Source organism: Salvia hispanica, chromosome 2 (assembly GCF_023119035.1).
Source record: "Salvia hispanica cultivar TCC Black 2014 chromosome 2, UniMelb_Shisp_WGS_1.0, whole genome shotgun sequence".
Lineage (NCBI taxonomy): Eukaryota > Viridiplantae > Streptophyta > Magnoliopsida > Lamiales > Lamiaceae > Salvia > Salvia hispanica.
In genome coordinates this window covers 16,464,287-16,602,272 of record NC_062966.1, presented here as the reverse complement: position 1 = coordinate 16,602,272, position 137,986 = coordinate 16,464,287, and the positions used below count along the sequence as shown (strand labels likewise).

General features: G+C 35.7%; 24 protein-coding genes and 1 non-coding gene across 32 annotated transcripts; 13 read left to right on the top strand and 12 right to left on the bottom strand.

Annotated features, from left to right (window-relative positions):
* Positions 1-15,357: 15,357 nt before the first annotated feature.
* On the top strand, positions 15,358-17,892 carry LOC125204071. The gene is made up of 3 exons (XM_048102614.1): positions 15,358-16,134; positions 17,252-17,334; positions 17,426-17,892. Exons 1-3 carry the CDS (start codon positions 15,436-15,438, stop codon positions 17,538-17,540), a joined length of 897 nt encoding a protein of 298 aa, XP_047958571.1. The 5' UTR covers positions 15,358-15,435; the 3' UTR covers positions 17,541-17,892.
* Positions 17,893-18,758: 866 nt separating this feature from the next.
* Positions 18,759-20,770, top strand: LOC125203204 (transcription termination factor MTERF8, chloroplastic). The gene is made up of 2 exons (XM_048101511.1): positions 18,759-19,076; positions 19,264-20,770. The coding sequence occupies exons 1-2, from the start codon at positions 18,872-18,874 to the stop codon at positions 20,571-20,573; spliced, it is 1,515 nt and encodes a 504-aa protein (XP_047957468.1). The 5' UTR covers positions 18,759-18,871; the 3' UTR covers positions 20,574-20,770.
* A 10,687-nt stretch (positions 20,771-31,457) lies between these two features.
* On the top strand, positions 31,458-36,426 carry LOC125208016 (two-component response regulator-like APRR5). 3 transcript variants are annotated; one of them, XM_048107558.1, is made up of 9 exons: positions 31,458-31,815; positions 32,185-32,284; positions 32,871-33,032; positions 33,128-33,258; positions 33,403-33,615; positions 33,834-34,005; positions 34,187-34,508; positions 34,992-35,748; positions 36,007-36,426. In XM_048107558.1, the coding sequence occupies exons 3-9, from the start codon at positions 32,996-32,998 to the stop codon at positions 36,103-36,105; spliced, it is 1,731 nt and encodes a 576-aa protein (XP_047963515.1). In that variant the 5' UTR covers positions 31,458-31,815; positions 32,185-32,284; positions 32,871-32,995; the 3' UTR covers positions 36,106-36,426. The 3 variants fall into 3 exon arrangements, with proteins under 3 accessions (XP_047963515.1, XP_047963516.1, XP_047963514.1); XM_048107559.1 differs by lacking the exon at positions 32,185-32,284 and having other exon boundaries at positions 32,871-32,905; XM_048107557.1 differs by lacking the exon at positions 32,185-32,284.
* Positions 36,427-36,807: 381 nt separating this feature from the next.
* On the top strand, positions 36,808-37,687 carry LOC125208278 (NDR1/HIN1-like protein 26). Its single transcript, XM_048107860.1, has one exon. The coding sequence runs from the start codon at positions 36,930-36,932 to the stop codon at positions 37,539-37,541; it is 612 nt and encodes a 203-aa protein (XP_047963817.1). The 5' UTR covers positions 36,808-36,929; the 3' UTR covers positions 37,542-37,687.
* Positions 37,688-39,457: 1,770 nt separating this feature from the next.
* On the top strand, positions 39,458-42,022 carry LOC125205881 (60S ribosomal export protein NMD3-like). Its single transcript, XM_048105054.1, has 2 exons — positions 39,458-39,596; positions 40,183-42,022. Exon 2 carries the CDS (start codon positions 40,185-40,187, stop codon positions 41,712-41,714), a length of 1,530 nt encoding a protein of 509 aa, XP_047961011.1. The 5' UTR covers positions 39,458-39,596; positions 40,183-40,184; the 3' UTR covers positions 41,715-42,022.
* Positions 42,023-43,890: 1,868 nt separating this feature from the next.
* Positions 43,891-46,003, top strand: LOC125207421 (40S ribosomal protein S4-1-like). Its single transcript, XM_048106751.1, has 5 exons — positions 43,891-43,996; positions 44,605-44,682; positions 44,766-44,946; positions 45,082-45,179; positions 45,457-46,003. Exons 1-5 carry the CDS (start codon positions 43,994-43,996, stop codon positions 45,886-45,888), a joined length of 792 nt encoding a protein of 263 aa, XP_047962708.1. The 5' UTR covers positions 43,891-43,993; the 3' UTR covers positions 45,889-46,003.
* Positions 46,004-48,867: 2,864 nt separating this feature from the next.
* Positions 48,868-49,598, bottom strand: LOC125206375 (flocculation protein FLO11-like). Its single transcript, XM_048105638.1, has 2 exons — positions 49,593-49,598; positions 48,868-49,389 (listed from the first exon to the last, which is right to left on the bottom strand). Exons 1-2 carry the CDS (start codon positions 49,596-49,598, stop codon positions 48,868-48,870), a joined length of 528 nt encoding a protein of 175 aa, XP_047961595.1.
* A 1,086-nt stretch (positions 49,599-50,684) lies between these two features.
* LOC125203995 (60S ribosomal protein L9-2) lies at positions 50,685-51,977 on the top strand. Its single transcript, XM_048102534.1, has 3 exons — positions 50,685-51,120; positions 51,416-51,538; positions 51,702-51,977. Exons 1-3 carry the CDS (start codon positions 50,746-50,748, stop codon positions 51,789-51,791), a joined length of 588 nt encoding a protein of 195 aa, XP_047958491.1. The 5' UTR covers positions 50,685-50,745; the 3' UTR covers positions 51,792-51,977.
* A 581-nt stretch (positions 51,978-52,558) lies between these two features.
* On the bottom strand, positions 52,559-53,221 carry LOC125204343 (nucleolar protein 58-like). The gene is made up of 2 exons (XM_048102971.1): positions 53,068-53,221; positions 52,559-52,951 (listed from the first exon to the last, which is right to left on the bottom strand). The coding sequence occupies exons 1-2, from the start codon at positions 53,200-53,202 to the stop codon at positions 52,649-52,651; spliced, it is 438 nt and encodes a 145-aa protein (XP_047958928.1). The 5' UTR covers positions 53,203-53,221; the 3' UTR covers positions 52,559-52,648.
* Positions 53,222-53,749: 528 nt separating this feature from the next.
* Positions 53,750-54,506, top strand: LOC125204344. Its single transcript, XM_048102972.1, has one exon. It carries the CDS (start codon positions 53,985-53,987, stop codon positions 54,363-54,365), a length of 381 nt encoding a protein of 126 aa, XP_047958929.1. The 5' UTR covers positions 53,750-53,984; the 3' UTR covers positions 54,366-54,506.
* A 3,872-nt stretch (positions 54,507-58,378) lies between these two features.
* Positions 58,379-58,932, bottom strand: LOC125208100 (protein RESPONSE TO LOW SULFUR 3-like). Its single transcript, XM_048107656.1, has one exon. The coding sequence runs from the start codon at positions 58,892-58,894 to the stop codon at positions 58,613-58,615; it is 282 nt and encodes a 93-aa protein (XP_047963613.1). The 5' UTR covers positions 58,895-58,932; the 3' UTR covers positions 58,379-58,612.
* A 1,550-nt stretch (positions 58,933-60,482) lies between these two features.
* On the bottom strand, positions 60,483-60,676 carry LOC125208729. Its single transcript, XR_007174209.1, has one exon. It is a non-coding gene; the product is annotated as a U2 spliceosomal RNA (small nuclear RNA).
* A 188-nt stretch (positions 60,677-60,864) lies between these two features.
* On the bottom strand, positions 60,865-63,317 carry LOC125204511 (aluminum-activated malate transporter 4-like). The gene is made up of 6 exons (XM_048103187.1): positions 62,817-63,317; positions 62,615-62,752; positions 62,271-62,534; positions 62,057-62,193; positions 61,827-61,973; positions 60,865-61,740 (listed from the first exon to the last, which is right to left on the bottom strand). The coding sequence occupies exons 1-6, from the start codon at positions 63,145-63,147 to the stop codon at positions 61,087-61,089; spliced, it is 1,671 nt and encodes a 556-aa protein (XP_047959144.1). The 5' UTR covers positions 63,148-63,317; the 3' UTR covers positions 60,865-61,086.
* Positions 63,318-63,803: 486 nt separating this feature from the next.
* Positions 63,804-65,614, bottom strand: LOC125203823 (60S ribosomal protein L13-1). Its single transcript, XM_048102294.1, has 5 exons — positions 65,486-65,614; positions 64,886-64,998; positions 64,639-64,772; positions 64,221-64,379; positions 63,804-64,126 (listed from the first exon to the last, which is right to left on the bottom strand). Exons 2-5 carry the CDS (start codon positions 64,989-64,991, stop codon positions 63,905-63,907), a joined length of 621 nt encoding a protein of 206 aa, XP_047958251.1. The 5' UTR covers positions 64,992-64,998; positions 65,486-65,614; the 3' UTR covers positions 63,804-63,904.
* Positions 65,615-67,566: 1,952 nt separating this feature from the next.
* LOC125204173 (late embryogenesis abundant protein At5g17165-like) lies at positions 67,567-69,602 on the bottom strand. The gene is made up of 2 exons (XM_048102746.1): positions 69,427-69,602; positions 67,567-68,077 (listed from the first exon to the last, which is right to left on the bottom strand). Exons 1-2 carry the CDS (start codon positions 69,522-69,524, stop codon positions 67,813-67,815), a joined length of 363 nt encoding a protein of 120 aa, XP_047958703.1. The 5' UTR covers positions 69,525-69,602; the 3' UTR covers positions 67,567-67,812.
* Positions 69,603-73,783: 4,181 nt separating this feature from the next.
* LOC125206374 lies at positions 73,784-74,170 on the top strand. The gene has a single exon (XM_048105636.1). The coding sequence runs from the start codon at positions 73,784-73,786 to the stop codon at positions 74,168-74,170; it is 387 nt and encodes a 128-aa protein (XP_047961593.1).
* Positions 74,171-76,776: 2,606 nt separating this feature from the next.
* On the top strand, positions 76,777-79,034 carry LOC125206055 (protein MODIFYING WALL LIGNIN-1-like). Of its 2 annotated transcripts, none has more exons than XM_048105339.1 (3): positions 76,777-77,000; positions 77,989-78,191; positions 78,394-79,034. In XM_048105339.1, exons 1-3 carry the CDS (start codon positions 76,899-76,901, stop codon positions 78,719-78,721), a joined length of 633 nt encoding a protein of 210 aa, XP_047961296.1. In that variant the 5' UTR covers positions 76,777-76,898; the 3' UTR covers positions 78,722-79,034. The 2 variants fall into 2 exon arrangements, with proteins under 2 accessions (XP_047961296.1, XP_047961297.1); XM_048105340.1 differs by having other exon boundaries at positions 76,920-77,053.
* On the bottom strand, positions 79,013-81,041 carry LOC125206054 (cell division cycle 20.2, cofactor of APC complex-like). Its single transcript, XM_048105337.1, has 4 exons — positions 80,718-81,041; positions 80,353-80,616; positions 79,999-80,268; positions 79,013-79,916 (listed from the first exon to the last, which is right to left on the bottom strand). Exons 1-4 carry the CDS (start codon positions 80,817-80,819, stop codon positions 79,191-79,193), a joined length of 1,362 nt encoding a protein of 453 aa, XP_047961294.1. The 5' UTR covers positions 80,820-81,041; the 3' UTR covers positions 79,013-79,190.
* A 9,809-nt stretch (positions 81,042-90,850) lies between these two features.
* LOC125204653 (enolase-phosphatase E1-like) lies at positions 90,851-93,379 on the top strand. The gene is made up of 6 exons (XM_048103361.1): positions 90,851-91,013; positions 91,350-91,911; positions 92,002-92,241; positions 92,324-92,413; positions 92,509-92,969; positions 93,065-93,379. The coding sequence occupies exons 1-6, from the start codon at positions 90,900-90,902 to the stop codon at positions 93,137-93,139; spliced, it is 1,542 nt and encodes a 513-aa protein (XP_047959318.1). The 5' UTR covers positions 90,851-90,899; the 3' UTR covers positions 93,140-93,379.
* A 139-nt stretch (positions 93,380-93,518) lies between these two features.
* On the bottom strand, positions 93,519-100,523 carry LOC125208185. 2 transcript variants are annotated; one of them, XM_048107767.1, is made up of 18 exons: positions 100,113-100,523; positions 99,196-99,254; positions 98,978-99,109; positions 98,555-98,695; positions 98,188-98,244; positions 97,535-97,629; positions 97,159-97,291; positions 96,891-97,049; positions 96,367-96,557; positions 96,194-96,260; positions 95,702-95,835; positions 95,530-95,596; positions 95,385-95,447; positions 95,069-95,313; positions 94,814-94,943; positions 94,443-94,535; positions 94,158-94,352; positions 93,519-94,051 (listed from the first exon to the last, which is right to left on the bottom strand). In XM_048107767.1, the coding sequence occupies exons 1-18, from the start codon at positions 100,432-100,434 to the stop codon at positions 93,761-93,763; spliced, it is 2,574 nt and encodes an 857-aa protein (XP_047963724.1). In that variant the 5' UTR covers positions 100,435-100,523; the 3' UTR covers positions 93,519-93,760. The 2 variants fall into 2 exon arrangements, with proteins under 2 accessions (XP_047963724.1, XP_047963725.1); XM_048107768.1 differs by having other exon boundaries at positions 98,978-99,113; positions 100,113-100,190.
* A 516-nt stretch (positions 100,524-101,039) lies between these two features.
* Positions 101,040-104,762, bottom strand: LOC125203351 (ADP-ribosylation factor 1-like 2). Of its 2 annotated transcripts, XM_048101674.1 has the most exons (7): positions 104,659-104,762; positions 104,452-104,524; positions 103,388-103,478; positions 103,032-103,147; positions 102,324-102,383; positions 102,174-102,239; positions 101,040-101,455 (listed from the first exon to the last, which is right to left on the bottom strand). In XM_048101674.1, exons 2-7 carry the CDS (start codon positions 104,506-104,508, stop codon positions 101,264-101,266), a joined length of 582 nt encoding a protein of 193 aa, XP_047957631.1. In that variant the 5' UTR covers positions 104,509-104,524; positions 104,659-104,762; the 3' UTR covers positions 101,040-101,263. The 2 variants fall into 2 exon arrangements, with proteins under 2 accessions (XP_047957631.1, XP_047957632.1); XM_048101675.1 differs by having other exon boundaries at positions 104,448-104,748.
* A 628-nt stretch (positions 104,763-105,390) lies between these two features.
* LOC125205453 (protein EXPORTIN 1A-like) lies at positions 105,391-119,595 on the bottom strand. Of its 2 annotated transcripts, XM_048104392.1 has the most exons (32): positions 119,360-119,595; positions 117,492-117,608; positions 117,246-117,338; positions 117,081-117,152; positions 116,849-116,956; positions 116,687-116,769; positions 115,782-115,920; positions 115,567-115,635; positions 115,409-115,486; positions 115,243-115,305; positions 114,449-114,493; positions 113,787-113,894; positions 113,600-113,698; positions 113,234-113,437; positions 113,051-113,110; positions 112,284-112,394; positions 111,836-111,933; positions 111,591-111,699; positions 111,319-111,384; positions 111,125-111,223; positions 110,909-110,989; positions 109,972-110,061; positions 108,780-108,865; positions 108,600-108,680; positions 108,319-108,522; positions 107,983-108,049; positions 107,616-107,726; positions 107,357-107,464; positions 107,139-107,276; positions 106,803-106,940; positions 106,610-106,714; positions 105,391-105,890 (listed from the first exon to the last, which is right to left on the bottom strand). In XM_048104392.1, exons 1-32 carry the CDS (start codon positions 119,456-119,458, stop codon positions 105,768-105,770), a joined length of 3,252 nt encoding a protein of 1,083 aa, XP_047960349.1. In that variant the 5' UTR covers positions 119,459-119,595; the 3' UTR covers positions 105,391-105,767. The 2 variants fall into 2 exon arrangements, with proteins under 2 accessions (XP_047960349.1, XP_047960350.1); XM_048104393.1 differs by lacking the exons at positions 116,687-116,769; positions 116,849-116,956; positions 117,081-117,152; ... (1 more) ...; positions 117,492-117,608; positions 119,360-119,595 and adding an exon at positions 116,075-116,530.
* Positions 119,596-126,158: 6,563 nt separating this feature from the next.
* On the top strand, positions 126,159-130,215 carry LOC125207628 (D-xylose-proton symporter-like 2). The gene is made up of 14 exons (XM_048107048.1): positions 126,159-126,316; positions 126,531-126,631; positions 126,766-126,844; positions 127,081-127,140; positions 127,286-127,352; positions 127,441-127,565; positions 127,914-128,015; positions 128,186-128,554; positions 128,639-128,686; positions 128,790-128,852; positions 129,135-129,215; positions 129,346-129,444; positions 129,739-129,876; positions 129,961-130,215. The coding sequence occupies exons 1-14, from the start codon at positions 126,272-126,274 to the stop codon at positions 130,090-130,092; spliced, it is 1,509 nt and encodes a 502-aa protein (XP_047963005.1). The 5' UTR covers positions 126,159-126,271; the 3' UTR covers positions 130,093-130,215.
* A 714-nt stretch (positions 130,216-130,929) lies between these two features.
* On the top strand, positions 130,930-132,765 carry LOC125205842 (NADH dehydrogenase [ubiquinone] iron-sulfur protein 6, mitochondrial-like). Of its 2 annotated transcripts, XM_048104997.1 has the most exons (3): positions 130,962-131,185; positions 132,261-132,345; positions 132,483-132,765. In XM_048104997.1, the coding sequence occupies exons 1-3, from the start codon at positions 131,051-131,053 to the stop codon at positions 132,590-132,592; spliced, it is 330 nt and encodes a 109-aa protein (XP_047960954.1). In that variant the 5' UTR covers positions 130,962-131,050; the 3' UTR covers positions 132,593-132,765. The 2 variants fall into 2 exon arrangements, with proteins under 2 accessions (XP_047960955.1, XP_047960954.1); XM_048104998.1 differs by lacking the exon at positions 132,483-132,765 and having other exon boundaries at positions 130,930-131,185; positions 132,139-132,275.
* A 77-nt stretch (positions 132,766-132,842) lies between these two features.
* Positions 132,843-136,994, bottom strand: LOC125205841 (ATPase family AAA domain-containing protein 3-like). The gene is made up of 8 exons (XM_048104994.1): positions 136,580-136,994; positions 136,406-136,501; positions 135,645-135,755; positions 135,243-135,552; positions 134,816-134,906; positions 134,055-134,388; positions 133,611-133,759; positions 132,843-133,517 (listed from the first exon to the last, which is right to left on the bottom strand). Exons 1-8 carry the CDS (start codon positions 136,853-136,855, stop codon positions 132,992-132,994), a joined length of 1,893 nt encoding a protein of 630 aa, XP_047960951.1. The 5' UTR covers positions 136,856-136,994; the 3' UTR covers positions 132,843-132,991.
* Between the last annotated feature and the right edge of the window lie 992 nt (positions 136,995-137,986).

Genomic DNA, 137,986 nt, shown 5'->3' with positions numbered 1-137,986 from the left:
GATATTTATAGTGTAGAAATGGAGTACAAATGAAATATTTATAATGTAGAAATTGAATAAAAATATGAATATTTATAGGGTATGAATGGAATAAAAATGGGGCATTTATAGTGTAGAAATGGAATAAAAATGAGGTATTTATTTATAGAAATAAAATTTTAAAAAAAGAAAAAAAAATGGGGTGTATCGGCCAGGCCTTAAGACCGGCCTCCTCTCTCTCTCTCGCCTTAGTCAGGCTTCTTCTCCACTGTGGGAGGCCGATTTTGGCCTATAAATCGGCCCAAAAATCGCCTCCTCAGAATGAATGCTCTTATGGGTAAGAAATATAGGTAATTATTTTATCTATTTTTATTTATAATTTAATTATTATTTTTTGGAGATAAGAAATATTTATATAATTTAATAAATTAATTAAGTTAGCCTGGTCAATTAGATTCATAATTAAGTAACCATTTGGTCAAAATATGTTTGACCATTTAAGTTAATACAAAGGTCAATTTTAGACCAAAAGTTAACACATGACCAAAATATTTTACAGAGTAAATATAAGAAATAAAATTTTGGAATTTATTATTCCTATAATATTCCTAAAATTTTGGACTTTATTATGGAGAGAGAAACTTACTTATTAAAAATTTACTTTAATATCAAACTCATTACTTTCTTTTTTTATATTTATAGGGCCTATTATATCTCGTAGACGAGCTTGAGAATAATCATTGGACCTTAAGCATTTGTACCCACCTCTCAATTAAAAATATCAATTAAAAATATAATAAGGGAACATTCTATTAAGTCCGTGAATTTTTTAAATTATTATTTTTGGTTCGTAATCATTTGAGGTCTATGAACTCCTGTGTATTATTAATTCAACTAATTGTTCTTGTTTCCCATATTTTTTTGACAAAATTACCTTTAATAACATGAAGGACATTTCAATCTATTTATTTTTTCTTTTTTATTAAAATATTTAATTTTATCTCTCTTTAGTTTTTATTAATTCCGTTGTGTTATACATGCTCAACTTACAAAATGATTATGAATCTAGATCTATTATTCTTGTATGTAATTTCCGTTGCGTATCATTAAATGATAACAAGAATACCCAACACAAAGTACCTGCAAAATTCTAGCTTCAGCTAGCTTTTGCTGCTCAAAATGTTCCAGATCCTCGAAAATAAACTTCAATGGCTCCACTTTTCGCGTTCCTAAACATTATAATGGTACGGTTTCCCACAAATCTTTCTCAAATTCTTTTTTAAGAATTCACTATTTGCCAAATCATTCTTTTGAGGATTCAATATTTGCCAAATCTTTCTATAATGGTTTTGTTAGAATATTAGAAATATGTTGAAGGATAATTTAGTTTGGAGGAAATATTTTTGTTGGAATATAAGAAATATGTTGGAGGATTATTTAGTTTAGAGGAAATATTTTGAGAATACAGTTGGTGGAATATGTAAGAAATAGTTTACGAAGTAGTGGTAACGTGGGGAAACTAAGAAACACTTTATTTCTCAAACTTCAACATGTAGGAAATGATACAACCCACCTCTATTTATAAGCAACCATTTCTCATTCTAGAATTCTCTTTCCTATTTTTTAATATTCTAAATATCTAGATTTTTTCATATAAAATTCTAGATATTTTACTACATAATATCAATATATTTCTACTAAAATATCTATATAATATCCATTTTCTAGTATATGATTCTACTAAATTATCTAGATATCCTAATACTTAATACTTAATTCTTGAGAATTCTATTACATAATATCTAAATATTTATAATATCTAGATATTTATACTAAAAAATAAGTTTACTTCATTTATTTCAACATGTTTTTATTATAATATATAGAGTTTTATTTTTGAAATTTTATCTAAGAATGTATTACGAATACAATGAATAATAATATAGACTATTTATTAAAGTTGGATGAGATTCCTTGCAAATATTGGATATCCCACGGTTGAAATAAAATTTGTGTTTAATTACTCGAAATCAATGAGAATATCAACACTAAATATACTAGAGCAAAATCAAGCTCTTCATATACGACTATCCACACATGTAATATAGACCAATATATTACTATCTCCGTCCAGGAGTCATATTTTTCTCTTCTTTTTTTAGCCATACACCAAAATTATTCTCTCTTTTAATAGAATCGTTATCAATCTGATGAGGCAGAGTGAGGAAAATGCTGATATTTTCCTGTAGAAAAAGGAGATACCTTCGTTCAATTCTGTAAGCTTGTTTTGTATAGGAAAGAAATAAAAAATATAATACATGATTGATATGCAAGGATCTTTACCATAGATAGAATGTCAATTAAAGTAATTTAAGTTTACCATATATTGTGTTAGTGTAGCCTATATAAGATGTATAATCTCTGTATTTTGAGAAGTGAATAAGAATGAATGTTAATACCGATTTCTACCTGGCCTCAGAGCAGAAAAACCGATCCTAGGCTCAGAAAATTTTCATCATAGCCAAATCACCAATTCTCGACCTTTTTCAACCAAAATCAAATCCTGAAACCGAACCCTACAGCCAAAAACATGTCAGATACAGAGGAGGAGACGAAACCCAATCCAGATCAGACAAAAAGCTTGAGAAACAGTAAAAACATCACAATAGCGTTCAAACTGAACGGGAGAAACTACCCTTTGTGTTCAAGGTTGATCAAAGTAAAGATAAGAGGCCGAGGGGCCTATTCTTACATCAGAAACGAACCTCCCAGCCCCGGGAGCAAGGGGTTTGAGGAATGGGAGGAGAACGATCTCATAGTGTTCTCTTGGATCGTGGATAACATCGAAAATGACATTATTGCCGACTTTGCGCACCACCAAACATCAAAGGCGTTGTGGGATAGCCTTGTCGTGACATACGAAAACAAGGCAGATAAGTATCTAATTTACGATTTGGAAGAAAAAGTAATTGCAATAAGACAAGGAAACCTGGATTTAGAGACCTATTACCGGAGGATCCACGGGTTGTGGGTCAACATCGACCGCTGCCAGAAGCAGCCCGTAACCTGCTGCGACAAGGGAATCGACCGGTACAGGGTACATTCGAACGAGAAGCGCTTGGTCAAGTTCCTGACGGGATTGAATCAGGAATACGATTCAATCAGGCGAGAGATTCTGAAGGAGGAACCATACCCATCAGTGGAGGCAGCCTACGGGTGGGTGAAGACGGAGGCGGCTCAACGCCGAATCATGCCACCGACGTCCGCCGCACCCACCGCAGATGCCGACGGCGAAAAGGCCGATTCATCATATGGGTAAATTGGGCATGGTTTGGCCACCCAAAGCAATCGCCCACCGCATCGGAATGGGCCGCCACAATGCCCCGCAGCCACCACAACCAGGGAATCACCGCCCCGACACCTCCAAATTATGGTGCCCCCACTGTGGAAGAGAAAAACACACATGGGAAACCTGTTTCAAACGATTGGAGTATCCAGAGTGGTGGGAGGAGCGGCAGAAGGCAAGGGCAGCGCCGGCGCAGGCAAAATTTGCCGCTGGAGGAAGCGGTGAAGGGCAACTCTGACAGGGGGATGTCGGAAATCAGAAGGAATCAACCGGCGGCGGCTTAGGAAACCGTCAAGAAGGTCAATCCGGTGGCGGCGACGTATGAGGCGCCGACAACCTCGCCGAACGGACTGGGAGCGGCGTGGGTATGGCGGCGGCAGAACACGGAGGTAAAGGGTTTGGTCTAGCACCAAACCGTAATAAATCTAGAGCTTTTTACTTTAACCCCCTAGATTTTAAGTTATTAGAAATAGACCCCGCCATATTAAATTTCGCCCCCCTTGCTGAAATATGAAAATAACCCCAAGTGCTTCCAGAAATTACAAATGAACCCCAATACATGTGATTATGTGTCAGAAAACCCCTTTGCACCCTTACAAAATATTTTCGCTGCATTTCATGTTGAAAATATGGCTGATACACATACTAGGGGATGAATTTTTTATTGTGGGACAACCGATACTATGACTTCGGAGAAAAATGATTTTATTGATCTAAGTTGTGAAGTTGATAAATCCTATATTCGAACTGCCAATGTGGAATTGATTACAGTTGTAGGATTTGGAACTATTGAGATATCTTCTACCCTTCGTCCCACGAACTGCTTATATGTTCCTACTTTGTCTCAAAGGATGATGTCTATTAGTCATGTCACCAAGGAATTGAACTGCACACTCCTAATGCACCCTGATTTTCGTATCTTGCAGGAGAGGAAGAGTCTTGGGCGTGGCACTGAGAAGCGAGGACTCTACTACGTGGACTAGATAGCTCAACATGGTAGTGCGATGCTGGCTCACGGGTCCACGAAACAAGTAACTTGGCTTTGGCACCGAAGACTAGGACACTCCTCCCCTGGTTAAACTTCTTTGTCCGAACCTTTCTATTCCTACTGATTTTTCTTGTGAAACTTGTGTTTTGGCCAAGAGCCACAGACAGTCTTTTAAACCTACGAATACTCGTAAGAATTCCATGTTTTCTTTAGTGCATTCTGATGTGTGGGGTCATGTCCTAATTGAGGGTGGGAATGGTTTTATATATTTTGTGATATTGATGATTGCACTAGAATGACATGGGTTTATTTCTTGAAACATAAGTTTGAAGTTTTTGATAGATTTGTCTCCTTTCTTAAACTCATCCAAACACAGTTCCACACTACTATTGAAATCCTCAAATCTGATAATAGGAGGGAATTTGTGAATAATGCCATGACTCAATACTGTAAAGAAAAAGGTATAATCCACCAGACTTCTTGCCCTTATACACCCGAACAAAATGGGGTAGCCGAAAGGAAAAACAGAACGATTCTAGAAATGACCCGAGCCTTGATGATTGAATCCAAAGTCCCAAAATCCTTCTGGCCTGAAACAGTCGCCACTTCTATCTACCTCATGAACCGCCTCCCTACTAAAATCCTTCGTATGAAAACCCCCCTTGATACCTTGTGCAAAATAGCCAAAATTCCTGATCACCTAAACCTCTCACCGAAAGTCTTCGGTTGTACCATTTACGTTCATATCCCAAAACATAAAAGAATCAAACTATCCCCGTGTGCAACTAAATGTGTCTTCGTAGGGTATGGGCTAAACTAGAAGAGCTATTGATAAGGCTAATTTCATGCATCGGTTATATGTGAAAAATGTTATAATTTGTTGGGTCTAACACGTTTCCTAAGCCAGGTGTGTGAAGAAAATCGCTAGATCGAGGAAGTACTGAAGGAGATGGTCTAGCGAAGGAAAGAAACGAAATGAGCAGGATTTACAAGGAAATTTGGCGTGACAGAGGAGTCAATAGCTGAGGGCAACAAAGTCTTATCTATACCTCGCTGGGCCCCACTCCAACTCCTATATATAGAAGAGCATGCAACGCAAAGAATATCACGAATTTTTCACTCTTTTTAGCTCACACACATTACACACACTTGGGAATGGGAGATCTGGGGTAGTCGGGTACGAAAGGTTACTTTCTTTAGAAGTTTCACGGTTGGCAACACCGTCCGAGTGTGGACGAAGATACAATTCCTTTTAATTTCAGTTGTTTTGCTCGTTTTTACTGTCGAACTTCACTTTTTGGAGTCGACCTGGCTGTTGATGATACTTATTGTCTTACCGTTTGTTGATCTGCGTTTAGCAGTTGAATTTCAAGTCGATTTGCATAGCTCTCTCCGCTGATAGTTTATTTCTACAAGTATTATGTCGATCTCTGTTTTATTTTGTTGTTGTGGTGTTTGATAATGGAATTTGGTGATAGATCTGTGGTTGATTGACTGTTTGGAGTTTTTTTTGTTCGAATCTGAAGTGATGAAGAGTTTCTGTTGGTTGGAGTTCGTGTTGGACGCTTGGATCCGGAGTGGATTTAGCGTCTGAGGTTGGATTCGATGTGAGGAAAGATAGTTGTTAGATGGATTCTGTTTTCTTCTTGTTTTCTGTTTTGCTTCTTCTAGTGTCTGCAGATCTGTTTAGTTCTTCGTGGTTTATGCATTAATTTTATTTTAAATTAGTTTGCTCTGTTTAATTTCGTTCATGTTGAATTTCTTATGAGTTTTACGCAATTTGGTTGTAGAAGACGATGTCGCTGTTAGTTAGTTACGAGAGTTAGTTATTCTGCCAGCTTTTCGTTCGTACTTTACTTTTTCATGGTCCCCACAGTAAGTTTATTTCCTAGGTCTAGTAGTGAAGCAGTTTTCTTAGATCAAGTGTTAGAACAATTAATTTCCTTTGCGACGCTCTTTCATAATTTCGCCTAGGTCTAGCTGTTAGCTTAAGAGTTTTAAAGTTTCCCAAGTCAGTTTAATTTGTTTTCCTCAACCCAAGAAAATGCGTGGCAGCAGCCAACACCAAAAACACACCCAAATCCTTGAACATGAGTATTACGCATCCTTCTCTATGGGATCGATCCCTACTTCCCTATACTAGGTTTAGTAAAGTAGTTGAGGGTTTTTGAAAGAAGTGCTCTGTGTGTCCGACGACCGGGATTTCCTGCGACCAACGAGTTCCTAGACCGTGTGATCTAGTGGATTTGCTGGATCTAGGAAACCTGTTATTCCCTTTTGAACACACTGTACGCAGATAAGACACCTTTCAACTATCGATGTTTTGATCCTACTACCAAAAAGGTCATCACCACTATGAACTGTAATTTTTTGGGAACCGAATTCTTTTATCAAACCCACCTTAGTAGTCAGGGGGAGAGTGATCCAGGTAGTACTGTTGACTATCTCAGTTGGGTTGTGCCATTGTCAAGCTCTTCGACTGAGGATCCAACAGAACCAGTTGTCATTACCGCCGAGCAAGTCTTACCACAAGAGTCATCTCAACCACTAACTCAAAATCCCCCTCCGACGATATCCGAGGTAATTCCCGACTCAGAACCTTCTTCTGTACCTATTTCCATTAATCCAGCTGAAACAGAACCTCAAGAGGAGGTAAATGGCATCGATGGAGATACTGGACGGTATATACTTCCATATCAGAGTATAAGGGGGATACCACCAAAGAGATACTCCCCTGAGAAGATAGGGAAGAAAAGCCGATATGGGGTGGCAAACTTCTTGCAAGGAAATTTGACTAAAATGGCAAGAGTTTTTGCGGCTGCATTATATGAGGAGGAAGAAATTCCACAGTCGGCTGAGGAAGCAATAAAACATAAACACTGGAGAGAAGCTATGTTTACTGAAATGAAGGCTTTGATGAAGAATAACACGTGGGTGAAAGGAAAGCTACCTGAGGGAGTAAGAACTATAGGGTGCTGATAAGTCGTATTCTAAGCCTTGGTTACTGGTCAGTATGTCGTGAAATGCATGTATTATCTGCAAAACAGTTGCTCAAGTGTGCAGGATTAAAGGATCCAAGTCAGTAGGAGACGATTCAGGTGACGCAAGTGAAAAGGGCGCCGCAAGGGTGCACACGACCAGGATGCATGCCAGAGAAAAGGCTCGAGATGGAGAAGAAGGATAGCTGGGATGATCATTACCAAGGGAAGAAAAGTCAAAACATGAAGGAAGTCTACCCTAAAAGCAAGGGTAAGCCTCCCAATAAAAGAAGCCACTTGGAGAGAGACAAGGAGTTCGCCTTTGGAGTCCAGCCACCACACTTAGTTAGAATTCCCTCTAGAAGATCAGTTCCTCCAGCATTATCCAATATCTCGTTCCTCGCCACAGCCATGGTCACTTGACGTCCAAGAGTCTGCCGGAGAAGTCATCAGTCCGCCGTTCCAGCCAGTTATCGTAGTAGTATAGCAGTATCATCGCCCGAAGTGGCCAAACAATCGTTACTTTGCTTTCTAGTTTAATCTTTACTTGTTTTCATCGTTGGTTTTGTTGCAAACACTCATCGTTGTTGCCTTTTGAAGTACTTTGTTATTTTCCATCGTTTACGTTATGAAGTTTCTATTTCGCATGTCACTTTGGTTCGAATTTGCTTCATTCTGCCTAGGAAAGTTAGATCTAGTTATTGCTTTTAATTTCTGAGTGCTTTCTTATCTGGAGTTGTCGACCTGTAGTTGTAGTTATGTTTAGTCAAATTTTCGTGCATGAGTTTCTTTTCTGAGCCGTGATTACCACTTTGCATGTCAGTCAGTAGAAGTAAAATTGCAGTTTCACCGTTTAATTTAAGTTGAGCATTTTAATCGATGGATCTTGAGCTTGATTTTATAAATCTAAAGTTTAGTTATGGTGTTTGTGTTCATATGATTTTTGTCAATACTTGGTGAAGAAGAAAACGTCAAAATCAACTTTAGTTTGGACCACTTTTACTTTTAAGTTACTTTTGCTTTTGTTCCCTACTTTTCAGTTGTACTATCCAGACCTGTCAGAGAGCCCCAGCCACTAGATATACCTTGTTGTCTAATTTTCCTCTTTTAGTAACTGTCTACTTTCCATATGCCTCTGAGAGTCTGAGACACCTTGTCCCCCATTTTCACGAACACCACCATATGCCTGTTATTTTCACGCCTACTAGTCAGTAGAGTACCACCTTTATTTCTTGCCTAGGTAAAATCTCAACCCAAGCGTGGTAGCTAACCAAAACACCCAGGAAAGTCACCGCAGTTATCAAAACGTGTCCATCCTCGTGGGATTCGACCCTTACCTCCATTATACTAATCAGTAAAAGTGGGTTGAGGAAACTTGTTTGAAGCCAGGTCCCGGTTGTCGTACCAACGACTCAGCTGGGTCGGGAATCTCTTCCTGATCAGTTGGATACACTCCAAATTACATACGTAAAACTAGGGAAAGAACCTGGAACTATCAGGTGCAGATGGGTGTTCACAATCAAGAGAATGCCAGATGGCACGATAGAAAGATATAAGGCTCGACTTGTGGCAAAGGGATATACTCAGACGTATGGCGTGGATTATGCTGAAACGTTTTCCCCGGTAGCCAAGGTTAACACTGTAAGAGTGCTATTTTCCATTGCCGCCAACAAGGATTGGCCACTTCATCAGTTTAATGTGACTAATGCCTTCCTCCACGGAGAGTTGCCAAAACCTGTCTTTACCCTCCTGGGTTCACAAAAGAATTCCAAGATGGTGAAGTTTGTCAATTGAAAAAGAACATTGGGAGACAGCTCTGCGGATAGTTCGATACTTGAAGGGGACAGCTGAACATGGACTTATGTTTGAGAAGCATGGTCACATGGAGATTCACGGTTTCACTGATGCGGATTGGGCCGACAATCCGAATGATAGAAAATCAACTGCTAGTTATTTTACCTTTGTGGGAGGTAACTGTGACATCCCTAACCCAAAACATGTACCATTTTATATTTTACTTTAATTTGAATGCCTATTATATGTATTTTATTGGTATCATAAGAATAATTTTTTGACTAATGAATAGAATTTTTTTGTAAACATAATTATAAAGTTAGATGATTAACTTAATTGAGTTATATGCCTATAATATATATTATGCTTTAATTATCATATACTAATATTATAAGTGTGTGCGTATGTGTTTTTGTGTACATGGAAGTTTATATGTGCATGGATATATATTATGTAAACACAAATATATACTAGTACTATGCATGAGCCATGAAGACGAGATTTGTGATAAGGACTCATTTTAGAGTCCCACGTGTAGGCTTATAAATGTAGGATTGCAATTATGTAGTTATTTGAAGTACACGTATTAACACAACAAAAAAGTGGAGAGGCATTTAATTAATATATTTGAGTAGGTTTATTTGATTATATTACTAATTGAAAAAGAAGAGAAAAGAATTACTATGGGAACATGTGAGTCAGAACTTTAAAACGAAAGGAACTTTAGGAAAAGACAAATAAACGAGAGGGGTGGAATTTAGAAGAGGAAGTGCACGCATATTCTCAGTTTCAGGATTGAGGGCTATGGAACATGAGACATTATCTGTTTTAATCAGGTGTGTATAAATCACACTTTTAATTTTACATGTTTTATGTGCTTCTGTGCTAGGTGTTAAATAAAGTGAATAATTTGATTATATGATGTGACTCTGATATAATTATGTGTTATTTGATATAGATGGTGGAATATGGTATGGATATGTGATTGGTGCAATGGATATATTTTATATATTGTAAATGAATTATACGATAGAAATATGTAATTGATGCAATTGATATGTTTGCACATGATTTTGGAATTATTTGAATCATTGGATTAAAGAGGATCTGTGACAGTCATGCCCTGAGTCTGATATCAATGGCAATGGACCTACAGGTCATATACAATGGCAATGGACCTACGGGTCATATACGCAATGGCAACGGACCTTCGGGTCATATATATGTATACAATGGCAATGGGACCTACGGATCATATATACAATGGCAATGGACCTTCGGATCATATATATATGTACAAAGGCAATGGGACCTTCGGGTCATATACAATGGAATCCCGGGCAGATACCAGGCTTGATTTGTCACAGAATAATAAACTGAACAGAGTGGCATATGCATATGTATATGGAATTAATTTTAATATTTGTTGATTATTGTTATATATATTGGTTAAAGAATATGTTTGATTTTGGGATGTGGAATTAAAGGTAAGATTTATATACACTGAGTTGTGGCTCATATAAACCACTAATATTTTTCAAGAATAAGATATTAGTGAAGTTTTTGATTGACATGGGTCATAGGAACTCCACATGTTATCAGGGTCGGCAGCTGATGCATTATAGCAACCTTCTTCCCCTCGTCATTTTTGCATGTAAATCAGTGTATAATATATAGAGTGGCAAGAGGGTTCCACTACAACTCAGAATGTTTTTAGAAATATGTACTTGATAAATGTTGGTTTTTGAACTTATATAATATGTGTGTTTCAGATACTTTCCGTATGGATTATTTTATTTTAAAATTTTAGATCTATTTATTATGAGAACATATGTCATAAGAGTTGGGGTGCGACAGTAACCTTGTGACGTGGAGAAGTGAGAAGTAAGAAGCAGAAAGTGGTGGCACTATCTAGTGCAGAGGCAGAATTCAGAGGAATCAAAAGTGGGTTGACAGATATATTATGGTTTAGGAGGCTTATGACAGAGTTGGATCTTCGCTCTATACAACCATGCAGGCTGTTCTGTGATAACAAGGCAACAATCAGTATATCCAAGAATCTGGTTCAGCATGATCGAACCAAACATATGGAAGTAGATAGACTTTTTATCAAGGAGAACATTGAAGCTAAGGTGGTAGAGATGCCATATATCAAGTCTGAAGACCAATTGGCCGATATTCTGACAAAGGCGGTGACTTCAAAGTCATTCCGAGAAGTATTAGGCAAGTTGAGTATCGGGAATCCCGTTTGAGTGGGAGTGTAGGAAAGAAATCAAGAATATGATACATGATTGATATGCAAGGATCTTTACCACAGATAGAATGCCAATTAAAGTAATTAAGGTTTACCATATATTGTGCTAGTGTAGCCTATATAAGATGTATAATCTCTGTATTTTGAGAAGTAAATAAGAATGAATGTTAATACCGATTTCTACATTTTGCATGGGGGATGCTGTAGTTCGTGAAATCGTTATTGGATTCCTTAAGGCTGGTTCCTTTTCTATTGTTTGTAGTTTTAGTTCTATCATCTGTTGAAATAGGTATACTTCATTTGGTAACGTCAGATATGCATATATAGGAATTAGCGTATCAGTTATAACACACTGTCGATCTCCTTTCAACCCATTTCTCCTGTGTCACAACTATGCGATGCACGACTCATTTTATTATTTTCAACTGAATTTTTATTTATCATTTTTTAAAATCATACTCATGTTGTTTGCGATCGTACTCATAATGGCATTCTTTTAATGAGCCTAAATTAATTCCTAAAAACCCTCCTAGTGTCATACCCGTGCGATGCACGACACATTGTATTTACTTTTAAAATGTAGTATTATATCAAATTATTATGCAGTATAAATATTAAATGAAAAATTATTTATTATAATTATTAATTTAAATCATTCAAATATCTATCTAATACAAAAACTACAAACACGTACCAATAATATATATCCAAAACCCAAACCCTAAACCCTACACTGATCCGACAAAAAAAAAAAACAAAACCCAAACCCAAAGAAAAAATCCAAACCCTAAACATAAACCATAACCCGAAAAAAAGCCGAAATCCAACCCCTAACCCGAGGGGGAAAAAAAAAAACAAAACCTAAACCCTAACCCATTAAAAAATCTAAACCAACCGAAAGCAGCAGGTTCTTACCCTAACCCGAAAAAGAAACCAACCACTAACCCAACCTGAAATTGTGCATTTTAAGTTCAAACCATTAGTATAATATTTTACCAAAACTCTTCTTTTTTAACAAAATTGATTATTATATTTTACACATTAAATATTTTTTCTTGAGTAAATAATGTTACATTAGTTTTTTATTTTACTGCTGTAGATTTGATTTAGGATAATATACGAAAAATATTGAAGTCAATTACCCAATTTAAGTTCAAACTATTAGTATAATATTTTTCTAAAACGCTCCTTTCATAATAAAATTGATTATTATATTTTACATATTAATAAAATAATATCATAATATAGGTCTAAAACTATAAAATTATGCAAAAATAAATGCATACACCGATACATTCGATAAAAGAAGTTAATTTTATTAAAACAAAGTTGTGATATAAATACTTATGAATTTAGTATAATTTGTGTAAAACATTTCAAAAAAAGAATAATTTTATTATATAATGATAGTGTATTGATAAATGGGGTCATATTCTAATACTTATAGCACCCTAATTCAAAATCAAGACCAAATCTCCACCCTTACATTTTAAAATGAGTGGATGAGATTAAATCTTACGAATCTCAATAAATAGTAGACAAAATATCAACAAAAGGGTAATATCGTCATTATGTTATCATATGATAATTTTCGTGAATGTGTTTTTATATCAACATAGTGTATTGCAAATACCAACAATATGACATAAGAATATCAACACCAGTACAAGAAAATAACACATATTTATTGAGATTTTTTACATGGTTTAATTGAGATTTTTACATGGTTTTATTGAGATTTTTTGATGGATTTGTTGATAAAAATTTGGTTATCAACATTTACGAAAACTAAAATAAAAAATATCAAATTTCATCATCCGAACGTCGTCGTAACATATGCAATTGAGATCTCGTTGGAATCCTTATAAAATTATCTTTAATTTGATATATTTTTTGCGAAAAAATAATTTAAATCGAGAGAGTTACGTAAATTTAAAGTTTTAAGATGATTTTAATGAAAGAGAATTGACATTAATACCCTCTAATTTTATTTATTAATTTTCTTAATTAAAATTATAATGTATGTGGCATTATTTCAACCATTATATCTTTTAATCTAATAGCTAAGATTTAGTTTTAATTTGAAATTGCTAATTAGTTAGCAATTATCAATCTCCTTCATAAATATGCATAAATATAAAACAAAATTATATAAACGTAGTAAGTTTGAAAAAAAATTCAATATACATATCCATATTTTTAATAAATATTAGTACTACAATTCAAATTAGATTACATATTTTATTCATAGAATCTTATATGTGCATTTAACTCATAATTACGATGAGATTTTAGTTTATTTCAACATATAACTTCATTCAGCATTATAACTAATATAACTAATGAATTAAATTTAACATTGATATTTAATGAAAAAATTGCAATTCATAATTTATACATATTGATAGAATTTTATAAGTACACTCAATTCATAATTAAGATGAGAAAAAAAACGAATTTTTTTTCACTTTATGTATTAAAAATCAAAACAAAGTTATGACATTATTTCAAAATTGTTATAAGGACAATCATATTATTTCCCCCAAAAAATATTATCATACCAAATAATTGTTTTTTTTTTTTGAAAGATCTACTACAATCACACGTCATTATAACGGAATGTATATGCTCCAATTATTGGTATCAACTGACTCTATTGTAAATTAGTTCCACCCAAATTTGTTAGCTCAAATTTTGGCATCAATCCTGTTTGTCGTGAGTCAATATAGTTATAAAGATTTTTCATTTTATAATTTTTGGATTCCTCGGTGCCCCGCTCTTGGCTGTTGGGTGCGGGAAGCTGGGCAGAGACGCGGGGCGACATCAATCAATGGGTATGATAAATATTTTTATGAAAAGTATATTTTGGCATATGTCCACTGAGTGCATCAAGTATTCAGCTTTACATATGTTTTAAAAGTGTGCAGGTTGAGCAGTGACGACACGGGAAGGACGTCCGGGAAGTCCGTCCATTGGAGATGCTCTAATATTCACTGACCTAAAAGAACTCCAGATTAATATTGATATAATTAATTCAAAACATTTACTAATTATAAACTACTCCCTACGTCCGCGAATATGAGGCCCGTTTTTCCATTTTAGTCCGTCCGCGAATAGGATTCCCAGTTCACTTTTACCATAAATAGGTAATAGGGTCTCACTTTCCACTAACTCATTTTACTCACGTTTCATTTAAAACTACCTTTTTCATATATATAAGTGGGACTTCTATTCCACTACCTTTTTTTTCATCCACTTTTCTTAACATTTTTTAAAACTCGGGCCGCCAAGAAATGGGACTCCTAATGGCGGATGGAGGGAGTATTCCACGTCACACTAGATAACCTACTTTAGTTTTATCTTTTATACTACTCCATATTAATATATGCTAATATTACAATTATTATTATCGTCATTATTGTTCTAAATAAAATTATATTATCGTCATTATTATTGCATAACAAACAAGTAGCCATACTAAAAAAATTCAGGTTGATATTACGTCAGTTTGAGTAGAAAAATATGGTTTCAAAATTCAAATGTAATATTGTTAAACATACTACTGTCTACTTATTTATCACTTCTTGGATGAGTGGCCCTTGACCTGCAATGAGGGAGTACCAAGTTGCGCAAGAGCTTAGTAGTACCATAATCCAATCAAACATATATACTGTATAAATCGACTCGGATTGAACTCAAGATCTGTAAATTTAGTAGACCAACAGTCTATCTATTGGGCCATGAATTATGACGACTCCACGCAATTTCAACATCGGTATATAGCAAAAATATTTTAATATACATTATGAAAATTTAATATAACTAAATTATAAAATTATTTGAATATAAATATATGCACATGATGTAAATTTGGACATAGGTCGGTATTGCAATTTACACGACTCTTTGACTCACACTTATTTATCATCACGAAATTTTGTGAAAATTCGTTCTAATAATATTTTTATTAAAAGTATAAACTACTACAATATTTATTTATCGATTAAACTGCACTACAAAAGTGTCGCTATCGCCTTGCTTTCAACTAATTTCTGTGATTACCAACTCAAATTTCCTCTCTCTGTTTCCTCCGGCCATGCTATGCAGAAAATCCGGCTCCACCTGGCTGGACCGGTTGCGAGCCGCCAAGGGCTTCCCTGCCGACGCCACCGGTCTCGAAAGCTTCCTCCACAACCCTAATCCTCCGCCACTCGAACCACCGCCTCCCCAACCGAATTCCGTCTCCATTCGCGATCCGACTCAAAATGAGGATAAGGAATTGCTATGTATAATGAGCGGTGTTCTCAATGAGCTATTCAATTTTGGGGATAAATGCAGTAATTCAACTAATTTCAAAAAATCCGCCCGCAAACAGCCAAACCCTAAAATTTGTGCATTTTCCGGCAACGACGATGCAGCTCCAGGGAAGGTGACATTGTTGAGGGGAAACGACACCAACAGTGGAGTGGAGGGAGTGAAAATGTTGGATCGATGGGAAACGGAAGAGGAGGGGGTTAAGAGGGATGCTAGTTTGGCGGGCTTTTCTCGGACGGAAGTGACAGTTATTGATACAAGCTACGAGTCATGGAAGTTTGAGAAGCTGTTGTACCGGAAGAAAAATGTGTGGAAAGTGAGGGATAAGAAGGGGAAGAGTGAGAATGTGGGGGGTAAAAAGAAGAGGAAGATGTGTGAGACCGTGGAGGAGGATCATCGACATGGAGTTAAGAAGTGGAAGGTTGATAAGAAGGATGGGGTTGGTGAGCAGTGCGCTTTGTCAATGCCACCATTGAGTAAAGTATGTTCCTGAATTTTTTTGTTGATTTACAGTTTGTTACTTATTATGTTTCTAATTGATTGCTTTTGCCATGATAATTTGTTGTTGTTCCAAGCTTTCTAGGAGTTTGTGAGTGTTTGATTAACAGCTTGAAGAGTGGCTAAGTAGCTGTTGTTGGCTATAGGTTGTTTATTGATTGAAATGGCATTAACTATCCATTGCTTGGTGTTATAATCAGTAATTTCTGTTGCGTGGCCTTTTATAGTTTGTAACAGATAAGGGATATGATCATAGAGGAATACTCATTGATTTGTATACTAGTTTGATGATATTTATGTGCCTTAATATGATGCTAGCTTATATGGTGACTGGAGCTATTTATCCTGTATGCAATCAATATTTTGGTACATGCAGTCTTCTGTTTGCTTGTTAATTTGGCTAGTGTGCTTACTACTAAGTGCTAAACACTATATATATATATATATATATATATATATATATATATATATATATATACATATAATCTTAATTTATTTGCTTCTGGAGTTCTGATTGTGATTGGTCTGAATCTTTTAATTCTGTTTGTTCATCAGGATACTTTGTTTTGTCCATTCAATGCCAGAAAATTTTCGTCGTGATCATTAGTTATACAGTGCAGGAAATTTGGGAATACAATCAGATTTTCTTGGGGTTGATACTCCTATAGTTGAAAATGAGATATTTGTATATTTGGCAAGGTTGAATGCTATAAACTAGGCTAACTGATGAATATGCATATTATGTTGCAGTACATATAGTGGTATGCCATCATTGCCATGCTTAGGCTGTAATTCCTATCTGATTGATTATGTAATTAGTCTGGTGATCAGACCCTACTCAGTCATTTGTTGTCATAATTGTCTTCAAGGAAACCATCACTTTAGCGCTGCATCTGTTTGAGTTAACAGTACATTCTTTTACTGTTTGGCTCTCGAGATCTCATACTTTTATATTTATTATTGTTGATTGTTTGAGAATATTGATACTTCCATTCCTCTTTGTTGCATCTCATCTTGATCTCTGAGGAGAGAGTAAAACATGTTTATAGTGTCGCATGCTTGTATTGATGTTTATATGTGGCTCATGATTTGCTCCACAGGTGAATTATCAGACCAATGCACCTGAAGTTCATGATAAGCACTCAAACAAAGTTGTAGGGACTAACAAAAAACACCAATCCTTGTAAGAGAGATGCATGCTCATTTATATTTCTGTGTCTTGCACACACGCATTCACATGTCTTACATAACAGATGCATCTCATGGCTTTCCAGGTCCTTGGAAAATGGGAACTCATCAGTTATTCTTATCAAGAGCATACATGCTGGGAAGAAAAACGGAACAAGTATTTCCAAAAGCTTTCCGAAGTTCAAACAAAAGAGAAATTAAGGATGTGATTGGTTATTCTGGTTCTGAACCTGCAAAATACTTGACTGCGATATTCTGTTGTGATAAGCAATCATTGAGTGTTTCAGGTACCTGACTCCTGGAATATGCTAAACTTAGCATTCATCAAGCAGTTCTATTTCTGCACAATCCAAAGTTCATTGGCCGCCATACTCATATTATGGGCTATTCTGATTGGCTCAGGCATACTAGAAGTGTGATGCCTCATTGTTTTGTGCATATAAGCATTGCATTGAAACTTGTAACTATGCTATATTGTTGTTCACTAGACTTGATGGTAACTCATCAGATTGATCTATATTCATAAGTTGACAAGATAATTTATTTGGAAGTATATTTCTGCACTGCTTTAGTTTTCCTAATTTATTGCTAGTTGATGGCTTGATACTAACCCTATGTGCCTCATACTCTTACATTATATGGCCTTGTGGGCATATGTGTCCATTTCCCTTTTACACAGGGAAGGTCCACCATGCCGGTAGAATTGGACCATTCTAAGTGGTATTTCTCCATTTTAGAATGTTGAGTTACCAAAGCCTAAGGTGAGGACTGTGGTTGGTTGGGGCGCAGACCAAGCATGGTTCACCCTTAGCTGAGTCCATGACTCAAAGTGGGGCTCCGTCGTGGGCCAATTATTTTGGGTGGATTGGCTCACCTTGATCCAATCCATACACTAAATACCAGCCCGGTCCAAAAGTTTTTCATTTCAAATTTTAGGACGGGCTGATTAGTCTATCTTTAACGATCCTATCCTAACGAAATCATAATAGCTCTTATTTTGGTTCAAATTCATGCTGCTCCCTTGTAACTTTAAAAATTAGTCGAAAAACTTTCAACTTTAGATTTGTTCATAATTATTGCAAGGTAAAAGAATTTGATTGCACAATTATAACATATTGTTGTTGTTTTCAACAAATAATGCTGTTCTATGTACGAATAGATTACATTGACGTATGATTTTTTAACTATTTAGTCTATCATATCAAATACTACAAATTTTTTTTAAAAAAGTCATTATGGAATGAGTGTGAATAAATACAGAGGATTTTTCAATTAATTTATAGAATTGCAAAACTGGAATTTTACTAAATTTATTTTTCAATTGATTTTTAAGATTGCGAAACTGATTAGAGATAAGTAGGAGTTAATAAAATTTTGTACAGTTATTCAGACATGAAACCTGGCCGTTGAAATGAAAACTCGGCCGGTTTAATGTGCGCAGAAATGAAGCATGAACCGGCACGAATGCACAGAATAGCAATAGCCTATGCCTATCCATCACTCTCTCAAAGGATTACTCCTCTTTCTCATCCATGGCTGCAAATCCCTTCACCCTACCCCCCAATTATCCACTCCAAACGCCTTCGCTTTACTTCCCAGCTTCCGCTTTCTCCCTTTTTCCGCCTTGTAATTCTTCTACCCGTCACAAATTCGCAAACAATCGCCTTTTTCTCAGCTGCCGCTGCGGCGCTCTCGCCATTAATGGCAATCACTCTACTCCCACGTTCTCCGACTCCGGTAATATTATATACACATTTACTATTTTGTTTATGCCTGGCGCTTTCGAATCGAAGTAGAAAAGAGAATAATTGTGTTATTTGATTTTGTACTCCAAGTCCGTCGTTTTTTTCCTTAAATTGAAATTAGGTTAAATGATGGGTCGCTAAAGATTCTTATTTCTTCTATGCTAATCTTGTTTTATCAGGTATAATGCTGTTTTCGTTGCTTCAAGAAATGGGATTTAATGAGAAAGAAACGAACACAATTATAGATGCCAATGCAGCTCTGAGATTAACTCCTTTTGAATCTATTCGTAGTAGAATTCATTTTTTGCAGTCTGCTGGATTATATGGTGCTACTCTTTCTAGATTAATTTCGAAAAGACCGGATTTATTAACCGCTGAAGAAATCAATGGAGTTTTGAGCTTGATTGCTATTAATGGTGATTCAGAACTGAAAGGGAAAATCGAGCCAGCCCAGGTCGAACGCCTCTTTAATGCAACGGACCCTCGATTTATGGTGGGATTCGAGAGGAAAGTGCAATTGCTGCTTGAGTTTGGTGTTCCAAAAGAAAAGCTTGCTCGCGTGCTTAACAATGTCAATTTGACCAAGGCATTGTGCCTTAGATCATTGCAGGAATTTGAGAGAATGCTCGCCTTTCTGCAGCGTTTTGGGGGTCCCGAGTTGGTCCTTCGTAGACCTGCTATTCTCAACTATGATTTGGATGCTCAGTTGATCCCAAGAGTTGGGTTCATCCTCGAGTTGAGTGGCGGAGATGAGGCTGCCACCAGCACGGTCTTGCACAAGTTCCCCTTTGTGTTGGCTTACACGGTGGACCATTTAAAAGACCATGTCCAGTTCTTGAATTCCTACGCTGAGCTGAGCTATGAGGAGATTTTCAAGATTGTTCTTGTTTATCCCGGTTTGTTCAGCGCGAGCAGGAAGAGGAAGTTGCAGCCAAGGATTGATTTTCTCAAGCAGTGTGGATTGAGTTCGCAGGATTTGTACAAGTTCTTGATGAAAGCGCCTCTGTTTCTGAGCTTGTCTTTTGAAGAGAATCTAGCCAATAAATTGGTGTTCATGGTGAAAATCGGGTACAGGAACAGAACAAAGGAGTTGGCTATGGCAATGGGAGCTGTGACGAGGTGCAGCTGCAAGAATTTGCAAGAGGTGATCGGGGTGTTCTTGAACTACGGATTGACTTGTGAGGACATCTTGGATATGAGCAAGAAACATCCGCAGGTGTTGCAGTATAACCACGAGTCGTTGGAGGAGAAGTTGGATTACTTGACTGAGGAAATGGGTCGCGAAGTTGGGGAGTTGCTGTCGTTTCCTGCGTTTCTTGGTTATAAGCTTGATGGTCGCATCAAGCATAGGTATGAAGAGAAGAGGAAGACTTTAGGTGAGGGGATGTCTATCAACAAGCTGTTAAGTGTATCTGTTGCCACGTTTTCAACCAAGAAGAAGAAGAAGAAGAAGAAGAAAGAGGAGGTACCGGTTAAACAAGATTCATGACCTGAATTAAACAAAGGCTCCAAGATTCCTCCATCAATCATCAAAGTTGGAAGCTAAGATGATTGTCGATACTCCGAGAGATGAAATAGATAATCGCAGCTGATAAATATTTCGTCACATTCACATGGTGATTGTAGAAGAAACTGTAAATCGATAACCAGGTCAAATTAATTTGAACACGAGATTTTTTATGTTTCCGTTCATGATTCTTTTACCTACATTAATTGTTGATAGTATATGGATTGATGAAAACTTGCTTCATTCTTGCTACAAATGTGAAAGAAAGTAACTCAACTTGTTGAATACCTGGAGAAAGAGAGTAAACAGTATATAGCCAAAAGCATCTGGACTAAGACAAGCTTGCAAATCTAAGTATATAAAAGATAAAAGCATTTGATATGATAGATTGAACTCTGAACAAACAGCCTCCCTAATATTCAGCCTGTTGGTGCCTTTCATACGGTGACCATGGTCCGACTCTTTCTCCTCGATCTTCCTCAACTTCCTCTCCACAACGGATGATACAAAATCTATGCTACCTAAAAGTGAGCTCGTATCCACCTCTGCTTGAACCACCCCATGTTTCTCCACAAACAGAGTCACCTAAAATTTTCAAGAACTCATCAATGCAACACAATTTGATAAAGATCGTACATTTTTTATCCTATATAACTGTTTTTCTATTGCTTTACACAAATTCTCTTGTACATGGCTCCTCACATTGGGAGACAACTTTCATCACTTCAAAAACTCATTCATTTTCTTGACAAGTTATCAGGAAAATGGTAGCTTAAAAGACTTGAAACAAGTCACACAGAAAAACCAAATCAACATTTTTTGCATGGATCCATCCCACTAGTTTTCCTCTTTTTTCAAGATACTATATAGTAAGATATAAAATTTCGAGGACAATAATGAGCATTTATAGGCCGTGGTGGGAACATGTGAGAGGTTCCTCAAAGCAAAGAGCAAAAATTAAATTATTTGACCCATGTGTTATTTCCTCTTACAAACCAGCAACCAGATAATATCAAGAAATTCAATGGTCACCATATTCCTCTCTCTCTCTCTCTCTCTCTCTCTGAATAGAAGCAATCGAATCCAAGAAAGCAGGGTGTTAGGCATAAAGAGGAAAAGGGTATCTCAAAATTTGTGGCAAAATGCTTTCGATGCATCAGAAATCGAACCAATTATATTTATCGAATTTGTATTTAGACTAGTATTACTAACAATTACATGGAATATACAAAACTGACCTCACCATTATTAGCAAAAATGATGTTATATTAATTTCCCATGTAATAGTATTTTAAGCAATTGCGTGTTTGTTTTTGAGGTGTCACCGTCTCTATAATGGTGTAATGCATGTTGCCAACATGTATGCAATTCAAAACTCATTCTTTTCAAATTAATAACATAAAACACGCGTTTATGTCTTTCACATTTTAAGGCCCTTGTAATAAAAACAAAAATTGAAATTTAATTTACGTGTTCGATAGTACTACTATTTATTTTATGAGAGGGAACATCATTTTTGTCCACGAACTTTGCCAAAGTATCATTTTAGATCCGTGAACTTTGAAAATATCATTTGAGGTCCATCAACTATGGAGTAATATCATTTGAAGTACTTTTTTACTATTTTCAAGTTATTTTGGACGAAAATACCCTCAATATTTTTAAGGATATATATTTTTAATAAACTTATGATATACTCATATTTTTTATAAATATCTTTACTATATATTTTTGATGAATTTTCTAAATATAATTTGACCTTCAATATTATCACTTAATTTTATGACATGCAAGAAATAATCCTTATTCAATTTTTTTATTATTAAAGAAGTTCTATATTCAATTTAAAAATTCTTTTAATATAAATAATTGAAGAAGCAATTTAACTTGCATGTCACAAAATTAAGTGATAATATTAAAGGTCAAATTATATTTAGAAAAATCGTCAAAAATATATTGTAAAGATATTTATAAAAAATATGAATATATGATAAGTTTATTAAAAATATATACCCTTTAAGGTATTGAGGGTATTTTCGTCTAGAAAAACTTGGAAATAGTAAAAAAGTACTTCAAATGATATTATCCCATAGTTGATGGACCTCAAATGATATTTTCAAAGTTCACGGACCTAAAATGATACTTTGGCAAACTTCGTGGACTTAAAAAGAAGTTATCTCTGTTTTATTAAATCGAAGCTTTAAGGAATTCTACTAAATTATACAATCTGAATTGTTTTAAATGAACTCCCCTAAGGCTAAGGCCCTAATAAGCTAATTTGTGGCTTCAATGTAAAATGATACTTAGCAAATAGGTTAATCACCTTTTAGTATGTTGGTCGTTATCATAAATCATAATATCATCTGTTTTATCATAATAATAGATTCAAATTATTGTTATTTTGAAATTTAACTAGTGCTCAGGACTGTTTCATCGTGAAAACACGGCCAATGCACTAGAATCTACGTAATCCTTGTCGAAATCCACAATAGAATATACTCCACTTTAAACTAAAAACATCCAAAGGTAGTGTTTTTTTGCTTTTTAGTTGGGGATAGGAGGATAGAAATTCACAAAATGCATGGTCATTTAACTCATCTGAAAAAATAATGGAGTATGTAATACCACTGAATTGATATAAAATTTTGTACTACTAGTTTTTAAAGATATTATTACTTGGAATGAAATGAGAGTTTAAAACTCGGAAGGATTAGCTGTTTTTGGAAATTTGGAGATTTGTACGACTTTATATTTCGAACTAATATATAGATAAACATAAAATATTTCGAGCTAATATACCACTAGTATTGATCGCATTGCAGCCATTTTAAGTCATCCCACAATGAATTAAACTTTAATGATAAATCTATAAACATAATTTTGGAGTATTCGTTTATGATATATTCGGTATTCATCCATTTGTATTTATTTGGTATATGAAATTAGAATTGAAGTGAAATTAAAATTCAATGAAATTGAAGTGGAAAAAAATTCAATTCAATCTCAAATCTTATGTTTAATTAATGAATAATTGATATGAAATTAAATTTAAAGAATTTGTGCATACACACTACACAAAATAATACACATTGCACACACACACATACAATGTGTGATTGTTTGCAATGTGTGTAGTGTATGCATTCTATGTGCACTATAGTGAAGGTAACTAATTTATAACTATCTAAAATTTCAATTATCTAATTCAAATTTTGGAATTGAGAGATTAAAATTCAAATTATAACTAGTACTAGTATTTAATATTCCAATCGTCTATTTTAGATTTAAAATTCAAATTTATTGATTTGAGAGATTTAGAATTATAATTTAATTTTAAATTCAAATATTTTTATAATATAAAACTTTTGATATGAGTTTAAAGGTTTCAATTTCAATTCCACGAACTAAATTTCTATGTACCACAATGTTACAAACAAGAAGCGCCTCCATCTCTCTTTGCTATGCTAGTAGTATTTCTTTCTCTCTCTTTTTTTATAAAAAACAAACAATTCTCAATCTATTAAAAAATTACTCATATCCCCAATTTATTGGATGATTGGGAAAATATTTTATCAACTAAAACGTCTCTTTCTTTGTTATGCTTCCACGGGTTATTATTAGTGAAGATAAATATTGTTTTCATGTGATATATGGCAGCATGTCACGCGTAATTTTATTTATATTTCTAAATTTGATACTTTTAGTGAAGATAAAGTACTCCACTTATTATTTTAGTTTGATTTATGGCCGCATGTCGCGCGTAATTTATTTATTTTTCTAATTTCTGCAAATTTAATTATGGAAGCTTGCCTTTTTTTTCTTTGATTAGACGTGAACATATACATTAATACATATATAGTGGGTGTTCCCAATAGGAAAGTTAGACTAACTACAAGCCCAATGATAATATCCAAGAGATACTATCCGTGTTGGCCCAATCTGCCCTCCAATTCTTTAACCAAATTACAGCCAGATAAATCTTCCAAGGGTGTATTAGTAACTTCGTGTTATTTGAAGTTGCAAAACAATTTTTCTTACTTCTTTTTCCATTAAATACGCTAATTCATATTTCGTCAACATTTCCTTATCGTTCATAAATGTCTACTGTATTTATACAATATAGTAGCAGTAGTATATTCTAATTTTAAAGGTTAGCTATATTAAAATTTTTAAAGATATAATTTTCAAAACCATCTTGTCAGTACAACGTTATTCGATTTTTTATTTTAACAATGACAGAGATTTTTGGCACTTGTAAATTTGGTTATTAAGTAGAGTAAAGGTCAAATGTGGTCCCTAATATATGGTCGTTTTATTAATTTGGTGCTTAACATTATCTTTTTTATTATTTGGTCCCTCACAAATAAACTCGGATCCGAATCAGTCCTCACTTAGTAGAACCGTCAAAAAATAGACGATGACCGCAATTTGACTATATTAAATTACTAATGATAATTAATTATACCTAATTATAATTCTTTTCCTATTAGCAAAATTGGAAAAAAGATAGTATCAGTTGCAAAATGAAATGAATAATTTGTAATTTAATAGGAATTAAGAATTATAATTAGGTATAATTAATTACCATTAGTAATTTAATATAGTCAAATTGCAATCACCGTCTATTTTTTGACGGTTCTGTTAAGTGAGGACCGATTCGGGTCCGAGTTTATTTGTGAGGGACCAAATAATTAAAATGATAATGTTAAGGACCAAATTGATAAAACGGTCATATGTTAGGGACCACATTTGGCCTTTACTCTGTTAAGTATAGCAGGAAGTTTGGAGGGGTTTGGCCCTTTTTTTTTCTAATTATGTTTGTCCACTTGTCCAAATTTAAAGATTAAGAGCATCTCCAACCATTCCACTAAACTCAAACCTATTTTAGTGTAAATCTTACACTAAATATTGATTTTGCTCCAACCATTTACACTAAACTCAAATTCAAAAGAATATTCCTCCGCCACTAACTTTTTATACTTTTCATTGACACCTATATATTTTATCTAAATTACACACTAACCTTATAGCACTTTATCAATATCATAAATTAAATAATATAATATAAGATTTATTAATTAATATAACTAAATATGAAATCTATTATTCATTGAATGATAAATTAAAAAATGTAGAAAATTTAAATACAATAAAAGTACTATAAAAAATATTACAACGTACACATAAAGTAACTAAAACTCAAATTAAAACTCATTTAAAAATTTAATTTAATTATCAGTCTTCTGTTTTGATTTTATTTATTTGGGCTTATGTTTCTCTATTTTAAAATTTCTATATTATACATCATTTTTTATTAGTTATGTTTAACTATCTTTTTGTTATGATAGCATATTTGATTTGAATATAGTAATGTACGTATAGTATTTAATTACTAACTAATAAATTAATAGTTTCCATAGGTTTTATTTGTACAGTTATTATCTAACTATTTAATAAAATTGGGTTTCCATAGTGGAATAAAGTGACGGCTCATTCTTAGTAAATAGTAGTAATAGATTTTTTTTTTCCAATTATATTGAATAATGGAGTATAATATTAATTTGGGTCAGCCTATTATTTAATAACTAAATCAAATATTAATAAGATCGGATTAGGTTAATTCATATCTTCTTCTTCTCCGCTGCCTTCTTCTCCTTGTAAGTTTTCTTTTTCACTGTATTTTAATTTCTCTTCCTTCTCTTCTTCTATTTTGATAAATATGAATTGATTTGGACTTGAATGCAATAACTCAAACTATAAAAGTATTTTTGGTATACTTTTAGTACAAACCTAAAGATAGGTATTTTTTCTTTAAAAACCTATAATAGGATTGGTTTTACAGTACCATTGGAGGTATTATTCTACTGCATTTTAGGTTTTGCAGTACTATTGGAGATGGTCTAAGATGCACTGCTGATTTGATATTATTATACATAAAAATCTATGCATGTTAGTTATAAAACCAAATGGTGGTAGAAAGAATAACTTATATACTCTATCTAGCGGCGGACGCCGAGTTTTATTACTGTGGGGTCCAAATTAATAATAATAATTATTGCATATTTTTAGTATCAATGACGCCAAAACAGTTGCGACATGAACAGTACGGAGCTAAAAGATAAATAATTTGAAAATGAACAATATAAATTAAAGTATATACGATAACAATATCAACGGTGAAATAATTGAAGGATATAGATTTTTTAAATAAAAGTATACCTTTGAGATTAAATTTATTAACATTATATGATGTACTTGCTACTTTACATATATTATAAAGATTACTATTTAGTGATCTTACAATAATACTCATATTTACATAAACAAGAAAATAAACACAAATTACATAAAATTATTAGTATGAAAAAAATATTAATGAATTAAATGCTAATAGCTAATAATATAGCTTTTAAGAATCAGACAAATGGATTAGTTACTGAACAACTGATTTTATTTAGCTGTCTAGTTAAGTGAATATATCCAAAAAAATAACAATAAAATTGACAACAGCAGAGTTTCAAGCCTGGGATAACAATACAAGTAGCGACCAACTACACTGCATAGTTATTTGGTATTTGATGTATGAATACTAGTATATAGTAATATGAAAAATGGGTGGGGGTTCCAAGGGATCCTCATGCTCTAACGTGGGTCTGCCACTGACTCAATCCTTCCTGTAATAGAAATTCTATTTAGTCATGATATGAATTTTAATAAATGTAAAGAGGATTGAATAAGTTAGTGAAATATGAGTTCCATTTATATATATTAATTTTATAATAAAATGTGAGTTAAATAAGTTGGTGGAATGTGGGGTCTACTGACAAACACGGATTTTGCATGTTTTTAAGGGCTAGATTTGACTCGTTTTAAATGTCAATCATGCAAATTATGTTCTTAAATTGCATATGTTATACATTTGGTATTTTTAATGTGTTTGTTGATAAATGATAGAAAAAAATAGAAAAAAAAGGTCAAAAAGGCCAAGGTGCAGCAGCCTCTGTTCGATCCCATTCTGCAATCAGATTTGGAGTCCAATCAGTGATTTATGCATATCATTCTCTTCCTCTTCGAAAGATCTTCGCGTGGATATCTCGCACGTCTCAATCGGAGTTCTGTGGAGAAAGTTATGTCTATTCTACGAACGTTGTACAGTGCAGTCAAAGCTGACGGAAATTAGGCGGAAATTCAAGGAAGGAATATATTATTTCCCAAATCTCTCCTTTTCATTGAAGGATTCGAAAATATCATATTTTCAATTAATTGGAAGATATTATTTACCATTCTAAACCTTTTTTCCAACCTATAAATACCATCTTAACCTAATTCATAATTCATCTCAGAGCCTCCAATCCTTCTCCCCTCTACACATTCTTCCATTCATTAACTTGATGCACTATTTATTACAATTGGCGGAAGAATTGAAGCTTGAATCTTCAATCTTTTTTACCATTTTGGCCATAACTTCTTCTACCGAACTCCGATTGAGGCGTGCGAGATACCCACGCGAAGATCTTTCGAAGACGAAAAGATTGATATGCATTAGGGGCTGATTGGAATTCAAAATCTCCAGTAAATATTGTCTCAAACCAAAGCTGCTGCGCATCCACATATTTTGTACCTATTTCTACACATTCTTAATAAAATGGTCAACATACCAACATAATAGAGAAGTAGATATAAACACGCCTAATAATAGACGAAATATGCTCAAATTCATACAAAACCACCCTCTAAAACCATGTAAAATCCAAGTATGTCATCTACGTATTTAACAATGATGATAAAAGTGAAATATGACTTTTATTGTGAGACGTACCGAAATGACAAAATAGAACTCCATAATTTTTCTTCTAATTTTTCTTTGATTTTTACCTTGATTTAAGGATCAATTTTAGTATTTATTACTCCATAAAATATCATAATCTTAAAGTTAGGCTTGGAGTAACAAATTAGTTCGATGATATATAATGAAATAATATTTTAAATGTCAGTGTTTTTAAGAAAATAATTGATGTATCATTTAATTAAATGTGATTTTTCTTTATTATTATGTGCATAATTGATTTAGATTTTATTGCATAAATAACTTCACTTTTCATATTTTTTTGTTGTTTCTCAGTGAATTCCCTATATAATATAACTAGTAAGTAGTATTCCATATTGTTACCACTAATTAGAAATAGATGGATATGAGAAGTTTTTTTTCTTTCAAATAATGACAAAACTTTAATCACGTATGAAGTACCAGAACTTATTAGGAAATAAGAAGTTGCTGACATAAATGTGACAAAATTCGTAGGCCAGTGAATTTAGGGATTGCCAAAAATGTCCTTCAAGCCATTTGGGCATTTTCGTTTGAAAACTGGCTAAAAACACTGCATTCGTGATTATATTAAACGTTATGAGCTACTCCCTTCGTCCACGATTAAGAGTCTCGTTTCTAAATGGCGCGAGTGTTAAGAAATGTTAAGAAAAGTGGGTGGAAGAAAGTTAGTGGAATAGGGGTTCCATTTGTATATATTAGTTTTAAATGATATGTGAGTGAAATGAGTTAGTAGAATGTGGAGTCTCTTTACTATTTATGGTAATTATGAACCAGGACTCTTATTCGTAGACAGACCAAAATGAAAAAACGGGACTCTTATTCGTGAACGGAGGGAGTATTTTTTTGTTATGGGTGTGTGGTATCACAAGCCCAAACGTTAGGGACTAATAAAACAGTTCACTTATATGAAAAATAGTACTCCCTATGTTCCATAATAATGAAATTATTTTGTCGTTTTGATATGTTTTATAATTAGAGTAAAGGCCAAATGTGGTTCCTAACATATGGCCGTTTTATCAATTTGGTCCTTAACATTATCTTTTTGATTTTTGGTCCCTCACAAATAAACTCGGATCCAAATCGGTCCTCACTTAACAGAATCGTCAAAAAATAGATGATGACCGCAATTTGACTATGTTAAATTACTAATGGTAATTGATTATACCTAATTATAATTCTTTTCCTATTAGCAAAATTGGAAAAAAGATAGTATCAGTTGCAAAATGAAAATGAATAATTTGTAATTTAATAGGAATTAAGAATTATAATTAAGTATAATTAATTACCATTAGTAATTTACTATAGTCAAAATGCAATCACTGTCTATTTTTTTTACGATTCTGTTAAGTGAGGACTGATTCGAGTCCGAGTTTATTTGTGAGGGACCAAATAATCAAAATAATAATGTTAATGACCAAATTGATAAATCGTCAAACACATTTTTTTTGACTTACTTTACTCTATCTTATTTTATCTTCTTTTGATCTCTATTTATTTTTCTTTTACTTTTACTTTTCTAACTAAGTTAAAGTAAATATTTTTAAAATAAGAAATGCCTTAGTTATTGACGAAGCAGTAAGACTTAATTGGCTGCCACAAATTTAAAATCTGGTATTTGTAACCACGTGTCGAGGTCTTATCCATCCGACACAAAATATCTTCTATTTGGGCCCACAATGAAGACTAAAAAAGTAGGAAAATGCTGGTAATTGGATAGGATATTATTTTAGTCCATTGGTCTAATATCTTATTATCAAATAAAATAAAGGCAAAATCCAATGGGGCGTTACTTTTTGATGTGGGGGTAGTCTAGGCATTTTTCGGCCACTCATTGGAGTCTTATAGATATTTTATATTTTCAGCCACTTTTAACCTTGCCGATCCCCCACGCCTACACTTTTGTATTTGCATTTTCCACCACAAAATTGGACTCCATATCAAATGTCTCAAATCAAGTGTTAGCAGTTGAGTTCCTTTTTTTTCATGAATATGAGTATTATAATTGAAGTCCCTTTTAGGACGTTCAAGCAGTGAAAACTTCTTATTAAACGTAGATATTTAGGCTAATGATCAATTGCTAACTTTCTTTAGTTGCTAACTCATTAATGCAATGTATTAAAAATGTCAACACGATGATATTAAAATGTCAACATATTAATTTTGTTAAACTTCAATATAATGTGTTGATATTATGTGTTGACATTTTGATGTCATCATGTTAACATTTTTAATACACTGTATTAATGAGTTAGTTAACAGAGTTAGCAACTTAAATAGTTAGCAATATAACGCACCTCTAGATATTTATATATCAAACTTTATAAAGATAGATATCAATGATATGTGAACATTAAACCAAAATTTAAAGATATTTATCTTGGGTTATCTTGATTGGTAATTGATTCAAGATCTAATAATGAAGGAGATAGAGTAACACAAGATTTAAGAATGACGCAAAGTGTTGGGTGCGTTTATGTGGCTGTAGTAGATTTTTAACGATGTTTGTTGCCAATTTGGTGTATGATATGGTGTTTTGAAACGTTTTATTTTTTTTAACCTATTTTTATACATTAATTTTATAATAAAATGTGAAGAGAATGAGTTAGTGGAAAGTGAGGTCAACCTACTATTTATGGTAAAAGTGAACCATGACTCCTAATAGAGGAAGAATAAAAAGGTCAATCGAGACTCCTAATGGTAGACCAAGGAAGTATATAACATACTCATGTACCAAAAATAAATATACTTTTATATTAAGAGGAGGCAATCATACTATTTTCCGACTCTACCGTAGAGAACGTTTAGGGTGCCCCCAAAATCTTTATGCATAAGTTGATGATGTATTTAATGCCACCATATTTTGGTTATTAATCATCACAGCTGTCAAAGTTGAGGTGCAAAAAGCACAGTTATAATTTCTTGAGGGGCGAGTCTGCAAAAACGTTAACATCACAATTATCACAAAAAAATCTGAGCCATCAAACAATTTGCGGTTAAAGCGCACAGTAAAAGGCCATCTGAAGATGAAAATATTGAGAAAAAAGGCCATCCAAATTGAGATATTTTGGGTTGGAAAAAATGGTGGACAACTGCTAATTCTCCAACCGCTACAGTTGTTGCTACTTGCTCACATGCTTCTCCTCTCAAAGCGCCAACAATTCGGACAAGTTTTGCCGAGTAGAGCGATGGCGGCCGTACCTGAAAACGACACGCAACAGAATACTATGCCTGTCGCCGGCGAAAACCTCGCTGCGGCGGAGGTGGCCGCTGGCAGTTCTTCTCTGGTTAGGTGGGAGAGGTTTCTGCCGAAATTAACCGTTAGAGTATTATTGGTTGAAGCTGATGATTCCACAAGGCAGATTATTGCTGCACTTCTCAGGAAATGCAGCTACAAAGGTTTGTTTTTGGGTCATTTTTTTTTTCTTTTTTTTGTGTATTGCCTAATTTTTTAGCTTAATTAATTTGAGACTTTGATACCTTGGATATAAGTGATGCAGCGTGTTAGGGGTATGGTTAGGTTGTGAGGATGCTGGATTGTTAAGATGTTTGAGGTTGATCAGCTAAATTAATTAGATGAAGCTAGGCTTGATTGTTTAATTAGTATGAGCACACAATATAGCTTCCATGAAAGCCTCTTTATGATCATTGCTACCTTGATCTTTTCATATGATTCCACGAGTAAATTATGTGGCTATATGTCGGCACCATGAGGCCTGTTGTTTCTTGGGTTCACAAGAACAATTGAAATTAGAAACATATTCGCAGGATATGTTATACGCTTTCAAATTCTGCTAGCATTTAAGGAGCTTTATATGTGGCAAAGAGGATGATCTCTAACTTGCAGCAACCCGACCAGGTTGAGCTGGTGAGATAACTGATTTATCGAACCTAACGTGGTCTTCAGTCTTGAGATACATTCTTTTTAAGCAGCTGGTGTGGTCTTCTGAGCTAGGATCGAGGCCAGAATAATAGATTTGATACACACCACTTGATTTCCATTAAGAAAGAGGATATGAATTATATAGTAATCTTTCTGCCTCCAAAGTGTTCATTTTTGATGGTCAATCACCGGTAAAAGAATACGCTCTATACCTGCTATTTTCTGATCAGGCAATATCTGCATAAAAGATGTGAATAACACCATAATTATACTATAGTGATGGGGAAATTTTGGTCATATTCTCTGCATCTCTCACCAGCTCAATAATTGACTAAGTGGTTCAGATAATTTCAACTAAACTCCTGGATAGTTGAATTTGAATTGGCAGAGGCTTTAGTAATAATTAGATGATGTAAAATTGGTCATTAGACCCCGTGTGTTTGGTTGAGGGAGATGGTACATGTAGGTATATCTTATGTCGCTATATGGGCAAGTTAGCAAATCTTCTGCTTGTGATTGATGTTGTTGCATAGTGGTTCGCAACTAAATAAATCTTCTTCTTTTGAAGCAGTTGCGGCAGTTTCTGATGGTTTGAAAGCATGGGAGGTATTGAAAGCTAAAGCTGAGAACATTGATCTTATTCTGACAGAAGTTGAATTGCCATCAATCTCTGGATATGCCCTTCTCACTTTAATTATGGAGCATGATATTTGTAAAAATATTCCAGTGATAAGTGCGTTCATATATGCACCTTGTTTGGCTCTTCAAATATTTCTTCCAGTATGGTTTGATTATGGTATATTCAATCACATTTCCTTGAAAATGCAGTGATGTCTTCATATGACTCTGTCAGTATAGTTTACAAATGCATGTTGAGAGGTGCAGCTGATTTTCTTGTAAAGCCTATCAGGAAAAATGAGCTCAGGAACTTGTGGCAGCATGTGTGGAGGAAACAAGTTGTAAGCACAATTCTATTTTTCTTTAACAATTTTCTCTTTCTTTTTCTTTTTTTTGCAAGTTCTTTTCTTTTACGAACAAAGTTTCATGAAGACCAATGAATCTTATCACTCTATTTTCTTTTATTTATTTTTTTTATCATGAAGCAATCAAGTGGTGCTGGCCTTGGACCTCCAGATGAGAGCGTGGCGCAACAGAAGATTGAAGCTACAGCTGAGAACAATGGTACTAGTAATCAATCAAGTCAACAGAAAATTGAAGCCACGGCTGAGAACAATGCTACAAGTAATCATTCAAGTGGTTATATGGCATGTGTTCAGAGAAATAGGGAGTGCATCGAGAAAGGAACTGATGCCCAGGTATTTTCAATTCTATACACGCTCTCTTTTTTTCTAGGAGTTGATGCATCTCTGGATACTTGATACTCTAAGCAACCTAGGCTCATCCACTAATCCACATGACGGTACAGCTGATAGAAGCATCAACTTTTACATTTTCAATGCCTAATTGAATGAACACAACTCCAAAGCATCGTGTGAGGTTGAGATTAAACAGAAGTTGTGGATTATACCTGCAGAGTTCATGCACGAAGCCGGAGCTGGAAACTGAAGGACCAGATGTTGAGCATGTACATTCTCTCTTACAGCCAAAAACTAACAAATGTCTTTCAGACAACGTAAATACTTATGTGCTCAAAGAACGTCAAGAAGAAAGCAGAAGAACAAGAGCGCATGATAATGAGGCTGGAGGTAATGGTCTCTATGCCTTTCTTGTATGATTGTATCTACCATCTACCCTTTCAGCTCCATGAATAGGTATATGCTTATCAATTTGCATCTTGTATGATTGTATCTACCATCTACCCTTTCAGCTCCTCCATGGATATGAAAATGCTTAACAATTTGCATCTTATGTCTTTTTTGAAATTAGGGTTGCAGATTGTGGCTAGCATGGATGTTAACTATGGAAACACACAAGGACAGGACAAGAACCCTTCTTTGGAACAAGTTAATGTCACTGGTCAGGGTTCTGAGAATAATCATGTCAGAGAGGCTATTGACTTAATTGGAGCTTTTAGTAACTGTTGTAAAGGAACTTTGGCCAGTCCCGCCTCAAATACCAGCACAAACAAGTTTGATATTTTGCCCCTGTTGGATCTGTCTCTGAGAAGATCTCATCCTAGTGGCTCGGTGAATCAAGTAAACGATGAAACCCGCAGGATAAACCATTCGGATGCATCAGCATTTTCTCGGTGAGTTTTGACTGGAGAGTAAATAGTTCATCAATCTCCGTCTTTTATATGCAAGTATGGAATCATCTCATCAAATATGATCCCTCCACCAGTATCATCTCATCGAATATCTCCATAAATCAAATGAAGCCCTCATTTTTTTACCCAGTCTTATATGTATATAATCGATACTACTACCACTGTCCCACAATAGGAGTCCTATTTGGTTTGGGCATGGGTTCTAAGAATGTAAAGAAAAGTAAGTTGAATAAGTTTGTGGAATATGAGTCCCACTTATATATATTAGTTTTATGGAGTAATAAAATAAGAGTGGAATAAGTTGGTAGAATGTGGGGCCAACTTACCATTTATGGTAAAAGTGAAATAGGATTCGTATTCAGACGGAAATGGCAAAACAAGACTCTTACTGTAGGATGGATGTGGTATTACTTTTGTTGTTCATGTTGATGCAGTTGACAGTCTAGTGGATATAAACTCATGCAGGTATGTCAACAAGCCATTGCAGCGAAGAAACTCCACATCTCGAAGCACATGTAATCAACAGAAAGACCTTGGGACCAATTCGGAGAAACAACAATCTAATCATACCCCTGAGTATACTTCCGATGCACATGGTTCAAGAATAAGCTCACAGAAATATGCTTCCGTGACTGGGACCCGGACTGGACTACCCGAAACTCCATTTTGCTACCCTCAGCTAAGAGAAAATTCTCAACCAATTCCAGCTAGAGGTGTAGGATTTGAAAATGTGATCAACGGATTTGGTGCTGTGATGCCTCAAATGTATTCTGCACAATCTGGCCTGTCACCTTTGCCGAGTCCCGGTGCAGCTAGCCACAAACAGTCTTTTGCTTATTTGAATCATCAAGCAGACCATCAGCCCACAAATTCTCAGAGTTTTCGTGACCTTCTTGATCAAAGGGTCAGCTGTACCATGGAGCAAACTGATAATAAACAAGGCCAGAAGCATAAAACTTTTGAGGATAGAGGACACTTTTCTTTTGCCAATGATCAGAGTCCTAACAGTGGTTGCTATAATGGCTATACAAGCCACCATCAGAGCATAGGTTCTGGTGCCATTGGCCAGATTAATTCTATCTCAGTTGTCGATGCCACATCAGATGCTGCTAGTGAAGAGGGAGCCCAAGTTCATGAGAGTGATTCAAGTCGGTCCATGCAAAGAGAAGTGGCTCTAACAAAATTTAGACTGAAGAGGAAGGAGAGATGCTTTGAGAAGAAGGTTTGTTAGTTTTCATACGCTGGATTATTATTTTACCTGAACACAGTATGATATCATTGCATTGCATAAACAAATAATTAGAAAAGCATAATAAACTAATTCTCTTGACCTTTTTATTGGATCCCATTGCTAACTATCTTGTTTGGTGATGCTGTGAAGCATCGGTGTTGTTAAGTGTAGTAATTACTCAACATGTGTCTGGTGGATTTCCTTGTAAACTCTGGTTTACTTTAATCAATACCGGACTTTGTTTGACAGGTGCGCTATGAAAGCAGGAGGAAGCTGGCTGAGCAGCGTCCTCGTGTGAAAGGGCAGTTTGTGCGACAAGTACCTGATGATGCTCAACCAGGAAGCTGACAGCTGGTTAGCTCAGCATCCTCTTAAATTTTTAGAGAGTGATCAGTTTAGATCACTGTGATTGTTAGAAAGTAGAAATGTTCCAAGGGCTTTCAAGGCTTCAAGCTGAAAGTGAAAATGATTACTTTTACCATGTAAAAAAAGGCTGATTGCCATGTAAGTTTTGTACTATATATTTTCACTTTGTTTAGGAATTTACTGCATAGACAAGTCTAGTTAATAGATATATGTCAGTTAAAAGCCACATCTTAGTACAGTTGTTGCTACTGAATTCCCATATTCTTTTCCAAGTTGAGTTGCATCTGATGATGCCAATAGGTAGACTTACTTCTGATCACGCATTTGTATTTTGAGGGATCATGACTGATATATGTTAATACTATCTTCATCATTAAGTTTTGGTAAAAAATGTATTGCCATTTCCTAGAATTGCAGAAATTACTAATTTCTGGTGGTGTTTTTCAGTTGTATAATGACTGAGAGAGAGTGAGAGATTTGATGATTGTGGGTTGTAAACAGATTTTCTTAAGACAGAAGTAAAGCCTTAAAGAGTCACTTTGGTGTGGATGTTGGGGGCTACCACTAACACTGCTTTCTACACCAATATTGATCTTCTTTTCAAGAAGTCCCTTTTCCAAACTCCTTTTATAACACACAATTTTACATAATCTTCAATTTTATTTTTTTCAACACTAACTGAACCAAACAGAGATCCCTTTCAGTTACTCACTTTAATAACCTGTATCACCTAAGAAAACAGAGTGAATACACTTGCATTTCCCTTCATCTTCCACTTCCTCATTTCTCACCTCTCTCTCTACAATATGTCCATAATCCATGAGAAATCCCCCAAGCACTGCGCAGAGAAGCAAACAACAAAAATACTCAACAAATCAAAGAAGAAGCTCTTGTTCTGCGCGTCGACGTTCTTCCTCTGCATCCTCTGCCTCATACTCCTCTGTTTCATCCTACACCCCTCCAATCCCCACTTCTCTCTCACACAAGTTGACATCAATCACCTTAACATAACATCACCATCACCCTTCCTCAACTCCTCCATCAACCTCACTCTCCTATCCACCAACCCTAACAAGGGAATCGGAATCTACTACGACGGATTCCTCCTACACGCTTCCTACAACAGCCAGGCCATCACTCTCGCCACCAGTGTTCCACCATTCTTTCAAGATCATCAACATCCCAACCTCCTCAACGCCTCGTTGCTCGGTAACCACCACCATGTCGTCCCTTCTCTAGCTGCCGAAAAACTGCCGTTGGGTTTCACAGCCACCGGCAGCCTCAGGTGGAAAGTGGGGAATTGGATTTCTAAGAGATATGTTTTCAGTGTAGATTGTGTGACTGTTTTGCCGTTGGGACGTAGAGATTCGACTCTCTTGCCTTCCAAACAACCCACAGTTTGTTCTACTTCGTTCTGAAATCTTACATTCTTGAATCTCCATTGTGATATGCCCTTGGTTGTTTATCAGCAATAAGCTTTCTTCTTCAACATTTTTTATCATTAAATTTAATACTATTGTTTACTATAAATCTGTATGTATACAATTAGTGATTGTGCATCGTATCTCTCTACTTTATTTTATTTTGTCTTTTAACTCCTAAAGCTTTGCATGCATGTGTGATGGATAAAGATCAGGATTGTGGAGCCTTTCAGTGAGAGATTGAAAAAAGGAGTAGAAACCGTATTTCACTTAATTTATAAAATGTGTAAGAGCATAAAAGTATTAGATTTAAATACCAAAGATATATGTTAAAAATTGACATGTATATCGTTACAATTCGAAAAATAGTGTCAGTAAAGATGTACTTCAACTATAGTCTATAAGTAAAATGAAATCAAAATGTACTAAAGCACACACTTGTGCATTATTTAAAATAAAATATACGTAATAAATAGTGTAATAGAAGGCATTCATGCATGTAGTAATATATAGTTCTACTACATATTCATAATTAGATTCTCAAAGTGAAAAGGGAAAAGATAAAAAGGCTGAAAAATGAAAATGTATTTACTGCTGCTTTCTCTTTTGATGATAACTTTTGAATTTATACGTCAACTCTCTGTTTAAAGTAGTAGAGAAAAAAAAGGTAATGGGGGATATAAAGTGTTAAAAGAGACGCTTTACACGGTGGTATAAGCCGGCGATAATAGCGGCGGCGGTTCAGATTTTCCGATGGCATTTCAACTACTATGTCAATTTCTTGATTTCTTTTATATCTTGGGATAAAGGGCTTTTGTTTAGGATTTATATATTTGGGCTTTTGTTTGTGATATAAGGATAACTAGTTGTGGGGGAGCTATTTTTGCCGTTTATTTGTTTACAACGATTTTTCCAATTTACCACAAATTTTCCTTTTTTTCTCCATTTTCTTCCAAAATTTGGTCAAAATCCATGACTAAACATCAATAACCGTTCTAAAATTTTCAGAAAAAAAATCAGACCAACAAAACCAATATACTGGTTTAGATTCCACTCATCAATAGTAGCAGTGTGAAATTGGAACCAGGTTGGTTCCATCACTTCCATACTGAATCGACAATTCCAATTTAACCATACATTCTTATTTGAAACATGAGATGAATTGGACCATCTTGGTCACCAACTCATTACTCATACACATTAATTTATTTACAACTTATACCAATATGACCCACTCATTACTCATATTAATCAATTTATTTACAATTTATACTAATATGACCCACCATTACAATTCATCAAACACTAATAATAATATGGGTCCCACTATTCACTAACACTACTTTAATTACCATTCTCGATTGTTCATATTTTTATGGGACAAAAGAAATAGTATAAATGAAAACAGTGATTGGTTAAATGCTCAAAAAATTAAATGTAATCACAACCTTGGGATACATTAACATAGCTATTTATAGATGTAAACTGTCTGTCGTATGATGCAATTAGGTCACATAATTTCCGATCATTAGATCCTTTAATCATACAAATGTAATACTACTCCTTATGTGCAAAGCTCCTCGAGACAATTTTTTTCGGCATAAAAATTAAGAAAGTTGTGTTTAGTAGTTCAAGTGAAGATAAAATACAGCAGGTGGGAGGAGTAAGGGATGAAAGACAAGGAGTAAAATCAGTGAAAAACTCAAATAACTTCGAACAATCCGAAATAAAAATGAATCTAGTAAGTTGAAACGGATAGAGTCATGGCTTATAAACATTTTAATACTAGGATATTCTTTCGAATTATAAACATTTAATTATATCGACGTGTTTCAGTCCATTAATCAATTGGATTTGTGAATAAAAAATGGGCCATGGTTAAGCAGCGAGCCCAATCCAACCCTAATAAGTAATAGAGCTCCATCTCATCTCTCCTCTCTCTTCTGTTTGCCCGGCTCTCCGACGCCGTCCCATTTTCATTCTCACCATACTACAGAATCTGCAGTCTGTTTCCTCCTCTACGCACCCCATCACCAACACAAGAAAAGCTTGGTATCCTCTCTGCTCTCGAATTTCTATTAATTTCTTTAGTTGTCTTGTTTAGCGTTGTAACTGGAGGCGGCATACAGATTTTGCTTGTTATTTACAGATTAAAGGCGGATCTTTTGTTGATTTTCCAAAACATACGACTAAATAATCAATTTCATTGGTGATTATTTGTCTTAAATGTGGTTCCAACTTCCAATTATGCTCACCTTTTCATGCGATCCTTATTTGTGCTAATGAACTGTTTTGTTGTATTTGGCGAACCTAATTTCAAGTTTATTACTAAGTAATCATTTTCATTGGTGATTATTTGTAGTATTATAAATGTGGTTCCTACTTCCAATTATGTTCAACTTTTCATGCGATCCTTATTTGTGCTAATGAACTATTTATTTTATTTGGTGAACCTAATTCAAGCTTATTTCTGCACTGTCTTGGTTTTGATGCTTAGCATATTCTATTTGTAGCTCTTAGGTGATGGTTCAGTTATTGAATGATTATTATAGGGTTTCCCCTCTAAATTTTGTTTGCTAGATGCTATAATTCATGAACTTTCCTCTTTCAATCTGTTAACTTTTTATCACTTGTGTAGCTATGGCACAGGGAGTAGGTATGTTTACTGTGCCCCAGACTATCGGCAGCGTCTTATGCTGCAGGTGTGGCATATTGATGCAACCGAATGCTGCAAATATGTGTGCCAACTGTCTGCGCTCTGAAATTGACATAACCGAAGGTCTTCAGAAGCATGTTATCATCATATTTTGCCCTGAGTGTAACTCCTTTCTGCAACCTCCGAGGACTTGGATCAAAGCCGAACTTGAGTCGAAAGAGCTGCTCACATTCTGTGTCAAGAGGCTGAAGAATTTGAACACTGTTCGAATGGTGCATGCAGAGTTCATTTGGACAGAACCTCATTCCAAGAGGATTAAAATCAAGTTGAAGGTTCAGAAAGAGGTTCTTCATGGAGCAATACTTGAACAGGCTTACACTGTTGAATATGTAGTGCAAGATCAGTTGTGTGAATCTTGTGCGAGGGTTCAGGCTAATCCAGATCAGTGGGTTGCTGCAGTACAATTGCGACAGCATGTTCCTCACAGGCGCACATTTTTCTACCTGGAGCAGCTTATCCTTAAGCACGATGCCGCTAAAGATGCCATCAGAATTACACAGATGGATCAGGGTATTGACTTCTTCTTTGGTAAAAGAAGTCATGGTGTGAAGTTTGTCGAGTTTGTTGGTAAAGTAGCACCAACTAGGAGCAGAACTGATAAGCAACTTGTGTCTCAAGACTCGAAGAGCAATACTTATCATTATAAGTACACTTTCTCTGTTGAAATTAGTCCTATCTGTCGTGAAGATCTGATTTGTCTTCCACCTAAACTCTCTGTTAGTTTGGGAAATCTCGGGCCACTAGTGATATGCACTAAAGTAACCAACACCATAGCTCTGTTAGATCCACGGACCCTTAGGCAATGCTTCCTGGATGCTGAGCAGTACTGGAGATCATCTTTTAAGGCTTTATTGTCAAGCAGACAGCTTACAGAATACATGATCATAGATATGGAGGAGATTCGTTCTGAAGAAAATGTTGGTGGGTCAAGATATGTTTTGGCCGATGCACATGTAGCACGCGTATCAGATTTGGGGAAGAATGACCGACATTTCATTGTGAGAACTCATTTGGGGCATCTCTTGAGTTGTGGGGACTATGCTCTTGGTTATGACCTGTATAGTGCCAATAGTAATGATTTTGAATTGGACAAATACAGAGGTGTTATTCCAGATGTGATATTGATTAAAAAGAGCTACGAGGAGAAGCGCCAACAGAGACAGCGCAAGTCTCGTTCATGGAAGCTCAAGTCACTTAACATGGAGGTCGATGATGGTACCAGAGGCAGAGAACATGAGGAGAAGATGAACACTGAGTACGAACATTTCTTGAGAGATCTGGAGGAAAATCCTGATTTGAGATTCAATCTGTCTCTGTACCGCAATAAGGAATACGAGCCATCAATGGGTTCTGTGGCTGATGGAGAGGATGTTCCTTCTGTTCCATTGGATGAGTTGCTTGCAGATCTTGATCTATCCGATGAGGAAGCCGAGGAGGATGAAATGGTGGAATGAGTTTGGATTCATGTCTAATATCAAGGACCGAACATTTCAAGTGTGTTTATACAAGCACCGTGGCTGCTGTCTGAGTTCTCATTTTTCTCTGCATATTGGTTGTGCCTGGTGACAATCTGTACTTCTCATTCGATATTTGACCTGTTTAGTTTGTCTTGTGTTTCTGTGTTTGTTGTTTAGTTTGCAGTCGGAGAGGGTCAGAGGATTGTTTCTTATTTTCAATACATTTAATAGGGAGTGAATTGTTTGGTGTTCACCTTCATATTGCTTGATAAAGATTTGTAATAAACTCAGATTTGTTGGACTTATGTTGCCTTCTTAAGTTTTTATTTCTCAAATGAAGTTTACAATATTGGATTATGATTATCTTATAGACCAAGTTGTCACGTTAATTTGCTTTACTTACACTTATCATTTCAGATAATAATTAGGCCACATAGGATAATATTACTGATAGTTCATTTTTTGGATCTTATGATCTGATTATATTGAATGGAGTATTAGGTATGATATTTTACTATAACTGATTGACAATATTTGACGACATTATACAACTAGTATGATCTCCTTCATGAAAATTGAAAATGGCTTTTGGTAATGCTCCACGCCTCCACCCCAGCACCAGTATTTAAAGGAAACTTGTTACTAGCTTGAATATATTTTTCCAAACGCCATTAATTTGATGATTGGATAATAGTAACAAATAATGTTAGTGAATTACCGGAATGCGATTGAGCATGGTTGATAAGGTTGGGCCTTGATAAACGGATACTTTGATATGGTCTATTAACTCTCAAGTGAAGCTTCTCCTAATCTGATTAGACACCCTCAAATACTTCGTACTTTTCAAGAATATTTTACATTTAATCTCTATATATAATTAGATATACTTCAAAGTTGGTGTATTGTTGAGCAATGAATCCAATTCAAAACAATCTCATTAACAACAACATCAATATAATAGACACTAGAGCTATTACAGAAAGGAATAGGAATGTGATGAAATGAATCAAATGATGCGTATGTGTATTACTAGTTAGCTAGAAATAGAGGAGGAATGAAGAATCTGCAGAAGAAGAAGAAGAACGAAGATTCCTGAGGAGCTCAACGCCAACTCTGTCTCTCATTCTCAAAACCATCCAACTGTACTCTTCCATCAACTCCACCATTTTCCTTACTTTTATCATCCTCTCTCTCTCTCTCTCTCAATTTGAATTATTTGTGGTCGTGTATATAGCTATGAAGGGACTCTGGGATTGCTTACAAATCAACAGATTTGAATCGTGAAGAAACTCTTTCTCAATGTTGCTTCAAAACTGACGTGCCTATCCATAATTTGGTTTTGACTTCATTCTATGACATCATCATTTATTTCTAAGAATATTTTCAAATTTCACGTGATTCTCCAACTAAATTTCTCCTCTTCATAATAGTAGTGGACTATCTCTTTTTTGGTTATATTCATTGTTGTTTGGATATTATGTTCTCTTATTTTCACGTAGTAAATGATGATTAGCGCCCTAAAATTATTGTGCTAACGCCATTGATTTTAGGCAGATTTGGAGGACACAATTAATGAATGCGAACAACTTTATTTATCCTTACAAAAAATCCTACATTTGAAGGTATGACAACTCCAAGCGTAAAACAAAGCATATCGATTCTCACACGTAACGTTAGCCATATACATATGCCTATTGAGATGAAAGAAACTGTATTTCCATTCTCAAGTGGGAATACAAGTAAAATATAAAATTAATAACCAAAATAAATAAAGATAGAGAATTTGCACCTTTCCAAGCCCAATTCTAGCCTAAAAATAACACTACTACTCCTCTATTAGGACAAAAAAGTTAAACTTATTTTATTTAGTTTTGCTTATTCTTTTTTGGACCCGATCGTGAAAAGCTTACACAATTGTAAAAATATTTATCTTAGCTTCTTATTTCGCATAAAAATCATAGAATATACACTCACTATAGAATCAAAAGAGTAAAGTTACGTTATTAGTATTTTTTCAATTAAAAAAATTGAGAACTTGGTTCTTGAGCCCATGGCCCATTACCTAAAATTTAGTTTAATAGGAGTAAAGAATACATGAAAATCGACGAGATATTTAATTTATAATGGGCCGAGGCCCGATAAGCGTTTCAGTCTCGTATATAAACCTGTTTGTTGTTGCTAGGGCTTTTCAATTTATCCGCAGCTTGAATACAGCAGAGAGGAGTGTGGTGAGGGAGAGAGAGTCTAGGCCGTAGGTTCTCACATCCGTATTCAACATGGTTAGTTTCTCCCTACATTAACTGTTAATGGTGTGCTTTGATAATCTCCTGATCTTCACGACTATATAATTTGATCTCCTGGTTTCGGAGCTCTTCGATGTTTTTTTTTTTTTTTTTTTTTTTTTTTTTTTTTTTTTTTTTTTTTTTTTTGTTTCTGTAGCTTGTTAATGTGCTGATTTGGTTTTCATCCCGTTTATCATTGCTAGTGTTGCAATTTTTGAGAATACGTTGACGTTTTATTACATTTGATCACTGATACCTGTATAGAAACTGCAATTGTGAAGCGAATTGTGTCACTGTCGATTAATAATTGCTAGCATTATATTGAAATCTTCACTAGTCTATTACTATACATGTTGCCGATTTGTTTTTACTGCTTATGGATGGGATTTGCACAAGTCTGTTGGCCCTCCTTTTCTGATCTAAAATTGATGTGTAAAGATAATTCCAAATAGGTATAAATCAGGTTTTACTGAATAGTTATCAATATGTTATTACAATGTAAAATGAATGCAGCATCGGTATGTCAACACAATTTCTATATTTACTGCTTATGTGATCCATAAATCTTGTTATAACTGTTTGATTTCTGGTTTTTTAAACTTCAGGCGAGAGGTTTGAAGAAACACTTGAAGAGGCTCAATGCCCCCAGTCACTGGATGTTGGACAAGCTTGGTGGTGCTTTTGTAAGTAATATTGGTTAGCCTCTTTTATTTTATCTGAAATGAGTTAGTGCTGTGTGTTAATCATCCTCAACTGTCTCGTATAGGCTCCCAAACCATCATCAGGACCCCACAAATCCAGGGAATGTCTGCCATTGATTCTTATCTTGAGGAACAGGCTCAAGTATGCTCTTACTTACCGTGAGGTCATTGCTATTTTGATGCAACGTCACATTCAGGTTGATGGAAAGGTCAGGACTGACAAAACTTATCCAGCTGGTTTCATGGGTATGCACTCCCCTCTATACTTGTGACTCCTTATAATTTTAAGCCTTGTTAGAGTTATATGCTGTATTATAATCTGTTGCCATTTTTTTGTGATCAAGTTTGAACCACAGTTAATTCACATTCCTTTCCTTCTAGATGTTGTGTCTATCCCAAAGACCAATGAGAATTTCCGCCTTCTCTATGATACCAAGGGTCGCTTCAGGCTTCACTCTATCCGGGATGAGGAAGCTAAGGTAATTTGTGCTTGATGATTCTTGTTCTCGATTTGAACTATTTTTATGGTGACTGCATGTGTACATGCTAGTAGTTGATATTTTGTATTTGGAACTTTTTAAGGAGGAATTATGGACAAGATACACATTTTTTCACTCAATGTTTATAACCCATATTTTTTTTATCTTTGTTGTATTATTTTCAAAACACACTTGCTATCCCTTTTGACATCTATAAGAATATAAACACCTACTTTGTTATAGAATTCTCAGCAGATTGTTATTTTTTGTCATGCAGTTTAAGATGTGCAAGGTTCGTTCAGTTCAGTTTGGAAAGAAGGGCATTCCATACATCAACACATATGATGGGAGGACCATTCGCTATCCAGATCCTCTTATCAAGGCTAATGACACTATCAAGCTGGATCTTGAGAACAACAAAATTGTCGATTTTATCAAGTATGATGTCGGCAATGTTGTCATGGTCACTGGTGGTAGGAACAGGGGCCGTGTTGGTGTAATCAAGAACCGTGAGAAGCATAAGGGAAGTTTCGAGACCCTTCACATTCAGGATGCTACTGGCCATGAGTTCGCAACTAGATCTGGGAATGTGTTCACAATTGGGAAGGGTACTAAGCCCTGGATATCTCTTCCAAAGGGCAAAGGCATAAAGTTGACCATTATTGAGGAGGCAAGGAAGAGGCTTCAGGCTCAGTCTGCTGCAGCTTAGGTCTCTCTATGTTTCTTTGGAAGTAGTATGGTATTTCATCTTTTGGATAATCTTTACTTGGATATTTGCTGGCAATTTTGCTGAAGTTTGAATTCTATCAGATTCATATTTTCTAGTCTTGTTTCTTCTTTTCGTGGGCAGTAAACCCTCATCTTTTGAAATTGATTGTGCAATGGCCATTCCTTGAATTTCTACTTAACCTTAAACAAAGGCAACATACATATGTTTGTGATATGTTCTATTATGTCGCTACAAGGTATTGAGTTTTTTTAAGTATATTACGTTTTTGGATCTTGGACCTTTTTATTGTGATTTTAACAGAATAATGAATGTTTAGTATATCTTGGTGGGACCGTTTTTGTGCTATAATAGTGATATGCTTCTTTATTTTGCAATTTTTGGTCATGAAAATTTCCTATAAAAGCATCAGTTGTTCAATGAGTTTTAGTTGAAAGATTGTCTTTTATTTTTCTTCGCCCTAAAGGTCTTTGCTTGTCAATTAAGAGCATCCGCAGCGGTGGCGTCCGTCCGTGCAGCTGAGCACGAGCTCGTCCGTCCGCCGCTGCGAGTTGTCCGTCCGTGCCAGCGTCACGGCGCTGCTCTTATCTAAGAGCACGTTCGTGCCGCTGAGCAGCCTTACGTGGCGGCACACGATTGGCCAACGGCAATTTCGTTTCTTTTTGTAATTTTTAAAAACCTTTGAATTTAATTTAAAAAATCATTTTTTAATTATAAAAAAAAATATTTTCCCACTTCTCAATAAATTATATCCGTTTTCTACACACGTTAATTTATTTTTCAAATTTTCACCCCAAAATTCACTTTTTAATTATGTACTTTTATTTTTTAGAATTTTAATTATGTATTTTTTATTTTTTAGGATTTAATTATGTAATTTTTATATTTTAATATATTTTTATATTGTAGAAATGTTTTTAGTAATTGAAGTATTTAAATTAAATAATAGAATAATGTGACTCTTGAGCTTGTCCTTGCGAAAGAGCACGGATGAGGGTGTTGTGCTCTTGCCTAAGGACAAGGAGTAAAAGTGGGTCCGTGCCCACCTCCGTGCTCTTATTTAAGAGCACGGATGGGGATGCTCTAATTAAGTATAAGAGTAAAGGTTAAAATTGGTCCTGAACATATGACCAATTTACCTTTTTGGTCATAAATATTATCTTTTGGATTTTTTGGTCCTGAACATATGAGAATTTGATCATTTTGATCCTCTGTTAACTTTTCCGTCAAAAACTAACGGTCAACGGATTTAAATCCGATTTTGACCAAATTTAAGTTTTAATTATATTTTTTAAATCCTTAATTAAAAACCCTAACTATTATTAAAAATATTCTTTTAAATCTTTTAAAAATCTTTTTAAATCCTTAATTAAAAATCTTCAAAATAATTTCTTATTTTTCACATCATGGTCTTCTTCTTCCTTCTCTTCGCGACCAGGGTTAACCGTCAAACCCACAATCTACACATTCCCTAACAAAAACCCACAACAAACAACGAAAGTTTGTGGATTTCCAAGCACATTTAATTAGATTGATATAAAAAGTGAAATGCTTTACAAAACCAAAACAGTCGAGCCCTAATATGTATAAAACGAGATTGATTTCCAAGCACATTTGATTAAAAGTTTCACCTGCACAATAAGCAGTCGTCGGTGCCACTGGATTACGTGGTCGGGGTCGATTTTGAAGGGCAAGTGGTTGTAGCTGCCGATTTCCAGTCCGAGGAGGCGGATCCGGAGGAGGCGGATTTTGAGGGGCAAGTGGTGACCACCCGCCGTCGTCTGCCCTGAATTCACCGTCGCCGATTGGAAGAAGGAATGATCGAAGTGAATCCTTGAGCTTGAGAGAGCGAGACGTTTTGCATAGAAATTTTCCAAGTGTTGAGAATGAAAAATCATGTTTTGTGTTTTACAACAATTTTCTCATAATTTCTAATTATATTTAAAAGAATATTTTTAATAATAGTTAGGGTTTTTAATTAAGGATTTAAAAAACATAATTAAAACTTAAATTTGGTCAAAATCGGATTTAAATTCGTTGATCGTTAGTTTTTAACAGAAAAGTTAACAGAGGACCAAAATGATCAAATTCATATATGTTCAGGACCAAAAAATTCAAAAAATAATGTTTAGAACCAAAAAGGTAAAATGACCTTATATTCAGCACCAATTTTGACCTTTACTCTGAGTATAATTTCTTGCTCAATGCTTATTTCCTTTATTAAGTTTGATCAATATACTACTCCATTTAAGAGTGAATAAAAGATGTATGGGTACTAGTTGCTTAAATCATAAATTTTGGTTGAAATTTCGTACTCAGAGTATTCATAAACTTAAAATTTGGACGCTAATATTATAAAGATATAAACTTACACATTGAAGCAACTTTCCCACAAATTTGATTTTTCTAAAAATAAATTTGACGTGGTGCGTTGGATTATGTTGTTGAACAAAGCGGTCGACATAAGAAACAATGCCGTTTTTAATGGGTGTAATCGAAGTAGCTATGTGTTTCTTGAATTTTGAAATCTCATCCGAATTTTTCGAAAGTCTAAATAGTAGTATGAAATTCACTACACTATATAAGTTCACAATTTTTGTGATCACGTTTTAATTTCACGGAAAATATTAAATAGAGTAAAGATTAAAATTGGGCCTGAACATATGCCTATTTTATCATTTTGGTCATAAACTTTATCTTTTGGATTTTTTGGTCCTAAACATATGGAAATTTGATCATTTTGGTCCTCCGTCAACATTTCCGTTAATATTTAGCGGTCAACCATTTTAATCACAATTTTGACCAATTTAAGTAATTTTTAATTATTTAATAACTCTTAATCATAACTTTAATTATTTTAGGGATATATCATTTAAAATAAAAAATAAGAGTTTAGAAAAGAAAATAAAGAGGAAGTGTGCACATTTATGAAAAAAAAAACGTGATTCACTCTCGCCTCTCTCACTTCGACGGCGCCGGCGAGCGGCGAGTGGCGGCTAATTTCTCGACAAATGGAGAAGGGGATGCGGTGGTGGAAGAGGAGCTCCAGGGAGAATGAATTGGTGTGGTACCAGGATTTGTGGAGATCGTCGGGGAGGGTGCGGCGGAGCTCGGAGGCGGCGCGGCCGTAGCCGTGGTTGGAGATGATGCCGCATTCCCAATTCCAGAAGTCGAGATCGGTGCAATTGGGGACGACGAGGTCGCGATTGAAGGAGGGGGGAGGTCGTAGGAGAAGACGCGGCCGGAGGGGCAATCGTCGGTGTATAGAGCGGGAGGAGGCTCTGGGAGGGTGGCGGCGGCGGTGGCGGTGGTGGTATTGGAGTGGATCGGGACATAGCGGACGGAGGGGGAGGAGGAGGAGGAGCGGTCGGGGAAGCAGAGGGGAGGAGTGCGAGCGATGGAGATTAGGGCCCAGAGGAAGGCGACGAAGAGCCAGAAACCGGGGTGGGAGGAGAAGTGGATCTTGATGGAATGGAGAGTGCACTTGATGAAATTGGAAGGTGATGTGAATCAAATGATACTAATTATACTCCAAGTTTTCTCCTATTTTGTATATTTAAATCATCTATCAATTGATCATTAAGGTTTGATTATTATATATTAGTTGATAGATGTACATGTGGAGTAGGGTCTGATTGAAACTGTTCGTTGCCTATCAAGATGGTGTCCAAATCCTTTTATCTTACCACCATTATCTTCGTCTTTGAAATAGCTTCGCGTGGGTATATTGCACGCCTCAATCGGAGCTCGGATGAAGAAGTTATGACCATTTGACGAAGGTTGCGCGAAGCAGTCAAAACCGGCAAAAACGCCCGGGTTTTCGTTGATAAAGGTGTAGAACAATACAAGCCTAGTGAGTAACTTGGAGTGACATATTTTCTCATTTGAATAGTCTTTCTTTAGTTAACTTGTAGTTTTATTTTGTCTTTAACTTTCAGAAATCAAAAAATCAAATCTTTATGCTACATCTTTTTAAGTTTTTAAGTTTTAAACAATCTTCTACCTCCCTGTGGATCGACACTTGAAATATTACTAACGACGCTGTAATCTTGCAGTATCGTAGTATTATTAGAGTTAATTAATTAAACTTGATATCCTGTGTGCACTGAATCAGATACTCTAAAATACGCATCAGAAGATTTTGGGGGTTTTTTAACAGTTTGGGAATCGGAGGGAACCATCGGAGCAAATAAGTGCTTAGTGACGAGAGTGAAAAGAGACTAGAGAGTAAAATAATTAAAGTTATGATTAAGAGTTATTAAATAATTAAAAATTGCTTTAAGTTGGTCAAAATTGTGATTAAAATGGTTGACCGTTAAATATTAACGGAAATGTTGACGGAGGACCAAAATGATCAAATTTTCATATGTTCAGGACCAAAAAATCCAAAAGATAAAGTTTAGGACCAAAATGATAAAATGAGCATATGTTCAGGACCAATTTTGGCTTTTACTCTATTAAATATTAGCCAAAATTGTGATTTTAAGAACGGCAATTCAATTTATATTTTTTCCAGATTAAAAAAATGTAACTCTATTCGGTTGGTTAATTAGGTTTAAAAAAAGTTAGTACTATTATTCATTAACAAATATATATAATTTGAGAATTTTAATATTCATATTTCTGTTAAGAACATTGAAATTGTTTGATCAATAGATGAATAAATATTCTAAAATTAGCCTATTCAATCGAAATATAATAAAGAAAATTGGGTTTTTGGAGTGGCCCAGCCCAAACAAACTGCGAAGCCTCTATCCCAAATCGAGTAATATAATTTGCTCGTTTTTTCTGATCTACTGGTTAGGGTTTTTGCCTCCATCGCTCAGAGAGAGAGCAAAGATGAAGACAATTCTTTCATCGGACTCCATGGATATCCCCGACGGCGTGAAGGTTAAGGTGAAAGCCAAAGTGATCGAGGTGGAAGGCCCCAGGGGAAAACTCTCCCGCAATTTCAAACATCTCAACCTCGATTTCCAGCTCACCACTGACGACACTACCGGAAAGAAGAAGCTCAAAATCGACGCCTGGTTCGGCAGCCGAAAAACCACCGCCGCCATCCGCACCGCGCTCAGCCATGTCCAGAATTTGATCAACGGCGTTACCCAAGGTTACCGCTACAAGATGCGATTTGTCTACGCTCACTTCCCAATCAACGCATCCATAACTGGCAGCGGCTCTGCTATTGAAATCCGGAATTTCCTTGGCGAGAAGAAGGTACATTTTCCTTTTATTTTAATCTTTGTCGGCTTTTTTTTATATGTAGCGTTGAAATGTAACCAGAAGTTGTAATTTTTTTTAGCAATATGCTGATAATTGGTTATTCCCTCCCTTAAATATGGAATAATTTGTTTGAGAAAAGCACAGACGTGGACTTAACATTCTAGAATTTGCTTGTTGGATGAATAACTTCAAATAACTTGTAGTATAACCGTTGCTTTGTTTCTCACAACTTATTATGAGCTTCTTTGTAAATGGATGACAACAATCTTGTTGTTGTTGATTGTAACAGGTTAGGAAGGTTGATATGCTTGATGGGGTTTCCATTGTGCGGTCTGAGAAGGTCAAGGATGAACTTGTTTTGGAGGGCAATGACATCGAGCTCGTGTCTAGATCATGTGCTTTGATCAACCAGGTAGAGATAGCTCCCCGATTATGTATTTGTTTGTGATGTGTGAGATTACTATCTTCATAAATAAGAATAACTAAATATGACTTAGAATGAGCCAAATTTACATCTTCATTGTGCCTTACATACTGTCTCATATCTATACTTATGCTCGTATTCACTGGGACAGAAATGCCATGTGAAGAACAAGGATATCCGAAAGTTCCTCGACGGTATCTATGTGAGCGAGAAGGGGGCCATTGCTGTGGAGGAAAATTAGGTGAATTGTGATTTTGGTTTTTGACACATTCTTTTTTCTAGCCACTCCTGTTTTCGGAGTCCATGTAGGCATTATACGAATTTATTTATCAGTTCTTGTTTGGTTTGTGCTTGTAGTAGTGGCAGTTACACTGGATCTCTTTGTGTTTTCAATTTTTGGGTATAGAAGACACATATTGTTGTGGTATACGAGTTATCTGATACTGTGTCAATCTGGGAAAACTGTGCTTGAAATGATATCCTACTGAAGTTGGACTGTACTAAACAGTTTTGGTTAAAACTCTAAATCAAATCAGACCAAACTGTATTTTGACTTAAAAGTAAAACCCTGGAAGGAAATTTCTAATCTAATAGGAAATGGGGTTCAGGGTTTTGATACCCTATTTCTTCCCCACATTGATCTCGGTAATGATTTTGTCTCATGTATGCATACCATGTAGAATCCTTTATATTCTAAGTCTAATTTCTCATGTTCTCTAACAGCCTTGGGGGGCTACTCTTGGCTGGTGGGAATATTATAAGTTTGATATATGATGGATAACAATGCTAATGAAGCCACTACTTAGGTTATTCCCTCTCTGAAATGTCCTTTTCTTCGTGGATACCTTGTTTCTACTATGGATAACAATGCTAGTTAAGTCCAAGATCTTGCACTTAACCGTAGGGCTTTAGTGTGTGTTCGCTGTTATCTAGATTAGGATTTTCTGATAATGTAGCATCATTTTACCTTTTTCTTTTTTATGACATTTAATGAGGATGGAACAAGAATTGAAAAATAGAAAATTTATTTCAGTTCATAGAATGAATAGGTTTAAACACCGATCTATGGTTCTTTGTAGTACTACATTATGCTTTTTTCTACTCTTCTTTCTTATCCTCCTTTGGCGCGGCATGAGTTCCTGCTTCCTCTTTCTTCTCCTTGGGTGCTTCAATTCCATCTACCTCCTTTACTTCAACAGTTTCTGCTACCTCTTTTTCTTCCTCCTTTACTTCAACAGTTTCTGCTACCTCTCTTTTCTCCTCCTTTGGCTTTGCCTCAACTGGAACACCTTCCTCATCCACTGGTTTCACCTCAGTTGTTTCCGGTTCCATCTTCGGAGCTGGCTCACTGACATCTACCAAAGTAGTAGTCTCCTTGTTTTCATCCCCATCTTTCTTCTCCTGAAACAATCCATCCAAAAAGGGACACCAATTGACTCATTAAAAACAGATACTACTATATAGAGATGTATCATCTGTTGATACCAAAATTGGAACAAAAAGGTTTAAACACCGACCTGTGGCACTGTCTCTGCTGCTGCAGCTTCAGGCGACTCAACAGGCACCTCAGGCGGAGCGTGTGGCTTCTTGATAGCGGGAGAAGGCAGCTTCCTATTGCCCATGTCCTTAGGTTTGCTCGCGCAGCCTCCCATGATATGCTAGGCGAGCGAGTTAGAGTGGTTGATAATTTCTAGATTTTTTTTAGTCCAAGGATATTTTCTAATTACTTCTCCTTGTTTGAAAGTTTATTTGAGACATAGGTTTTGATCCTATTCAGACTAGGTTGTAATAATTGTGTAAATGGAGACAGTAATGTGTCTATTTTTTTAATTTCCTAGCTTCCACTTTATAAAATGATGATATGTTTACGGCCAAATATTAAAATAATAATGGTAAAATGCATGACAAATGTAGTAGCATATGATTTGGATTATTAGTAGTCTTAACAGTAACAGGTTGGAAGCCAACTGGTGGATAACCTACAGATTTTCCCCACCAAACACTTACTAACCAGCACACGACAACAATACGCAAAAGATTTAAGATAATTTAATTTGCGAATAAATTATTATCTGGTTTAGATATTAACTTTATCGGAATTTACATAGTTATGCGTAGAGCAAAGTTGGCAATATTAATTTATTTAGTACAGTAAAAAAAGAATAATTGTAAAGTTCACCTAATTTTCACACGAGAAAGAAAAATAAAAGAATCAGTCCAACTGTCGAACAAAGCTCGTTCCGCTAAAAAAGAAATTCCCTCCGACTTTCCACAAACTAGAAACAGAAAAAAACCCCCAAATTGGATTCCACCAATAAAAGAAACCCTAGAATTCGAAATTTCTTGCAGTTAGAGAGAGACAGAGAGAGAAAATAGAGCGATTAAGAAAGCGTGGAGTGGCGATCTTCTGGTCGTCCATTCGAAGGTCGCCGAAATGCGCCTATTCACCGGCAATTCGCCTTCAGTTTTCATCATCGCCGTTTTCCTCACCGCCTTTCTCATCCCCGCCGCCCGATCCGAGCCTAGTCTGCTCAAGCTTCCGTCCGATCAGCCAGAAAATGACATCTGCCCGCCGAGTTGGGAAGCGGATATGTGCCCGGTGAAATGCTTCCGGCCAGACCCGGTTTGCGGGGTGGATGGCGTGACCTACTGGTGCGGGTGTGCGGAGGCCCAGTGTGCGGGAGCGCGTGTCAAGAAATCCGGGTATTGTGAAGTGGGCAATGGCGGGTCGGGCCCTGCGGGTCAGGCTCTTCTGTTGGTTCACATCATATGGCTGATATTGCTCGGGGTATTCGTATTGTTTGGGCTGCTTTGATCGGAGGAACATTTCTTACATCTCAATTGAGGTTAGAATTCGATTTATATTGTATGTCATGTACTGATATTTGTTGTAATTCTTTGTAGTGGAGGATGACTCACATTCTTTTTCTATATAAATATTCTTGTGGTTTATGAACCATTGCTTCTGAAAGTTATGATTATATCTGAATGTGGTTTTACTTTGGGAATTATGGATTCACAGAAGAATTAGGTCAATCATCACTCAAGGGCTTTGTCTCTGTGTGCGTTTGGTAGCTTTAGGTGATTGGTTCTTGAAATTTCATCTTTGTTTATGAGTTATTGTTGTGATAAATTTAGGTAATTGGTTCTTGAATATCATCCCTTCGATATATATGTGAGTGTCAGGTGTATCCTAACATATTAATAGAGTTGACTAGTTTGGTTTATGAAGGAGAGAATAATGAAGAACTATTTTTGAGTTGGGAGTTTCATGTGAATTGATAGATAATTGTGAGGTTCAAGTTCAGCACATTTAGTTTGGGGGTTGAGTTGGGAGTTCCATGTGAATTAGGAGTAGATAATTGTGAATTTCAACTTATTTAGTTTGGGGGTTTAGTTGTGAGTTTCATGTGAATTAACAGATAACTGTGAGGTTCAACTTATTTAGTTTGGGGATTGGTGGTACATTAAGGTGTTTTGTGGCAAAGATTATGTAGGTCATGAGAGGCTCTGGCTGAATGGCTAGTGCCACTAATTTAGACACTTGATCACATACTGTCTCAATTCAAACACTGGTTTAGAGGCTTGTTTATATTACTTGACATCTTTATTGTTGAGGCCGGCTTAGTTCTATGAAGCAGCAATATCATCCACCCAGACAAGTCGTGTACTTGAACAGTTGAACCACGACTAAAATTAAGTTGGGCACTTGAACCATGCGACTAAAGAGAGTCCCATCACCACCCTGTCAAGTATATCTCATTCCATCCCAATACTCGACATGCTTTTATCTTGGATCCTGATTAGGTCTTGCATATCTTCATCCCTGCGGGGAAAATTCACAGAGTCTTGTGTGTTTTAATTTGTTCATTTTCATTGTTTATCTTGTAAGGGGCCATTGGGTAGTGCGATTATGATATAGGGAATTCTGATTGAAAACCGGTGTGTCTGGATTGCTGTGGATGAGTACCATGTCCCAAACATGGGCCGTAGTGTTTCGCCAAACACATTCCCTGATAACTTATCTAAAGAGCATCATTACGTTAATCTAGGTCAAATGGATTTCAATTCCAATTATAACGTCGTCAAGCTATAATGGATAGTAAAACTTGAAAACAATGGGGTTTTGAGAATTATAAACAGATTTCAAATTTTGTTTGTAACATATTCACATCCTTAATCGTATTCTACAATTGCAAACATTTAAAAATGATTTGTCAGATTTAGTTGTACGCATATACTCAATGATGTAACAATGTGCACAGTAAAATCACGTGGTAAATTGTCCTAGTAGTAAGAATTACGTTCAGAAACAGATGATGTTCAAGGATTTGGGACAACAAGAACCTCCTTTCTATTTTGTTATTTGTGCCTTGTGTGGTGATGATATTATTAAATTGATAACTAAGTAACGCTTAAAATTTCTATGTAAGATTATTGATAAGTACTTCGCTGATCTATATCTGGCAATTAAATGAGAACTAGCTAATCTTAACTAGTTCTTCTCCCTTATTTCGTTCCAGGAAAGTCTGCTCTAAATCTTCTTAAAATGAAATAATACTTCCTTCATCTCTTAAATTTTTTCTCATTTTGACTGGGTACGAGTTTTAAGAATTGTAATGGAAAATAAGTTGCAAAAAATTAGTGGAATGTAGGTTCTAGTTTTACAATAAAACGTGAGTGAAAATACCAAAAATGAGAAAAAAGTGAAATGTGACAAATTTTGTGGGGCGGACGAAAATGGAAATATGTGACAAATTTATAGGGACGGAGAGAGTAACTATTTGTATGAGTAAGTATATTGCTTAGTCTTGAATCTTGATGCGCCGATGCGCGTTGTTGTAACTTGTAAGTGCTATAAATATTAAACCATTAATCACTCTAATTAACATTTTATTTATTTTAATTGAAACTTAATCACTATAACTCATATGTTAGGAGTAGTTTTTATGATTAATGTACTCCTATTTAATTGCTGGAGCGTATGGTAGGCGTGTGGGTTGAAAAAATTGATAAGTACTCCATTGCACGATAATACGTTGTGTGCGTCGTAATCGCGTTCACCGAATTCATGATGACTAATTAATTTAGTAGTAGTCCTACTTTTATTAATATTTATTATATAAGTATTTATCTGGATTCATCACATTACCCATTCAAGACCAGTTTTGCGAAATTTGTTGACTTTGCATTACATACTAACATAATATCACCGTCAGATTTGCAAAATGAGGAAAATTATAGTACTCCTACTCCCTATGATTTTAATTTCATCACTAAAGTCAAACATGAAGTCGCCTTCTCGTTTGCAAATAAGTACTCTGCACGCAAGATTAATTTATTACTACCTCCGTCTCCCAAAATTTGCTACACTTTGATCCGACACGGGTTTTAAGAAATGTAATGGAAAGTGAGTTGAAAAAGTTGGTGGGATGTGGGTCCTACTTTTAAAGTATTAGATTTATAATAAAATGTGAGTAGGAATGAGTTAGTGGAATATGGGTCCACTGTAAAAAATGGTAAAAGTGAAGTGTATCAAATTTTCAGGGACGGACCGAAATGGTAATATGTATCAAATTTTCAAGGACAGAGGCAGTATGTATTGCTGTTGTTATTCATTTTATTTTATATTTGTGATTGATATTGTCGATTCTTGTGATTAACACGTAAATTATTAAATAAAACTAATTAAGTTTCGCCGCTTCTTTTGCGGGAAATAGAAGTTGTGGCTTTTGGTGATTATCATGTGCTACTTGTAAATATATCAAATCAATTTGATTTCACAGGTCGGCCGAATCTATTTAAACATTTAACAAGTAACCCTTAAATCCAAATTTCTCATTTCATAGGTGAGAAGCCAATTTTAAGTATTTTCCAATAGGCACAAGTGATTACATTTGAACAACTGAAGTTGACCCATCAAATAAAGTTTTATGTGGTGTCCACCACGACTCACACATAGAGCTATGTAGGTGCTCGTGAGTTATAACTATATATTCTCAAGCTAAATTTTGAATGCAATTTAAAATATTGGATTGATAATACAAAAAAAAAAATCTTGAACTATGACGATAACACATATACTACATAACTATAGAAATTAAGAAAAAATAATTAATTATATATAGTACCTGTGTCCGCCAATGTCGGTATATATACATAGATTGTGTTTGGTTGCATCGCCAAATAATTTATTAATTTGTTAATTATAGGTTTTACCATTTTAGTAAAATATTGCGAGATCATACACATATTTGATCCAACAACCAACAAAAATAACGTTGCAAACAATATGATTAAATATTAATCCAACGTGATTCATTTAGCTCGAGCCGTATCTAAATGTATCATTAGAAATACTCACCACCACTTTTTTTTTTCCAGCCAAGAGCTGCCGCCCAATAAAAATATATGGCATGTCATTTAAAAATTAGGAATTAAAATTACACACTCTGAATAATGCCTGAAACATGTGGCTCTAAATTGATGGATCAATTATTTAGAATGTTTTTTGTTTGCTAGATAAAGATCGCATAACAACGAACCTATAATAACTACTACTAGGATTTATAATCATCTTTACATACCTCAAAGGCAGGAATTGAACCACCGGCTATTTGGTAAAGAATGATTGAGCATGCCACCCGACCACACCCTTTAATTAGTTTAGAATGTTTTTGATAAATAAGCAAAAGTAGAAAATGTTATCAATTGCTAACTAGGTTGTTAACACGATCATATTAGTATGTCAACACAAATTTAGTAGACATACTTATATTTTGTGTTGACATTTGATAAGAATCGCAAAAATATGTGCAGATTGACATATTGCTAAATGAAGAAAGATCAATATATAATGGAGTACTAGTATCAACAATTTAATTTTTAACATCACATTACAAAATCAAGAAAACCAGTATCCACATCTTTGATACAACTTACAACACTAATTCATCTTTCATCCCAAAGGGTCAAAAACGAAAATCGATTTGAAACCCAAATTATAGTGTTACAAACATAAACGATATCGAAATTAAAAAAAAAAAAAGGAAAAAACAGAGACTAATGAGTGAGAGAGAGTGATGCATCTTGAAGAAGTTTATGGGCAAGAGAGAGTTTGTCCATGAGAAGCGAAATCTGCGCGGTAGATTCCCTGACATGATCGACGGCCTCGGCTTCAAGCTCGGAGAGCTGGGTGCACAGCCTCTCCTCGGCCTCCTCGGCCACCCGCAGCCGCTCACACGTCATCCGCAGCTCCTCTTTCATCCTCTCCTCCCTCTCTCGGCTGCTCCGAAGCTCCTTCTCCAGCTCTTCGTTCCTCATCCTCAGCGTCTCCGAACCCATCTCTATGTTTGTGAATTATGTTAGGTATTAAGTATTTTTAAGAGGACTTTTATAGACAAAAAATACTACTCCCTCTGTCCCCAATTAGGAGTAGCACTTTGACCGGGCACGGGTTTTAAAAAATGTAAAAAATAGTTGGTTGAAAAAGTTAGTGGAATGTGGAACCCACTTTTTTATATTAGTTTTATAATAAAATGTGAGTGAAATGAGTTAGTAGAATGTGAGACCTACTTACCATTTATGGTAAAAGTGAGGCGCTACTCTTAATTGGGGACAACTAAAATGGAAATTAGTAACTCTTATTCGAGGAGGACGGAGGGAGTACTTCTTCAATTCACCCTGCAGCATGTTTATAAATTGTGGTTGAAAATAAATAATGAATGACTAGTTAGTTACGTAAGTAGAAGATCTACAGTCCCCACCCCACCCATCCCTTATCACATGCCATTATTATATCAACATCGAATAGTCTATCTATCTTTAAGCTGCTTTTACATTGCGTTACGCATTCGAAATTCTTGTGTCCAACTTTTAATTATAATGATATACTACTCTATAGTTCTGTATGTACGTATTCTATAGCGTTAAAATATTATTCGAGTTCATCTTTAGTTTTTCTTACCAAAGGCCCAAAATCCTGCTTAATTTCAGATGGCCAGCCACACAATAAGTTATCATCATGTTGGGATCTCGAGTTACGAGGCCAAAAAAAAAACAGTAAATTTTTTTTGACAAAATAAGTTCATTATTATTAAGATAAAACTACATTAATTATTGCTCTTGGTGTATTCCTAAATTTCTTCCAATAAAAACTTGAGCATAGTTTTTAAAGCGTTTTCTTGTACATTATAATAGTACTCCTTGAAAACTCAAACTTGAACCTTGAAATAAGGGGGCAAAATGATGATATTTGGAAACTTGTAGCTGTAACATTCTTAGCCTAGGCGAGAAAAAAAGGAAAGAAAAACCCAATAAAGTGTATTGGTGAACATAGTATAATTCTTAAAACATGTACTCCCCTCTACTAACCGTGTATATCACCGACCTATTAATCCCATCCACCACCTCGACGGATTCACGTCAAACCACGACTTCGAGTTGTTCGTCAGCTTGATCTTCAATTTCAAATTGCCCAACATTTTCGCTAGGAGAAACTTTCCGAATGTATTGTGCTCAATTTTGGGACTCTCCCCTGCAAACTGTAATTATTTTTTCATCCTTGTAAATATGTTTGAATTGTTGATCCAACTTATACTAATGTAGTAATGTTCCATTTTCTTCAATTGTTTCATGTCCACGTCGATGAGAGATGTTGTAATCACAATTAAAATCAAGAACGCACAATAATATTCAAGGTGATATTTTTCACGAAATTCTGTGACATCGGAGTTTATTAATTTTCCTACTAGATATAGGTGTTTGTTGATTCGTAGGAATGGATTACCGTAAGAACGGTAAACAAACTTAGCATTATGCTGGAACATACAGGCACAATTAGAAGCGGTGGCTCATATCGCAAAAATTAAGAAAGCTCTAAATAGTGCTGCCTCCTTAAAGTATAAAAAAACCAGTTTTTATACTAAAATTGGTGGGGTGCGCCAGGCCCATGCAATAGTGCAACGCAAAGACGACGCGCGAAAGCCCAGATAGCAAGCTATTAATGGACTTTCCCCCTCAAAAGATAAATTTAATATCGTGTGAGCCGATGGCCCACATATCAGATATTAAACTGATAAGAACAGATACTACACTTGATCTTAGCCAAAAGGCCGAGAAAGGTATGAGTTTTCCGTATTCTGGCCCATCATCTTATACTACATCTTCTCCTCTTCCTTCTCTCTACACATTCGATGTGGGATAACTCTCACCACAGCTTCTTCACCTATATATATAAATTAAGCTATGCTTGTTACTGATAATAAACCAACAATCTATGAAATTATTTTTCCCAAACATAAACCTCAGTAACAAAATCCAATTCAAAGGTAGTACAGAATGATTAAACAGTGAGCCTTGGAATACTATACAGACATCATTCTAGTTACTTGATTCTATCAAAAGTTCACATTTATATGGGAACAATTCACCCTAAATTGCCTTACGAATGGAGTATCTGATTGTTTCTGGTTACTTGATTCTATCAAAAGTTCACATTCTAGTTACTGATAATAAACCAACAATTCACTTGATCATCATACAAGTTCTTGGACTGTATTAGTTTTGGAGCACAAGCATTTGAGCACTCCAGAGAAGAAACCACAGCTCGTTTTCGTTTCCATCGTCTCAACCGGCTCCCTGAACTCAGCCTTCTCACTGAGCTCCTCGAATGAGTGAATCAGGTTGTGAAGCCTGGCAACAAACTCGATCAACAAAGAGGTAAAAGTTGCTAGAGACAATGCACTCGCGCTTTCATATGTCCGAATTTCACGTTCGTTGGAGAGAGAGGGGCGCGAAGGCCACATTGTCTGCTGCTTAAAGACGTCCTCTCCAGAATCCACATTGTTTGCAGTAACTAGTGTCTGAGTTGATTGCTGGTTGATTGAACTGAGAGACTTGACCAAGAAGGGCTTGTTTTCGTTCTCTTTCAGTTCACGAATCATCTCTGGGTCGAGATTCCCAGGCCGTCTGTCGCTATCCCAACTATCTGCGTTTACTAAGAGATAGGATCTCTGGTCGATCATCATCTGCAAATTCTCAGCAGCATCATGAATATCTGCAAGAGGGTCTTCTGAACTTAATTTTTCCATGTTTTCGACTTTTTCACTAAGCATAGTCAGAACTTTAGCTCCTTCGGTACCAACTCTCTGAATACCTTCCTTGAAAACTTGTCTTAGTTCAGAAGGTGCCTGCAGAGCGAGTGTGTCAAAACGAAAGAAAACAAGCAATGGTAGATAGAAGCGATACAAAGAAAACATAAAGCTTTGAGCAATACCTGTATTTCTGAAAGAATACAGCCGTGCATCGCCATCACCGTGAAAGCACAGTGCCTCAGAGCACCGCTGACTTTTACGAATTCGCTCCAAGGATAGTTCAACATTTTATACCGGCCATGAGGTGGTTCCCATATAGCGAACCCCAGCTGTGAAAAACGACAGTTACAATCAACGATTGATCCCCCACATGTTGTGATGCTGAGAATGGAGATATAAAAGGCATACTAACCAGAGCCTCCTCTTGGCTAGTGGACTCCACAGCAGTTCTGTAGCCCTTGTAAAGAGGATCATCAGAAGCCTGGTAGACTAAGATTTTTGATGGTATTCTCTCATACTCAACACTTTGCAAGTACATATTCACACAACCTGTTTTCCAAATACATTAATTTATGCATAACAAAAGAAATACTAGTAATTGAACAAGAAGTGGATCCTGACTTGACCTTCCAAAGACGTGGCGACCCCTTTAATGTTCTTGACAACCAGCTTGTGCAAATCTTCACCAGACCAAATAGGGAAAATGCATACATTCATGACCAAACAAACAGCAGCACCAACTGCAATCAGCACCAATCTGGAAACAGCAGTCTGAACAAACTCCAATGGATCAGACACCAGAACGATGCAAAATGTCAGCATGAACACCCGAAATCCATATTCGTACTGCTTCACAGCCGGATGCTGCTTCAAATAACTACACAAGAAACCTGAGGCCCACACAAACCATAAATCACCAATCATAAAACCATTCTTCAATTAAAACTAAAATACGAAATAAGAAAGTGACCTGCAACAAAAATACTGATGACAATCACAGCTTCTGAAATTAAACCAGCAAGCTTGGCCAATTCTGCAATCCCTAAAGACAGTGCACCAGCAGAGAAAGTCCCCAACGCTCGATTAAACCCTTTGTTCAACGTCGCCCCTACAAAATCACGTTTGATTTGACATTACAATTTACATCACACAAGAAATCATGTGATTATTACCTATGCTGAACTCAAAGACAACGACGACGGTGAGGATGGCCCAGATGGAATGCTCGGTGATATAATTGGAGGGCTCGTTGAAGAAGATGAGGAGAGAAACCAGACAGAGAGCGCAGCCCGTTTTGGCAGCGAACATCGCTTTTCTCGGGTCAGATCTTCCCATAGCATACGCGCTAACCGCAATATCTTTGAGGCTCTTCCACAAGCTCTCGAAAAGCCAGCCCTCATGTTTCACGTCCGATTCAACCTCCGAATAGTACTTTCTCGACAGCAGCCGCTCTCTCCCTCTCTCTGAAAAGCTCCGTCTCAGTGACCCCAAATTACCAGCCATCCTTTTTACTATGAAAAAAAATCTCTGCGACAACTCTAACTTAGAGTTAACTAATGGAGTTCATGTGTAGGGCGGTTGGGAAAGTTCCCAAGTTAGGACTGTTGTTGATTTCGAATCTATATTTGTTGTACGGATGTAAGGATATGAGAGTTGATAATTTTAACTTTTTTCGCCAGGAAGATTAGTCGAAGGTGATCAATTTGTCCGTTTGTATACAATAACTGAGTCTTATTTATATATATATGCAATCAAATCCAAGAGAGAAGAGGAGTCAGCTCAAATATCTATCAAGTCTAGGTAACGATAACAGAATATAACTGTCAATCTATTATTCTCTTTTATTAACACTGAAATAAATTATTCAGATCAATATTAATATAGATATAAGAGGATGAGAATCATGAGATAATCTCGCATCTTCATAGAAAATTTATTTTATATACCCATTTCTTCGAATAACCAATAATCCCCAACTACAACGCGTATTGGATACGCAAGTAAAACAGAAAATCAACCGATATTCGAATACATTTAATTAATTTAGAGTTGAAATAATTCAATCAATCAACGATTAAGGAGTGAAGTTCTTGAATTCATACTCTTAAATAACAATATTAACTACAAATTCTAAAATAGTCCGAGAACATGGCTCGTTCTTGTCAAAACTCTTTTCAGTATAGATTACTAGTGTCAAAATTCAGGCAAAACACAAAAATATAAATATAAGAAACAATGCAAATCCAACAATTTAATTGTTTTACTTCTTCTCTTCCTTCTCCGCCTCAGCCGCTCTCTTGGCCCTAACACCGACATGGCGAGCATTCGTCCTCTCCAGACGCAGCTTGTCGTATGCCTTGAACGATTTCATCTCTTCTGTCACCTTAACAAGATCCATAGTCGGCTTCTCGCTGATAATAGGCATGTAAGACCCAGCAACTTGTGTGGCTGTAGCCAGCTCCTCTGGAGTAGAATCACCTGCCTAAAAAAAAGCGAGACAGGAGTGTGTGCTTAAGATGGTCTGCAATGACTAGAAAGAAAAAAAAGAAGCTTCATCCATTCAAGGCTCGTTTTACCTTGAATTTGCGAACACGTCTTGGGAAGACAACGAGCTTAGCCTTGAATGTCTTCAGTCTCTGGACATTAGTCTGGAATCCCTCCAAAGAGCTATTTCTTCTGCGGTGATCAACAGAGATGCCAATAGTTGGGGCAAGTTTCTTAGGGACGCCTGCAGCCTGGTTGTTACAATATAAGTAAAAGCAAATTTAGAAAACGAAAAAAAAAAGAGGCAAACCTATTACTGAGGCTAAAACAGGGAATCATGTTGGGACGCTACAATCATATGCATTACAATGGATTACTAAATTAAAATTAAATGGAAAACAGTGTTAGTTTAGCATACTACCTGAGTTAATAACAGCATACATAAATCTTATTAGCAACAGAGTAAATCAGATGGTCTCAGTTCAATCAAACAGAGAGGAGTTCACTCACCTTAAGCTCTTCAAGAGAAAACCCCCTGCCAGCTCTGACTTTCATGTTGTACTTGAGTGTTTGACCGCGGACGACAGGGCGCAGGGGTCCAGCAGTTGGCCTGGGAAAAATCTTAACAGCTTTCACTTGTCGTGCTGAAAATAACAGTTAATCAGTTGCGGATAACTTGGAGCAGAAATGGTGGAACTCACAAATTTGGATTCCAAAAACCAGTCAAATAAAGAATGAAATACAACGAAATGATTACCAGTCCTTCTTCTGGCCTTTCGGGCAGGCTGGTTAAACCATGTTTTCACATAGTTTTGCCAATGCTTCTTGAAATGCCCATTTGGGATAACATTGTTATGCTTCATGATTTACCTAAAGCAAACAAGAAGAAAACACTCGCCATTAAGGCCAAAACACCATCTAGCAAATTAACTGAAAACTAGGCAGAAAAATGGGGTAAAAACGGCGACACCCAACATAACAAATTCATTATCAATTAGGCTACTGATTTCAATGAAATAACCAATTTGCATACACATGCTAAAAAATTAAGGCAACAAAAGATAAGCATGAAAAGGGGTTTCAGCTGAGCAAAGCAAAACGCAGCTAGGGTAGGTCCTGTGGTAGTATAATGGTTGCAGGATTTAACGATAACATTAGAGATATGGTGCAAAATTGAGCACCATAGTTCATAGTTCATAGTTCATAGTCATGATAGCGTTTTGGCACAGTAACCACCGATTTATGGTGTATCAAAATCAAACATGCTTTTTCAGTTTATGAAAATTGGATGTAAATGCAATTTTCATCCAATCCCTACTTGTTTTGAATATTCGAATAGAGCAACGGAGAAATGTACCTGATTCAATTTGGCGACGAGGAGAGGTTGGGGAGAATTTGGGGAAGAAGATGAGAAGTGAGAATGGCGGCTACGAAATGAAATCTAGGTTAACATGCACTATTTCATTGGGCTCATTAGTAAATTAATTGGTGGGCTAAAATTTTTATTCAATATACCTATAGTTAATTGGAAAATGAGAATCTGAGATTTAGGATATATTTTTATCCAATTTTAATATATCATTATTTATTTATTTATACTTAATCAAATTAATTTATACTAACTTTTGAAATAAGATACTCTAATTATCTTTTCTTGTAAAATTATATTTAACAATAAAAACATAATACATAAGTGGTCTTACAAACGGAAATCATATTTTAAATGCATAAAAATAAATAAAAGATGAAGAACAGATTATAATAAAAAAATGAAAAATCTAATCTAATAATCCTTAAATCAGAATCAGATCCCCATATATTATCGGAGAATGGACAATATGATCTAGTTGCATAGTCATTTGGTTATTTTTATTGTTGAAGTCTTTTCTTAAAAACGTCTTCTTTCAGCTTTAAAATAAGTATGACTACGAGGATTGTCTATGGAGTATAAGTTCGTACTCATTATTTTATTTTCTTCTCTCGCTGATTTGAGTTCATCATCATATGTTTGTTTGTCTTTTGCCCGTACTTATTTGCACAATTTTTTTTCTAGAGCAACAATTTGAGATTTCATGTAGTAATATTTTTCTTTTAGGTAGTTTTTCATGTTGATAAACTTTGATGAAAACTAGTCACTAGCGACATACTCCCACCACATCATAACTATGAAATTAAAACGTAACTTGATTGTCATGCAAAGTAGCATGAGCTTGAGATTTTGAATTTAGAAGAATAAGTTAAACCTTTAGCTTCATTGAATTCATCTTGCCCACCCTTTTAAGATTCTTCTATTGATTGAGATGTCCTTAATCCTTATGAATGAATCTTGTGAAATTTGCATATAAAATTGACAAAAAATGATGTTTTTATTCTATGTATTGTATAACTTTCTCTACAAGTTGACATTTTGAGAGGAAAAGATAAAGATGACGATAGAAATGGAAATAAAGTTGAGATGGTTGGAGTGTTGTGTTTTCTTATATTTATAGATGTGAAATAAATGGCACTTTTGAATAAATAACTAGGATTTATTTCTACTTTCATGATTAATGACTAAGATAAATACTTCGACTGTAATACTTTTTTACTTTTTTTTTTTTGAACAAATAGCTGAGATTCATTCCTATTTTAAGATCAAAAGCACATTGTGTGTGGTTTTGTAATATCATTATAAAATTGGGCCCAATACTTGTGGTCCATCTGAGAAGGCCCAATATATTCATAATTTATTTTGGGCCTCCATTTTTTAAATATAGATAACCCAAATGCTAATAGTTAAAAGCATTTATAAAAAATACTACTCCCTAGTATGTTTTTTTAATTATTTCACTTCAGCTGAGTCATTCATTTTTTTTAGCAATAATTTTTTTTTCTCTTATTTTATTCTCTTTATTATTTTACATTTTTTCTTTCTATTTTATTTTCTATTTTTTTACTTAACTCATTCAAAATATTTTTTCTTAAATTCCGGGTTGAAAAGAAATGTCTCTACGGGGAGGGAGCACTATAAATGGACTTGTTTTAACATTTACCCGATTACTTTATACACATGATCATTATGCTATATAAGCAAAGTGAGGCTTAACTTTTGCCTAATAGAAAAGAAACTCTGCCTAATTTAGAGTGACATATATTGGTCAGTGGTCAGCAACAACCTCCTAACTCTAAGCGAGGTTTCAACAACAATTACTCGTGTTTAATTGTATAATCATGTTTCTGTTTATTTATGGTCTGATAAATACCAATAATCAGATACGTGACACATTTAGGTCATGTAACTGAAACAAAAGGGCACATCATTTTGCATAGAGACCGTTACATCTCTAGCAATTCAAGGAGAGTGTGATGGACTATCCTCTTTAAGTTACTATTGAATTCCATCCTCACATTTAGAGAGTCTAGGTTATTGCTTTACCAATATTTGACTACAGCATTTCCTAAAATACAAATAATAAACTTCTTTCATAACAATAATAAAGGGATGTAGCTACAACAACATCCACTATTTCCATAACAGAACATAGTAACATCATTTTATTACAAGCAACTTCTCCCCCAGCCACACAAGTATACATGTATATATGTATATATATTGACCAACAACAAATCAGTTATTTAAATTCACTTTATATAAATCTTGATTAACCTACTATAGGGGAGTGAAGAAGTTGCTGCTTTTTGGTCTCAATGATGGATTGGCTTCTCAAGGTCCTCTAGAGGGCGGAAGAAAGCTTTCTGCTCCAACACCGAGCCTGCAACCGATCTTGAATGCAACCCGCGTTCGACCCCAAGAGCTGGCTTGTGATCCTTTGCAGGGCCGAACACTCCAGTCTGAGGGTGAGGAGACCAGTAATGCTCAGGCTGGGGTGGTATTACATCATCCGGGACCAAAGTCGCCCGGATGTGCTCCTCAGGGTTCTTCTCGTACACCGACACGTGGACACTCCTCCTGCATATACATTACATTAATCATATTTACACCTTCAACAAAAATAGATTTTTAACTATGCCGGTTGATCATTTTGCAGTTTGCTGCCTAACTCAGACCAAAGTCAATAATGATAATTAAATAATAATCCTGTAATGAGGTCTGGGAGATAATTAAACAAGAACCCAATATTAAATTACATGGCCGTCAAATTTAGACTTTAGCTTATGATCAAAGTCAAAATGAGTACGCCTAACATGGGATACCAGATCAGCAAATTAGAAGCAATTAATACATATAAATAGGTAGTCGATACAAACTATGTACAGGAGCAATATTTAACAATAAATGATAACATTATTATTCAGCTGAATTTCTAACTTTATCAACTCCAGCCAAACACCCTAGCTAGCTAAGACAATCAAAACACAAGCAATCAGGTTTATAAGGTGAAAACTGAAGATGACTACAACTTAATCACATATATACCTTAATTTCACATCTGTTTTAAAAAGGAAAGAGATGGATTCATTTCTGAATGTAGGTGCTGCAAAAAAACTCTATATCTGAAGAAAAGGTGCATCTGATCTGACTAGGCTAACTTAAGTCATAGTCAATTTATCATGCATCAAGCGGCTTTCTACGTATCAGGAAGATGAGTAGAAAACAAGAAAACCGAGTTAGGCCACAAAGTTGGCCCCAATAACCTATGCTAGAGATCTTTAAGTGTAATTTACTGCTCATGTGATGCCCTTATCGATCCTAACTAACCTACCAAATAGGAAGGAACTAGTTTCATAAGATTACAGTGATATTTTACCGGTCGACAATATCAATATTTTAAGCCTGTAGATTCATTGAGTGGCAAATTTCGCATTCAACAACAAGCATAACAAGAAGATTATGTTATGCATGAGCTTTACCTCATGATGCAGCTCTATTTTAGTTTAAATCTGCATAATATTACTTTGAAATTTCTCCATTAAAATACATATCAATATACTAAACTTAACAAAAATTCCGCATTTAGCTTACTTAAATCTTTATCTGCACAAACTAGAGATACACAATAGTAGATCCTAAATTATGCTGCAATGTATCAATCCCCAATAAAATCAGAAAAACCATTCCAATTACTGTAGCAGATTTAGGGATGAATTGTGTACGTAATTAGAAATTCGGAATATGAATTTTTCAGCGAAGAAACACTAGCACAACTCCGATCAGAAAGAGGAAACAAATTCACAAAATTTAGAAATCATAGACGGAATTTCTCCAAACACGTGCACAGAAACAGAGCAATCCGCCATAGCCACGCAGTGATGCATCAGAACACACACAATTCAAAAAAAAAAAAACGCACAACACACCTAATGGAGAGTGAAGGAATGAGAGAACGGATCTGGCCGCCAACCAATCGCTTTCCGAAGCTCGCCAGTCTGGAAACCTGCAAATAGTTAGCTGCCATACAAATAGTAAAGCTTTCTTTTAGAGAGAGAAGACACTTTGAAGAATGAAGGAGTAATATTGAGTGCTGAAAATGTGAAGGGAGAGTCGCCCCTTTTATAGCATGCGAGGTACGTGTGTTTGTAATCCAAACAGAATATTGCGTTTTGATTCCCGCCTTGGCACCTAACCCGCATCCACTTCCGTCAAATTTATGGACCGACATTTAACGGAATCAGGAAAGGCGCTGTTTGGATCGTGGAAATTAATTATTCTCATTTGCATCAAATTTAAGTAGTTCTTTTAAATTGTATATTTGGTTATTTCTTCGAACATCGAGAATAGGAGATGCCGAGATCAGATCCAATTTTCCTAATAAAATAGTAACAATTCTACACGCTTTATTATTGTTGTTCATATAATTTCAGATATTGGATTAGTGTGTCATGGTACAATCATCGGACAAGTGGGAATTATCCAAATAAAGAGAGTACAATACGTGGATCCTACAACGGCGTTATCCGCTGGGACTGTTCTAGTAACTACTCTAACGGTTTGCAATTGATGACTAAATTACATTTATGCCCCTCCAATTGCCTACACACTCTAATTAATTATACTACAAATTTGATGGAATATAACGTGACAATTAATTTTATATAAATAATTTAGAGAGTGGAATGGTCAGTAAAACTACTCTGGGCTTTGAGGTCTGAACTCAGGCTTATGCATTTGAATATATGTAACTAAAGTAGAGTATAGTATTCTTTGTTGTAACTTAGCAAATCATATTCTCTGAGAATATTAATCGCACAACTATAAATAAAGTTTTGGTTTGTGAAAGAAATGATAATATACTAATGCAAATTGGGGATATGAGAAATAGTTGTATTGAGTGTTTGGTAAGTTAAATGAGAAAAATACACTGTATTTTATTTTGCATAATTTTTTTTATGTAGTAATTATTAGCCGATTAAATAGTGCATCAATAATTCTATTGTTTAGTATACCCAATACGTATGGATTTCAATGATTGTATTGTTTAGTACATCAATACCTATTTAAATGGAGTACATATAAATGATATTGTCGGTTCAAAGATTTGACAAATAATCTCATAATGTTATTAATTTAGTAAACAGGCCAGAATATTGCAGTATTTGAACTATATAAACTGTCAAGCTCCCAATATTGACAAATAGATTATGTATGAATAGAACATTTGTTGTGAATTGTTAAATTAGAGTTTTTGACTTTGAGACAAATCTCAGCACTAAGGTATGGACCATGACATGCGATGGATTCTCCATTCAAAATTATATTTAACATTAAACAATTGGATCAAACTTCTCTACGTACTATTAATCACGGTCACGGCTCATCGTGTTAAAATCGAATCCTTAATTGCTTATGCCAAATGTTAAGAAGTATTTAAGTAAAAAAAAGTTATTTAGTAGGAGTACACAGAAAATATAACTTGTTTATTTCCTAAGATATGTTTAGAACAAATAAAATTTTCCAAAAGAAAAGTTGTTTTCATACTAAACTCGAGCGAGTTTGATAATTTCTGTACATTTTGCTATACACTCTCAATTATTTATTTTCCTTTTAGTACCTTTTAAAATTAGCAGAAATATTCTTGGATCAGTCAATCAGATAATTACTGCCCCGTCCTAAACAATGTGTAACATTTTTTTTCGGCACTTAATTTTATATTTATTTTATAATAATATCAGACTAATTAAAGGTGTTTAACCATATAGTGTTGAGTATATAACCGCTATAATGTCATCGACGGCAAATTAATCAGACTTGATTCCGTTACTTCCGTTTCCCATATAGTACTAAAGGTCAAAACATGGATAAAAAAATTCTATCCTTACTTTCAACATACTAATATTTGAACACAATAATTTCCTCATAAAAAATAGGTGAAATATTTGTAGTCAACAACCGTGTCCAATCCGTGGGTCACACAAAAACAATAAAAGTGATTGATAATAATGAGATTAATTTTTCCAATTTTACTTAAAAAAAAAAGGAAGAGAAATCTATTAGGAGTACAAATTATGGACTAATTATTTCAGTTATCATATTTAGAACAAATAAAAAAAATGGATAACAAAGCACAACTTAATTAAAAGGGAAAACGTTTTTCTGATAGCTCCTTCTTGAGCGAATTAAGGGACGTGAGTAATAAAATCTTTTTATAAGCAAACAGACATTAATGTACCATCAAAAGCCATTCAATGATCGAGCAACATCAAGATATTGGCTCCTTCATAATAAATATAGGAACATACGTAGTAAGCTCTTTGACATACATTCAACACAAACATAATCTTTTTTCATAAGTCATGAGACATTAGACTTATGTATGATTGTTCATAAATATATGTACTTGATACAGTTAATTGTTCATAAATATATAGAGATACATAATTAAGCTATAGTATAATAAGTTCAAGCCTAGATTTAATTATATGAGCATTGTGCTCTTCATAAGACGATCGATATATGATTGTTATGCTCTTTGTGATTAATATGTAAACATGCTTTCGGTTTAGCCGGGTGAATTACGGTTCAAGAACGATGGTGGCTTTCCAACTACGAGAAACATGGTTCTAATTCAAGGACGGAGCGACAGAAGCCGGGAACGCAGGCTACATTTGTAAAAGTGAGTAAAGGGTTATGTAAATGGAACAATGCATATTATTAGGCTTTTAAAAATTTTATATATTGCCAATAAATTAATTGTTTTATTTTTATATACTCGAACTGAACTAAACTGAACTAAAAAGTGAAATTTGTCAAAAACTCAAACCGAACTAAAAAAATAAAATTGTTTATTTTCATATACTTGAAAATTTTAATTTTCAATTTGGTTAGATCGAATATTTAATTTTATTCACCCCTAAGTCTAGCCTTGTGCGAAATGGGTTTTCTACAACCCAAATGACAGTTCGAACCCTTGTCCCATTTTCGTTTCCTCGGTTTCTTTTGTTTTGTTTTCATTTTTTACATTTTAATTAAAAATAATTTGAATTGAATTCATTGATTCGGTTTTTAAATTATGGTATATTTACGATTCAATTACTACAAATTATGTGCAATTTAAATATTTTAATAATGAACTCCATATATACTACTCCTTATGTACTTTTAAAGTTTAATGATTTTCATATTTCAATAAAACCACGGATTAATTCATTATAATATATAACAGACTAAAATGAAATACTAGGAAAGAAATGAATAAAAAGGACTGATGAATAATTAAGGAAATGAATGTTGGGTAGTTGATAGTATTTTTTTTCTTAACTAAAGAATGGGGTGAAGAATGGTGTGGGACCTATAAATAGTGAAGGTTAATGATCAATTAAGGGGCGTGCATTATAAATGAGCGCTATGGATGACATAAATATCGGCACATACTTGATGTGTTTAAATTTTTATTAAGGTTTTGGGACTATTTTTTTACAACATGTCGTAATTGAAAATTTTGATATATATCAAACTTGCAAATAAAAAACTGAACCAAAATCAAAATTTGTTCCCAATAAATAAATAACTATAAGATCATGATTTAATTTGCCTACATAGTTCACTTTTAAAGCAAGAAGTTAAAGCATACATGTCAAAGAGGAATTAGAGAGTCGGAGACTGTTGATCATATTATTTTTGGAATGCAGGTGTTCAAGTTGTCTTTGGTATTTCGGTTGCTACTGATGGAATTTATTCTTCTGCTTGGCCAAAGATTTCATCGCTGGATGGCACACCTTTCTTCAACTTTGATATAAAGTTATGGACCTCCATTTTCTACGTGATATATAGTATGATACTTCTGATTGCTCAAAAATAAAGTTATCTTTCAGAAGATGGATCCTTCTAGATTTGTGGCTTAAAGGGTGGTGTCCAAAATTTTCCTTCCTACCATAATAAAGTACAAGTAGCTGGTCCAGATTAGAAGATAGTAAGAGCATCATCAACGGAGGACGTCAGCTGGGCGTCGGACCGGCGTGCCCGACGTCCGCGGCCAACGTCCGCCATTGGGGAAGGAAGCGAGGCGGACGGACATCCCGTGCGGACACGGGAGTTCCGTGACGTCCGTCGCGAAGCCTACGGGACGTTCGCCGCTGTGGCATGCGGACGGACGTCGGCGGCGGATGTCCGATAATATATTTTTTTTCAAACTCTATATATGCGGCTCGTTAAACTTCATTTCATTCGCACCACTTGTGTTAACAAGTTTCTCTCTCTCTCTCTCTACGTTTCTTATCAATGGCAAGTGGAAGTGGTAATGGTAGTGGTACGGGTGGTAGCGGTGCTCCAGATTGGCGCCAGATCGTTAGGGATGAGCTGCGTGCCGTTACGTCTAGGGAGATAAATCGGGCGTTACAAGCGGCCATGCAGCAGCAGCAACAGCCGGCGGTACCTCGACCCATCCATCATCGAACTCAAATACCTCGGGACCGCATCGCTGCACACCATCGGTTGTATGTCGATTACTTTGCTCTAGAGCCGCGGTTTGGGGACAACTCATTCCGCCGACGTTTTAGGATGATGCGTCCACTGTTTCTTCGTATTGTTGGAACTTTAGAGCGTCAGTACAAATATTTCAGGATCAGAGAGGATGCAGTCGGTAAACCCGGCCACACGCCCATTTAGAAGTGCACGGCAGCAATCAGGCAGTTGGCACACAGAGGTACGACCGACATGTTCGACGACTACCTCCACATCGGCGAGTCGATTGTCCGCGAATGTCTGGAGTTTTTTTGTCAAGGCATTAGAGAGATATTTGAGGATACCTATCTTCGGAAGCCTACCCCCCAAGACTGCCAGGATCTGATGAATATGCACGGGACTCAGCACGGGTTTCTGGGAATGTTGGGCAGCATAGACTGTATGCATTGGGAATGGAAGAACTGCCCCTCCGCCTGGAAATGGTTGTACACAACCGGTTTCAAGAGCAAGCATCCCACGATTGTCCTTGAGGCGGTAGCTGACTACCGGCTGTGGATTTGGCATGCATACTTTGGAGAAGCCGGTTCGAACAACGACGTCAATGTCCTACAGTCGTCCCCCTTTTTAACGACCAAGAACTTGGTGTTGGTCCGGCTGTCAGTTTCGTCGCCAACGGCAACCAGCACAACATGGGCTACTATTTGGCGGATGAGATTTATCCTATGTGACCCGTCTTCGTGAAGACGATCAAATGCGCATTTGAAGATAAGAAGAAATACTTTGCGGGTCGTCAGGAGTCAGCGCGCAAGGATGTGGAGCGGACATTTGGTGTGCTCCAGAGTCGATGGGCGATAGTGAGGGGTCCATCGCGGTTGTGGCATATGGAATGCATCGCTGATGTCATGTACGCATGAATTATCCTGCACAACATAATTGTCAAAGATGAAGCTACAACACTGACTGATTGGGCCAGTTATGATGATAATGGTGTCAGTCCAAGCCACGGTGTGGCCACCCCCAGTGGACGTATGGGGGTACCCCATGAAAGGGCCGAGCGGGTGCGTGCGTTTGGCGACATGCGCCAACGACAAGCCCATATTCGACTCCAGAACGATTTAATTGGAGAGCTATGGTTGCGTCGGGGTCATCGTTAGGGATGTTCGTGAGTGTAATTTGATGAAGTTGTTTTTTTTTTTTATCTAATGAAATTATTTTGCATTTTGTTTAATTCCGTATTCATGCCGAAATTTTAATACCGTATATTGTTTATTAATTCCGTAAATTGTTTAATTTGGTGAATTTGTGAATTTTTTTATTGCGGGAAGTTAGTGCGGGAAGACTATGGGATGTCCGCCACTGTGCAGGGAAGGCTATTGGAAGTCCTAATGACGTGACAAGAGGTGTTTATGGAAAATCTGTCGAGAAGGCTATGGGAAATCCTTCCCCACTGGGGATGCTCTAAGATAGCAAGTTTAGAACCAATAATGCAAACTTCGGTTCATTGTACTTTTATTTCCGTGAATGAGTACGTGTTTTTGTGTACTTGTGAAAGAGCATATGTCCTCATTTTATTGGTTGTTTTGATAGTACTACTAAAGAGCGTTTTTTTTGGACTGTGTTAGATTGAGATTATAATCTGTGGTCTTCCATGTTCACCAAATTTTTTTATAAAGCCTTTTGATTATCGAAATTCGAAATAGTTTGATAAAATTAAGACGCATTGAGGGAAGACAAAAAGAAGCAATTATTTATTTCTTGTCTCTGACATGCAAAATTGGAGGTAATCAAGTCATGCACCGACAACCCACGAGTAAGTGACAGATTATATAAGATCAGATACTACTCTCCATTTGATATAAGTGCGACATTATAATTTAGAAAGACAATCTCTAAAAATAAGCTTTGGAGTTATAATACAGTTTTACTACTACTATAGATTAAAAGTCTTACTTTCCCTTTTCAGTTTGTTATAATGAAAATATCATATTTTTATTTTTGAAAACTATCTCTATTACATTAATATAAAAATTAGTACTCCCCCGTTCCATAGTAATAGAGGCAAAACTTTAGGATTAGCCTGCAAGGGTTTAGCGCAGTTGGTTCCGGGGGAGCAGATATTACTACAAGGAGCTGGATTCGAATCCCACTACTGGCGTGTGGGAGCTTCCATCTCTCAGGCACAAGTGTGAGGCCTTGGGAGATGGGCTCCTGTCAGGACAGTGGGTTGAAGGCCTCCTCTCTAACGGGCCGCTGTGTACCCTGATTGAACCCCCACTCACAAACCCCGTCGGGCCGGGGTGTGGGAGCGGCCAGGGTGACCGCATCACCTTTTGCTACAAGGAGGCAAAACTTTTCGGCACGGAGATTAAGAAAAATTGTGTTAGGTGAGTTAAGTAAAGAGATAATAAAGTGGAAAATGAAAAAGGTAGAGAGATGGAGAGAGAAAAAAGTAAGAGAGAGTAAAGTAGGTGTGGAAAAATGTGTTGACTTTTACTTAAAAAGGAAAATGACTCTATTACTATGGAACATGCGGAAATGGAAAAACGCCCCTATTATTATGGAATGGAGGGAGTATTATTTTCTCTCTTCATCATTTAACATAAAATAAATTTTTTTTAAATCATCATAACATAAATATGACATCTTCCGTGAGACGAAAACAAATAGAATATTATTTCAAATAAATAGGATAGGTCCCTAATTCAATTATATTTATGTATGAAAAAAATAAGTAAAATCCCGTAGCCACTGCAAAGGGAAAGTTAGACTGAAAAAAATCAGATAATATAAAACTAATAATACATGCTACAGCAGCAGCAATAATAGTTGCTTCAGTTCCACACATAGCACAAACCGGAGATTTCGCCAGTTCAATGTCGTCGGCATTTCGTTGATTAGAGAGAAGAAAATCTCGAGGGAGAAAATAAAAAAAATGGAGGAGAGAAGAAATGTGATTCTAGTATGCTCTGTCGTTGGATTTCTCGGGCTGCTTTCTGCCGCGACAGGCTTTGCTGCGGAAGCTAAGCGGATTAAGGTGTGTGGATTTGATATAGTAGCAATTACTTCGGAATCATGAAGATTTACAGAGTAAGAAGTTAGTAGTATGATTTATTTATTGGATCAGATTCAGACCACAAAGTTTTGCTTCTCATTTTCTCCCCTTTTTGGTGAGGATGGATGAATTAATTAATTGCATATTGACTAAACAAAATGACAGTTATTCTTCCGTGATTGAAATCTATCATCGGCAGATTTGGTTTGATCATTAATGTTTTATACTACTAATAAACTAGAGCTTCCAACTTCTAGGCTCTAGCTTAGTTTTAGTTTAGCAATTAAGCAGTCAGCATCAACGGATGTTTGAAGATAAAATTATGACTAATTAAGATTGTTGTTGTGATTTTTGGTTGGATGATATTAGATGCTGTTTGTGTAGGCTGAATCTAGTCTAGCAGTTTCATATTTGCTCTATGTTCCATATCTAAGTTAATTGCTTGATTGCCTCACTAAAAGGGAAGGAAGGTTAAAAGTGATTAGATGGTGATGTTAAGTGAAAATGCACAAACTGAGTTTGTTGATTGTAATATCCATGAGTTTACTTGGACTTGTGATTTCATAGTAGCAGCAATGTCAAGCAAATGATACTGGTTGACAAATTTCCAACCATATGATGAACCTGCAGTCAGTCCCATTTTCTCCGATTTTATCCATCGTCAGTGTATCATCTTGCTCTTTGCTAGAAAGTAGCACGTTCTCTCTAAAGCTGAATTGCTTGTTTCCTATGGCCTAAATATATATCCGTCAACCAGAAAAGTTCTTGACTGTTGCAGTACCTTGCTTGACGATTTAGCTCATTACAGATGAAATGCGCATTTAAACAAGTCAAGTGGTTTGGTTTATATTGTGATTTAGGTGGACTGACTTTGGTATAAAGAAATGAGTACTGTAGCGATCAATTGAAAATTTTAGTTCTGGTAGTTATTATCAGTTGCAGTTAATTGGTCATTTGTTTGTTTTTGTAGGTTGATCAGGTCCAGAGTCCCTCTCCTGAAGAATGTATATATCCCAGAAGTCCCGCCCTAGGCCTTGGATTAACGGCGGCAGCCACTCTCATGATTGCTCAAATTATCATAAATGTTGCAACTCGATGCGTTTGTTGTAGAAAAGGCCCACATCAGTCAAATTCAAATTGGACTGCAGCTCTGGTCTGCTTTATTGTTTCCTGGTAACTAAACCATTTACAAGTTTCTTCACTGCCATAGTTTTTGGAAATGAACAAATAACACCAATGGGCATCAGGAACAATATATATACATCAACCAGGATTGGATTGATGAACTTCTGAGGAATAAAGTTAGAATCCAATCTTGAGCTTATAATAAGTTTTGTTTGTTCGTTTATAATCAATTTTATAATTGCATGTGCAGGTTTACATTCGTCATAGCATTTCTGCTGTTGCTTACTGGTGCAGCTTTGAATGATGAGCATGGTGAAGAGAACTTGTACTACACCAACTACTACTGTTATGTTGTGAAACCCGGTGTTTTCGCTGGAGCTGCTGTGCTGTCCCTTGCCAGTGTCATTCTGGGGATAATATATTATCTTACCTTGAATTCAGCAAATAACAGCAACAATGCATGGGGTGGTGCACCTGTCCCTCCCCAAAGTCACATTGCAATGGCACAACCTCAGTTTCCTCCTCAAGATCCTTTATTCGTGCACGAGGACACTTACATGAGGCGCCAATTTACATAGTTCACCCTGCAATCAATGGTGCTCAACCTCAGTTTCAGTTCGTGCACAAGGAATCAATCACAAAGGATACTCAAGATCCTTCATTCGTGCAACCTCCTCAAGATCCTTCATTCTTGCACAAGGAAGGACACTCACACTAGGCGCCAATTTATGTAGTCATTGTCTATCACTATGCCAATTTGTTAGAAAATGTTATGATCTTGCTTTCATGTCTACACAGTGTGATTTGAGAATGTGAAAATATATGGTAGGTACCCAAAAAAACTGATCCCCGTAACAATTTTTTTCAAATTAAAAAGATGCAGTTACCATATATTATTGATATTTTCAGAAGTTTTGGATTGTCACGATGGGTGACTAAGCCGGCAAGAAGAAACACATGTATAAATTACAACTATTTACCACATACGTATATATATAATATATGTACATAAGTTCTGTATCAACCATATTTCTCCATTGCCACCGATCATCTGATGCGGTTCAAGTGAGCGAATGGCACTGAGTTTGTCTTCTGTGCAGGCTTAGAAGCAACTTCAGGTGTCCCAAAAACATTCCAAAATCGAAGAGTCTCGTCTCCTGCTGCAGATGCAACTGTGCACCCATCTGGGCTCTGCGCCATATAAAGAACTCGAGAGGTGTGCCCAGTGAGTTCAGCCATCTTCACCATTGATGGATACTTCCACAGAGTAAGCTGATTGTGTGTAAAACCATGAGAACTGAGCAGTTCGCGCTCGTTTTTGTTCCACAAAAGAGCACAGACTTGTGAGCCGGTGTCCACTGAGTTCACACACGCGCCAGTGTGTGTGTTCCAGAACTTGATGCACCTATCTCCAGCGCCTCCACCGGATGCCAGTAGGTTACTCTGAAAGGGACACCATGCGAGTGCTTTAACAGCAGCGGTATGCTCCTCGAGCCTGTGAAGCCACTGAGTAGGAGCATTAGATGCTGCCATGGATCTGTCCCAGATTTGGAGGACGTTGTCGTTTCCACCACTAGCCAACTGCTGGCCAGATGCTGACCACTTAAGCCCACAGACTTCTTGGTCATGTCCAGTATAAGTTTCAACAATGTGCGACCTCACTCTCACATCATTGTTGAAAATCTGACCATCCATACCTCCGGTTGTCAGGATGTGATTGTTCCAGTCCATGGCACCAACTCGAGCTCTGTGCCCTCCTTTCAACGTTCGCAGCTGCAGCACCATAATAAAACAGAATGAGTATTCGACTTCTTGAAAGATGACACAAAACAGAATGAGTATAAAGGCAACTCACCAGTCTATTAGAGGTGGAATCCCATAACTGAACTTCAGAGTTGTTGAGACCGACAGCAATATGCCTTCCATCAGGAGCCCATTTGACAGTGGTGACAGGGCCACACTCATCATCGATAGTAACGAGTTCGGAGGTAGCTCCATCAGAAGCATCCCACAAATACACAGTGTGTCCAAGAGCGATGGAAAGAACATTGCTGCTGCCCCAGTCCAATAGATTCAAGTAATAATCATCTATAATGTCAGGGGCATCTAGTGTCTTCTCAGAAGTCTGCACACAAAGATATCCAATTCAGTAAGTTATATTGCAACCAAAACTACATGAACAATCAATCTGCTCTTCATTAGTATTCACCTGAGGAATGTGACGGCGTGGTTTGGCAGATTTGAGTTGGTGAGATGAGAAATCACTGGGGATCGCCTCAACTGGGTTTGGTGGTTTGTTCTTGAAAGCCAAAATCCGAGTTCTGTTCATGTTGAAGGTTTCTGCAAGCTGCTTCCTGTATGCTTCCCTGGATGGAGAGGCGCTGGTAGATGGATTTGGATTTTCCTTACCTGTAAGCATGTAATTAGCATAGTCGAAATCCATCGCCGACCTATTCGGTATGAAGCGATCCAACTGCATCAAAACAGTCTCTTATCAGGAATCATTCAATCAACAAATTCAAACAAATCTAGCGGATACAAAAAAACATTTTCGGAAAGAGTAAATCAACATACATTCTCCTTGGAATTTCTTCTCTGCAGGAGCTTCTCTTGCAGGGGGAGTTGCGATTTACCCTTGTTCGGTGTGGAAGATGTGTTCATGTTTCCTGTTTCCATATGTTAGCACAAAACACAATAACAATAGCAGATATAGATACACAAATATAAAAATAATCGAATTCCTGCAGCAGAAGAAGAAGAATCGGTATACAACATCAGTTTAAAAATTGGATTAGTTAGACTTAGAAAAACAATTAACAGAGAGAGAGATCGATTGAGATTTGAGCACAAGAGATGATTGGAATGGTTGTTGGTGAGGAACCTTTTTGATTTGGGATCTTATATAGTTTGTGATTAGGGTTTTGCGATTGCGGGGATTCATGTAAGAGGTGGCTAACGGTCATTTGTAAAGGAAAAGAGCCGTTGCTACTAACTTTTTTTATTAACAATAAATAAGAAAGGTTAGCGCAATTAATCGACAAAATTATACAATTTCATCCTTAATATTTTTTTCCTTATAAACCTGTGTGGTTCGTTTTAATTTTGTATCCAAAAGTTTCTTTTTTTACTTCGATGCTTAATGAAATAGTTTTAAGGGTTATTTGCCTCTAAATACATCAACTTTCACAATTTTTTGATTTTTCTCCCGAACTTTATTTTTTGAATATAAATGCATGAACTTTAGAGTTTTCTAGTTTTTTCCCAAATTAAAAAATCAAAGCTGACGTGGCAAATTAAGGCTTATGTGGCAGTTGTAATTTTGATTAAATAATTCAAATAACTAAAATATTTAAAAATAAAATTCCATGTCATCATCTTTTTTAGTTATTCAAATGAAAATTACAACTGCCACATAAGCCTTAATTTGCCACATTAGCTTTGATTTTTCAATTTGGGGAAAAACTAGAAAACTCTAAAGTTCATGCATTTATATTCAAAAAATAAAATTTGGGGGAAAAATAAAGAAATTGTGAAAGTTCATGTATTTACAGGCAAATAACCCTAGTTTAGTTTTAATGTGAAAATTAATACTGTGTACAATGATATTTCTCGGCAAAATACATTCTTAGGTCCTTATACTTTAGTCAAAATGTTTATTAGGTCCTTGTACAATTTTTTCGTTTTAATAGGTCCTTATACTTATGACAATATTTTATCAGGTCATCGTACAATTTTTCGTTTTAGTAGGTCCTTATACTTTTATCATAACTTTCATTAGGTCCTTGTACAATCTTTTATTTAATAGACTTTTTTACATTTATCTTGGATAATAATTTAAATCTATCAATATATAAAGGGAGAGTTGTTGGGATATTAACAGAAATGCCATTATATGTCATTTTGGCGGGAAAATGAATGAAAAAGGTGAAAAACTCGGTTATATCTCTATAAATCAGATGTCAGTACAATTTGTGTGCATATCACGATGCAGATTGTGCATTTACCAAAATCTTAAACCAAGTGCAGTCAGGCATCTATCCTACTCCTACTAATTTTAAAAGAAATGGCTTCTACTAGAAGTTTTGTACTACTACTATAAAACTGAGTTTGTGGAAGAACAGAACCATCGGTACTTATATTTCTCTTTCCAAATTTCCTTAAGTTATCTACTCAGTCTCATGTGAAGAAGACAAATAACAAAGTGAACTGGAAGAGAGGAGTGCATGGTTGTAGAAGAGCAGCAGTCGCAGCCGGCGGTTTCCGGCAGACCAACCCCAGAGGAGGCGACTATGTTTTGCTCCTTCTCTATTTTCTCTATTTGTATTCGTGTATAAAATGTAGGTGAGCAGAAAAGCGGCGGCAACAATGGCAACATCGGACATCCAAGACTATGGCAGAGAGAACACGAGAGGGGAAAGGAGGTAGATGGCAGAGCTACCTTCAAGCACTATGATTCGCCGTCGGTGGCTCTAGGCTGAGAAGAACACTGGACCTTCCTTGATAGGATTTAGGTTCCCTATCGAGAGGTTTGTAGAGCACGCGAAGATTGAACGGAACAAAAGAGGATAAACCTAGTTGAAGTGCTAGGGTTTCGGAACCAAGAATGAGAATAGAAGTTAATTCATATTTCTCAATGAATGAAAATGCTATAGAATTCTATTATTTATAGAATTCTAAACTTAAAAAGTATCTTGCTAATCAAGCAAGATAATTAAATAAAAAGATTACAATAATTAAGGATAACCAACTAAAATAAAAGATACTATAAATCAAATCAAATAAAAGATACTGGAGATGATTTTTGACGAGATTCACTAAATCGGGGTCCCTATCAACTCTCCCACTGTTGAAAACCACCTTGCCCTCAAGGTGGAACATCCGAATTGCAATATTGCAGAAATCCTCAGCGGCTGCTTGCATGTGGAGAAATATTGATAACTTGGTCTCGTTCCCTAGCCATCCATTGGTATCAAAATTCCCATTTTATATTGAGCAATCATCATTGGGAATAAGTTCCATCGAGATTCCCCATTTGTTGGTCCAAAGACCAAGTGGGATTTCATTTATCTCATCAAATATCACAAGTGTAGACAATTGCAATTGTCTATTACTTCTGTCGAAATCGGCATGCCACCCTTTGGGCTCGTTGGATGAGTGACTTCTGATCAATCCAGTGAGTGGTGGTCCAGTCCCTGAATTTTCCACTCCATCCAAATATTTCTGATTTCCTTGTCCAGCTGATGCATTGAATTGCTGAGATGTCACACAACCTTCTTTGATTGCCTCCGCCAAAGCTGGTATGAAGTCTGAAGTCCACAATCCAACAATACCAAATTTTGCACGAAGGGATAGATCCTCTAAACTAGGAACCTTGACTTCCCCAAAATAGGCTACCTTGTCCTCCTCAGCAACATCTAAGCCCAAACTCTCGAGCTTTAGTTGCTCGATATTTGGAATCACATGGTGGGCAGCCATGGCATTAGGAACACCGTCGCACAATGAATTTACCCTCAATTGCTTTACATCCGCCACTAGTGAAGCCTCCTCCGTCAATTCCGGAGCCAAATGAGGATCGACAGCCACCAAAAAATCCGAGCTTCGGATTGCGTTAGCGTCGTCCATCGTCTCATCCAAGTTCCCGAGTGGGAAGACATCGCAAGGGAGCTCATCCCGCACCGAAAATGTGCAAGTATCATTACCAATAACTACAACATCTTCCCTACCAGGAGCAACTAGTTTCCCTTCAATGTCTACTTCCTCACTTACTTTTGATTGTTGGTTCAAGGCAATAGAGAGATCAGCACCATCAATGACATCTAAAGAGGTTTTTCGCAGGGTTGCTAGTCGCCCTTCATATGGATCGGGGTCAAATCGCTCCTTGACTGCCAATAGAAAATCATCCCAACTTTTTCCGGTATTATTAACCGTCCAGTATGCCATCCATTTTGACGCCGGGTGATCGAACAAGTACTTTGTGAGATAAAGGCGATCATCGAGCGGAGTGTAGTGGTGGTTATAGTACCTTTGGATCTTACCGATCCAATCCAGGGCATGCTCTCCGTCAAAACGTGGTGGTTCGAGGCGTGGCATGGAATAAGACTTGAAACCCATCGGTTCCTGCGTGACCGACGGAGGGGGAGACCAACGCTGCGGAGGTGAACGCTCGTCAAGGCTTTCCGGAGCCTCCTCGGTATGCTGTCCGAACTTGGCTAGAAATTCGCCGTGAGCAGCCACTAGACGGCGTAAGTCCATGAGAATCTTGAGAGCATGTTGTTGTGATTCCATAGTTCGGCGAGAATATGAGCGTGAATTTGTGATGTGTAGAAAAATGGAAGACTATAGAGAAAGTTTTTTGATAGATTTTTGGGATAGATTGCGGCGTGAGTTTGAGGATTTTGAAAGACCAATTTCGATGGAGGAAGAGTAATCAATGAAAGCACCAATTGATAGGATTTAGGTTCCCTATCGAGAGGTTTGTAGAGCACGCGAAGATTGAACGGAACAAAAGAGGATAAACCTAGTTGAAGTGCTAGGGTTTCGGAACCAAGAATGAGAATAGAAGTTAGTTAATATTTCTCAATGAATGAAAATGCTATAGAATTCTATTATTTATAGAATTCTAAATTTAAAAAGTATCTTGCTAATCAAGCAAGATAATTAAATAAAAAGATTACAATAATTAAGGATAACCAACTAAAATAAAAGATACTATAAATCAAATCAAATAAAAGATACTGGAGATGATCTTTGACGAGATTCGCTAAATCGGGGTCCCTATCATTACTCCACACCCCGTTACCGCCGGTTTGCCGGAGAAAAGTCACCCCTTCGGTTCTTTCTCTCCCATCAAAAAGCTGAAACAAATTTTGTAATTTATACTTATCTCTTAATTACAAAGTAGGGCTTCAATAAGGGTGGAATGCTTGATTTATTTATTTTTCGTTATGCACATTTTCATAGTTAATGATGAAATAACAGTAGTAGTTGATTGTTTCTCCACATTATCTGAACAAATTTTCTTAAGCAGATTTCACATTCTCTCTTACACGTATCACAATATTAACAGTATGTGTACACCAAAGTGGTCCACTCTTTCATACTTAAATTCATGATTAATCTTATACTCATAGACAGTATGCATTTTAATTATTTTAAATTTTTTTTATATATATCTAAGATATTACAAGCAAAATTAAATGATCTCCTTAAGTTTTAGTTATGTACTAATAGCATCTCCAACCATTCCACTAAACTCAAACTCATTTTAGCATAAATCTCACACTAAATATTGATTTTACTCCAATCATTTACACTAAACTTAAACTTAAAAGAATATTCTCTATATCATGCCTTTTTTACTCACAAAATTTGAAAAAATTTTAGGTTTTGGTTTAGTGTAAACCTAAAGATAGATAATTTTTTCTCAAAAACCAAAAATAGGATTGGTTTTTGAGTACTATTGGAGCTAAATACCTATTTCATTTTAGGTTTTAGTGTACCCTTGGAGATGGTCTAATATAAAAACAATGAAAGGAGTAGAACACACTTAAATGTACTCCCTTCGTTCCAAGATAAGTAATCACAAACTTATTGGCACGGGATTTAAGGAAATGAGGTTTTGTTAGTAAAGTGGAAAGTGAATAAAGTAAGAGAATTATAAAGAAGAGAGAAAAAGTAAGAGAAAGAATACTAAAAAAGGAAATGAGTCACTTATCTTGGGACGCCCCAAAAAAAAATATGAGTCATTTATCTTGGGATGGAGGAAGTATATCTAATATTTTAAATGTAAGATATAACCGTAAACTATATAATAGGAAGAAGAACACCCATACCCACTCTTTTTAATTATTTTAACAATTTGACAATACCAAAATTAAAATAGCAATTTGACAATCGAAGCTAGCTAGCAGTCTATAATTATAAGCAAGCAATTCAAGATATATAGGCAAATAATGGTTTCAAGCAATCTTGGATTAAGATAACAGTTATAATGGTCGAACAGTTATAATTTTCTTTCAATTTTTCAAAAAAAATTAAGAATACTCTACTAAATCCATTTACTTCATTAATTTATTACAATAAATATTGTGATTTATACAACTTTCTAACAGAAATTTGACTGTTCTGATAAAGATGTGTTAAGATGGGTTAAGCATATATAAAGGAAAAAAATGCATGACAGACTAAGGTTGAATCTGCTTTTAAATTTCAAATCCTTATTGGTGATAGGTTGTCATTTTAATTTGTATTGTCATTTTAGTATAACCCACTCCCTATATATATATCAATTTGATTTTTGCAAATAATGCAGTACACTTACCCTTTGCACGACCCTAAAACTTGCTTCTATTAATTTATTGTGTATAGCATTTTTCCAAAACTTATGATTTGTTGTTTTGATGTTATTACCGGCAACGAATCTTATAAACTACTATTTCCTCCGTCCCGACTAAGATGACACATTTCTTAGTCGGCATAGGATTTTAGGAGTTGCTGGTCAATGTGTTTAATTTACGAGGGAAAAATAATGGATGTAAGTATTAAATGGAGTGAGGAAGAGAGTTAAACATTTAATTAGAGTGGGAAAAAAAGTGATTGGACGAACCCGAGACCTTTAGCCTCAGACATTATTAAACTAAAGTGTTAGTATGTACTCTCTTTATCCTATTATAAGCGACATATTCTCTTTTTTGATGTCTTATTCTAATTAATATACTATACATTTCTTGAAATGAAAATATCATTATTTTTTTTCACTTTATCCACTTTTATTCCTTATTCACTCAACTCACAGAATAAAAATATACAAAATCACATGCCGAATAGAAAATACTTCACTTAGAGTGGAAGGAGAGAAGCATATTCTTTTTTTTTTCATGAAGAGTATGTATATATTATTCTTATTTTGTTAATTATTTCAAATTTTATATTTACTTGTGAAAATTATATGACCCGTGCATAGCACGGGTGTTGATACTAGTTTAATTAAACTGAATGAACTTTTTAATATTTCATTATTTAACTTAGCATAGTCTATAAAGATAATATCATCTTGTTATCCAATAATCTCAATAAGTTGCAGAGAATAATAAAAAGATTAATTGTGATTATTGAAGATTAAAATCGAAGTTTTTTTTAGAATAACTATCTGAATTTTCAATTGATTATTTATATTTATATTGAAAGATACGTTTTTCTGAATATTTATAATCATAAGATAAGCTAAATAATAAAATTAAAAGGTTCATTAAATTTAATTAAATATAAATTATTATACTCCCTCCGTCCCGGCTAAGATGACACATTGCTTAGCCGACACGGGATTTTAGGAGTTATTGATTAAAGTGTTTAATTGGAGAGAGAGAAGGTGGGTGTAAGTATTAAAGTAGAGAGATAAAGAAAGATGGATGTTTTAATAGGAGTGAGAAAAAGTGGTTGAGTGATTAATTGGAGAGAGAAAGTTACCAAAAAAGGAAATATGTCATCTTAGTTGGGACAAATTAAAAAGGAAAACGTGTCATCTTAACCGGGACGGAGGGAGTATAAGATAAAAGTAAAAGAATATCTTAAAATAAAAAATTGTATAAGGACCTAATAAAAGATAATCAAAGTATAAGGACCTACTAAAACGAAAAAATTATACGAGGATGTGATGAAATTTATGAGAAAGGTATAAGGACCTATTAAAACGAAAAAATTGTATGAGTACCTAATGAACATTTTGATTAAAGTATAAGAGCCTAAGAATGTGTTTTACCGATATTTCTCGTACGACTGACACATGGTAATCATGCATGTATGATGTATGTTTATATTTTAAATATAAATAATGTTTATAAGTAATGTTTATTTATTAAATGTATGGTTCAGTTTTTTCAAGAAATTAAAGCACAATGTCGCGAACTGTTTAAATTTATACCAGTACTACTACAAATGTAATTTAGTTAATATAGATGTAATTAATTGGAAATCAAATTTTACATAAGAATTAATAACTAATATCTATCATAGAATTTTGAAATCTAAATTACAACTACCACGTGTGATTCTTATCTAATTCATTTTATACACAAACTTGGTTGTGGATTAATTATTCTTAATTACAACAATGTGAGTCTAAATCATTTAATTTCATAAATTTTTTTATTTAACATTATTTCTAACAAAATACTACTCCACTATATATTAAATGTCTAATTTATTAGCTTTTAACTAAATCTTAATTTCATATGTTTAAAAAATTTGCATTGTCCTTTCTTAACAATTAATAATGATATTCTTGGTGTTATAATGCTTTTGATGATAGTTTGTTGTTCAGTTCCATATTACTTATAATATTAATAATGGTTAATTATCTATAAAATTATGAAACTTAATTTAATTTTGATTTATTTCGTGTATTTTAATATTTGAATGATAAATTATGAAATTCTAAAAATTCTTAATTATTTCATTTTTACCAAAATTTGTGCTATTACTTTTAATTTTTAAGCTCAAATTGATATTGTATAGTCATCTTCATTGTCATAATAATACATATATATGCCACTATTAATTTGATAACTCCAAAATTTAACATATGTACTCTAATTTTTTTTTGAATTTGCAATAAAATAATTTATCATAGTTAATTAAGACATTTTTGAAACTTTACAATTTATTATTCAAATTAAAGTTGAATAAATTAAAATTTAACTAAATTCATACTTTTATGGTAACCATATTAATAATGTCATTTTTCATAATAATTTGTTGAACATCTCAATCATTTATTAATATTTGTTCTCGCATGTTATTATTTTTGACATATTATTTGAAGAAATGACGTGTACGATGATATTTTATTGCTAGTTATGCATGTGACTATGCACACTTATAATTTTAGATGATAGTTTGTTGTTCAGTTCCATATTACTTATAATATTAATAATGGTTAATTATCTATAAAATTATGAAACTTAATTTAATTTTGATTTATTTCGTGTATTTTAATATTTGAATGATAAATTATGAAATTTTAAAAATTCTTAATTATTTCATTTTTACCAAAATTTGTGCTATTACTTTTAATTTTTAAGCTCAAATTGATATTGTATAGTCATCTTCATTGTCACAATAATACACATATATGCACTATTAATTTGATAACTCCAAAATTTAACATATGTACACTAATTTTTTTTTTTGAATTTGCAATAAAATAATTTATCATAGTTAATTAAGACATTTTTGAAACTTTACAATTTATTATTCATAATAATTTGTAACCATATTAATAATGTCATTTTTCATAATAATTTGCTGAACATCTCAATCATTTATTAATATTTGTTCTCGCGTGTTATTATTTTTGACATATTATTTGAAGAAATGATGTGTATGATGATATTTTATTGCTAGTGATGCATGTGACAGTGCACACTTATAATAATAAGGATAGTACTGATGCGATACATATACAAGCAAGTTGACATATGATCCCAAACAATCTACGATACGAAAGCAAAGAAGAAATTAAACAATTTGCGATACATAAGCAAAAGCAAATCTGCCACGTGGCAGACTAAAGTTGAATATACTCTAAAATCTATACATTGTAGTATTTTAATTGTGGTTATCATTTTAGTATAATCTATACAAATATATCTTATAGTAATAGTCGAATAACAACAATTAGTCTACAACTTATTGATGCATTTGTATAATTTATGCACTCATATATGAACACAACATAAATAAATTATTATTGTATGAGTCATATAATATTATCATAAACCAGTAAAAATTTGCATTAACTTAACTTTATTACAAAAGAATAACAACCAAAACATATCAGTGTAATATTCGGGGAGCATATCAATGAACCATTACATATACTCATATGCAGTATGACGTCTTCCGCTTATAACTGAACTCATTTTAATCATTGAAATCAAAATCAATTATAACAAAATGTTCATAGAATAATAACATGAGTATTAGTCAGACAATATCATATCACATCATGTGGTAACGTGAACCACTAAATTTGTATTTCCAAATTAATTTTGTCACTCATTTCCTATGAACAAATAATTATATTTCTTCACGGAAACATAATATAGTATTTAGGATTTAATTAGCTCAATTTGAACTTTAAAAGTAAAAAATACGCTCTTATAAAATTGATTTTAGTGAGAAGGGACAAAACAAAATACTCTTAATAAAATTGCAATAATAAAATAAGTTGATATATACACGTTTACACTTAAATTGATACTACTAAGTTTATTATGGATGGTAAAAAAAAATCTATTTGACTATCATTATACTCCATTTTTACGGGAAGACAAAAGTTAGCGTTTCCGTGTAATCTCCTTTTCAAATTAAATTTTTCAGTAGTAATAACTCAGGTATTGAACCTAAATTATTTAACTCAATGTCATTGATGTTAGTAATGAAGTATTGAACAATTAGAGACATCATATATAGTTAGTTGCATTTGGATATGATATTAATTCATTGTAATTAACAACAATGTATAGGAAGTATTATACATAATTTGTAAATTAACTAATTCCGATAGTAAAAAATAAAAACACATGCACGAAATTCAAATGTGAGAACCTCCAACGGTCATATTTGACAAGGGTTTCCATTTCCTTTGACGCGGAGTGACAGTATATATGTAGACTCTCCTTCTCATTCATTGCCATTTCCGCCTTCAACCACACACTTCTTCCCACCTTCCGGAATACCTAATTGTTCTTTGAAGCAATGGATTTCGACAGCCTTTCAAGGAGAGAATTGCAGGCCTTCTGCAAGAGGAATCAAATCCCAGCCAACATGACGAATGCCGCCATGGCCAACGCTCTCAAAGCACTCCACATCGTAAGTTCATTTGCCACGAGTTTTTGGATTTACTTAGGGATCGAGATTGTATCAACAGATCTGACTATAATTATTTCGCTTTACACTAGCTTTTATTATTTGTTTGCTCAGTTATTTCATTTATATATATGCGGATGAATCGAATTGAAGATCTAATTATTAACTTTGGAGATCTAATCGAATGTGTACTTATCATACTTGATTGATTGTAAATGAGGTGTTGATGATTAGGAGATCTAATCGAATTGAGAAATTTAATCAGCTCCAGCATAGCTTTATTCTGATACAGTATCTACTCGATTGCTCAAGAAATTGTTCTGATTTTTTATTTTGCAGGTTGAAGGTGTTGAGGAATTTATGCAGTCATCTCAATCGGAGAGCGCCCAATCAGCCGTTGAGCTACTGGACAGCTCGGAGGTGACATCTCCGTACGTGCCTCCAACGGCTGCCAGGAGTACACGTCGGAGAAATGCCTTGAAAGATGACGCCGAAGATGTGACCTCAATAATGATTACCACTCGGCGTACTACTCGGAGAACGGCTGCCAAAGCATCAAATCTCGCTGCAATAGAAACTCCAGTAGTGATGGCGCAAGCTAGTAGAAGGAAGGCCCAGATAGCCTCAGCTTGTCTGAAAATGGATTCGCAGTTGAAGGAATGTGTAGAGAAGAAGGATTTGATGGCACCTGCTGCAGTGGGGGATGCTAGCAGAAGAAGAAGGGCGGAGGAGACCGAGAAGAAAGTGTATAGCACGCGACGATCAGTCAGGTTGGCAGTGAACAATAATGTGCAGATGTTGAGCTGTGAGAAGAGTGGAGAATCTGAGGTTTTGAATAATGGGTTATTTGCTAAAGATTGTGATGATCAGGAGGTGGATCAGAAACTTTCAGGAATTACTGGTACATTTCTTTTTCCTGCTTCTTTCTTTTGAGGTATTCCATATGTTTATTTGTTGTGCAAAGATTAAGATCTAAGTTGTAATTATTCAGGAGTTGATGCAATTGAAAATATGGAAGAGGATAAAGAAGAAGCTGATGTTGTTTCAGCTGAAAAGGAAGATATAACCATGAGTGAACTAGAATTGGAGAGCACTCGTGAAGAAGAAACGACCATTGATTTTGCAGTGGAAGTTAAACCGAAGGAGGAGATATGTGATGACACAGAATATCCTGGTCATGAAGAGGTGGTGTTGCCAGTAGATGTGAGCAATGAAGTTGGACAGAGTGAAGGTATGTTTTCATCAGATTCTAGATTTGTGATTTCATTAGCTAAACCAAGTTTCAACTTATTTAAATGAGAACTCTAATACAGGGTCTGTCAATGTCCCCATATGCGAAATTGAAGTCACAGTTGAGATAGACGCAGGATCTCAAGATGAGGCCAGTGACTTTGAAAGTAAAGGTATTGATATGTTTCTTTGTTTAGAAGCTTTTGATAATGTGGCGTTGTTGAGAGCCTTCTAACGGCATAAGTTCTTCGTCGGGATGATTTTGCAGTTGATGCAGTAGTGTCTGATGTTGAGGTTGAGGTAGTGTGTGATGATGACAAGGAAGTAGCAAGTGCTGAAGATGATCAAGACTTGAATGTTACTACCCTTGGCAAGCTCACAGAGATGAGACTGCAACAAGAAGCTGATGCTGTTGATTTGGGTATTCTTCCTGAAACGGAAACTATTCCTGTTGAAGAAAGTGAAAAAACAGTAGTTGGTAGGGTGCAGAATTCCCCAGGCAAGCAACCATCTGCTGTTCCTGTCCATAAGACATTGCTGATTGATTTCAAAGAGAATATGGGCAGTGACACTGAAATGGTGATCATGCAAGATACAGCAACAACCAAGGCAGCTAAAGACGGTGGTGAGAGTCTGCGTAGTTATGAGGAAGAAAGCTTGAGAAAGCTCACCAAGATGTTGAAGGAAAAATTACAGATCTCCAGTAAATCGAGAAACCAAGGCAACGAGGTCAGCCTCTCTCTCTCTCTCTCTCTGTCTCTCTCTACCTTGACATAGTTATTAACAACATGTATAGCTAATTTAGTGTTTTTCGGATGGAATAGGCACTCCCGAAGAGATCAGCTCTGCAAGTGCTTCCCGTGAACCGTATTATTGATGGAAATGCAAACCACCGTTAGGGCAGCCACTCCTTTATGCAACTCAGCTCAATTTGAATTTCCATCTCGGGGATGAAGTTTACAGGTTTTGAAAAGTTAGCACTACTACTACAGTGGAATGTTTAGTGTGCACTGTGCGTGCACCACTGACGATGAGAATTTTGATGAGCATCAATTTGTAGTTTTGTACTGTTGCTGTTGTAGTTTGTGAGAGACAAGGTTTTCCTTATCGTAATAAACTTCAAATTTGAATCTCTATTATTTACCTTCATGTCAATCAATTATAGTGAAATGTATGTCTAAACCATTGGTTTTTAAGTAACAATTGTATTAATTTAGTCATACATTTGTTACCACAAAACAGTAGAAATTAAAGTAACAAGTTGCAGAACCTAAAAGGAAAATCAACAAACGAAATTTTAGCACTTAAATTGCATATCCAAATCTCCCCCAACTATATCACATTGTGATGAAATGGCCGAATTGCCCCCGACTATCATCATATCCAGCTTTCAACTGAAATTGCCCCTAACTTCCTCATTTTATCAAGAAATTTACAATGTGATGTACATGGAAGCAAAGTGGAATAAAATCTTGGCCAATTTAAGAATGAATTTTGTACTTGGCCAAATGTGAGACTATTTATAGCCTGACTTCGACTACATCGCCATCCTTCAACTCTGTGTTGGGTAATACCAGCTGCCCGTTTATGGACACAAGCTTCCCATCAACTCCTATTCTTCTGGCAGCATCACCAGCTGTGCTACCAGTGCTCAGTCTCATTATCTCCCCGTGTGGCCAGCACACAACTGCAACTTCACCAAGAGACAATGACTCTGCATTCCTAAATTTTCTGTCAAACTTTAGCTGCCGTATCCCTGCTTCAGATCGCAGTTGCTCCTCCCATTGAAGCATTGTTCTCAGCAACTGTACCTGTTATTCAACAAAACCAGACATGCCGAATGAGTAATTCTGGTCAACTCAGTCCGGAATAAACTTAACTGTTATATTAAGACACTTATTGGCCATGAAGATATACCTTGTTATTGATGCCAGTGTCCAGCAAAGAGGATTTTAAAGCAGTGGTAGGCTTCTCAGAGTTTGAGTCAAATACAGGAGTAATCCGTTTCCCCTCAAAAACAGCTGAGACAACAGACCAGTATTCAGCCTCTTCCCACTCTGTCAACTCAATAACTTGGATAAAAGTAGGTAAACGTCGTTCAAATTGGTCTTGCTGCAAGGTTATACAATGCTGATTTAGTGTTCCTTTAACTGGACAAGACACAACATGTTGTTATGACAAGGAACAAACGTATTTAGTTACCTTATGGTATATACCATCGCGGCAAAGGGTGTACTTTTCCAAGCAAGTACACCAATCTCCGTGTCCTGGTGCACACCACCATTGATCTGATACCTGGAAAACGAAAAAACTTAGACACATAACAAAAGCTGCTGAACTCTGCTGATCTATCTATTTTTATAGTTATTTCATTGTCTAATTCATTTTTGTTATGGGACCTTAATAAACTTTATAGAAAAAATTAGATTAGATACTAAACTTCAATTTATTTTAAAATTGGGTCTTGTGCCACCTCCAAAAAATGACCTGATGTTAATATGAATGGAAAATATAGCACCCTATTTATGCTTTATTCCTTTAACAATGAAAAATGTGTATTAGTACTTGGGCACCTTTTTAAATAGCTCTGCATAAGCTTCCCATCTTTTTATTTGGCATGGGGATCTTCTTTCAGCTACTGCAGCAGAAGCAGCTAGACCAAAACTCACAGCAACAAGCAATTCTCTTCCATCATTATCTACGCTGAACATCACAGTTCAGTTTCGAAATCAGGCCGTTGATATAATGATTCCAAAGACCTGTGGCATAACCCTTGTGGTTGCAGAAAAGTTAGTATAGGGTCTTGGATGGTCCGTGAAATGTCATACCTGACAATAACTGCAGCAAGCAAGTGGCCAGCTTCCACTCGAAGAACTGGATGACCCACTTTAAGTAAGCTATATTTTGGTGGCATATCAGTCTCAATAGTAGCTTGATCTTCTAATTTTTCAGAAAAATCTCCCGAGACCCCACTGTTAGAATCATCTACAAAGATCTTTGACGGCAATATATTCTCAGTTTCCTTGTAGAGCCAATGAGCAGCAAGCCCATGTTCAGCATACTCATGCATTCTCTAAATCAAAGAAAAAAACAGTAAGAACTTGAGATGAGCTAGTTTAAGTAAGTATGTAGAGGAAATTTTACCTGTGTTCTTATTTGAACTTCAAGAGGAGAAGAGTCAGGCCCTTGCACTGCAGTATGAAGTGACTGAGGCCAAGGATATTCATCATCAAGAGAAGTTATTATGAAACAACATGCACGAAGCGCTTTATTATAAAAAAAAAATTACCTGGTAACCACTTGGTTTTGGGTTGACAATGTAATCGTCAAATTCACCGTCGATTGGGGTCCAAAGTCTGGGAGATGAAAAGACGAAAATAGCCAATTAGTATCGCCTTCGATCATCATAGTGAGAAGAAATGAGCAGGCAGAAAAGAAGGTGGGCCAGTCTTGATATGTACTTGTGTATTATGTTAAGTAGATTGTAACAACATTTAACTGCCTGCCCATGTAATGTCCCATTCTTGTCTCCAACAATGACCCTCAATGCTCTGGTATCATATACTTTCCTGATTCCGACATCTTTTCTTTTCATCTACAGAGTAAGATGAAACAATGTGATGGTTGAAAGCTAGATGAGAACAGAAAACTAGACAGCATCATTTATATAGAACTTTTATATACAAATTCAGGTATATACATATCAGCATAAAGGAGCTGCTGGGGGTGGGAGGACAACTAAACAACTCAACAACTATAAAGAAGTAGCTAGGTTAATACGTTGGCTAAAAGTAGTATACTAATCTTATGTTCCACTCCTGTACAAAGTCCAGTTTATCTTCCTTTCCTTCACATGACATACCTCTCTGCCTCAAGTAATTTGCATTGCAAACCTCAGAAAGAACTGATCAATTTTCTGTTATATCTTTGTAACACCCCATTCCTATCCATACCTTGCTGTAGATGCTATACACACTTTTTAGGCGTCCAGATAGAGATACTTCCATGCCAGGAACATAACTGCGGACAGAATCAACAATAAAGTAAACTTCCGGCATTTAACAAATTGTGCTGAAAATCAGATTCACGAAAATTCAATTTATATTAGTAACTAGGCAGAACCTACGATGTTGAAATAAATAGTTCTCGCTCCAATGCTTCTTCACAAACTACCAGTGATGCCAAAGCAACATGGGCATCTCTCACGACTTTGGGTTTTTCCAGAGTATCTGAGCATGTTGCAAAATTGTGAGAAAAATCTACACGTTTTTTTCTATCCAATAAGAGATCAAATGGAAGCACAGCTTGCAAAAGAACCTGCAGATTGAGAACAAGCGAGACTGTTTTAGTAGAAAGGACCAAAAAGGCATACCAGCAAACAGATAATAGTGTCAGTCCTAATTCCACATAAAACAAGGAGAAATTTTTTATAATAGCAGCGAACATAAGGTACAGATACCTCATGATTGTTTGGTAGGTTAGGTAATCAGCATAAATCTGATTATATCACTGGCTATGATTGAAATTTACAATAAAAAGATCAATATAGTAATGAAGCAATAGAAGATCCAAAAGAGGCTGAGTCGGTAACCTCATGCAAGTCGTAAAAAACCATCTATATCATCTAAGTTTAGCATCTAAGAGTTGCACCTTCATGCTTGTGTTTTCCTCATCAATATCTCCAACTTCTTCACATTCTTGAAAGTGTACAGCATCACTCGACTTCGTAGGTGTTCTTTTTAGATTCCCATTGTTACTAGGGCTCCACATGGACACGAGGTCTGCCCTCATTTGACGAAAAACTCTAGGCTGCAACATGAAGATGCATGCAGGCTTTACTAGACGAGGTTGATCAAAAGTATCTATTTCAGGAACTTGGCCTCTTCAAAAAAATATGTAAAACATAGTTAAGTCTAACCTGAAGGACAACAAAGCACAGATCTTCAAGCTCGGCTTTAAGAGGCCACAGACCCAGTCTGGAAGCGAGTGAGCACCAAATAGCTAATGTCTCCTGCGCCACAGCTTGGGCTTTGCTTGGAGGTAAAGCATATCTACAGTAAAACACATATATAAGTTCCATGGGCTCTAAATGACCAATCCCATGCTCTTATATGACAAATTTGAACTAGATGGCTGAGAAGCTTTGTGCTGAGGAAAATGTGGAAAAAAGAAAACTAGAACTGGTAAATGAAAGTAGTTAGTATAATATAAATATAATTAGTCGTATAGATGTCAATACTCAATCCTTGTGGAACATAAAGTCAATGGAAACGCAAAGGTATTCATATATGTACATGGTTCTCATATTATGAAGTCGATCTGCAAGCTTTATGAGAACGACACGTGGATCGTCAACCATAGCCAGCAGCATTGCTCGTAAATTATTTGCCTGCACAAAGGTAAGACAAATGAATTTTCAGTTTTAATGAGGTTTAGTATAACAAATTATCTGTTCAGCAACGTTTTTCATACAGACCCATTCTTCAGGTTAACAATAATGTAAAGCTGTTTATATAATTTATTCAGTTCTATTAGTACTTGGAGTATCAGGAAGACGCTATAAGGATTGTGTAAACATATCATATGCACATAACAAAAAACAATATTTACAGTAATATAACTTCCATATCCATTATGACCCCTTGGATGCTCTTGGTAATCTTGAACACATATTAGCTTCGGTCTGTATAATTTTAATAAGTCAATATTTCCAACATGATATTGGTTCTGGTATATTTTGGCAACTGCGAGCCTAGTAAGGAAAAAAATGTTTAACATGTCATTTTTATTGGCATCATAAGAATAGATAGAGCTTACTCAGCTATCATCTTGCAACCTCAACCATTCTACTGACCATGTATATACACAGACTGATAAGAAAGAGCTGTCACAGAATCATTGGTCCAAAGTATGACACTTTAGTTTATCCTTAGAATGACTTGCATACCTCTTCATGGTTGAGTGTATCTTGACCTACACTCATCCTGCGGCGTCTTCGTAGTAGCTGCAGAACAAGTAACTGCCAGTGTTAGTACAAAGCATGGTAGTCAATCCAAAAAAAAAATGAAAATTAAGAACAAGATGGTGGGAGTGATTAAAATGAAGGTTTTAGGTAAAAAAGATATAGGACAAACGGCTAGTTTCAGGTATGCATCATCATATTCGACATTTATTTGGCAAGAAGATTTCAAGCTCTATATCTTCAGAGGTGTTTTGATTTATGATATCTTGCTAGTTGCTACCAAAGAGTTCTGGAAGCTCCAAGGGTATCGTATGATTCCATCTGGAGTTTAAGATATTCGAAAGCGTTATACCTGATTAATATAGCTCAGTCGGGAAACTCCAGCAACCAACTTTGCAACATCAGAATCAAACTCTCGCTCTATGCTGTCCAAACTTTCACTAGTGTCATCAACTATGTCATGGAGGATCCCAGCTACAATTGTATCAATGGCCTGAATAAAGAGCACTTAATGCCATTGGATAATATGAATTAAAGACCACAAAATGACAGACATACAGTTCAAACTTAGACAACAAATCTAATTCTACTGAACCATATAGTCTGTCACTTACAAAGTAGTTTTGATATTCATGAATCTGTAGTATAAGGACGCAATTCCAACATGCATCTTACTTGTCCACATAGGTTAATGACTTGAGGGAAATTGCACCATTCAGAAGATAATCTTGCAGTACAAAATGCAAGAAAAATTATATGAAAGGGGATTACATACTCTTTTACCATCTGATGGGACTAGAACAGCTAAAATTTTGCCTGTGTGAATACAGTGGGATAAATAGGGATCCCCTGTTCTTCTTGTCTGACCATGATGAGCTTTCTTCGCAAATGCAATTGCCTTATGCACCTGCCTTCACAGGTGCAGAATCTTAGTGTATTACAATAGCGAAATAATTTGGGTACGAATAACATGAACGAATGAAGATAGCAAACCCTAGCATCATTGAATATGGGATGCCCAGAAACATCTACTCCATCAAGAATATGAGATCCTGCCCAGAAGTGCAATATCATTTCAACAAAGGGAACAATTTGAAAAATCAATTTTGAGCATGGACTAACAAAATCTGGACAGTATATAATTCATTTTTGGACTCATCAAGAATAATAAACCAAATGGATAAACAAACACCAAAATATGAAATAAGTTTTTATGACTATGGATTAGGTACATAATCATCAATAAGGAAAAATACTTTATGACATACAGGGCAGGACAAATCAAGAAAATATCTAACACATGGGATTGAAACCATGGCAACCTCATACAGTGGGCCTTGGGATTTCTTTTCTGTGTCTCTTTCTTTCTTCATTTGTAATTTGTATCTCCTGGCTCCTTGAACTAGTTCTATTATCTCTTTAATCCACCTTATATGTGAAGTTGTGTCCTATGTTTCGATCAAATTAAGATAAAACATTAACCATATTCTATATCAACTGCAGTGCTCAGCAAACCTTTCCAAGTACTTTTTCTACAATTCTGTACAACATATTGAGTTTTGTTTCTAGGTCAATTTTCATCAGTTACAAAGAATAGGTCATTTCATGTATTAGTGCATGGACCTTTAAAATTAGAGTTCTAGCATATGGCATAATGGCAATGGATTTCAGAAAATTAACATATCTTGGTTACTTGACATACTTGTAAGCAGGTAGAAGTGACTGCGGTGCAACTACGGGGTAATCAGAAAATTTTTAGTTTCAGACGACATTCAGCGCAAACAGAAATTCAGATCAACCTTCAGATATTATTATCTTCTCTTTTCAATTCGCTTTCAAAAACTCAGCATATCTTCGTAAGCTAGTAATAAGAATCAAAAGCATCAGAACTTAACACTAGTTCACTTTACCAGGCTGCTCATCAACTTTGGGCCAAAGAAACTCCACCTTCGTGGAAAGACAAGCGCCGGAAGCAATTGCCACCGCCGTGACCGCCACTTGCGTGATCGCTGACGTCACCGCTCCATGAGCTGAGCTCGATCCTGCGGCGGCCGCGATCATGTTTCCGGAAGATAGAAGTGAACTCAGAGACGCGGTAACCGCGAATTCCGGCGAAATTGGACCCAAAACGCAGCGAAATTTGGCAGACTTGCTGATGAAAAAACGACTTCTCCGAATAACTATGTTACTTCTGGGACCGATTAACATGGTGGAAGAGTTGCAGGAAGACATCTCTTGCTTTAATGGCTGTGATTTTGGGTAAAATTCACATTTTATTAGAAGAATCTGAAAATGTGAAGTGATGTGATACTCCTATTTTGTTTCTGCGCGAAGAGAGAGACGGGAAAGAGTTAGATGGAACGAGTGGTTGGGATTCAAGGAAGGATATAATTAATAAATTTTAAATTGTTAGTTTTAGGTTGGTTAATTATGGCGCCAAAATACAACTGAATTTAGTTCCAATTAATGAAGTGGATAAGTTTTCTAAGTATCGGTGTAATTGAGCACTCCAGTATTACTCATTTGATAATAATAATAATAATAATAATAATAATAATAATAATAATAATAATAATAACTGGATATAAATAATGAAACAAAATCAAACAAAATTTGTAAAACAAGACTATTTTCACGTAATAAAAACGATAATTGCCCTTATACATACATTTATGATGGCATATCAATATTTTTGTTGCTATTCGATTATATTTTGGTATTCAATACTGTGTGCCTAAAAGTAGGAAAATTTGGAGTTTGGAGAGAATCGATTTATCCAACATTCTAGAGATATATATAATATGGTATCAGCAAAATACAATAAACCACTCCTACAATTTCCTACATAAACGCAATTGCGTTTCATTCATCATACAAACGAATAATCCAAGTGTTGTTTGAGGCCTTGGTGGCTACACTGCAAAAACATTCAAAGGGGAAAAAAGGGCAAAGAAAATCGGGCTTTTGCAATATACAGATTTGTTTAATTCTGGTATCAACCTACAAAACAGAGTGTATGGGTTCCCAGAGAGTTGAAGAGAACAAACAAGACTCAACCATGTTAGAACAACGAAGGGCCCACCGAAGAAAATCCAGCAGCCTTGTGTTCCTTCAAAGTGCTTGATAACCAGTCTAACCCTTCATACAATCCGTCCCCTTTGAGGGCGCAAGTCCCTTGTATGTGCCATTTTCTATTCTTGAGATCGTAAAGCCCCATACCGTCGCAAACTTCCCTAGGGGTCATTGCGCCTTTCTGAACGGAAAAAAGCAGACTCTTCAGAGACAAAAAGAACCAAACCATGTCTTAATTTGCTATTAAACTTGGCAAACTAAGTTTGTTAACCCAAACAAACAAAATTATAATCATTTGGTAAACGAAGTTTGTTAACCCAGTCAGATGTGCAATGTCATTCATATTAATTGATGAGTGTGACATCGCACTACCCATTAAACTTCGTTTTTCATAATTTCCGTAGTAGTAGTAATAATAATAATAATGCCGAGAATTACAGATTGGTGATGAAATGTATCTGTTTCTGTGAATGATAGAAATTTCTATAAATTATACTCCTAGTAACCTAGAGAGACCATGTAATTAAGAGAGAAGTTGAAAAGTAATCGCGGAAGACTGAATTGGTATATATACATATTCCTCATCAACAATCTACATCCTGACATGTTATAGGTGGTTCATCGTGTAGCAGTAGTATATAGATCATTATAATAACAGTTCTTGACGATGACCTCAGTCACACAACCTAATCGCCAGCTTCTTGTTCATAAATTTCAGACATGAAATTAAAAGTTCATATGTCACCTATCTCCAAGTTAATTATCCCCCACCCATACATTTCTACATCTTTCTCCCACAGCCAAACCGAAGAGTACTAGTACACGAAAAGCCATAGTACCTATAGTTGCCTTCCCAAAACACTAAATTTCGCTATTAAGAGATTGAAAGAGATGTGTACCATGTCTTGTTTGTTTGCAAAGACCAATATAACAGCATTAAGCATGAATGGGTCTCTGATAATGGCCTGGGGAATATAATAATCAACTCAATATAATGCAACTGGAGAAAATGAGCCATACACAAATGAATCATTCAAGAGGAGTTAAACCTGAAACTCTGCCTTTGCCCTCCCAATTCTCTCTCGATCCAGAGAGTCAACAACATAGATCTGCATAACAGAAGAGATGACATCAAGGAACAAAGGGAGAATGAAGTTCATACGACCAAGAAAGAAAGGACATAATTATGGTAAGTGTATCATTGCAATTAGCACTGAAATAAAGTGAAGAACATCTCATAGAAGATAACAAATAAAAAGCCTGTGCAGCCAAAATTAAGTATCTTCACATCTTGACCGAAAAATTCATATATAACTCAAATCCATGAAACAATGAAATGTTTCCTACATCCGTCAAACAAGAATAAGGCAGAGACCCCAAGAGTTCATCTTTATCCGGTAAAATTTTTTATCACATAATATCAGAAACAAAACTGACAAATTCTGCACCAATCACCATGGATACTTCCTTCCTGTAAAAAAGATATTTCTCCACTTGATGTTACAGAGACAAATTAATACATATATATCAGTAAAACTAGGTAGATTTAAAAGGGCAAGGAGCTAATTCACTGCAAACAATTAAGCTTTCCAGGTATTGTTCATTTGGAAGATATATGGGGTCAAACAAGTTTCTCCATAGAGCATGTGGAATTATTTGCTAGTTATCTGTAGACTTATGTTGTTGGCATCTTTAGGATGCACCTGCCTAACAATAACTAGTCGAAAGAAGTATATTGCTAATGAATTGAACCTTACCAGCCCATCAGTATTATTGAAGTAATGTCTCCATAAGGGTCTTAACTTCTCTTGGCCACCAACATCCCACACTGTAAAGATCACATTTTTATATTGAACTTTCTCTACATTAAAACCTGAAAAATAGCAACAACTTTGATCAGATTGAATTCTTCTTCATCAACATGTGTAAGGGATGCATAACTATCTATTGATGAAACTTATAATCATCATCAAAATGTGTCCAAGCCACTATGTTGTTAACTCAGTCTGTCTAATGTTCAACGTGTAACCACATTATGTGCTCAAACAGCCTATAATGTAAATGAAATAACAAGTAATTTTAAAGGGAGAAAATAGAGATTATATAAACCAACCAATGGTAGGAACAGTTGACAAAACCTCTCCAATGTGAAGCTTATACAGTATAGTTGTCTTGCCAGCAGCATCCAGCCCAAGCATCACAACCTATGACAATTGAAATTATTATATGAAATTAACCTTATAGCATATCATCTTCACATATAATTTTGTTTGACTGAAATTACTAACATCAAATTCAACAATCTACAATGATGCTGACTCTTATTATAGAGTCGCACCTACAAAATAGTAACCCGAGTCTAAGTGTAGCAGCTACAACCACTTGTAATAAGCTATACATCGCAGTATTCCACAAATATATTAACTATTAACTACATAATATAAAGGTGAACTCAGCACATGTACTAAGTTTGATTGCCTAGACTAGTGAATCAAACGTCAGCTCATATACCACTCTAGCTGGTTCTTCAAATGCAATCATGTAACGTTTTCCAACTCTACATGTCAGCTAGATAACACGGAACAACGTGATACATAATACTACAATTTATGGTTTGTATACCATTGGCACTAAATAATCTGATATGTCACATTATTTTAAGATACTGCATTTGGTTGTGGTGCTCAAATATAGTATTTTACAAAAAAACTTCTTCATAAGTGGAGTTACTGGACATACAGTACCACTCAAGGTAAATTCGACAGCATGTATAATTGAAGTGCATGTGAAATTCATAAAACCTTAAGGAAGAACACAATTTATATTAATTAGCAAAGACTTATTGATGAAAAGAACTACTACTAGTATATTGCTGATCGCATAGTTTTAGTATCAGATTCAATAATTTTGAAAATAAACAACCACCCTCTCGCGATTACCAATTCATAATCAGATATGCTCATTTCTGCTAAAAATCACTTCAAATCTGAACAAACCAAACTTTGAAGCATATGAAACGACAAATCAAAGCTGGCACCTTCCGATTAAGTTCCATATGCTGCCGAACAAAATAACGACGCATAATTTTCTTAAAAGAAGAATCAGAACATACATTTTTCGCGAATCCAACTCTGGTTAATAATGAAAAATTGATAGCGCGTTTCTGCAAGTACCTACCCGCATCTCCGAGTTGCCGAAGAAAGTATCGAAGAGTTTGCGAAACGCTTGTCCCATTCCCCCTTTTCCGCACCTTCAATTCTCTCACCACGCAAACAATAGGAGAAAATCAAACCATCCGAGAAGTAGAAATGTTTTATGTTATATTAAAACATAAAAAACTTGGAATAGCTTTAGAATTGAAGCAGATGATTTGGTGAAATTTACGAAGAAATGTCTATGAGAGAGATTCCTGCAGGTTGAAAAGAATGGACTGCGTTGCTTTTGATTTTTCCTTTTTTGGTCAATTACTATGCATTCAAGCTATTTAACCTATAATCTTTTGCTTATAAATCAAAATACGGATCTATGATTTTTATCTTACTTCTAGTAGTATTTTTGTTGAGTTATGATATTACTTACCAGTATTATTTGTTTACGTGATAAATTATACAAACTCCCTTGATTTGTTAAGTTACAACGCAGAATACGCTATATGAACATGTAATGCCACCAAATTTAGATTTTAATAATATGTTGCATTTATGCAACTATTGAATTGAACAAATTGTTAGATGAATATTCGAATATCAGACACAGCCATATAATATTCCACATGTCGGCAGCTTATTGGAAATTTTGCGCAATGATCGTCATAATGAGTCTTCGCTTTTCATTGATACATATAATTTCGACCTTCTCATACCAGCACACACCAACTCATTCCAACCTGTTTCATTTTAATTTCACGATAACTTTTACTCCACTAATATAATTACAAACGCATAGACCCGATTAAATGTCTTCTTTTTTTTTGTCATTAACCAAAGCAAATCCCAACATTAAATTTTCCCTTAATCAATTGTTTGCTTGTTGCCGAAAAGGAACAGCAACCTACGCAGCGCACAGCCACACACCAACATGAACCAGGACAGTTTAGGTTATTAATTTTAGAATAACTAGATGTAAAAAATATTTACCAAAATCACTAATCAGTGTACAAGACAAACTACAAAGCAGCATTAAAGAATAGATCTTTATAAATTCGTACAAATTGCTAAAAGAGAATTTTCTGCACAACCCACCCTCCTATCACAAATGCTTCTAGTGACATGCCCATGTTCCTAACATTACGTTCTGAATGCTCTACAACCAGCAAATGGTTTCTTCAGCAGCACCCCCGACAGCTTCCTCGTTTCATTCAGAAATATTTCCGGCCAGATTAGGCAATCCACGGATGAAAAACCCAAATAATGTATGAATGAGGAATTCAGGTGCCCCAACCTAACTTTCAGTTAAAAATCCAAACTAGCCTTGGCCCAAAAATGCGACATTGCTCATGAATCCACCATCTCGTCTTGTATCTCGTTGGGTGCAATGAGTCCTGGAATTGATAGCATGCGCTGTCGCTCTTTTTCTCTCTGGGCAGCAGCTTCCTCAGCATAAAGATCTTTATTGTCCTGGATCATAAATGTAAAAGTCAAGTGCCTAATTTCAATATAAGAATCAGGGTGTGCATAAATAACATTTCAAATGCAGATTCTCTATGGAAATCACCAAACCCCGAACTCAGAGACTTAGTCATACAAGGTGCTGCACATAGAAATAAAAAGAGAGAAGGTAGGCTGTGAAAGGAAGAAGATGAGAAACAGGAGTGGAAAGAACAGAAGAATTAAACAATGAATAGACAAAGAGAAAATAAAATACCAAGATATCGCTACTGTCTTGTGCAAAATAAAGGATATAGCTACAGCATGTTTTACGAAGTAAGGAGCAAGGTCCTCATCAGTTCCATTTTTTTTTAATAAATTGAAAAGTCATGGCTACCACAAAACTCAGCTACCAGAGCACATTGAATTGTGTTAGGAAGCAAGTCTGGTACCAGAAAATGACTGCACCAAATGACTCAATGACACAACCATTAGATGCAGGCATGCAGCAGTACGTCAAGAATGAATATAGGAAACCAAATTTCACCCACAGAGTGAAGCCAATTTCAATTCTTAGGCACCCCCAACCCACTCACCCACTCACAAGACTGAGATGTTGAAAAGAATTCAAATCAAAAAGACATAAAACTCAATAAATGAACTCCATCGACGAAGCATCATCACAAGATTCACCAGGAAATGAGTTGTGAGAACAAAAACTAACGAAAAATCAATAGTAAATATTTCACCTGAGCTGAAAATTCTTTTGATTGGACAAGAAAATCTCGTATGTGATCTTTGAATGAAGAAATATCGCCTTTTGACTCAAAAAGTCCATTGACAAATTGGGTAACCTGAAGAGAACAAAAAAATAGATGCATGTATAAGCGGTACACTAAACATCTGAAATTCTGAAGTAATAAAGAAGGTTTGGTTTAATACCTCAGTTGCTGTCATGTTCGGAAACGATGAGCTCAACAGTTTAACGGTATACTCACGGACAAACATGCCATTATTTGCATAAGGATAAGAAACTGTTGCAGTATCCCATATAGGCTCAGTTAACGCAGCTGATTCTACCTGTAATTTACACAAAAAGTTGTTACGAAGCTTAATCAAAAGAAGTTTACTGAATAAATCATTAAACAAAAAGTGTGATCAAAGTATGCAGGCCCCACTAGCACTTATTCCATCAGATCTGCCAGTCAACAAGTTTGCCAGTAAGAAGAGGGTACAAAAGGAGCAACCAGAAATGAATAAAAAGAGAAATGCTGTTACCAGGCTGAATAAGTGTTGCAGCACCAGTACATGCAACTTAAAACCCGGCTTGTGGAATGTGTCTGTCAAAACAGCAAATATCTCTTGCTCTATTGTCAAAAAGTAAGTCCGGTGGAACTGGTTACAAAACTCAGAACCCTGAAACGTCATAAAAAACCCATAACGCACTGGCTAGAATAATTATCAACACCATAAAAATTTTATAAACCAAACTACACCTGAAAATTTGTCAGCATTTCCAATAATAGGTTGAGACCAGTCTCTGCTATATTTCGTTCAGTGTGCCGGAAAGCCCAAATGATAGAATCTAGAACAAGTTTTAATTGCTGAACATAAGAGCAAAAAAACCAAAGTAAATAATATGATCGTATAAAAATATGAAGCCAATAGGTAATTAATGATCTTGAGTTGTATCTCTGACATGTAAAAAAGGACTTTATCAACAAAATGCCAGTAACTTTGGTGCAATATACATACCTCACTTGACAAGTGCACTAGGGCAGGAAAACAATGTGCAGCAATAGCTCTAAGCAGTGAAAAGAACTTCAGTCTATGCTCAGGATAGTCTTCAAAATTCTTTGTTATCATCTGAATGATATTAATAGTTAAAGAAAGAACTATAGTTGACAACACATATATATGTCAAACCCCAAAATAACCAGTATCCAATAATGGCAGCATAAAATGTTAACACATAGATCAACACTTGAATTTACATATGGCAGTTTAAATAGCTTCAAATTCAAGTTCTTGTTGCCAGAGTAAACATGATAATTAAGAATTTTTTAAAAAGGATATATATATCATTATGCAACAAATAATATGTAACGGAGGCTGCACCAACCTCTAGAGTACACTGGAATACAGCTTCGAATATTCGAGGAACGTTCTCAATCATTGTTCCCTTGTACCTGAATAAAGTTAAGCAAGAGAACAAAAATCATGATGAATGACAGCATGATCTAAATCAATGTTATGCATATAAGTAACAATATCCCAGCCAAAATAAAATCATGTTCAATGATGCTGCAAATCACTGCTAATGATTTCATGTATGCACAGTTGAGAACGTTACCAGGAACACAAGCAAATCGCTGTTACCAGGAGGTCAGATGGTGTTCGGTTATAGACATCTAAAAGACACAAGCAAATTGTAAAGAAACCCAAAAGAAAAACTCACTTATTTATTATTGTTGCAAATAGTGATAGAACTTCAGACTCTCTTGCATCAGGCAGATTCCGAGCATAGTCACCGAGCACATGGTCCATCATTGGAGGCAAAAACTGTTTACCGATATGTTGCTGATCTTCAGCTTTATCTGTAAATGTCTCAGCTTTTTCTAAAAATGTCTCAATGAGCTTTAATGTTTCCCTCTTGACTGAACTGTTGGAAATGACGAAATGGACACAGTTATTAGACTGAAAATGTACCCAAAAAAATGCTCCAGATTTGGAATATACCGTAAGAGTTTCACAATAGATGTCCGAGAAGCATGGGGCCCTCCTTGGGCAATACTGGTTGATATAAGCTCACTGTACATTCTGTGCCATGCAACTCGACCATCATCAAAATACACACAAATGTAATAGTACTACTCAGGGAAACTTAGGACTGTCATTCCAAAACAAAACTAAACAAACCTGTAAACATTGAGCATGTCCAAAAAGATCATGGAAATCTGTGGCATAAAATACATCCCAAGAGAGCTAGCAACACTAGTATTTGTCTGGAGGATCAAATGTGAGCATAAATTTATATCCACAACAAGAAAGACAAAAAGCATATTGAGAATCAATATATAGAGAGTAATAAAATTAGACAGGGTTACTGGACAATGACATACAGCTATTGTAACAAACTATAATACTGATCTTCTGCTTAAACAATAATTAGGAACTATGAACTTTTTTTGGCATAAGTTTGGCTTAATTAACACATCAATCACAACAAATGCCATTCATATTGAGCAGACGAAGAAAAGACCGAGATAACTTAGGATTTGAATAGAAACCACGTCAATTTGTCATATAAAAGAAAAGGTGTCATTTACCAGCTTTAAGTAAAAGGCTTTTAATCTATAAAGTGGTACGCCAACTACACAACCCCAAGGTTGAATTAACTAGTTTCTGTCATGCCTCAGACATCCGTATATGATTATTCTAGGTTATGAAGAGGGTGTGAGGGGTAGACAAATGCATCCAGGATGATTCCATCTCATATTGAACTTTTCTGGGTACAATAATGTTACCTTGGTTAAATGTATAACCAAATTGTAGGTGCATATATAGAGAGTGTCAATAAAATTTCATGAAAAGATGAACGAACAAAGGTTGAACCAATTCCAAATTTGCATTGCTCAAGATAAAGAATTTTACCGTCTTCAATCATGACAAGGTTTTTCAGCTTGATCGCATAATTGATTGATTGAGCATTAAAATAAAGAAGCACGAGATAAGACTGATTACTCAATATAGCTCAATATACATACATTACAGTAAACATATGTATATATACACAAGTATGCATGGATATCATGGGGCTTTAATTGACCATTCCAGCTCGAACTTCAGGGCATCAAGCAAACATAAGATAATCAAACAAAACAGACTAGCTCAGGCTCAATGACGATATTTTTTATGAAAAAGATTAAAACAGAGTTTAAGTGATCATTCTCAAGTTTTTCTTAAGCAGTTTGTCCTTCTACCATTCTATGGCTCAGTACCATATATGGAGAAGGTCTGCAATCTGCATGGAAAGAAAAGCATACAATCCAATATAATAATAATAATAATAATAATAATAACAATAATATAGTAAGGTAAAATAAGATACCTGCAAGATATTAAGCACTGCACGGATCACATCTTGATCTTTCAAGAAATCTACGCTCTGGCGTGCCTGTCCAATTATTTCAGTCCATTTCTGCAGTATAACGTCAATTAGCTACGTTGAAACTTGAGGTGCATTAATACATGTGTGCTAGAAGAGAAACAACCCAGTTTCCCTTCCTAGTGAAGAATTTTCATGGCCAAACTAAATTGCTAATCTTGCAAATCACTGGCAGCTTATATATTGTAAATTGCATATTTTAATAAATAAATCACATTATAATTCTTTAGAATTTTCTTTCAATTGCATATTGATTGTATTATTGTACACCAAATAAAGGTGAACCACTAATCAAATCCAAACATTGAAAATTATTTTTAAATAATAATAAAACTACACATATTCTCTTTCAACAAACACCGTGCAATGCAGGATATAAAACCTAGTTAACTAACAAATACTCCCTCCATCCCACGGTAAGTTATTTGTATTCCTTTATGGGTTGTCTTGGGGTAAGTGAGTCAATTCCTCTTTTGGCAAAAGTCAACCCTTTTAATCTCTACTATTTTATCCTCTCTTCACTTATCCACTTTATTCTCTCTTCGCTTATCTACTCTATTCCAGTCTCCACTAAACATCACTTCCTTAAATCCCGTGTCGAAAAGTAATACACCTTCTGTCCCATTAAAAATGAAACGTTCTTTTTTAGGTTGTCCCATTTAAATTGAAACGTATCCTAAAATGAAAATAATATTATCTCTTTTTTCCCACTCTCTTACTTTATTCTCTCTTCATTAACTCACAGAACAACACTAAATAAAATCCCGTGCCGAAACGCAAATGTTTCATATTTAATGGGATGGAGGGAGTACATCACTTAGTGTGGGACGGAGGGAGTACATAGGGTCATCTGGAAATTATAGGAGCAATGGGATCAAACCTGATTAGGAAGTTCCATCAGCTTCTGCAGGTATTCACCTCTCCTGAGGGGATCAGTTTCGGCTTGAATCATAGTACCAACCTACAAGGTACAAAGTGGCAAGAATTGAAATAGACATTATCAAAATAAAGGAATATCTTGAACCTTATGGTTCACAAAAGGACTAGATTATGCTAGGAAATATTATAAGTTAGAAAGCACCAAATGAGGACCTACAGATTCATAAAAGGAATGAATTTGGTGAGGCTCAAGATCAACAATAGTAGTCAGAAGTGTTGTTAATAGTTCCGAAACAAATGGCTCTTTTTCTCCAACCTGGGTTTGGAAGAGACACAGTTAATTCCTTTGGTTATAAAGGCACAACTTACAACTGAGATCATTGCCAAATACAGCAAAACATGTATCATAACCTGCACGATGACAAATTTGCGCTTGCATTTTTGGACAATTTTCAAGAATGTATCACATGCCATGTCCTGCAAATGAGCAGAAAGAAATAGTAATACCAAATCAGTACGCAGTTTAAGAACTTAAAATGATAAGTAATAGAAACATAGATTCAACAAGGATTTGGGATCGGCAGGATGTTAATAAAAGTGAACGATGATAAAAAAAAAACATAAGAGACCATGTAAGAAACATGCAAAAAACATGGCAAGTTAAAAGGGATATCAATTCCAACCTGAACCCCTGGGTGGGTCTCATGCATGAATTCAAACAATTTGTTCACAACAGTTTTCAAGAACTTCCAGTGAGCCCTCAAAAATCGTGGGTATTGACCAACTACATACCTGCAGCCAAATAAACAGCAAAAGTTCAGAAGGAAAAAAACAGGACCACATTTTTGTCTGCAAATCAATGAATCATACAGATAGATTGATTAGGCATTCACTCTCATGCAGAACAATAACTAGACTCAACCCTCACATTATGTTACTGGCAATGACAGCTTTATTGTCCTTCCCCTTAGTGATCTCACAAAGGTTTAACAAATCACGGATTACCATCACCAGAAACCTGTTTTCCTGCCAAAGGTTGAAAGTTAATGGATGTCAATTGCAAATTGTGCCCAAGCTTCTAAACACATAACACAGATTATCATCATGCTCCAGAAAAGAACAAAATTGAACCAATGTATCAAGAAACCACAATAAATATAAACACACCAAATTGCAACTAAACATAAACTTGGAATCAAGCAACATTTCAACTTCCAAAGCATCATAATGGACAACTATGAAAATATGACATCTTTAGGACAATGACACCATTCATGGGCTAGCTTTTCTAACAGTATATCAGGAACGTAAACGCAAATGAAGCTTATCTACTTTATTACAGCATTAAAGAAATGCAATTGGATAAGCTGATCTACCTGCTCCTCTGCCATTGACCCAGAAATAGATCCAATGGCCCAACAGAGTGTATTAAGATTGTTCCAGGTAAAATCCTCTCCAATAAGTTGTTTACCCAACTTTGTCAGCATCTGTAGCCACAAACAGGATAAAAATTCAATGGTTCAGACGTTCAGTCCAAAAGCATGAATACAAATCAAACCCCTGACTCCATATGAGTCATGACAGCAAGCAGTTGAATAAAGTATTAAAAACAAGGACGAAGAAAATCAATGACAATTGGTCTCAGAGAATCAGCATAACTGGTCAATGCTTAAGCATATAAAAGAGATAGATAAAACATATCACCAAAGCATAATCAGTAATTCAAAGAAGGAAATAAGAGGCAGAACATTACATCAAGCACTCAAGGTATAACTTAAACCCTTCATGCTATAAGGCCGATATTAGAAACAAATCTTCATTAACTTCTTACATATCCATTTTAAGGACACGTAAATTCTGCGCATTCGAGTCCATAAAACTGAAATATGTCTACAACAGAAAATATTTTATAATCTAAACTTCTGCATGGCCAGTCAAAACCAGTTGAACAATAATTATCAGTAAGTTTTGTGAACTGTTTGAATTTGGACAATTGTCTTGAAACTAGAGAGAGCAATACCACATAACTACTTCAGGCAATCCGTAAAAGAATGGAAGCATAAAAATAAGCAGCAAATATTTACAGAGCATAACAGTTCAACAAGCACACATAGAGAAACAACAAAACTAGCAAGAGGCACACCTGTTTTTCAGTATCCTCGTGATCAAGATGAGCCAAGTAAATCAGTGTCTCCCTCATTATCTGTGAGTTCAAATTATTGCACATATACAGCAAGAGTCAAAGCAAGATCTACAGGACTAAAGAAGCAATTGCATGAAAAACTGCAGTCTAAAAGCTACATGAGTTTTAAATAATCTGGACGACCTTATACTGTACTAGAACATCATTATCTTTCATTGTCTCACGAACTATATTCCCATTTTCATCCTCAACAATGAGAACCTCTTCTGGCTTCGCCATGCGACATATCATTAGTAATCTCAACTTTGACATTGGACCAGCATAAAGTTGACGCCTCTGCAGGAGTTGTGATCCTAGTCCATCAACCATACCGGGGAGCATAGGCATCTGCTTGGAAACCAAGAATGCAGTATTCACATCATCATATGCTAACTTGGCTTATTTTACAAAAGAAACAGTATTCACTGGAACAATTATCAACATAATGCCCATGAACAAAAAAACATTATACTCGAAATATTTAAGAGGAACACTGAATATCATTTCCACCTGCAGTCCCATCATGTGTGCAACCCCAGCAGGACTATCCAGATTGTGATTAGAATCAAACAGCTCCGAAACTAAAGAATTCCAATAATCCAGGCAAACCTGCAGCCCATGGCACTCAGAAATTGTGTAAACGATCACAACAATAACGAAAGTCAGGGGTACGTAATGTATAAGAATTTACAAGTACCTTAAAAACTTCAATGTCATCCACATATGAGATATTAATTAGATACTCAAGGCCCACTAGTAGTATATTTATATTCTCTTGCACAGACTCTAGCACTCGTATATGACACTGCAAAGACAAGGTAGTAAGAGTATTAGTGAGCCTAATAAGGGAAAAAGGAGTAGGAACATAATCAATCTTATAATTTGTGTCTTTAACCACCAAGAGACTGGTGATTAGTCTGGATCAAGTACCAGCAGAACAAAAGAAAATATTATGACTGGTTGAACAGAACACACAAAATTTACAATTCGAGAGCTATCATAATCACCAGCAATTTAGCAAAAACAAATGTACTCCTGCGATAACTAATATACCCAACAGCAATTCAGAAAGTCATCAAAATAAAAATAAATAAGTTTATGTAAGGAGATATTGACACAAAACCCAGATGGTGCAGATAATTAATTGCTAATAAAAAAAAAGCTAAAACAAAATTTAGCTGCTTCAAACATGTACACATTTTAGTGATGATATCAATTATCAACATACTGAATGAATCCCCTAGGAAGCCACTTCCGTTACTAGCCACATAATTCAAAAATAAGCAGCAATTGGATGATTTGTCTTTTTCGATTCTTTACTTCATTTAGTAGTAGTCAATACCAATGAAGGTGAGTTACCTTGTAGAATGATGTGAAAAACAGTGCCAAATTCTGAATAAATGCCTGAAGAAACAAAGCAGAATGAGTCTCAGTTCAAGGCATAAAAAAATACATAGAAGAGGTGCATAAATCTCCATAACATTCACATTTGTCTTAAAGTTTTATTTGGGTACATTTACCAGGAAGTGCAAGTCCCACCCAATAAAAAGTTTGTTTGGTGCTTCATTGACCAAGTTAACAAACGTTTTTTTTCATTTTTTCAAGTTTCTGCCTAAGTTGTGCCTCACTTATAGACCTGAAACATATCTACAAGCCTGAAAACTAATACACTATTTCATAATGATAAGGATAAAACTGGGAAAATTTGGAAACTACACACAAAAAAAATTAAGTATTTGGTCATGAAAAGGATGACAGAAATGGTACAACAAGAACTTTGTCAAGCACCATTTGATTTCGTTAATAAAAGGGTATTTTTGCAAGTGCAACGACAAATCCAGAAAAAGAAGAGTACCCCCTTTTGTTTTGGTCTGCTTTGCCTAGTATTGGTAAGGTATACCAAAGGAAAGGAGTATCAATGGCTTATCCCCTTGATTGTGGGCAGCAATATTCATATAGATTTTCCCTCTATTGATTGATGACTAAGGTTTGGTTTGTTTGGAAAAAATGGATATATTCTTTAAAAAAATTGAGGGGAGTTGTGCATCCAGGTAAACATCAGGGTGATATTTGCTTCCCAAGAAAAACTTCAGAAACACCTGACATTCTAGCAATAAGATATATGCAAGCTAATTCGGAATCAAAGTAGTCACCTGCTCCTCACTATTGCCATTTGCATATGCCTCAACAAAGTTGGTGGACGATGGGACAATTGCCTAGTACACAAGTAACGCCATAACAGCAATCAGCACACCAACTAACTGGTAATATCAAGTTACAAATATAAAGATTATAGCAGAGAAGCTTTATCTTCACTACCTGTAATTGCGCCATGAATATAGAATACATTTTGGCATACTCCATATTATAGAAGTCCCCAAAACTAAGAGCAGCAACCTGAGAAACTGGCTCATTAGCAACAAATATAATTGGACAAAGCATCTATCAAGCAGTTAGAAAGGAGGGCGGGCAGCTACCTCAGTCAGACACTGAATAGTGAGATTGCGATATGCAGGCACAGGAAAGAATTTCAATAGAGTTTCAAGCTGCCAAATAAATCAGAACAGGTAGCACCAAAGATTAATAAAGCAAACAAGTACAAATCACCAACTAAGATGTTGGAACAGATCAGAAGAATGCAGTTCAATTCCTTCATTAAAAATTCAATCGAATAAAAGGGAAGAATACAAACCAGTGGTGATTCAAATATATAGCCCAAGGGAATCCAGGATAAAAAAGCATGTAATGTTGCCAAGGTAGCCCTGATGAGTTCAGCTCTTTGGGATGCAGACAACACATACAAGCATAACTCATGAATGAGCTTGAATTCGCTGAAGGCAAACAAATTAAAAGAATTAAGACTAAAGACATACAACAGGAGGATTTTAAAGAAGTTATACATAAAATGCACGCCCTAAAATGCAGGCCAAACTACCATGAGAACTTCACCCAAAAAGAAAGGGGGATTATAAGTAATAAAATTGCCTTTCAGGAAGCATATATGCCAGATATTGGATCCTTGAGATATAAACAGTGCTGTCAGGGGTGTGGGCGACAGGGCGCACATGGAACCAGAAGGAATTGTCTTGAGCGCAGTTTCAGCAATGTTGGATTTCTGCTTCACGAAGGGAAGTGGGGGTGGAAGGGTTTTTATTCAAATTCAGATTAGGCTTTTTATTTAATTCAAATTCAAAATGTTCATTATTTCAAATTGGGCTTTAAATAAATATTTGCAGTGACTTTAGTATTAATAATACAGTTTCTAGATTTGACCTAATCACCGTCCTGCAACTCCATTGACATACCTGCAACTCCTTGACATACACCTTCATCTCTACAGACTACAACCACATCACAACCTAATTGGCTACGCCGCCATCTGGTGCCTTCTTTCTACTCAATCTATTGTACAAATATCTGTCTTACCATCGCCCCGTCGTGCCCCACCACACCTCCTGAATATCTCTCACCCCGGCAACCTCGGGGAGATTACGATCGAGCCTTGTGCTCCCTGTGCCTAGGGCCCACACCAGGCGCACTTTTGAAACTCTGGATATAGCTAATGAAATGTATATAGTACCATGTTCACATGATTACCTGTTCAAAGATTGTTTCAACTCTTTAATCTTCTGTTGAGTCATTTCACCCCTTGAAAAATCAAAGACCTCCTCACTTAGAAGCTGACAAGCAAAACATTCCGAGTCAATCACAGATTCAGATGTATATTAAAAGACCCAGATCGAAACCATAACTACATACTTTTAGAATGGCCATGCAATTCTCGCAGATGGTTTCACTTGATTTTGCTGCTGCAACCAAATCAGGTATGAAGCTACGCCATCGAGCTGGCCACTCATGCTTCAATATCTTTATACAAAAGAAAAATCACAAACTGGACTACTAGAACTTAATGACATGAATCATTCAACCAAAACGTAGTACCAAAATATCAAAAGTGATTACAAATGCTCAGTGACTTCCAAGAAATTACCTGAACCAATATTATGTTTAATTTATTGACATAAAGCCTCTCCCTCCGGAAAGAGACTTCGTCACTCGAAAGCTAACAAAAATATTAGGCGAAAAGGTAAGTACTCGTGCTTCCACGTTATGAAAGAACTATATGTCATGATTAGTGATTTTCAGATTAAATTACCTTAACTATAACATCAGAAATATAGTTTTTCATGCCATCTCTTTGTTCTACAGGTAAAGCATTCCATCTGTACTTAATAACACCTTCCAAAACCTGTATAGGGAAATTCAGCATCTCTTTTATCAGTGATCACAAGTTGATGACAAAATTAAAAAATATTCGCAGATTTTGTTATGGAAATAAGCCCAGAACCACAAGTAAAGAGGAACTGTAAATTACTATGAAGTATGAGCATGCTTAACATACCTGTAAAGCAAAAAATTTTGTGTTCAGATTCTGAGCACTAGATAAAATGTGGACCACTTGAAGCCACATATCTGGGTTATGTTGTAAGTCACGCAAGATATGATCTGCAGCAGCCCTCTGCCAAGAAACCCAAGAGAAGAAAATCAAAGTTATTAAGCTGGGAGGAGTATGATTTCCAGAAACTGAGAGACCTCAATTGATTGCCTAGTTAATAATCTTTCCAACTTGATCCGCCTTCAAGCACAACTTAAGCACACTGTGTTGCAGTAAATGACCAAAAAATGGGAGAGATATATGCTGAATTTCAGAGCATTCATAATTACAAAAATCAAATTGCATGATTCTGCCTGAACGGTTTAAAGCAAACTCCATGGGTACGAAGATATCATAAACCATTTGCACGGGACTGGAAAAGATGTTCCAAGAAACTATATATACATAAATATGAGGATTGTTCAGCCTTATTCTGATAATGGGTTTGAGACTTTGAGGTGTGATTTTCAAACATTTTGAAAGGAGAAAAAAAATTCAAGGCATTTCATTCAAGTGCTCGAGAGATTTGTTCAGTTCTTGTTGTTAACAGGCAACGGCTTGCTAGTATCCAAGAAGTTACCACTATTTCTTTGCATCTCTCACATATATTACTTTTTGGTCAACCAACTTCTCCAACGCACTCACTTGATGCAATCCAAACATACAATTCTACGCAAACACTGCTATTCTGTTATAATTATCATTTTGCCTCGATTACAAAAGATCTTCTATAGCTAACACCAAAAGATATTTCTTGCAGTCACCTTCCATGGTTGGTATCAACATGAACATAACATGTATCTATTATCTCATATATTAATAATGCCATATCAATAATGCTAAATCAGTATTAAAAGATAATACATACTACTCCAGAGTCCAGAAAACTAATGTAATTTCAGTTCTGTGAAAATCCAATTTGAACCAAAAAAAATTCTGAGGGACTAGGGAGTATATCATATATGTTCAACCGTGTGGCCATCTAAACAAATAGATTAGGAGAAACCAAAAGATTGCATTCTGCATATAGTAACATATGAACAGATGTATAGCTTCATATGCTGTCACTTATTTGACATTCTGATGTTCACTAAAATGTCTGTGTATCAAAAAATTCATATGATACCTGCCTATTATCAAGTTTTAAAGAGCCAAGTAACACAAAATGGATGCACAACTTCATATACAATCACTTGCTTGGATGTTCACTGACGTTTTCTCTTTTACAAGCAATGTTAAGAAGGAGTATAATACATGTTACTCCTCCAGTTTTAATGAGTGAAATTTCTCTTTTACATGCACTATCAAGCAGTTAGTTCAATATGGATACGTGTTACTCCTCCAGTTGTCAAATAAATAGTTTAAAAAGGTGGTAACATGTTTTGTCAAAAAATTACATAAATTCATAAAATAATGCTGTGCGTCATATGAGCTTGCAGTTACTATATCTTCAATAGAGATCAATATTCATCACTTAACAACCAGGCTTCCCCGTTAGAAAAAACAAAAGACCTACAATTGTGTAAACTGGCACTGCCACTATGTTCAACAAACAAGTACACTTAGTGCCAGATGATTCCAGTTCAATCAAACATACTACGTGACAGCACTAAACAAATTCACGAGTCCCTGCATCAATACTATGTCAAGTGATTGAGAGGCGCATTGTGTGCAGGATAAACCATTCAAAACGAACTAATTTCTGAGGATTTTTTATGAAAATCCATCAAATTCTCGTCCAATCCAACCAACACGGGCAAATAAAATTGAGGCATCACAAAAAAAACCAAACACTAGTAAAATGAAAAACATAAATAAAAGCAAATGCTCCATACCTCCTCTTTAGATCCGGTTCCATAGAAAGCAGAGACAGTGGCGTCGAGCAGAGCAACATCCATCGGCTGACTCAAATCCCGAAGCTTTTCGGCCGCCATGGACGAGATCACTAGTCACTGAGAAGCTGAGTTGTCGAAAAGCCCTAGAGAACTAGTGTTCGACTAAACCAAAACCTTGAGATGAGAGAAAAACGAGGGAGAGATGGGGTGAGGACTGAGTTGGAAATTAAAAAAAAGACAGCTTCAAAATAAAGCAGAAGGGTTTTAGAGAGGTAGAGAGATGGATTTTAAAAATGGGGATGGTTCAACCGGTTTGACATGGAACCGTGGTTCCTATGGACCGATTCCGGTTCTGCAAAAAATAATCGAGTTCGACCCTAGTAAAAACGACAGTGGAATTGACATTGGGGCTTACTTTTCTATTTTTCAATGTAATTGAGCATACGTAGGTATATCTTTTTAAATTTGAAGTTAAGTTCTAATTATTTCTCTTTTAGTTTAAGATGAAAATTTTAGTTTAGTTTTCATCATGATTATTTGTCTGACACGTTCTCCTCATGCATCATTCAAGTGAAGTGTTCTGCTTTGCGTCTTATTTAAATGCAGTTGTATTCTAAAAACGTGTTATCATAGATATTAATTTATAGTATAAAAAATATCTCAATTCGGGAAGTTAGTTGCTATATCTAGTTCAATTTGGTAACGATGCCAAGCGAGTCTCTTCGAGTTGGAGGAGAGACATTGAATGACGGACATTGATTCTTCTCTGTAGATTGCACGTCTATCCTTCTCCATGCAATGACTCCAGCGATCAACAGGAGAAGCCGTTTTTTTTTCAAAAACTTTGATTTCTGCCATCTTTTGAAATTGATAAAATAAGAGACACTGATTTGGGGGTGGGGAAGTAATGTGGGATGGAGGAGAAGTGAGGGTGTGAGGTGGCACCGTGGAATATTTAAAACCAATTCCTAGGACATGCTATGAGCCAATGACCATTTGAATTCATTTAATACTAAATCGATATATAGTATTTGATTATTTTGACACAAAACTTGCCGTGAGAAATGAACACACATTCAAATAGCCTGCGATATTTGTTACCCCCATTTTTCAAGTATATGGGGAAAACAGACAAGAGGCCATAAAATGATGGTTTTAGTGGGTCTATTTGTCCAATTAAAAATTATGCCTTCATATCTACAAACTTTCTAGTATTATATAAATTTTGCAAAATATTGTTAATTGTCTTTAGATTAATACTAAGGCCGGATCCATGAAGTGTAGGTAGGGCTTAAACTAGTAGCAGATTCATTATCTTTGGTACGAGGATGCGAAAAATAATTATACCAACTTAAAGTTTCAAGATGTGACTAATCATTTTTGTTCTCATTGTTTTATTTTCTCAATTGTTCTATTATTTAAAATAAGTCCTTTTTTATTTATTTTTTCAAAAAACTTCATTTTAAATAAAAATAAATTATTTTATAGTGCCACATAAATGATAAATTATACATTTGAAGAGGATTGTTCTATTGAGCGCTCAAAATGAATGAACGCCAGCATGAGCGACGGCTCCTTTAATCATTTTTCTATCATTTTCTCTTTTGTTTTTTTAGTTTTAAATTATTTTAAATTCTTTTTTCACATTTCTTCGCAGATTTGATTCTCCAGCAATATTGAGTGTACGCACAGTTTGTTCATTCCGTACAATTTCATCTGCTCACTTCACTCTTTCTATTAATTATTTCTCCAAATTGAGATTCCATAGCATTTTTTTTTCAAAATCAAATTCCACTACACATCTAATATTGTAATTTCTCACTGCTAATATCTCAATAATCTCATATTTGCAGAGAAATGTAAATCACACACGGAGAAATTGAAATTCCAAAGTTTTTATCTCCAAACACAAATCTAGGTGGAATATAAAATTCCGCAACGTTTTTCTTGAGAACAAATCTAACAGCCATGGGCATTCTAAGTTGTCTGGCAATTGAAAGTAGCATCTGAAAGAAAATAAGAATTGAGTAAGAAAATTTAGGCACAAAATTGGAAGAGGGAATTGCAGAAAAAGAAAGAAAAAGAGAATTGATTAAATTGTAGAAGAAAAAAAACGAGGGGAGGCGTAGATAATTGAAGAGGGGAGGCATAGATCACTGTAGAAAGAGAAAAAAAAAGGGTAGAGTAGAGAATTGAAGAGGGAAACCGAGAATTGACTAAATAATATGAAGAAAAAAAGGAAGAGAATCGAAGAAGGGGCGCTCATGCTAGCGCTCATTCATTTTGAGCGCTCAGCAAATCATTACTCTATATTTGAAATTTTGAAATACTAAGTATTTATATTTTGTTAGTTAGGAATATGTATTATGTGGAGTAATAGATATGAATATAGTGAGATGAGTTTTATACTCCCTCCGTCGAATAATAGCAGTCTCATTTGTAGAGGGCACGGGTTTTAAGAAAGTTTTGGAGTGTGGAATAAATGGCGTGTGATAGTGGAATTTGGAACCCACTTCAATTGTGTTAAACTTTTTCTTTTCGTCTTGCATAGAATAGAAGTTGTTTCCAATATTTTGTGTCAGATTGCTAGATTGCTAAACGTATCAATGTCATACATTTTGATGACATTTTTAATTTACTTCTTTCAATAATTTCAAGCATACATTCTGATGACATTTTTAAATTCATGCATTCAATAATTTCATGGACATAAAATACAAACTGAAATTAAAATGAAACTTAAACATATACAAACTGAATCGTAATTGGTGCAAATGAGTTTGAATCTGCTCTTTTTACAAGGGGGAACTTAGAATTTCAAAGGGGAATCACTCACCATCCACGATGGATCTTCCAGATCTGGGGTTTCTAGGAGCAGTTTGGGCTGGGATTCAAACCACGAAGGGCCTTCGACCATTGGAGTTTCAGGAACCACGGTGGGACATCGAATAAGACGCCTCCCACGAGTATGTGAGGACATGAGAAAGATGGGTAGCAATAGGAGTCAAGATCGACCCCTCCGAGGTGTCGAAGGTCCACTCCGATATCGGATTCGGACGAGGAAACTGTGGCAGTTGAACACGCTTTCCGTTCGAATTTATCCCATAGATGGGGCTTAGGGTTTCAGAGGGGCTGAGATCCATGTAAGACAGAGTGGGGAGGAGGAGGAGACGGTGGGTAGGATGCCTTTTGTCGGAGGAGGCGGCGGCAGTAGATTAGGGTTCCGAGAGTAGCGAGAGAGAGAGTGAGATAGTGAGAGAAATAAAGATAGACGAGATTGGGGGTGGGGTTTGGGGGGTGTTTATTAATGGCTTTAGTGTAAATAAGTGAGAAGTGGAGGCTAATTTTATTTTCCATATATAGTAAGTAGAACCGGGACTCCTATTCCCGGACGTCCAAAAACGGAAAAACGGGACTCTTATTGTTGGACGGAGGGAGTAATTACTAATTATGATACCTTCCTATTAGTAATTAAACTTGAATTTATTGTAAACAATTACTAAAGTTTACTTTATATTGGCCAGTATTTACCAAAAATAAAATATTTAACGAACACCACCACATGTGAAATAATGTAAAATTAAACTAAGAAAAAGCTAGTGGACTTAAAAACAACATAAGTAATAGTAAAAATTAAATATGAATTGATAACAAAATTAAATTGAAAAAGGATGTGGTTTGTAACACAAAGTTAATTGGAAGAAGAGAAAGACAAAGTGAAAAGGAGAGAGTAAAAAAAGTGAGCTTGAGAAGCGTCTAACTCAAACCTATGCCTTAACAATGAGCACATTTACCACTGGCTCATAGATAGAGGTGCCCAAAGTTTAGGGTTTCGACGGTTAAACGCGAAACCGTAACCGTGAGAATTTATTCGAACCAAAAATGTCATTTTTTGAACCGTGATTCAGTTCAGCTTCGGATTTTCGAACCGAAACTGCAAAAAAACGTTGGAAAACTGTTAAATCGAACTGGAACCACCGAAAATTGATGGTTCAAAACCACGAAAAAGCTGCCGAAAAACTGTCGATTCGGAACCGAAACTGAAACCGGCAGTTTTGAAACTGGAACCGTAACCGCAAAACACCCTCACGGTTTGATTCTAGTTCAACAATTTCCAAACCATAACCGCCGATTCCTGAATCATGGACACCCCTAGTTATAGATGAGTTTTGTTATTATAAGACTACATATACTACGCCATCCGTCACACAATATGAGTCACTCTTATTATGGACATGAGTTTTAAGAAATATATAAAGAATAGTGGGTTGGAAAAGTTAGTGGAATATGAGACCCACTTTTTATATTGATTTTATAATAAAATGTGAGTGAAGTGAGTTAGTGGAATATGAACCTACTTGCCATTTGTGATAAAAATGAAGTGTGACTCTTATTATGAGACGGACCAAAATGACAAAGTGTGACTGGACGGTGGGAGTATTAAATACTACTATCAAAGTTTTTGGGGTACATACATAATTATTACCCTTTTTCTCATGTGTATACATTACTGGCTTAAACGATTGATTGCTAAATGATGTATTTTGAATTTGTGATATTTGGACGACATTAATTTACCACAACAGCAAACCATGGTAATGTTAATTTGTCGAAAACAATAGAATATTTACATATATAAACACATATTTTGTAAAAAATTTAAATAATGTGCAATATGATAAGTTCACGAGTAATGAAAGTTTGTTATTAGCTGTAATCACTTCAGTTTATTGCGAAATACTACATATCAACAAAATAGCACAGAACAGTCTATGCAATTCCACTTGTCATCTACTTATTCACTTGAAGATCTTTAAGCGAGGGGTGTACTTTTCAATTCCATTTATACGTGAATATGTTTTAGATTAAAGGTCAATTTTGGCGCTAAACATATGGTCAATATACGAATTTAGTACAAAATATTCATTTTTTAAAAAACGGGTCCATAACAAATGAAATTCGTGTCGATCCGGTCCTTTTTTATGGTCCGTTAATTTCCACGGTCAACTGTTAATTAGTGTTTTGTTGACTGGATTAGCCATTTTTTATTACTGTAACTAATTTTTTATTTTTTTAAAAATTTCTAAAATATTGTAAAATAGAAAACCCTTAAAATAAAAACATGAAAAATATTAATCAAAATCAAATGCTTTTATTCCCCTTCTCTTTAATTTCTTCTTCCCCACACACACCACCAAGAACCTAATTTTCCTCAGTATAAAATACTTCATCCATTTATAAATAAGGGTCCGTTTGGTACACGGAATTGGAATTGGAAGGAATTGATTTGGAATTCAATTCCAAATCCTTTGTTTGGCAAAATGAAATAATTGATATGGAATTGAATTTAAAAAATTGATTGTGAGTGTGTTGTGTGTGTGCAATGTGTATGTGTGTGTTGTGTACTGTGTTTGTGATGTGTGTGTATGCACTTTGTGTGTGTGTGCGTTGTGTGTGTTTGAGGATGTGTCTAGTGTGTGGGTAAGAATGTGTGTGTTGTGAATGGTGAATGTGTGTACTATGTGTGTGTGTGCAGTGTGTGTGTGTGTGAATGGTGAATGTGTGTGTGTGAATGTGGGTGTGTGCAGTGTGTGTGTGTGTATATGTGTTTGTGTGTGAGGATGTGTGTAGTGTGTGTATGTGTGAACATGTGTTGTGTGTGTGTGTGTGTGAACGTGTGTTATGTGTGTGTATGCAATGTGTGTGAGAAATATGCATCGTGTGTGTAATTTAATAAAGATTTGAAATTCCACTATTTTTCATGTGGAATTCAAATTGTGGAATTGGAGGATTTGGAATTGGAATTCAATTCCAAATCCAAGAATTTTTCTAATACCAAACAATGGATTTGGAATTGAAGGTTTCAATTCCAATTCCACACCTCCAATTCCGTATACCAAACGCAACCTAAATACAATTGTATAAGTTTGTTCGATATAAATTTTAAGAAAAGTATAATAATAAAGTTAAAAATACTCCATAATTTTATGCTAATAAAATATGAATACAATAAATTAATAAAAATATAAAATGAATTGAACATTTAATAGTCAATCTCATAGCATTGAGATATTTAAATGACAGAGAGTAACATTTTGGTTGGGTTTAATACTGTATTTATTAGTATGTCGGCGTGGACAATTTTAATTCCACGGGTGTGATGCGTTAGGGTGTCAATATGATGGAGTGATGATTTTGACTGGTAGCTGACCGTATTAATAAGCATAATCCAATCTATGATATGTATTCAGTTTGTCACATGGTGCGTATAGTGTCTAATTTATTTTTTTTTTGAAAAGAATTTAGAAGTGAAGCCATGTAATTATAAACAAGAGTAGATACTGTGTGCGTCCGACCATGTTGTCATCGGATCAATTGAAAATCTTTTACAAAACTAATGTTCAATGTGACACATTATATAACAAGTCATTAAGTACTCACAAAAATGAAATACTATGACATTTGTAGTATAGTATGAAATATGAATATGAATTTAAATACGTAGTACAAATCTTAAACTATCACACGGTTTCTTGCTAAAAACAAAACACTTCCAATTTACTAGTATCACATATTCTACAATCCTTTACATGGTTATTCTTGCTGACATAATTTCAATATAATTAAGTACACAGAAATCTATTAACTATAAGATTGAAAATTGTAACATGTCTTGAAAAATACTCCGCTTTATTTGTACTCGTAAATAAAATCACGTGACCAAAACAGTTTGCTAGTCACTTACATTGCATCCACCTACTCACATATCTATCCGATAAATTCAACGACAAAGATAAAAATAAACTACTACTCTTTTTTCCCAACAACCACAGTGTATTAAATCAACAACGTGGTTAGATCACAGAGCGGTGCTTTAGTTTTGATTGATTTCGCGAGTTTCCCAACTCTGCTATGGCTTCCGATGTCGAGCGACCGAGATTTTCCTCCATTTCTAAGGTTCATTTTACCAACTTGATCTTCTTCATTTCATCCATTCTATCGCAATTTTTATATGTGAAGTTGTTTGCTCTTCTTGAAGCAGTTGCTGCTTGTGCCTTTTTTTCCCCCACTAAATGTTGACTTGCTGATTTGAGTTGCTATCCGATAATATGATGCCATAGTTCGCTGTCGTTTTGACGATATTTCTTTTTTCTTATTTTGTAATTGATAGGACGGAACGTCTTCCGGTGAAATTGGTACCGAGCAAGAGCCTCTATTGAAGAATGGAAGCAACGAAGTTGAGGAGTATTCTGTGGTTTCTGCGATTCTTCCGTGAGTTTACAACTTCTCATTAGCTAATAGCTGATTTGGTTTCATAATTTCCATTTGATTATCAAATTTAGGATACATTTTGGCATATCTGGATGTGCTGATTATTTTCGGCTAATTGTTTGATCATGGATCAGGTTTCTGTTCCCCGCTTTTGGAGGACTGCTATATGGTTATGATATTGGAGCTACATCTTCTGCTACTATTTCCATTCAGGTATTGCATATGGGAGGTGGTGGTTTTAAACATAAGACTTCCCACCACTCCCCACAATATTCTAGAACTGATTGGCACATGTGGTTGTAGAGCTCTAGCAGCACAGAATTAACATGACTAGTTGATCTGTAAAACATATTCCTAAATTTACTGATTGGCACACGGGTCCTGTTATTTCTTGGAACTCTTTCATTACAAATTATATGCTAATGTCAATCTGTGTTTCATTCCTGCAGTCAGCCACATTTAGTGGGATCTCATGGTATAACTTGTCTTCTCTGCAAGTTGGTCTAATTGTAAGCAAGCCCGCCCTTCCTGGTTGTTACCTCACACACACTCATACACATATTATATGTCCTCTCCTGTTGGCCAGGGCTTTTCTGTAGCATATTTCTGTTTGGGAAAATCATGTTTTCTGTTTCTGCCTCCTAATTCTGGCAGACCAGTGGCTCACTTTATGGTGCACTGATAGGCTCAATTTTGGCATTTAATGTTGCCGACTTCCTAGGTTAGTATGACTTCAATGTAGACCAAATGATTGGTATTAGTATTGCTCAATACACAATTTGTGGATGAATTGATACTAAACACTGCAGGAAGAAGAAAGGAATTGATTGTTTCTGCTGTTACATACCTTGTTGGTGGTCTTCTTACAGCTTTGGCTCCTAGTTTTACTCTCATGGTGATTGGGCGTTTCATTTATGGGATAGGAATTGGACTGGTAAGATGATCATTCTGCACACCCCCCAAGTGTGTGTATTATGGCTATTATCATATGCAATTATTTCTTGATCATTTCTGCTAATACATCAGAGGAGTTGCTGATAATTGATGACTGCAAGTTCTTTTCTTTTGCACTCATTGTTATGAGACAAGTATCAAGATTTAGTAGATTTCCTAAAAATATACTTGTATATATATCTTCAAATGTAAAGTTTTCTATGAATATGAAACTTACAGAGGAGAAATCATTTTGGGCCCAGAAGTAAGTGACAATCATGCAATAAGAGCACGGTGTTGTATTACTTGAATTTTTTTTGTAACTGACTTCACTTTCCTGCATATATAGGCAATGCATGCTGCACCAATGTACATTGCTGAAACAGCTCCTAGTCAAATACGAGGGCGGCTTATCTCTCTTAAGGAATTCTTCATAGTTCTTGGAATGCTAGTGAGTAAGCCTGCCTTAAATGAAAAGCTCCATACTTAGACAAGCTATTCAATCACATATTATATTTTTTCTTACCATAAACTGAACTTTGTGATATTTAGTTGTAACGTATCCTTACAAACTACTCCTACTTAAGTTCTGTAAATAAGACTTTTGGGGACTTTGTTTAGGTTGGGTATATTGCTGGTAGCCTTTTGGTTGACATTGTCACTGGCTGGAGATACATGTATGGAGTTAGTGTACCTCTATCACTGATGATGGGAGTTGGAATGTGGTGGCTTCCTGCATCTCCTAGATGGATACTTCTACGAGTGGTACAGGGAAAAGGAGATGCTCAGGTTTTAAGAAAAGTTGCCATAGATTGCTTATGTCAATTGCGAGGTGCAGCTATAGGTGAATCAGCTCCTCAGAAAGTGGATGAGATTTTGTCTGAGCTTTCTTACATGCGTGAAGAGCAAGAAGCTACGCTAGCTGAGGTATTCCAGGGTAAGTGCTTGAAAGCACTTATCATTGGTGGTGGGCTAGTCCTCTTTCAGCAGGTATATTGTTCAGAATAAATGGGTTTCAATTTCCAGAAACAAACCTAAGCATGAGCTCATAACTATCTTATCTATTAATGGCAGATTACAGGACAACCAAGTGTGTTGTACTATGCCGCAACAATTTTTCAGGTACTACTTCTGCATCAGCCATGAAAGCTAAACATATGTGGTCGCTAGTACTGAATTCTATGACTTTGCCATATCTCCAACTCTAATAATTTTGGTATCGTAGAGTGCAGGATTTCCTGAAGCATCAGATGCGACTAAGGTGTCTGTTCTACTTGGTTTATTGAAGGTCAGTTTCTGGGATCCTATTCATTGCACTTTCTATTTAATAGTTATAATTATTAATTGAATTTCTTCCTAGCATCTCCTAGTTTGGATTCCACACCACTGCTAGTATTGCTATTGTTCTCTAGGACTATGTTATCACAGTGCTCTCGAGTATGTGCTATATGTTTAAGAGATTTCTGTTTCCTGTTCAGTCTTCTATTCTCCACTATTTACTGTTGTAGTCAATTATTCTTACTTCATACACGTAATCCTGGTATACTCACAAATTGCCTTTCAATTATAGCTGATTATGACGGGGGTGGCCGTTTTGGTTGTTGATAGGCTGGGTAGGAGACCTTTGCTACTTGGAGGTGTATCTGGCATTGTAAGTAATCTCTCCACGTCTTTAATATATTTATATATGATCAAACTTCATAGTACTTAGTTCTTAGTCATTCTTCCAGTAGTTGTTGGCCTCTTTAGCTTATTGCTGACATACTTGTATCACATGGCAGACTGTATCTCTAGTTCTTCTAGGATCTTATTACTCTTTCCTGGGTAATGTACCTGCTTTGGCAGTTGTTGCTTTGCTCGTATACGTTGGCTGTTACCAGGTAATACCATTTGTGATATTGCATTATTGCCTCAACATTACTTTCTGTGGTCTAAATCAGGTGTTTTTTGGGTCTCAATACTGAGATGTAATAAAACAACTCTCACCTATGGAACTCGCTTTTGTGGGTGTAGAAGTGGTTAAAGCTGCTATCGTAATATCTCAAATGTTTCTGTAATTTCATGCTTCAACGACGGGTGTAATTACCATATTCTGTAAAGGAGCATATTGTGTCTTTGTTTCTTTCAGCCTTTTGTATCCTGTAATGTCAAGTATCAACGTTTTTATTCTGCAGCTATCATTTGGTCCAATTGGTTGGCTGATGATCTCCGAGATTTTCCCGTTGCGTCAAAGGGGACGAGGATTGAGTATCGCTGTTCTCATAAATTTCGGTGCGAATGCACTTGTGGCATTGGCATTTTCTCCACTGCAGGTACACACTGAAGCAATTTTGTCGTTAATATGTACTAGTACTCTCAGATTAGATTGTAAAATCTTGTGTTAACCGTGGTTGCAGGAATTGCTTGGGGCAGGAGCTGTGTTTTTCATCTTCGGAGGAATAGCAATCTTAGCTATTATTTCCATCTTCTTTTACATACCTGAAACAAAGGGGCTTACCTTGGAGGAAATTGAAGCTAAACTCCTCTAGTTTCCACATTTTCATGGATAGCTTCTGTTTTACTATCATGTAAAAGATGCTAGACACTTCTTTCGAATTTTAACCATGTTTTTTACTCTATAAATTAATAAATTAATGGACCCAATATCCAAATAGAATCTTGAACCGTAAAAATATTTCACATTTGTTCTGTATTACTAGTATTTAAAATGAAATATGCACGACTTTTGATTAATTCGGATTTAACTAATTTTGAAAAACATGGCTCGATTTTCAGCCATGATATTTTTATGTGTCCCACCGGCAACATTGTGAACTATTAATTACTATCTTAGAAATCACATGGATGGCAAATTAATAAAACAAAGAGAATGAGTTGTCAATTTTCTTTTAGTTTTCACTTTTCAGATAGTTTTAAGTATTTATTATAATACTAATCAATAGTTCGACACATTTTTTCAATTTTCGAAGTATTTTGTAATATGTTTTATTATATTTATTTAAAATACATTATGAAAATTTCATTAAATATTATTCAATAATAGTACTAGTATTTTTCATGGTTGAGTCAGTGTATATTGACCGAAAATGTAATGATGGTAAATGGCCCTTTGTACTAGTAGATTGTTACTCCATTCGTTGCAAAATTCTTGAGTCTTATTCAATTTATATTGTCTCATTATAATTACGTCATATAACTCTTTTAGTAAAAATTAATGTATATTTCATATATTTTAAGTACTTTATAATCTTCTCTACATTTCTGTCTTTTCAATTGTATATTTATTTATGCCTTTTATTTATTTAGAAAAGTCTCACTTAACCATAAGAAAGGACATACTCCACAATCCAAATAACATATAGTAATTGGAAATTTAATTGTTAGATGCCTACTGACTGTGAATTTATATTCAGCACAGCACTTCATATACCCCTTTTCTCTCTTGAACAAAATCGAGCTCCTCTCTACTACACCTCACACTCGACAATGGCGGCATTCGGGAGAAATAATGCATTAACAATGGCGACAAACCTCATGAAAACTCTAACTGGATCTTCGAGGAACCTCAGCGGCATCGTTAGTAGCGAAGTTTCCACCTCTCATACCCAAAAATGGATGCAGGTATCTAATTATACATATGCTGGGGAAATTCGTGTTATTCGTTCGTTTTGTGATGAAAATTTCCGAGTTTTTTTTTATGCTCTTTTCTTATTCCAGTATATGATTGCTTTTATTGGCGCGGGGGCTTTGTTGATGTCGATTTGAATATCTGTAATCGCGAATTTGTTCGTATTGTTTTTTTAAATCTTTTGTTTTATCAATTCAAAGGGACACGAAGGTCGTAGAAAACTCCAGATTTTTTTGTCATGATTATTTAGGTAGATCAATAATTTTTTCTCAAAAAACGGAAGGGCAACTGCAAGATGATGTTAATATTCTGTTTTTCCGGTCCTATATTCCCTCCTAGATTGAGTCTCTGCTACGGTTGCAGATGTTTCTGATTGCCTTCTTCTTGAGTTGACTATATTAGACGAAGAGAGGGCATTATGTATGACACCTGAAGTTTTGCAATCTGGTTTAGAGGAAATTGTCTCTACTGTACGCTATAGAGTGTCTGCACTTGCACTGTTGTCAGTTGATATCCTCGCATATAGACAGGATATCCATGGACTGGTGTATAATTTTTTGGAAATATGAGGAGTGATAAATGAGATCATGGTTTTCCGTTTGTTCCTAGTTTAGGAAAATATGAGAGTGGTATGATCTATTTAGGCTATTGAATGAGAGGACAATAAGAAATGTTTGAGTATTGAGTGGTGTATCCGGTTGAGTAGGCTTTGATGATTAAGATCACACTTGAGTTGGCCATTGATCTCTTCACCAATTACATGAGCGGGCAGTATGCGTGTAATTTACCAATCTACTAGGAAACCGTTTCCTTGCTCTATCTGGGCTAGTGTATAAAAATACGCTTGAAATTTGATTATGATTTGTAGGTATACATAGTTCCATACCCCCCTTAGTCAATTGCTACTTACTTTTAGGTTATAGTAATACTCAAAATTATCTTATAGGTTTCAGAAATTGGCACTCTGCCCCTGGTTTGTTCGCATATTAGCACTTGTGACACATCATCTTCACGAGAAGCAGTAACGCAGTCTCGTATTCTAATTATGGTTTACGGATGCTGACATAGGATACGAGTAAAAAGTCTCCAATGGAGTTGATCAATGAAGTTCCACCAATCAAAGTAGAGGACAGGATTGCTGTTTGTGAAGGAGGTTTGTGTTGCTAATATTTGTTTCTGTCGAGATGCAGAATTTGTTATATATCTGAATTTCCTCCTTTATGAATAGTAAATCAGTGATCATCTTTATAATGTTTTACTAGGTGTCTCACCCTTTTGACTTTACTACAGATAGTAACCCGGCACTGGGTCATCCAATTGAGTTCATATGCCTCGACAAGGACGAGCCAGCTGTGTGCAAGTATTGTGGTTTACGCTATGTGCAAGACCATCATCACTAGACAATGTCTCTGGTTGTGCTGTTTTAAAAGCCAGTCATCCCAGTTGTTATAAGCTGTAATTTTCAGATAACATGGTGTTTGGCATTACTGCCAAGTATTCTTTCTCCTCAAAATAAGGATGCTTTTGCACATTTTGAATGAAACTTTGCTCCTGGAGCATTAACATTTTCTTATATCATTTACATTTGCTTATCAGTTTTCATCATAAGGCCTGGTTTTGTTAAGTGAGTTAATCTTGGTAGAGAATAACAAAAAAATGATACAATGATTTCATTATTGGTGCAAGCACTGTATATAAGCAATGTTGCCAATGGATGCTAAGCTAAGCTACACCAAAACTTCCTCGCTTTAGAGGAAAAAGAATCATATGATTCATGTTTAATTTCAACACAAAAACCATCAAAGGGTGGACTTGGTTAGGTTCTCTTCAGTTCCAGCTAGTTTCTTTCTTTGATGATGCTCTGCAACTTTGTAATTCACCACCTCCCGAAACAGATCGGAATCCAACACACATTTCTCACTACCATACACTGCTGCTTGAACGCTCGCCATAAGCTTGGCGATTTCTCTTCCAGAAAAGCCTTCAGTCTTTGCTGCAGCTTCCCTAATGATTTCATCGTTGAGTCCTTGTATCTCTATTCTATTTTGCTGCTTCCTGAATAACCTGGCAAATAGTCCTGGCTTTCTTGCCCCTGCTTGTGCTATGTACTTATCCAGGTACAAGTTAAGCAACTTGAAACGCTCATCCTCACCGGGTAAAGGAAATTCCAGGACTTCATCGATACGATCTGAAACAGCTGAATCAAGATCACCAGGGCGGTTCGTTGCAAGAGCAAGGACTATATCCTTGGACTGGTCTCCCGTACGGAACAGGAGTGCATTCAGAGCACTCCTCTGAGCTTCACTCATGTAGGTTTTATTCCGCCTGGAGATGTTCAAATGTTAATATGGAAGTAATGCTTCATTTAGACTTCGTATTTATACAGATGAAGATTATGGCAAACATAGTTTGACTCACTCGCACAAGAAGGCATCTGCCTCATCAATGAAAAGCAACAAACCCTTGTTAGATTTCTTGGCCCAATCGAACATCTGGTGTATCTTGGTTACAGCTTGAGAGCCCAGTGGCGCAACATCACCTCCAGTCATCAGTGCATAGTCAAGTCCCTATAAGCATAGCACATAGACGATATTAGAAAACGGGCTCACAATAATCACAGTCATGCCTATCTACGGAAAACCCTTGACTTGTGAAATCACACGTGAGATGTGGTGCATGCCAGCCCAATCTATCCTGCCACCGGGAGAATTGCTCGATGACAATAAACAGTGAGTGAGTGAACACACATTTTTTTTGTGTGAGTGCAGTTATATTTCTTAGTGCCTACTTTAAGCTAAAGCAAGAGTGTTGAAATAATTAAAACATCCATCAAGAAGGAAAAAGGTTATGATGCCGCCATACAGATTTGTGGGCAAGCTCCCTAGCAGCCATCGTCTTCCCGGTTCCTGGTGGTCCATAGAAGAGCATGTTTCTATATGGTGCCTTATGAACTTTTGTATGTGCAGTTGAACTAGCCAAATGCTCAATCCGTTTCTGTAGGCGAGGATGTAAGATAACATCCCCAAAACCTTTTCTGGCTTGTGAGCCAGAACCTGTCTTAGCACCTCCGTAAAGGGTGCTTATGCCGTGTGAAAACAGCCCAGACCATGGGTATTTACCCCGTGAAGATTCTCGAATCAGGGATGGTTGTCCTAAGATTCGATCCACATAACTCCAAACCACCCTTGCACCCTCTCTGAAATCCAAATATATATTGCAAGTGTTTAGAAAAGCGCTGAAATAAAACTGAAGATTCCAATGCCAATGTAATAAAACTTCCATTGTCCTTGAAATGTAATGCCCGGAAAAAAAATGCATTTTTACAAAATATGTAAGTCAACAAAATGTTAGAACTGAATTTCTTAAAAGCATCACCCAAACTAAAATGTCGTGCTTGTTAGAAAGTGGCTCTTGCAGAAGAACAATTTAGTCAAATAACGCAAAACCACATATGGCGATAAATGACAAGTGGATTTAAAATGAGAAAAAACATAGATATATAAAAGTTTTGAAATGGGTGTGACACTACTTATTTTGGCAAGACGAGTTTTTTTAAGGCGAAGGTAGACAATATACTGCAAAGGATTTTGAGGTTAACAACTTGACATTCATAAATATAGTACCTTGTCGTATAAACACCTGCTGCTAGAGCTGTTATCCCTCCCACTGCCACGACCATCTTATTCTGATCCGTTAAAATAGCCCGTAACCCTCCTACATTTAAGGGAACATTTGGAGTTGGAGAAGTAACATTAAATGAAATATGCAGCCATCTATTAATGATGACTCAAGGCAAGACAAAAATTAAATAAATGGGAAATATAAGCTTATACTTTCATAAACAAAAACCAACTTGCACTAATTTTATAGTAGTAACTCACAAAAGGTATGAAGTTGATCCCGCACTAAAAGTTCAAAAAGTATATTAGCTTCTAGTAGAATATACAAGCTCTAACAGATGAACAGCAGAGTGTTTGCAACAAAATGAGCAGTGAAACTAAAACTATTTCTAGAAAGGTAAAGATCTGCAGTTTATTCGAGAGAAAAAACCTCCAATGTGATCAAATGCTGTGTTAATAGTAGCAACCCATTTCTCTCGTTCTGCATTTGCACGTTCAACTAGCATTCGTCTGCTGACATCCTCTCCAAGCTTGGCCTCATGGGCTCTTCCCTCTGCTTCAGCCATAGCCCTGACCCTAATAGTTTCACGTTCTATCTCAGCCTTCTCTCTTTCAGTTTGACGACGCTGTGCTTGAATTTGTTCCTCGCTTGCTTGTCTAGCAGCCTCTTGCCTCAAAGCCGATTCCTCTTGCATTTTTACAAGTTCTTGATTTCTACCCCTTTGGTGTTCACCCTCTGCCTGCAAAGCTCCAGATTTACAGGATACTCCTAGAAATCTAATACAGGAAAAACCTAATGCTTCACTGCACGTGAATGTAAAGGATAACATACCTGCATTCTTTTCCTGGCTAATTCGTCTTCGTATCTAGCCATCTGTGATTTTATTTCTGCTTTTTGTTGAGCTAACTTTTTCTGCTCATGGTGGACTATTGATTGTTTCTCCTGGAAAATATAGAAACATTATTCATGTTTCATCCTACAATCTTGTCATTAATGATTGATATTGAAGCATTGAAAAACACCCCAAATCTCTAGTTCTCAGGCCTTGGAAGAGGAAATATTGACGGGTAATGAAAATGCTACTATTCCTAGTTTTGTTCCTTGATTGGTGAAGTATACGCGGGATTCTTTCATAAGAATACTCCATTAAAAGAGTCACAATTTTCATTTAATGAGAATGAGAGTTAAAACCCTCTGAACTCTAAATAAAGCAATGAAGTAACTGTTGCTTAATGAAAAGAATGTGCAAGATTACTTAGTGAATAACAAAGAAAAAGCTCAACAACATACACTCTCATTCATATTCCTGCTCAAATAAACACAATACTACTTGTTTAACAGGAGATTCGATCTCAATTTTACCAGCTAAAATGCCATCATGCCGAGAAAGACATGCAATGTGGTAGGAAATACACTCACTATTAAATTTAAACATGAAATCTTGTTCTTCCAAATGATTCACAACAATTAATCTTTACTCAATCTAAATTATGATAAATGCCAGTTATGAAAAGAAGAAAAAAAACTGGAAATCAAATAATTAAGAACAAGGTTAATTTTAAACTGGAAGCAAACAGTGCGACGAGACTTACAGATTCGGCTTGAGCTTGAATTGTCTTGAATTCCGTAGCTTTTGAGCTTAATTCTTGCAGTTTCGTTTCTTCTCGCTTTTTCATAAACTCAAACGCCTAAGCCAAAAAAAATCCCCAATCAAACAGCTTAACTAATCTAATCCGGGAACCGAAAAAAATGGGAAACTTCCAAACCTTCTTAGCACCATGCTGAGAGCTGGCAACCTCCTTCAAAGCATCGACGCCCCTCTCCAAAGCCTCCGGGTCGAATCCGGCTGAAGTCGTTCTCGGATTATTATTGCGAACCCGTTGTGGCTCGTCTGCCGCTGGCTCAGGAGTCTCCGACTCAGCCGCGGGAGGCGAATTATAGAATGGCAAAAAACTGGGGCGTCCATCTGCGTGGGCTTCGTCGACGCCGAAGGCAGCGTAGGTTAGCGCGGCTGAAATCCAGGATGCACAATTTTTTGCCATAATCTCAACAGAGATTTTAATTACTTAATTAGAAAGGTCTATTTCGTGGTTTTGATGCATAAATAAGAAGTGAATTAAGAGTGAGTAATAGTTTCTTGACTGATAAGAAAATAGAGCATTGGCGGAGACGCCATTGGAGGTGGTGAGGAAGAGAAACTTCAGGGTTTATGTAGGGTTTCCGGTTTTTTTTTTTGAAAAATGACGGTTCATTTAAGCCGGTTTAGGTTTACATTCCAGTCAAATCCGGTCTAGCTAATAGTAACTCAACTTTTTATAACTTTTCTAAAAAAATAGTTTTACACACTTTCAATTACTAGCTGCGTGTATAAAAGGTCAAAAACTCAAGCGTGTTAATGTGTGTTTGTCAATGATGAATTCCAGATGTACAAGTCTCTCAGAGGAATGGAGTGTCGTGCGTTGCGGTCTGCCTCTTTTACTGGTAAAATCCCAATTTCATGGCTCTGAGTTTGTCCACTTGAGTCTTGCATAGTGAGTATTATTGTTACATTTACATCTTGCATTTGAATTTTTGGTATAGGTGCATCTTCCGCATTTGTTGTTTATGTTGTTCTCCTTGCAGGTTTTTATGGTGAAATGTACTCCCTCCGTCCCAAGATAAGTGACCTACTTCTTTTGGGCACGGAATTTAAGGAATGATATTTAAATAAGTTAAAGTGGAGAGAGTAAAGTATGAGAGAGGGAAAAGTAGAGGAGAGAAGAGAGAATAAAGTAGGTGGAGAATAAAGTAAGAGAGATGACTTTTTGCTAAAAATGGAAATAGGTCACTTATAGTGGGACACCCAAAAAGGAATACAAGTCACTTATCTTGGGACGGAGGGAGTATAATTTTTTCATGTAGTACTCTATATGAATATTAGGTTGGTGGCAGCTTTTATTCATTTGTCTTTCCTGGACGTGATATGGGTGGTAGCAGCTACACGGGAAGTAGGCGATGCGGGTTATACTATTAGGGTATGCAACTAGTAGTTTTTTTTTCTGGCTAAATGCATGCATATTGGTATGTATATTCCATGCTATTTTGTTGCATCTTTGTTGATGATTTTGATCGATTTGGCTATCTTCTAATATATATTTATACATTATTTTTATTGACATGTGTTTGTGATTGAT

Coding starts and splice junctions, on each gene's coding strand:
- LOC125207421 (XM_048106751.1), top strand. Junction 44,947..45,081: donor TTATCCAGCTGGTTTCATGG/GTATGCACTCCC, acceptor CTTTCCTTCTAG/ATGTTGTGTCTATCCCAAAG. Junction 45,180..45,456: donor TCCGGGATGAGGAAGCTAAG/GTAATTTGTGCT, acceptor TTTGTCATGCAG/TTTAAGATGTGCAAGGTTCG.
- LOC125203204 (XM_048101511.1), top strand. CDS start 18,872: ATGGCTGCAAATCCCTTCACCCTACCCCCCAATTATCCACTCCAAACG. Junction 19,077..19,263: donor TCCCACGTTCTCCGACTCCG/GTAATATTATAT, acceptor TTGTTTTATCAG/GTATAATGCTGTTTTCGTTG.
- LOC125204344 (XM_048102972.1), top strand. CDS start 53,985: ATGCGCCTATTCACCGGCAATTCGCCTTCAGTTTTCATCATCGCCGTT.
- LOC125204511 (XM_048103187.1), bottom strand. CDS start 63,147: ATGGCTGGTAATTTGGGGTCACTGAGACGGAGCTTTTCAGAGAGAGGG. Junction 62,753..62,816: donor TGTCTTTGAGTTCAGCATAG/GTAATAATCACA, acceptor GTGATTTTGTAG/GGGCGACGTTGAACAAAGGG. Junction 62,194..62,270: donor GGTCGCCACGTCTTTGGAAG/GTCAAGTCAGGA, acceptor TTTGGAAAACAG/GTTGTGTGAATATGTACTTG.
- LOC125208278 (XM_048107860.1), top strand. CDS start 36,930: ATGTCCATAATCCATGAGAAATCCCCCAAGCACTGCGCAGAGAAGCAA.
- LOC125205881 (XM_048105054.1), top strand. CDS start 40,185: ATGGCACAGGGAGTAGGTATGTTTACTGTGCCCCAGACTATCGGCAGC.
- LOC125208016 (XM_048107557.1), top strand. CDS start 31,551: ATGCTTCTCCTCTCAAAGCGCCAACAATTCGGACAAGTTTTGCCGAGT. Junction 33,259..33,402: donor ATGTGTGGAGGAAACAAGTT/GTAAGCACAATT, acceptor TTTATCATGAAG/CAATCAAGTGGTGCTGGCCT. Junction 34,006..34,186: donor GCATGATAATGAGGCTGGAG/GTAATGGTCTCT, acceptor TTTTGAAATTAG/GGTTGCAGATTGTGGCTAGC.
- LOC125208100 (XM_048107656.1), bottom strand. CDS start 58,894: ATGGGTTCGGAGACGCTGAGGATGAGGAACGAAGAGCTGGAGAAGGAG.
- LOC125205453 (XM_048104392.1), bottom strand. CDS start 119,458: ATGGCGGCCGAAAAGCTTCGGGATTTGAGTCAGCCGATGGATGTTGCT. Junction 110,990..111,124: donor TTCATTCCTTTTATGAATCT/GTAGGTCCTCAT, acceptor TGTACCTTGTAG/GTTGGTACTATGATTCAAGC. Junction 108,050..108,318: donor TTTGCAACAATAATAAATAA/GTGAGTTTTTCT, acceptor AACTTTATTCAG/GTACAAGGGAACAATGATTG.
- LOC125203823 (XM_048102294.1), bottom strand. CDS start 64,991: ATGAAGCATAACAATGTTATCCCAAATGGGCATTTCAAGAAGCATTGG. Junction 64,380..64,638: donor TTTCTCTTGAAGAGCTTAAG/GTGAGTGAACTC, acceptor TGTAACAACCAG/GCTGCAGGCGTCCCTAAGAA. Junction 64,127..64,220: donor GACGTGTTCGCAAATTCAAG/GTAAAACGAGCC, acceptor GCTTTTTTTTAG/GCAGGTGATTCTACTCCAGA.
- LOC125207628 (XM_048107048.1), top strand. CDS start 126,272: ATGGCTTCCGATGTCGAGCGACCGAGATTTTCCTCCATTTCTAAG. Junction 126,845..127,080: donor CTGCTACTATTTCCATTCAG/GTATTGCATATG, acceptor TCATTCCTGCAG/TCAGCCACATTTAGTGGGAT. Junction 129,445..129,738: donor TATACGTTGGCTGTTACCAG/GTAATACCATTT, acceptor TTTATTCTGCAG/CTATCATTTGGTCCAATTGG.
- LOC125206374 (XM_048105636.1), top strand. CDS start 73,784: ATGGCAAGTGGAAGTGGTAATGGTAGTGGTACGGGTGGTAGCGGTGCT.
- LOC125206054 (XM_048105337.1), bottom strand. CDS start 80,819: ATGGAAACAGGAAACATGAACACATCTTCCACACCGAACAAGGGTAAA. Junction 80,617..80,717: donor GAAGAAATTCCAAGGAGAAT/GTATGTTGATTT, acceptor GTTTTGATGCAG/TTGGATCGCTTCATACCGAA. Junction 80,269..80,352: donor CACGCCGTCACATTCCTCAG/GTGAATACTAAT, acceptor CTTTGTGTGCAG/ACTTCTGAGAAGACACTAGA.
- LOC125206055 (XM_048105339.1), top strand. CDS start 76,899: ATGGAGGAGAGAAGAAATGTGATTCTAGTATGCTCTGTCGTTGGATTT. Junction 77,001..77,988: donor CGGAAGCTAAGCGGATTAAG/GTGTGTGGATTT, acceptor TTGTTTTTGTAG/GTTGATCAGGTCCAGAGTCC. Junction 78,192..78,393: donor GTCTGCTTTATTGTTTCCTG/GTAACTAAACCA, acceptor TTGCATGTGCAG/GTTTACATTCGTCATAGCAT.
- LOC125203351 (XM_048101674.1), bottom strand. CDS start 104,508: ATGGGACAAGCGTTTCGCAAACTCTTCGATACTTTCTTCGGCAACTCG. Junction 103,479..104,451: donor TCGGCAACTCGGAGATGCGG/GTAGGTACTTGC, acceptor CAATTGTCATAG/GTTGTGATGCTTGGGCTGGA. Junction 102,384..103,031: donor TCAATAATACTGATGGGCTG/GTAAGGTTCAAT, acceptor TCTGTTATGCAG/ATCTATGTTGTTGACTCTCT.
- LOC125205842 (XM_048104998.1), top strand. CDS start 130,949: ATGCCTACTGACTGTGAATTTATATTCAGCACAGCACTTCATATACCC. Junction 131,186..132,138: donor ATACCCAAAAATGGATGCAG/GTATCTAATTAT, acceptor ATTATCTTATAG/GTTTCAGAAATTGGCACTCT.
- LOC125204653 (XM_048103361.1), top strand. CDS start 90,900: ATGGATTTCGACAGCCTTTCAAGGAGAGAATTGCAGGCCTTCTGCAAG. Junction 91,014..91,349: donor CTCTCAAAGCACTCCACATC/GTAAGTTCATTT, acceptor TTTATTTTGCAG/GTTGAAGGTGTTGAGGAATT. Junction 91,912..92,001: donor GAAACTTTCAGGAATTACTG/GTACATTTCTTT, acceptor GTAATTATTCAG/GAGTTGATGCAATTGAAAAT.
- LOC125204173 (XM_048102746.1), bottom strand. CDS start 69,524: ATGGCAGCTAACTATTTGCAGGTTTCCAGACTGGCGAGCTTCGGAAAG. Junction 68,078..69,426: donor ATTCCTTCACTCTCCATTAG/GTGTGTTGTGCG, acceptor ATGTATATGCAG/GAGGAGTGTCCACGTGTCGG.
- LOC125204071 (XM_048102614.1), top strand. CDS start 15,436: ATGCTATGCAGAAAATCCGGCTCCACCTGGCTGGACCGGTTGCGAGCC. Junction 16,135..17,251: donor CAATGCCACCATTGAGTAAA/GTATGTTCCTGA, acceptor TTTGCTCCACAG/GTGAATTATCAGACCAATGC. Junction 17,335..17,425: donor AACAAAAAACACCAATCCTT/GTAAGAGAGATG, acceptor ATGGCTTTCCAG/GTCCTTGGAAAATGGGAACT.
- LOC125208185 (XM_048107767.1), bottom strand. CDS start 100,434: ATGTCTTCCTGCAACTCTTCCACCATGTTAATCGGTCCCAGAAGTAAC. Junction 94,536..94,813: donor ATGCAGAGCTATTTAAAAAG/GTGCCCAAGTAC, acceptor TTCGTTTTCCAG/GTATCAGATCAATGGTGGTG. Junction 94,052..94,157: donor ACACTGGCATCAATAACAAG/GTATATCTTCAT, acceptor GTTGAATAACAG/GTACAGTTGCTGAGAACAAT.
- LOC125205841 (XM_048104994.1), bottom strand. CDS start 136,855: ATGGCAAAAAATTGTGCATCCTGGATTTCAGCCGCGCTAACCTACGCT. Junction 135,553..135,644: donor TAGCCAGGAAAAGAATGCAG/GTATGTTATCCT, acceptor GGAGCTTTGCAG/GCAGAGGGTGAACACCAAAG. Junction 134,907..135,242: donor AGCATTTGATCACATTGGAG/GTTTTTTCTCTC, acceptor CCTTAAATGTAG/GAGGGTTACGGGCTATTTTA.
- LOC125204343 (XM_048102971.1), bottom strand. CDS start 53,202: ATGGGAGGCTGCGCGAGCAAACCTAAGGACATGGGCAATAGGAAGCTG. Junction 52,952..53,067: donor CAGCAGAGACAGTGCCACAG/GTCGGTGTTTAA, acceptor GGATTGTTTCAG/GAGAAGAAAGATGGGGATGA.
- LOC125203995 (XM_048102534.1), top strand. CDS start 50,746: ATGAAGACAATTCTTTCATCGGACTCCATGGATATCCCCGACGGCGTG. Junction 51,121..51,415: donor ATTTCCTTGGCGAGAAGAAG/GTACATTTTCCT, acceptor TGATTGTAACAG/GTTAGGAAGGTTGATATGCT. Junction 51,539..51,701: donor CATGTGCTTTGATCAACCAG/GTAGAGATAGCT, acceptor TCACTGGGACAG/AAATGCCATGTGAAGAACAA.